The sequence below is a fragment of the Heterodontus francisci genome, chromosome 32 (assembly GCF_036365525.1).
Source record: "Heterodontus francisci isolate sHetFra1 chromosome 32, sHetFra1.hap1, whole genome shotgun sequence".
NCBI classification, from domain to species: Eukaryota; Metazoa; Chordata; class Chondrichthyes; order Heterodontiformes; family Heterodontidae; genus Heterodontus; species Heterodontus francisci.
Window position 1 is genome coordinate 53,408,609 of NC_090402.1, and position 120,923 is coordinate 53,529,531.

A 120,923-nucleotide genomic window follows, 5' to 3' on the forward strand; every position below is an offset into this window, starting at 1 on the left:
GGGTGGGATTGAGGGATGTGATGAGAGGGTGGGATTGAGGGATGTGGTGAGAGGGTGGGATTGAGGGATGTGGTGAGACGGTGGGATTGAGGGATGTGGTGAGAGGGTGGGATTGAGGGATGTGATGAGAGGGTGGGATTGAGGGATGTGGTGAGATGGTGGGATTGAGGGATTTGGTGAGAGGGTGGGATTGAGGGATTTGGTGAGAGGGTGGGATTGAGGGATGTGGTGAGAGGGTGGGATTGAGGGATGTGGTGAGAGGGTGGGATTGAGGGATTTGGTGAGAGGGTGGGATTGAGGGATGTGGTGAGAGGGTGGGATTGAGGGATGTGGTGAGAAGTTGGGTAGGTGGGACCAAGAGTTATTAAAAAAACTGAAGTTCTTTCCTTTTTCCTGTTGTATGTTTTGAGTGAGATTTCCAGTGGTTGAACTCTGTGAACTAGCCTCTACAGTTATTCCACTGACATGGTAAAGGTGTGAAGTGATTTTTGTGAACTATGTGGGCTAAGCTATGTCGATCTCCTACACACACAATTTCTTTTCAGCCTCCACTCTTCCTGAGACCAATGACTTTGGATCACCTCAGGTTGCTGATTCTCAACTGCCTCTAAAACCAAAGCTTTGTGTCATCACTTCCTAATGTACATTGATGTCTCCTTTATCCTTCCTGATCCCCAATACAACTGCTTATTGCGATCAACATGGAACTTCGTTTCCCAAAACTAAATGGGCCTCAAACACAGTCTGTTTATTAGCAGAGAATCCAGCTTCAAGCCCCTACATTGAGCTCATGTGATTATGCAGTGGGTTCACGCACCAACAGCACATTTCATGGAGCTCAGTGGGAGTCCAGCCCTCCCTCAGTATTTGCTCATTGGCCCAAAGGCTCAGTCTGTCTTACAGGCAGCTCTGACTGGCTGCATGACAGACCCAGGCAGCTGCAAACACTTACAACACAGACAACAGCTCCAAGAGGCTCAACACCAGCACTGGAAGTTACAGCATAAAGTGAGGCAGCAAGTCACCCACCTGCACATCAACTGGAGCAGGTGAGAAGGGAAAGGAAGGCAGCAGAGGGAGATGAGAGAGGGAGAGGGGAAAGTGAGATGAGAGAGGGAGAGGGGAAAAGGGGGATGGGAGAGGGGAAGGGGAGATGAGAGAGGGAGAGAGAGAGGGGAAAAGGGAGATGAGAGAGGGGAAGGGAAGATGAGAGGGGGAGAGGGTAAAGGGGGATGGGAGGGGGAGATGGGAAAGTGAGATGAGAGAGGGAGAGCGGTAAAGGGGGATGGGAGAGGGGAAAGGGAGATGAGAGAGGGAGAGAGAGAGAGAGGGCAAAAGGTAGATGAGAGAGGGGAAAAGGGAGATGACAGAGGGGAAATGAGAGAGGGAGAGGATCAAGGGAGATGAGAGAGGGAGAGGGGAAAGGGAGATGAGAGAAGGAGAGGGGAAAGGGGGATGAGAGAGGGAGAGGGAAAAGGGGGATGAGAGAGGGAGAGGGGAAAGGGAGATGGGAGAGGGGAAGGGGGATGAGAGGGGAAAGGGGGATGAGAGAGGGAGAGGGGAAAGGGAGATAAGGGAGGGAGACGAGGTGCTGGGACAGACTAGAGGGAGCATTGCTCTATTTATGTGTGTACATTTGTCTGATTTTGTATGTGTGAGAGTGTGTATTAGGGTGTGTGTGTGTGTGTATTACTGTCTGTGTGAGTGTATTACTCTGTGTGTGTGTGTGAGTGAGTGTATTACTGTGTGTGTGTGTGTGTTACTGTGTATTACTGTGTGTGTGTATTACTCTGTGTGTGTGTGTGTGCATTACTGTGTGTGTGTATTACTGTGTGTGTGTGTGTATTACAGTGTGTGTGAGTGTGTGTGTATTACAGTGTGTGTGTATTACTGTGTGTGAGTGTGTATTACAGTGTGTGTGAGTGAGTGTCTGTTACTGTGTGTGTGAGAGTGTGAGTGTGTATTACTGTGTGTGTGAGTGAGTGTCTGTTACTGTGTGTGTGTGTGTGAGAGTGTGTATTACTGTGTGTGTGCGTGAGAGTGTGAGTGTGTATTACTGTGTGTGTGTGTGTGTGCGTGTGAGTGTGCATTACTGTGTGTGTGTGTGTGCGAGTGAGTGTGAATTACTGTGTGTGTGCGTGAGAGTGTGCATTACTGTGTGTGTGTGAGTGTGCATTACTGTGTGTGTGTGAGAGTGAGTGTGTATTACTGTGTGTGTGAGTGAGTGTCTGTTACTGTGTGTGTGTGTGAGTGTGTGAGTGAGTGTCTGTTACTGTGTGTGTGAGAGTGTGTGTGTATTACTGTGTGTGTGAGTGTGTGAGTGAGTGTCTGTTACTGTGTGTGTGTGAGAGTGTGTATTACTGTGTGTGTGTGTGAGAGTGTGTATTACTGTGTGTGTGCGTGAGAGTGTGAGTGTGTATTACTGTGTGTGTGAGTGAGAGTGTGAGAATGTGTATTACTGTGTGTGTGTGTGTGAGAGTGTGTATTACTGTGTGTGTGCATGAGAGTGTGAGTGTGTATTACTGTGTGTGTGCGTGAGAGTGTGAGTGTGTATTACTGTGTGTGTGTGTGAGAGTGTGTGTGTATTACTGTGTGTGTGAGTGAGAGTGTGAGACTGTGTATTACTGTGTGTGCGTGAGAGTGTGAGTGTGTATTACTGTGTGTGTGAGTGAGTGTCTGTTACTGTGTGTGTGTGTGAGAGTGTGTATTACTGTGTGTGTGTGTGAGAGTGTGAGTGTGTATTAGTGTGTGTGAGTGAGTGTCTGTTACTGTGTGTGTGTGTGAGAGTGTGAGAGTGTGTATTACTGTGTGTGTGTGAGAGTGAGAGTGTGTATTAGTGTGTGTGAGTGTGTCTGTTACTGTGTGTGTGTGTGAGAGTGTGAGTGTGTATTACTGTGTGTGTGAGTGTGTGACTGAGTGTCTGTTACTGTGTGTGTGTGTGAGAGTGTGAGAGTGTGTATTCGTGTGTGTGTGAGAGTGTCTCTGTCTGTGTCTGTATACGTTTAATAATGACAGGCTCAGTTTGGCTGTGCTGACCTTTCCTCCTCTGTCCCCCATATTCCAATCAGCATAACTCTGCTATTTTGTTGACAGAGTTTTCCACTCCCAGCAAGTGTGGAAGCCTCGGTCTGTTTGCAGCTCACTGTGCCAGTGGTACCATGGTAAACAGCCGGAGCTGTGGATCTGCAGGAGCTCGGTCAGGCAGAAGCAGCTCAGCCCACAGGACGTGTGCGGGATGTGGGCTGAAGATTCTGCAGCGCTTCCTTCTCTACTCGATGGAGCGCTATTGGCACACGCCCTGCCTCAAGTGTTCATGTTGCCAAGCTCAGCTGGCAGAGATTGGCACCTCCTGCTACACCAGAAGTGGAATGATCCTTTGCAGAAATGACTACATCAGGTACCAGCGCCAGTCTGCCCTGTGTTTATGTTGGTCATCACCTTCCAGTGAGTCAAATGTAAGGGCACTTCAAGTCAATTTCTCCAACTTCATTACCGTCTCTGTCTCTCTGTCTTTGAGTCTGAAGGTTGTGGGTTCAAATCCTACTCCAGAGACCTAAGCACATAATCCAGTACTGAGAGAGTGCTGCACTGTCTGAGATGCCATCTTTCAGATGAGACGCTAAATCAAGACCCTATCTATTCTCTCAGGTACTTGTAAAAGATCCCATCATGCTATTTTGAAGAAGAGCAGTGGATGTCTTTGTGTCCAGGCCAATATTTATCTCCCAAACAACAAACCAACTTCACAAAGACAGATGGTGTGGTCATTTATCTCATTGCCAGTGTGGGACCCTGCTGTGCACACGTTGAATGTCAGAATGTTCAGGTGTGGGGTTGCATGGAAACTGATCCTGTTCTTCCCCCAACATCTGCCTAAGCTCAGCATACAGGGGGACTGGATAGTGATCAGAGGCTCAGGCTGATTTCCCCCAATTAACCAAGGGGTGTGGCCAGTTTTGGGGGCAGGTCTGGCATCTGACACAATGTTTTTTAACAGAAACTCCAGTTGTACTGGGTCTAATTTGCACTTGAAATTCCGCCTTGGTTTGCGCTGGTTTGGATGATTTCTGGTGAATTACGCAGAAAAAAGCAGCACAGCCGAGTGGAAACTCTGGGCCTGCAGCTTTTGCCTTACTTTAGCTGTTACCATGGTGCCAATAACATTTGGGATTTTACCCCTCATATTTGTACAGAAACGTTTGATAATATCACATGGCACCAGCCAGGTCTCCCCTTACAACTGGCAGGATCAGCGATACCACACAACCAACTGCTGCCTGTATCCTGCACATGGGTGTAAAAACACATGCACACACATGACAAAATGACAAAACATGCACACGTACACAGGCATGTACACAGACATCCACAGATATGTGCACACATACCTATGCATGTATACACACACAGATACGTGCATATACACGTGTGCATATACACGTGTACATAGACACACATTCATATGTGCACAAATGCACACACGTGTACATACAGAAAAAACACATAGAAGTTACATCTCAGAAACAGGCCATTCAGACCATCCCACTCTGTAGCATTTACTCTCCATGTGAGTAAATAGTCCTGATCACATTTACCTGCCCTGTTCCAATATCCCTTAAACCCATTATCCTTCACCCACCTGTCCAGTCTAATCTTGAATGTTGATCCAGTTCCTGCCTTTAACCCCTGACCCAGGAAGTGAATTCCACAGCCTGACAACTCTGTGCATGAAGGAGTTTCTCCTGCTCTCTGTTCTAAATCTCTTACATTTAATCTTGTATTATGGCCCCTCATTCCAGACCCCTCAACTACTGAAAACGGTTTGTTTCTCTTGACCGTGGTCCATCCTTTCATAACTTCAAACACCTCTATCATATCACTCCACGTTATTCTACTGGAAAAAGACAACTGTTCAAGTCTTTCTTTGTATTTGAGTTTCTTCTTGCCAGCAGCACCCTCGTGAATCTGTATTGTACCCACCCTGTCTATCGCCTCACTCTCCTCCCCATAGTGTGGAGCTCCTTACTATCTTTTCTCTTTTATATTCTGGAGCTCTTGTGATAAAATGCAGATTTCCATTAGTATTTTTACAGCCTTACCAACCTGAGGTGTTGCTTTTAATGTCATGTGACCCTGTCCCCAAATCCCTCTGCTCTCGCACAGCCCCAAGCCTACTTGCATTCACAGTAAAATTACTGCTGGTAGTTTTTATCAAACTGCATCTCCTCACAATAACTGACACTGAATTCCATCTGCCATGCTTTAACCTATTCCCTCATCTTTTCCCTCTGGCTTTCCGCATTGCTACATTCACATCCATATATCCCTGTGGAGCCAATCATCGCCTTGATTGTACGAATTACACCTCTGAGCGATGTTAAAACATTTTCCCTTAATCCGTGACTTAATAATTGGCTTCATTTGGTGCCAGTTATTTGTTAGCATGGTTTTCCTCTCTAGTGTTACAATAACATGGCCTTTATTTTCAATCATGAGAGTCTGCAGCCAAGAATGAGCCCCTTTTGTTAACGCTGGTTAGCATGAGTGATGTGATGAAGACGGCTCACTACAGTTTTTGGGACGTGCTGGGTGGTCACAGTAAAGTTTCCTGCTTCGCTCTGACCTTCTGTTCTGCTGATGGACCATTTTTGGGTCCCTGTGGCCTCTTCTGAAATGGCTTTGATAGCTGGGTTTAGATAATGTGTGCAGGATAACATCAGAAAACCTTTCTTGAGATTCCCTTCTCACTTGTATCTTCAGGATTCTCCCTATGTTTTCAAAATCGGCACAACAGCCCAAGTAGGTGTCAGTCTTGGCTTAGCAGGCTGCACTCTTGCTTTGGAGTTTGAAGGTTGTGAGTTTAAGTCCCACTTCAGTGACTTAAGCATAAAAATCTTAACTGACACTACACTGCAGTACTGAGTGATTTATCAGCTGAAGTGCCTTTGGGCATCCTGAGGATGTGAAAGGTGCTAGATAAATACACATTTAAGTTGTTAACCTTGGAGGGTGATTTTCGATTCTGTGCTCATCATCTGAGAAGGGGGTCGGGGGCTGCAATGCCATCTCAGAGTACAATGCTATTTTGATAAAGGAGTTGAATCCAGCACGAGGACTGGCTTGTTAAATAGCAGTTTGCCACTTTATTGAGTGTTACCAGGTATTTTAAAAGGCTGCACAGCACTTTTGTGGCTAATGCTTCAACCAACAGCCTCTACTAACAGCAACCAGCTTTTTTGGGAGTAAACATGGTGTTGACGTTGATTTCAAGTGCTATTTAAAAGGACACTCACCATTTCATTACTGTTGGAGAGGACCTATGAAACACATCAGGAGACTTTCTGGGACACTTTGTTAGTGAAGTCTTAGCAAACAACATTTATTCCATAAATTCTCTAAGGATTTCACCTAAAAAGAGTAAGTGCTGATCCAATTTATTGGGCACCTTTACAGGAGTCCCCAGGATTAAGGGAGTGCTTGTTCATGGGCATCTTGTAGGGCGGCACAGTGGTGCAGTGGTTAGCACCGCAGCCTCACAGCTCCAGCGACCCGGGTTCAATTCTGGGTACTGCCTGTGTGGAGTTTGCAAGTTCTCCCTGTGTTTGCGTGGGTTTCCTCCGGGTGCTCCGGTTTCCTCCCACAAGCCAAAGACTTGCAGGTTGATAGGTAAATTGGCCATTAGCAATTACCCCTAGTATAGGTAGGTGGTAGGGAAATATAGGGACAGGTGGGGATGTTTGGTAGGAATATGGGATTAATGAAGGATTTGTATAAATGGGTGTTTGTTGATTGGCACGGACTTGGTGGGCTGAAGGGCCTGTTTCAGTGCTGTATCTCTAAACTAAATCTTGCTAGGGGTCTCCCTTAGTCTGGGTGAAGAATGGGAGGAGGACATGAGGCCAGACAGAGCAGCACCAGCTGCTGTAGGAGAGAGGGACAGGAAGGTGAGGAGGGGGGGGATGTACATCCCTCCTCCTCTGAACTGCCTCCACCAGGCTGTCTGAGAACTTGTGCACCCTTTCTCAGTCCCTGAGCCATCCTGCAATGTGCCAACCAGAGCACCCCACCCCCTTCAGTGGAAGTTGGTGTGAGCAGCACATGTGTACTGCTCTTTGAAAATTGCATCTAATTAGCACTTAGAGTCAGAGAGATACAGCACTGAAACAGGCCCTTCAGCCCACCAAGTCCGTGCCAATCAACAAACACCCATTTATACGAATCCTACATTAATCCCATATTCTCTACCACATCCCCATCATTCTCCTACCCCTACCTACACTAGGGGCAATTTACAATGGCCAATTTACCTATCAACCTGCAAGTCTTTGGCTGTGGAAAGAAACTGGAGCACCCGGCAGAAATCCATGTAATCACAGGGAGAACTTGCAAACTCCACACAAGCAGTACCCAGAACTGAACCCGGGTCGCTGGAACTGTGAGGCTGCAGTGCTGACCACTGCACCGCCCCTTGAGTGTTAAACCTGCAGGGCCACAAAATTGGGCTCCGTAGTGCTGCTGATGTTGGTGCTATGAGAGCCTAGAGGTGCAGAAAATGGTGGTCAACTGCTTCCAGCCACTTCCGATGCAGACCACATGGCACGCCTTGCTTGGGAGGGCACTAGTGTGTATGTGCTTCCTGTCTGCCGGAAGCATGCAGAGTGGACAGATTGTGATGGCACTCAACGTCTAACCCTGATTTGGTGCCCGATCGGCCATGTTGGACCTCGTAGGTCCTGTTAATGCCTTCTCTTATACACACTCTGCTGAACAAGCATTCAGCTGCACCAGGGACCCGCCACCAGCTCTATTTAAAGGGATCCACATGGTACTTTCAGGTGAAGTGCTTTAGACTTTCTGTTCTTACTGCAGAGTTCGTGGACGGACTGTGTTCTGTGTTGAAGGAGCTGTCACCAGTTGTTGGAGTTAGAAGGGTGTGCTGCTGGATTTTTCCAAGTAGTTCAGAGAATGCTTTCTGCTGACAGGCCTTCAAACTCCGATCACTAAGTGGGGGATTAGATGCAGTCCCACTTGGGCTACAGCACGGCAGGGAGATAGAGCACAGGCAGCAGAGAGGGGAAGCTGTGCTCATAGAAAACATACGGACTTACGAATTAGGAGCAGGAGTAGGCCACTCGGCCCTTCGAGCCTGCTCTGCTGTTCAATAAGTTCATGGCTGAACTGATTACTGCACATTTCCACCTACCCCCACGAGCAGAGGAGAAGGCCGTATCAATCTAACACCTTCCAGGAACACTTCTCCTACCTTCACCTCAGCTAGGAGCAGTGGCTAAGATGATTCAGTCACTGAACTGTGCCACCTCCTGCAAACGGACCTGCAGCTCCAAAGTAGGGCAAGGACGGTGCTGCCAATGGCCAGGAACATCACTGTTGCCCTCCATTTCTATGCATCCAGATCCTTCCAGGCTGGGAGCCGGCGACATTGCCAACATCTCGCAGTTCGCCATGCATCACTGCATCAGGGAGATTACAGGTCCTGTACACCGGGAGAGGGAATTTCATCATAATCTCTCCAACCAGAGAGAAGCAGGAGGAGTGGGCATGTGGTTTTATCAGGGTAGCAGGATTCCCAGTGATGCAGGAAGCCATTGATTGCACACATGAGGCTCTGCGGGCACCACATATTAACAGGGAGATGTACCAGAACCACAAAACGTACCACTCCATCAACATGTTGTTGACTGAGGTTGGAGGAAGGCACTGTCTTTCTCCACTGGTCCCAACATATATCTAAATGTTTTACCCAGTTACCGATACGGTCAATTATATACTTGTTATCTATATTAATTTCAGAATAACAATCCACCAACCAGATTTCCTTATTAAACAACAAAATTGTTGATTTATTAATAAACAAGACTTATTCAATAAAAATGCAAAGTTTATTAACACACAGTTTGAAATACAAAAGTATAAATATCTACCTTCTAAAATAACCGAACAAAAAAAGAAAAAAAATGAAAAAACTGGCTCTGCAGAGATCAATTTAAAAAAAAACTGTGGCCAAGTTATTGTTAATTCGTGAAGAAAAATGATAAAGATATGGAATGTTCCAGATGACTCTCAGTCTGGTACACGCAGACGGGTGTCACTAGATACATGCGCTTGTCACTGGGATCTTTTCAGAAGCAGTTCGTTCAGGAGATGTCGAGAGGAAGTCTTCCAGAAGCTTCTCAGAAGAAATGCTGCGTCAGTTTCTCCAGCTCTCACATTGGATTCTTAGGGCTTCACAAAGAAGTGGAACAGGATGACTTGGTTGCCTCTCTCTCTCTCTCTGCTGGCTGCAACCCCAAGTGAACTCCAAACAATATCCAAAAATGAAACCAAAACTCCTGACAACCATAAATCCAGATATGTGACTTCTCTAAGTCCAAATAGTTCCATAGTCCATAAGAATCCAGCTGTTTACTTAGCTTAAGACATGTGACTTCCAGTAAGTATTTTTTTTAGACAAAATCCCAATTGCCCTTCCAGTGACCCTTTTTTTAAAAAAAAACAAGTACTGGCATCTTCTCAGGTACATAGGGATAGGAGTAGGCCATTCAGCCCATCGAGCCTGCTCCGCCATTCGATACGATCATGGCTGATCATGCACTTCCATGTCTTTTTCCCACGCTAGCCCCATATCCCTTCATCTCATTGGTATTTAGAAATCTGTCAATCTCTGTTTTAAACATACTCAATGACTGAATTCCAAAGATTCACAACCCTCTGAGTAAAGAAATTTCTCCTCATTTCGGTCCTGAGTGGCTTCCCCCTTATTTTGAAATTGTGTCCCCTGGTTCTAGACTCCCCAACCAGGGGAAACATCTTACCTGCATCTACCCTGTCTATCCCTTTAAGTATTTTGCAGGTTTCAATGAGATATTTTCCACAGTCTTTTAAACACAAGTTATCAAAAATTATTAATAATGGAAGCATCTTCATGACAGTGTGATCATTGCACAGAGAATCATATTAGTGAATGGCCACTATCCTGGCAGCAGCCACACTTACATCCTGTACAAATGAGCCTCTCACACTATATCTGAGCCACCATGACAATCCTGGCTGCTTGGTGATGAGGACTACCTGCTCTACTCATGGCTCATGAATCCCCTCCATCATCTGACCGTGCATGGACAGTGTGTGTATAATGAGAGCCATGCTGCCACTAGGAACGTTGTGGAGCAAACCATCAGCTTTCCAAAACAATGGTTTCGCTGCCTGGACCATTCTGGGGGAACCCTTCAATACTCACCAGAGTGTGTCTCCAGACTCATGGTGGTGTGCTATCCCCTCCACAACCCGGCTCTCATGAGGGCACAGCCCTTGCCACCAGGCTTCAGTGAGCACCGCGGGTGGAGGAAGAGAAGGAGGAGGAGGAGGGATTTGGGACCCTATCACTCTTTATGCGATGCCTGTGAACAGCCAATCAGACTCCATTTCCCCTAAAATCTCATTCCCGCATCATTGCTGCTCCACAATTCCCCACCTTTCCATCCCTTTGCTAGGACCGATCTTGGACAAAATCCTGAAATAAAAGACACCAACAAAAAGACCATTCTATAGCAACTTTATCCAACACTTCCAATAATAGATGCAAAACCGACAGCCTTGCAGGATGACCATGAGCAGCTCTGGGCCTGGAAGGCCTGCCTTCAGACTGCTCCATCTACATATGGGTGGCAGCAGTCTGAGCTGGCTAGCTAACAGGCAATAGCAAGGGAACTGGCAGAGTGGCAGTGGCAGGAGCACAAATGCTGTCATCCTGAGAGAGGACAACACGTTTGTGCTCCATTGAACCACTGTCAGTTCTGTGGATGGAGTACAGATTGCTGGACTGCTGTGAGAGCCTGTGAGCCCCTTTTGCACTGGTACCCACAGTCATGATGGCAGCAGTCTGAGCCTGCATGGCAGCAAGCAAAGATCTGTTGACATAAAAACAAAAAGTGCTGGAAATGCTCAGCAGGTCTGGCAGCATCTGTGGAGAGAGAAGCAGAGTTAACATTTCAGATCTGTGACCTTTCATCAGAGCTGGCAAAGGTTAGAAATGTAATAGGTTTTAAGCAAGTGGGAACTTTTGTACAGAGCTGTTCATTATTCTGCCATTAACACTCTCTCTGCACTAATGCTTAGTCTTTCACCACACACCATTAACACTCTCTTTGCCTTTGCCCTATGACATCTTTATAATTTAATCTCTCCTGCTCTCTGCCCAATCACACACCTTCCCTTTTGTTCCATTCCCCATCCATACCCCTCACCCCTTCACTTGCTCAGAGTCTATTACATTTCTAACCTTTGCCAGTTCTGATGAAAGGTCACAGACCTGAAACATTAACTCTGCTTTTCTTTCTCCACAGATGCTGCCTGACCAGCTGAGTATTTCCAGCATTTTCTGTTTTTATTTCAGATTTTCAGCATCTGCAGTATTTTGCTTTAATTTTAGAGGAAGGCATGGGGGACCCCGTGTCGGCCCTCTATCAAACCTCGGCCAAAGGCAGCCAGGCAATTAACTGCTAGCTATCGGGGATGCCATCCTCTTTAAGGGACAAAATCACGCCTTCGAGAGCTGCCGGCCAATCAGAGGTCCGGCAGCTCAGCGCCACCCAAAACAGTGGTCACTGCCGGTACTACAGGAGGCCTGGAGCAGCGCAGATGGAGGAGACACCAGGACCAAGGTAAGTGGGGTCGGGGTCGCCAGGGCCAGTGAGGTAGGCCCGGCCGTTGTGGGAGAAAAATTAAAATCAATTAATGACTCTCCACACCGTCTGATAGAGGTTAACAGTGTACTGTCGCCCTTTGGACATTGGAGACTGTTCTCAGTCTTCCCGTATTCAGTAGTTCTACCAGGGTGTGTCGGGTATATAGGACTATGTCCCCTAGAATTACCACAGGTTTTCTGGTCCTGACTGCCCATGCCGCACAGTCTAGCACCGCTACACATTGTGGTAAACCGGCGGCTACTGAGTTCTGTCTTGTAGAGTAGTATGCTACTGGCCATTATTTATCCCCGTGCTCCTTTTCCCCCCCTTTAGGAGATCCTGTAGCGGTTGGGCCATCTGAGCATAGTCAGGGATAAAATTCCTACAGATCCTCACTTAAACTTTACTTAATATTAAATTGACATAGACGCACACTCAATAATCACATTCACACTTCCTTAGTTCCATACAACTTTGAAATATTGATTCCTTTAATGGGTCCTACAAAAATATATATGTATATAAATAGAACAAGTAACAGACTCATGCTTTCACCATTAAATCCAGACTACAAAGTGTTAACAACTATTAGCTCTACAGAACACAAGCTACACAGATAAGGACATTCATTCGTGGAAGCTTCCAACATCCATACAGACTCGAATGAAAGACACAGTAATTTTCTTTTACTCACTTTAAAGTTCCGACCTGAGTTTTATTTCCTCAGCCTCATCTCTCCTGCACTGTCACTAATATACCATCAGCCGAACTGCTTTCATCAAGGCCTGCGTACAAGTGCACCCTGTGTCCACTGTTCTGCCTCACCCACCAGATCATCCCCCTTTGTTCCTAATCCTTGTCTATGTAACTAGTTCTTCAAATTATCACACTTAGGTTCCAAGTCCTTGCACTTTAAGACAAGTTCTTTGACCTTTTCCTGGGCTCGTTTTGAGTACCCTAGATACCTGTTAACTACTATGATAACTGCCTTATTATCTTTATCCTTTTTCTGTCCTTGCCACCACTCCTTCTGTTTGGCTGTTTCGGACTCTGGATCCCACCCGTCTTTAACCATTTTGACAGAGACTTTCTTTTGCTTTTCCATGACTATTTTGGTGAGTTCTCCGGGCCCCACTGGGGCACCATCATGACTACAAGAGCCCGGATTCCCCCGAGGTCCACCTAACACACGGGTATTCCCACAACTTAACATGAGTGCTTGATACTCACTCATTGCTGTTGTCCCGTCATGTGACGTTCCCGACTCTGAAGGCGAATCCTACCCGCGCGCCGCCAACGTGTACCTTGCTACCTCCCAGACGTCAGGCCTGGATTCCTGCGAGGTCCACCTAACACTCGGGTATTCCCACAACTTAACGAGTGATTAACCCTCGCTTGTTATTGTCCCGTCGTGTCGGCGTTCCCGACTCTCGAGGTGAATCCTGCCAATGACACCAAAATGTTGTGGGAGCCAAATTAAAATCAAATGACTCTCAGAGGGTGGTGAATCTCTGGAATTCTCTACCTCAGAGAGTTGTGGAGGCTAGGTCACTAAATGTATTTAAGGAGGAGGTAGATAGATTTTTGAAACCTCGGGGAGTCGAGGGCTATGCGAAGCAAGCCCGAAAGAGGAGTTGAGACCTTGGACAGATCAGCCATGATCTTATTGAATGGCGGGGCAGGCTCGAGGGGCTGAATGGCCTACTCCTACTTCTTGTGTTCTTGTGTTCTCCACACCGTCTGATAGAGGTTAACAGTGTACTGTTTATTTTTACTTGCAAGGGAGAGAGAGATTCTGTCTCCTTCACATTCCAGAGCACAGCTCTTGCTCAATCAGTCTCACAGGCAGCAGTGCTGATAAAGAGAACACAATGTGCAAACATTACCCAAAATGCTGCTGTTGTACATATTTCCCACAATGCTGCTGATTACACTGAGTGCATTTCCACTATTTCATGGCGAGAGGGTGGAGGGTGGTTGGTGAGAAAATGGGGGCGGGGGGGGGGGTGGGGCTTGCTGCAGAGTCCCACCAAAAAAAAACCTCTCGTGTTGTTAAGAGTCTGACAGTAAAGTGTGCTGAGAGAAGACCCCGAATCTCAAGTCTGATAAGTTTAAAATGGTGAGAGTAGCTGGAAAACGCTGAACGCACCATGTGACCAGCACCAGCTTGGAATATTTCTGATAAAAGAAAAGGTGCTTCTACAACCATAGGATGTCCCAAAGACTCTTTACAGCCAACAAAATACTTTATAAAGTGGAGTCACTGATGTAATGTAGGAAATGCAGCAACCAATCTGTGCACAGCAAGCTCCCAGAAGCAGCAATAAGACAATGACCAGATCACCTATTTTATTGCCATTGATTGAGGGACAAACATTGGCCACAACACCAGGGATAACTCTGATAATCTTTCAATAGAACAATGGGATCATTTACATCCACCTGGGAAGGGCCTCCATTTAACATCTCATACCAATGACAGCACCTCTGTCAGTGCAGCAACCTCTCCGTACTGCATTGGAGCATCAGCCTAGATTTTTATGCTCGTGCTTCTGGAGTGGGAACTTGAACCCACTACTTTTGGGCTCAGAGATGAGAGTGCTGCTAACTGAGCCAAGCTGACAATTTAGTTCAAGCTCCCACCTCTGGCTTCTGTTAAGCAAATCTCTCCCCTGCACCAGATGCCAGTTTCTTCTGTAGGGACCAGGATGGTTCTGGAGCTCAGCTCCTCGGTTGTGTAGTCCAGTGTTCCCAGTTCACCAGATAACCAGTTTAACCCGATTCTCTCATTCATACCTGCACAGATTTAAACTGAGGGCAGCTGAAAGTGAAAAGCCGAGAGGTAAGGAGAGTGGGGGAAATAGACCAATGGAGCAAATGGGGGTAAAGGTCAAGGGGCACGGAGCAATGCTGTGAACAAGAGGAGGCGGGTACATCACAGTCCTTCAGAGTTCCCCCTGCTAGGGTTACAGGGCTTTCCTTTACAGAGGGCACTGAGGCTACTAGAACTTCTTCACCTATCAGTATTGCCATTTTCTAATGGGTGATGAAGGTGTATAACACTAAGTTGCCATGTTGTATCTGCGATGTCTCAATCAACTGATCGGTATCTCTATCGCATGTATTTCCTCCCTCGCCCTCTCTTTTGTTTCTCCAGTCTATTTTTCTCCCTTTATTCTCTCTCTCTTCTGCCTTTCCTCTCTTTTTATCTCTCCCTTTCCTCTTTTTCCCTCTCTCTCTCCCCATCTCTTCCCTCTCTCTCCACCTCTCTTTCTCTCCTGACCTCTCTCTCCCCACCTTTCTCTCTCCATCCCCTTCTGTCTTTGTGTTCCCCTCTGTCTCCCTTCACCCTCTCCATCTCCCTCCTCTCTCTCCCTCTGTCTCTGCATCACCCCCTCTCTTCCTTTCTTTCATGTTCCCCTATTTTTTTTTACAGGTTGTTTGGAAATGGTGGGGCCTGTCGGGCTTGTGGTCGGTCCATCCCATCAACTGAGCTGGTGATGAGGGCTCGGGGCAGTGTTTACCATCTCGAGGTTAGCCTGGTCCTTTCTTCGTTCTCTGTCTGCATTATCAGGCACCAACCTGCACAGCCTGGGAGCAGCTCTGTTTCTGAACTGGTGCCTGTTAGTGAACTTGTGTGACTTCTCGCACTGACACTCCTGAATTATCACACTTGCAGTGAAACAATCGACACAGACATGCCTGACACTGATATGTTCACTGTGGATACTGACAAACCTATACGGACATACCTACACTCATACAATCTATACGGACTCACCAACTCGTAGAATTACATAGAATAAACAGCACAGAAACAGGCCATTTTGACCCATCCAATCCTTGCTGTGGTTTATACTGCACGCGAGACTCCTCCCATTCCATCTGCCTTATCTCAACCTTTCAGCATATCTTTCATTTGCTGCTTCTCTCATGTACCCATCTAGTTTTGAGAGCATCTAAGTTATTTGCCTCAATCACACTACCTCAGAACCTCAGAATAGTATCTAGGCATCGCTGTACAGCATCATTGTCCAGAGGTGGTACAACTTCTGTGCTGCACGCTTGCCCTACACTACCAGTTCCTGTGGTAGCTGGACACAGCTGCAATGACCCACTCCACTACCCCCTTACCTGCCCACACTGTGTGATGTTTTGCTTCACATCCCAAGCTCTCCAGACTGTTAAATGAGCTGTTCAGGGGGAGAATGCTTTAAAAGCAAAATACTGCTGAAAATCTGTAATAAAAATTGAAAATGCTGGAAATACTCAGCAGGGTTGACAGTGACTGTGGAGAGAGAAACACAGTTAACATTTCCAGTTTGTGACCTTTTATCAGAACTAAGAAAAGTTCGAAATCTAATAGGTTTTAAGCAAGTGAAATGGGGAGGGGCCAAGAAGAACACAAGGGAAGGTCTGTGATTGGGTGGCAGGCAGGAGAGATTAAATGACAAAAGGTTTAACCACAAAGCCAAAGGGTGTGGTAATGGGACAAGTAAAGAAATAAAAGATGTATCTAAAGGAACTGTGAATGGCAGAATGTTGAAGGGCTATCATCCAAAAATAAGATAAAGGGATTAAGAAAGAAACCAGAGAAAAAAACGATCAAGCAAAGAAACACAGAACAAAATGGCGCAGAGGTTATGATCTAAAATTGTTGAACTCAGTGTTGAGTCCAGAAGGCTGTAAAGTGCCCAGTCGAAAGATGAGGTGCTGTTCCTCGAGGTTGCGTTGAGCTTCATTGGAACTGTAGCAAGCCAAGGACATAAAGGCCAGAGTGGGAGCAAGGTGGCGAATTGAAATGACAGGTGACAGGAAGCTTCAGGTCATGCTTATGGACTGAACCGTGGTGTTCCGCAAAGTGGTCACCCTGTCTGTGTTTGGTCTCCCCAGTGTATAGCAGACCACATTGTGAGTAGCAAATACAGTAAACTAAATTGAATGAAGTACAAGTAAATTGCTGTTTCCCCTGGAAGGAGTGTTTGGTTTTAAACTCCAGAAAGCTTGTTATGGAAGGATAAGGCTGGAGCCTATATTTACTCAGTTTCACATTTATTGTGCAGAGTAAAAGGATTACAAACATGTAGCTCATCACTCAAAAGACCCACAAGACCCAGTGTTTCTGCAGCTAACGTGCTGTTAACAACCCATTTTATTTTCTTAGCCTCCAAGCTAAAGGACAGCATTTCCCATTTTCACCCATCTGAAATATTATGAAGCCAGCTGCACTCAAATACCCATCGGCAAGATGAGCATGTGAAGTATCACTAAAAATTATTACCTTCATGTTCTTTGGGTCACCTAAGGATGGGAATTTCAGTACACATTTCTCCAGATTTAGTTTTTTCAACGTTTTATTTGCCCTCAAAACATTCTCAACTTTTGGATGTTTCATCATTGATGCTTAACTCCAACACATCAAAACTAACATCAGGCCTAGTCTGAGAGCACAACCAGTTTAATTGACCCACCAGGCTTCACAATTGCTCAATTTCTGCTTCAGATAGATCATCATCTTTCTGTGATGACCTGACACGATTAACTGGGATGGGAGGAACACTCTCTAAATAGGATTGTTGATTCAAACTTATTCCAGACTTAGTCTGCTTAACATTGAAAGCAATATATTTAAAGGCCCCACAAGCCTGACTCCCAATCTTAAATTCTGCCCTAATCTTATTAATAACATATTTCTCAAAATCCGCAGTACCATCCCATGAGAAATCATCAACATGCATCATGAAGGTGCCTGGAAGTTTCCCTTTATGATATCAATAAAACATCGCAGGATCTGCTTTTAGTTGAACACAACCAATTTTCAACAAAACAATTCTTACCGAGAAATACCGCACCCTGGAAGCATCATTAAGACGATAGACACATTTATTTTTATTTATTTATTTCTTCATTTAGAGATACAGCACTGAAACAGGCCCTTCGGCCCACCGAGTCTGTGCCGACCAACAACCACCCATTTATACTAACCCTACATTAATCCCATATTCTCTACCACATCCCCATTTGTTCAGTTTCGATAATTTTCCTTCTGTATCTGCTGCCTCTTTAGGTGGTTTCTGATACTTTTCAGAGAGAAGTGTATCACCTTGCAGAAATGCAGCTTTTATGTCAATGGATCTACACTCCCATGAATATGTGGCCAAAAGAGCCAAAACGATTTTCAAGATTACTTTTCCAGCTGTGGGAGAGTCCATTATAACATCGGTATCATCCAGTCACTCTTCAAAATCCCTCACAACTAGCCTTGCTTTAGCCTTAAAAGTTCCATCAGGAAGGACTTTTTCAGTACAAATCCATCTACCTGACAAGACTGGCTGTGTCCGATCTGGTACCTCAGAATAAACATCAAACTCTCTTCAACTCTCTAATTCCTTATGTTTTGCTTCTCTTATTAATGTATCCTCACGTTTATTGGCAGCCACTAAAACTTGACAATCATGAAGACTTCTGCTTCTAGTTCTATTCCAAGACTGCTCTTTAGCCTTCGTTTCATTGTGGAATCTGTACATACTACGGCCTCTATTAGCACTTTGATGTCTTTCGAAACTACTGCTAGAAGATCTCCCTTGCTGTTTATCGGAGGCTCTTTCATGTCCCCTCTTCGCTCTCCTAATTACTTTTTTAAGTAACCCCCCCCCCCCCACACTGTTTTCAGCGCTCTGAATTTGCCATAAGCCTCTTTTTTTTCCTGATCCAATCCTCTATATCCCTTGACATACAGGGTTCCCTGGACTTGTTGGTCCTACCCTTCACCTTAATGGGTACATGTTGGCTCTGAACTCTCACTATTTCCTCTTTGAATGACTCCATGGGTCTGATGTAAACTTTCCTACAAGGAGCTGCTCCCAGTCCACTGTGGCCAGATCCTGTTTTATCATACTGTTAGGGATACTAACTGATAGGGACTATATCCTCCAATCATCTGAAGCGAATTCTTCATATGAACCGCCCATGCCAGGGCGGTTGTCAGCTTGCAGTTTGGCTGGTCAGCTAAGATTTTATGTAACATTTCATCAACCACTGCATGATTCCTTTCACAAAGCCCACTGCGGAAAGGACCTTTAGCTGCAGGATTCAGAACCATAATGTTCATGTTTTCACACATATCCCTGAACTCGTCATTGGCTAATTCCTCTCCATTAATAGTCAGAACGTAGCTGGTGCCCCAAGCCCAGTCCCTATCCATTTCTCCATAATTTTGTCTAGAATCACCCTTTTATCCTTTATTATATTATTTATTATTGTAGTAAGACCAAATCTAGTTGCTAGGTCTATAAAATGTAGAATGAAACTATTCTTGTCTTTGCCCCATACCTTTAAATCCATGGCAACCACCTCGTTAAAGTCACATGACAATGGAAGGCTGACAATAGGACGTGATGGTGTCCTCCGATACTTTTTACAGATTTCACACTTTTCATTAATCTCTTCTATTATCCTCGTATACTCTCCATCAATCACACCTGCATCTTTTAGTAGGGTTTTTAATCTCTGACAAGACGGGTGAGCAAATTGTCTGTGTAACTTTAAGACAATTTGCCTTTTATCTCTCTGATTCGGAACACCTGATGCCATCAACACTAACACTCTGACTAGAAATATCAGGCTTTGTTAAGGGGATACAATAATGCCCTGACTGGGTAAATTGCAAATTCACTGACTTTCCAAAAACAATTGCCTTATCATGCTCCATATCAAGTTTCATCTGTGCCTTTTTCATTGAAGGCTGACTCAATAGTAAAGGGATCTCACTGGAGATTACATCAATACTGATAAAGTGGCTTACCCCAGCTATTTAACATGGGATTACTACTCTCTTCAATGACTTCAATGTGTTGTCATCACCAAACCTGGTAGTACTTTTATACTCCTTAATCTTGCATTGATCCTCACTACTGAGTGAATCTAGGTAACACTGTAACCAATCAGTTCCACATACTGTTGACGTGCAAGCACTATCTAGTACCACACAGTTAGACTCACAGCACTGAAACAGGCCCTTCAGACCACTGAGTCTGTGCTGACCAACCACCACCCATTTATACTAATCCTACATTAATCCCATATTCTCTACCACAGCCCCATCATTCTCCTACAACCTACCGACACTAGGAGCAATTTACAATGGCCAATTTACCTATCGACCTGCAAGTCTTTGGCTGTGGGAGGAAACCAGAGCACCCAGCAAAAACCCATACGGTCACAGGGAGAACTTGCAAACTCTGCACAGGCAGTACCCAGAATCAAACCCGGGTTGCTGGAGCTGTGAGGCCGCGGTGTTAACCACTGCGCCACCCAAACGAATCCACAACCAATACATTTATCACAGGACTAAACCTCCTTGTGACTAGTACAATTCGTTCAGATCCATCAGTATATTCCTGTTCTGCTTCAGAATTCTCTGCGTCGTGTGTTATTTCGAAGACTCTGTCCCTCCGCTTAGGGCAGTTCATTGATAATGATACTTTGAGTCACATCTGAAGCACCTATTAACTGTTCCTTGGGCATTCCTGGGATTCATTCATCTTTGATTGCTGTTCCAACCCTGTCTTCCACTGTAATATTCAGACCTGCTAAAGGTGCTTTCATCCTCATTCCTCCTGTCTTTAACTCTTCCATTGTACTTAAGCCTGCTTCCAGTACCTGGATTATTTCTAAATCTTGTAAACATTGAATTCTCCGTTCTTTGCGTCACCGCAGAGTGTCCCGCTTGTTCTACCAGGGCTGCAGGAAATGACTGTTTCCGCAGGAATTTCTTTAAGGTCGCAGACATTTGGACCAACAGGGAGTCTTTGTCCAAGAACTGAACCCCAGTTAGAACCAGGAGCCTGTCCATATGCGACACCCAGCACAATCTAGCAACTTAAAGGCTAGCACTGAACCAGGGATCTCCAAATTGAATTTCCTCAATCCTTTATACAGTCTGTTAAAATCCATGATATATTACTCCATTGAATAACCATCTGTTTTCTGAAATCTATCAAAGTCTGACCATGCCTCATACACACTCAATAGGTCATCTTTCTTGTAAATTTCATCCAAGAATTCTAACAGAAGATCCAATCCTTCATCAGTATCCAACTGACGAGCATCCAGTTCACAAAACACTTGACTTCTGATTTTATTTTTGGTAGGAAGTGACAATGCCAAGGCCATACCTTGTTTCCACATTGGTAGAGATGTAACCCATGTCCACATAGCCACTTCATTCTTCCTCTGGTCATATAGTTCAGACTCCAAGGAAATCGGAGGGTAATCAGACCCTGACAATTTACACTTGCTTTCTGCCATATTTTTTACAATGGGCCTTGAAACTTTAGTTTTCTATCCAAAAACAAACGTCCTATTTTCCAACCTTCAGCATTAGGCAGCCATCCTCTGCTACCATGTTAAACTCCAGAAAGCTTGTTATGGAAGGATAAGGATGGAGCCTTTATTTACTCAGTTTCACATTTATTGTACAAAATAAAAGGATTACAAACATGTAGCTCCTCACTCCAACTGTTGTTGGAGTGAGGAAATGACTTGTTAAACAGATCAGCCTTGGCTGATAAAAAACATTTACATACTAACAGACATTGAAGGTGAGGAAGTGCATTCCAGGACTGCTAAGCAGGATACAATCCACAGTCCCTCCCCGGTCCCAGTGAGTGTCTCCTTTTTAAGTGCTCAACTAAAACCCCAATTAACTCCCTTCACCTGCATATTGTTACAACCAAGTGAAAAAGAGGTCTAAGGGTTCCCTTTCAGCCTTCAGCTGGTCTTACTGTTAATTTTAAACACACCATGTTTTTAGCTCCCCCTTGGTGAATCCTTCTTCACTGCTTTCCAATTATAAGGCAAAGAAACCAGCACAAACAGGCTTTCTTAGGTTCAAAGAAGAAAAGTTGAAATTTATTAAACTTGAACTTAAACTCTAATTCGGTTAACACCTACAGATACAAAATGCGTCCACACTAGCATGAATACATGATACATGCATGCAAATAGAGACAGAAAAGAGCAGAAGAAAAATAAAGTGGAGAAGTTTGAGGCAATATCTGAAGAGTTGTTGTTATGGTTCTTCACTGTAGAGTCCTTGATTGTAGGTAGATCTTGCTTTTCATTGGGGCCCAGTATTCTTCTTAAACCTTGTTCACTGTAGAAGACTTTTCTCTCTTGGAGTTCATGTGTCTTCAGTGGATTCAGAGGCTTGTGAGAAAGAGATGGGAGCAGACAGGAGAGATCTTCTCAGTCCAGGAGCAAACAGAGACTCTGCCTTCAAACTCTCTGTGGCCAGTTCAAAAGAAAACCCTGGAACATCCAGTTAGTCATGTGACCAGCTGGTCTAACCAGTCCTGGCCCTTGTGGATTGTATCCTCCTTGGCAGGCCTTGGAATGCGCTTCCTCACCTTCGATGTCTGTTAGTATGTAAATGTTTTTTTCCAGCTACGGCTGATCTGTTTAACAAGTCATTTCATCGCTCCAACGAGAGTTAAAAACCAATGTTCATGACAAAATTGATGTGCCTCATTCTTGGCAGGTAGGGGCCTTGCATGACAATATAATCACACAATTAACATTTGGGGCCTTGAATAGTGAAAAGGGAGGAGATAAAAGGGCAGGTGTTGCATCTCTTGCACTTTCCATTGAATGAGAGGGGGCATTGGGGGTGATTGAAGAATGGGCCAGGGTGATGCTGGCTCATTTTCTCCCTGCCTAAACCATGAGTATTGAGGCCAGTTCAAATACCTAACAAAGTGCAGGCTGAGATCAGCTGATCCAATGTAGATCAAACTTGGGATCTTCCTATGCAGCTCATGAGCATAACATATTGCATCTACTGTATGAGTGACTCAGGGAGTTTCTAGCATTGATTTGGAAACGTGGTCGCTCAGGGATATGACAGACTCAGTGTAATGAGGACCGATATGAGGGGGAGCAGGCTGTGGGCTTGGTGTGTGGTCTTACTGTTCATGACTGTGTTTCACATCATTACTGAGTGCTTTAATACTTGTTTTGCATTTATTTGGTTGCTTCATGTAAAGAAATGTCTGGAGATCACATAAACACCGATGGGACTGAACAGAGCAAACTTTGCTGATGCTTTTTGATAGTTTCTGTTGGCTTTGTTAAAATTGAAACATGTTTTAAAATCTTCTGTGCTCCTCGTCCTGAGTTTAGTTTAAAAACCATTTTTAAGAAATGTTGATACATAAATTACAATTAAGAAATTCTGGACAAAAGCCCTCAGTGAATCCTGGTGTAAGTTCTGGTGAAGGAAGATTTGCATTCCTATAGCACCTTAGGATGTCCCAAAAAGCACTGTCATAATGTAGGAAACACAGCAGCCAATTTGCACAAGAAAAGCTCCTACAAACAGCAATGAGATAAATGACCAGATGATCTGTTTTAGAGTTGTTGGTCAAGGGATAAACATTGCCCAGGACACTGGGGAGAACTCCCCTGCTTCTCTTCTAAATATTGCCAAGGGATCTTTTATGTCCACGTGAGAGGGCAGACAGAGTCTCGGTTTAATATCTCATATGAGAGACAGCACCTCTGACACTGCAGCAGTTCCTAAGTACTGTAATAAATTGTCAACCTGGAGTTTATGCTCAAGTCTCTGGAGTTCGACTTGAACTTACAACCTTCTGATATGAGAGTGCTACCCACTAAGCCACAGCTGGTACTGACATCGTAATGGTAACCACAGCTGCTCAGAACCATGATGAGCAGTGGAGGCTGTGAGCATTCATCTAACTCTCTGAAAGGAAGCTCCAAGTGTCTGACAAGTGTTGGAGCTGTCCAATTGGCATTTACAAAATTTAAAAATGATCTAAAGCTCTGCATCCCATGAATAGTCACCGCCAAACTAGTTAAAGCTACTTGCACTCCATCTTCAAGACCACCTATGCCCACCTCGCCCATCTCTGCCCTGCCCTCACTCATCTACTGCTGAAACCCTCACCCATGCGTTTGTTACCTCTAGATTCGATGATTCCAAAATCTCCTGGCCAGCCTCCCACTTTGCATCCTCCATAAACTTCATTTCTGCCTGTATCCTTACTTACAGCAATTCCCATTCACCCATCACTCCTGTGCTCTCTGACCTACATTGGTTCCTGGTCCACCAACACTTCACATTTAAAATTCTTGTGTTTAAATCCCTCCACGGCCCTGCCCCTCCCTGTCTTTGTGACCTTGTCCAGCCCTACAACCCTCCAAGAAATCTGCACTCCTCTAACCTCTTGTACATCCCGTCTCCCTTTGCCCCACTATTTGCCGCTAAACTCCATGCTTGAGAATTCCCTCCCTAAACCTCTCCACCTCCCTCTCTCTCCTTTGAGACCCTTCTTAAAACCCATTTCTTTGACCAAGATTTTAGATACCCTTCATAGTGTCTCCCTCTTTGGCTCGGTGTCAAACGTTGCTGATTGTGCTGCTGTGAAGACCCTTGGGACATTGTCCTATGTTAAAACACCATATAAATGCAAGTTGTTTTTGTTAATTCACCGCATTCTCTTCTATTGCTGTGTTAGTGATAGTGGTGGGAGCGATGCGTATTGTATTAGTGTCTGAGCTCTGGTACTGACCCTATCATGAGGCCGAGAGGCCCCCTAACCTGCCCACTCTTGTTGTCTCCACAGTGCTTTGCCTGTGCTACCTGCAGAAACAGGCTGGTGACGGGTGACAGCTTCCACTTCATTGACGGAACAATCTTCTGTGAGCATCACCAGCCTCCTGTCAAGCCTGGTAGGCCCATCACCCCTCAGCAACCGGATCACAAGGTAATGTTCAGCAGATAAAGTACAGGAAAAGGGAGTTAGCAAACTGACACGATCTCTTAATGATTTCTTTCTACATCCTTTCAACCTCCTCTCTCCTTGCAATAGCACAGCCTCACAATCAGCATTGTCACAAGCGGTTCTCTAGGATATGTTTAACCCCACCTTGTGATTTCATTCTTTCCCAAGCTAGTTCAAACTCTCTTGCCGCTCTCTCCCTCTGCATCTTCCTTTCCTCTTTCCTTTTCTCTCTGCATTTCCAACTCTCATTCCATTCTCCGCACTCCAAGACTCTTTCCATTTTAATTCTAGCTAGTATAACTTCGTCAGTCTCAGGTTCCATGGCTGTCTCTTCCATTTCTGAGACAATATTAAAATGGCTAGCTAGTGTTTTTAAGAATCTCAGGCTTCCTTGTTTTTTGCCTTAAAGTTACTCCCACTTGGGTAGCTTTAGCTTTTAACTCTTCAATACTTAATAGATTTAATGCACCACATGATAACTCTCCCTGTTCTACAGTCACTTTGGCATCAAATGCAGCCATGGCTGAAGTGTTTTAGCACTGTAGAGAAAAAATGAATTTGAGAAAACTTGCTGATTTTTCCCCCCACAATTTTAGGGACCAATTTTCCTCCCGTTTCCAAATCACTCATTTAATCTAATGTTCCAGATCCCGGACGAGCCCCAATCTGTTACAGGGAGGTTTTCCCTTTTTCACCTCTCAACTAACCGAAGACAGCGTGTTTATTAGCAATATGTTTTATCACCTGAGCATTTTAATGGTCAACAAACGGACAAATGCTGGGTTTTCTTGTAGTTTTAAAGAAAGATAAATGTTTATTATGCAACACTCAAAAATATTCACAACTTCACCTGCTCTCACATGCATACAGAAAAGCACACACTGTCATGATATCTTTTTTTCGGGAAGTATGCGGTGTGTCTTTAAGTCAGCAAAGGATCAGTACTGCTTTAATAACAAGCAAGCCTCAGGAGTTATTGAGAAGGTGCATTCTGGTTGCCATTGGATACAACTATACGAAGAGGGAACCAACCAGTTTCAAAGGATGAATCCTGGTTGCCTTGGATACAGCCACTCAGAAACTGAGGTTAGATATACAATGTTGCGATTAATTTTTTGAAACTAGATGAAAAACTGGCTTTTGACAGATATAGATACAAACTGTCTGCCAGAATGTACTGAAGGAAATAGGAGAGCTCCCCCTCTGTCTGTTTAAACCCTATTTATTATACTCTCTCAAAATTTTAAAGAAGCATCAAGCCAGATTAATTTCTTAAAAGAAAATAATGAATTACTTTAACTGTTGAGCTGTAATTGTTGAATTCATCGCTGGAGAAGAAGAGTAACACCTCAACTGCTGAACTAGACTACTGACTGTCCTACTGTTGAGGAATCTTTTTTTCCCCATTGGACAGCTGCGAGGACTTCAAGCAACCTTGGACTCTTCCACATTGGAAGATTCCACCTTGGCAGGAGCGTAAATCTGCAAGGACTTTGTTACTTTTTTTTAAACGTTGTTTATATCTTAGTAGTGTTTAAGAATTTAGTTTTCTCTAATAAACAGTCAATTTTTTGATTTAAAGATACCCAGTTTGATTCATCTCATTCGGGAGTTCATAGATGTTCCCATTTGGCTGTGGTTTTCTTTGGAAAGTTTAAAGTGATATGTTAGGCGATCTGTGGAGGGACGGAACTGAATTGACAGTGTGTTTCTCCCACCACAATCAGAATCACATATTTTGATTGAGGGCTTTGATTTGAGCGGTCATTCATAACAACACACACACACACACACACATGCGCGCGCTAAAAGATAGAGATTAGATGATAACATGCATTTCGGCATGATGGGTTTTAAAAAAAAAAAAATCATTGTGAAACCTTGTTTGTTTCCCTAGGAGGAAGATTTAAAAATGGTGAAGGTCTATTTTTCCTTTTTCCTGGTTCACTGAAGTTAAACTTTTGAAAGTTTCTGGTGGACAGATGCTTTGTAGCAGACTTCTTTGGTTAAATCTCAGTCACAGTTCAATGCCAAAAATCCTGTTACAATTTCTCAGGCACGGAGTTTCAAGGTCACATTTTGTCTCTGCCTCTAAGTGGTTTAATGATGATATTTTAGCAGAGTCCTTCTTCTTACTGGGATGGGTCTCTTTTCCCTCTGGCTTTTCTGGCTTTTCTGCCCAGAAAATGTCACTTATTAAAATTCCTTATCAGAGATGTGGTTTCTGTCAGGTGACTGAAGTTTCTTTCCCATTGTGTTTTTGTAAATGGTGTTGGGTGGTGTGGCCATTGTTAGACAATGGGTTTGGATGTTGCTCATCTCTATGCTATCTTGATAAAGTGATGTTTTTTCACACCCTTTTTCCTGAGTTTGAGTCTGAACTCTCCATGTCTGCAAAGTTATTGTTAGCCCAACATGTTGAAGAGGGGTAGCCATTAACATTGAATGGGCCATTTACATTTCTAATGCTTTCTTCAACAATTGATCAGACATGACAATTGGTTCAGGATTCCAGCAGTTAGCATGTATATTTGCAGTACAGGAGAGGTCACCTGACCTCTTATTCCAGCTTGTTTTGCAGCAAAAAGTGTCTATTTTCAGTTCAATTTATCAGTTCATTTTATAGTTCATAATTTCTCCTTGTGTGAGCGTGACAAATAGCTGAGCAAGGTCGTGGAGCCGTATGGTCTACTCCTGCTCCTATTTCTTATGTTATTAAATTGGTCTTGGACCGTAGTGTGAAATGGGCGAAGACAAATTGACCGCCAACTTTACACTGTACACGATTTTCTTTTCCCTTAACCAATCAGTGCGGAGCACCGAGGGAGGCACAAACACCAGAGGATTCTTGGAATTCTGATAAAGTGACGTCAACATTGACGTCACAGCAACTACGGAGGAGGAGATCGGAGGGTGAGTAAACAGTAAGTAATTTATTTCTTTAACAAACATAGCCTTCAATCAGAGAACCTGGACATCAACAACATCAAGGTGATTGGTGAGTACATAGAACTTAAGAAATAGGAGCAGGAGTAGGCCATTTGGCCCCTCAAGCCTGCCCCGCCATTCAATAAGATCATGGCTGATCTGCCCCAGACCGCAACACCTCTTTTGTGCCAGCTCCGAATAGCCCTAAACTCCGCGATATTTCAAAAATCTATCTACCTCTTCTTTAAATACTTTCAGTGATCTAGCCTCCATAACTTTCTGCAGTAGAAAATTCCCGACATTCACTACCCTCTGAGAGAAGAAATTCCTTCGCATCTCAGTTTTAAATGAGTGTCACCTTATTCTGTAACTATGTCCCCTAGTTCGAGATCCCCCCATTAGTGGAAACATCTTCTCAACATCTACCCTGTCAAGCCCCCTCAGAATCTTGTCAGTTTCAATAAGATCACCCCTCATTCTTCTAAACTCTAATGAATAAAGGCCTAACCTGTTTAGCCATTCTCGATAAGTCAACTCCTTCATCCAAGGAATCAGCCCAGTGAATCTTATTGGAACTGCCTCCAACGCCAGTATATCCTTTCTTAAATAGTACTTGGTGAGTTGTTTTTGTCTAGATGAGGGAAAGGTTTTCAGTTTATTTCTGCTAAGTTTAGCTGGTTGTCTAATAAATAGAGGCATGGCAGGGCACTTCGGTCCCATCAAATACACACCTCTGTGCCATGTGGATGCTTCTTGTGTCCTGGACAACCACATGTGCAGGAAGTGTCATCAGCTGGAGGAGCTCGAGCTCTGGTTTCAGAGCTAGAACAGCAGCAGGAGTCATCACGGTGTATCCACGAGGTTGAGATTTTAGTGGATAGCATGTTTCTGGAGATTTTTTTTAAAATTTGTTGGTGGGTTGTGGGTGTCGCTGGTGAGGGCAGCATTTGTTGCCCATCCCTAATTGCCCTTGAGAAGGTGGTGTTGAGCTGCCTTCTTGAACCGCTGCAGTCCAAGGGATGTAGGTACACCCTGCAGCTTAATGGTGTGCAGACAAAGAGGGAATGGGTGAACACCAGGCAGTTAAGGAGAACCAGGCAGGTAATGCAGGAGTTCCCTAAGTGCATCTCATTCTCCAACCAGTATTCAGTTTTGAATACTGGTTCTTCTGGGGTGTGCAGCCAGAGCCAAGCCAATGGCAACATGGATGGCCCAGCTGTACAGGTCAGGGAGGAAGAAGGTCAGAAAAGCAAGTGATGGGGGATTCTATAGTTAGGTGAAGCAGCAGACATTTCTGTGGCCACAGATGTGATCGAGATTGGTATGTTGTCCCCTGGTGCCAGGATCAAGGATGTCACTGAATGGCTGCAGAACATTCTGAAGGAGGAGGGTGAATAGCCAGAGGTCGTGGTCCACATTGGTACCAATGGCATAGGTAGAAAGAGGGATGAGGTCCTGCAGGCAGAATTTTAGGGAGGTAGGAAAGAAATTAAAAAGTAGGACCTCAAAGGTAGTAATCTTCGGATTACTCCCAGGGTCACCCGCTAGTGAGTATAGAAATAGGAGGATAGAGCAGATGAATGCGTGGCTGAAGACATGGTGCAGGAGGGAGGGCTTTAGTTTCCTGGATCACTGGTCTGTTTCTGGCAAAGATAGGACGTGTACAAGTTGGATGGGTTGCACCTGAACCGGAACGAGACCAACATCCTTGCTGGGAGGTTTGCTAGTGCTGTCGGGGTGGCGGGGTGGGGGGGGTTAAACTAATTTGGCAGGGGGATGGGATATAGAGTGGAGGTACAGTAGGGGGTGATGCACAGTCAAATATAGAAGAGAAACTAAGTCAGTCTGGAAGGCAGAGCAAATATAGACCTGTTAAGGCACAAGCGAACAATGCCAGGCTGGATTCCATCTATTTTAACGCAAGGAGTCTTACTAATAAGGCAGATGAATTGAGGGCGTTGATTAACACATGGGATTATGATATTATTGCTATCACAGAGACATGGTTGAGGGAGGGACAGGACTGGCAGCTTAATATTCCAGGGTATAGAATCTTCAGGCGTGACAGGGGAGGAGGTAAAAGAGGAGGTGGCATTGCACTGTTGATCAAGGAGTCAATTACTGCAGTAAGGAGGGATGATATCTCAGAAGGTTCCTTAAATGAGGCCATATGGGTAGAATTTAAAAACAAAAAGGGGACAATCACTTGGCTGGGAGTGTACTACAGGCCTCCAAACAGTGAGGGAGAGATAGAGGAGCAGATATGTAGGCAAATCTCAGAGAGGTGTAAAAATAATAGGGTAATAATAGTAGGGGATTTCAACTTCCGCAATATCAACTGGAACAGTCTCAGTGCAAAACACTTAAAGGGGGCGGAATTCTTAAAATGCATACAGGAGAGCTTTTTGAGCTAGCACGGAGAAAGCCCTACAAGAGAAGGGGCAGTACTGAACCTAATCCTAAGAAATAAAGCTGGACAAGTGGTAGAAGTGTCAGTGGGAGAATTTCAGGGATAGTGACCATAACTCTATAAGATTTAAGGTAGTTATGGAAAAGGACAAAGATGAACTGGAAATAAAGGTACTGAATTGGGGGAAGGCCGATTTCAATATGATAAAACAGGATCTGGCCAAAGTGGACTGGGAGCAGCTACTTGTAGGAAAGTCTACATCAGACCAGTGTGAGTCATTCAAAAAGGAAATAGTGAGAGTTCAGGGCCAACATGTTCCCGTAAAGGTGAAGGGTAGGACCAATAAGTCCAGGGAACCCTGGATGTCAAGGGATATAGAGGATTGGATCAGGAAAAAAGGAGGTTTATGGCAGTTTCAGAGCGCTGAAAACAGTGGAGACACTACAGGAGTATAGAAAGTGTAGGGGGTACTTAAAAAAGTAATTAGGAGAGCGAAGAGGGGGCATGAAAAAACACTGGCGGACAAGATAAAGGAAAATCCCAAACCGTTTTATAAGTATATTAAGGGCAAGAGGATAACCAGGAAAAGAATAGGGCCCATTAGGGACCAAAGTGGCAATCTGTGTGTGGAGCCGGAGGACATAGGTGAGGTATTAAATGATTACTTTCTATCTGTGTTCACTATGGAGAATGACAATGTAGTTGTAGAGATCAGGGAGTGGAATTGTGATATACTTGAACATAATAGCATTGAAAGGGAGGAGGTATTAGTGGTTTCAGCGGGCTTAAAAGTGGATAAATCCCAGACCCAGATAAGATGCATCCCATGCTATTATGTGAGGCAAGGGAGGAGATAACAGGATATCTGACACAAATTTTCAAATCCTCTCTGGTCACAGGAGAGATGCCAGAGGACCGGAGGACAGCGAATGTGGTACCATGATTCAAGAAGGGTAGCAGGGATAAACCCGGTAATTTGAGTCTAACATCAGTGGTAGGGAAACTATTGGAAAATATTCTGAGCGACAGGATTAATCTCCACTTGGAGAGGCAGGGATTAATCAGGGACAGTCAGCATGGCTTTGTCAGGGGGAGATAGTCTCTAACTAACTTGATTGAATTTTTCAAGGCGGTGACTAGATGTGTAGATGAGGGTAAAGCAGTTGATATCGTCTACATGGACTTCAGTAAGGCTTTTGATAAGGTCCCGCATGGGAGATTGGTTAAGAAGGTAAGAGCTCATGGGATCCAGGGCAATTTAGCAAATTGGACCCAAAATTGGCTTAGTGGCAGGAGGCAGCAGGTAATGGTCAAGGATTGTTTTTGCGATTGGAAGCCTGTGACCAGTGGTGTACCGCAGGGATCTGTGCTGGGACTCTTGCTGTTTTTAGTGTACATTAATGATTTAGGAGGTATGATCAGTAAGTTCACAGATGACACGAAAATTGGTGGTGTCATAAATAGTGAGGAGAAAAACTTTAGATTACAGGACGATATCGATGGGCTGGTCAGATGGGCGGAGCTATGGCAAATTGAATTTAATCCTGAGAAGTGTGAGGTGATGCATTTTGGGAGGAATAACAAGGCAAGGGAATATGCAATGGGTGGTAGGACCCTAGGAAGTACAGAGGGTCAGAAGGACCTTGGTGTACTTGTCCTTAGATCACTGAAGGCAGCAGCATAGGTAGTTAAGGTGGTTCGGAAGGCATATGGGTTACTTTCCTTTATTAGCCAAGGCATAGAATAAAAGAGCAGGGAGGTTATGATGGAGCTGTATAAAATGCTAATTAGGCCACAGCTAGAGAACTGTGTGCAGTTCTGGTCACCACACTATAGGAAGGGTGTGATTGCAATGGAGAGGGTGCAGAGGAGATTCACCAGGATGTTGCCTGGGCTGGAGCATTTCAGCTATCAGGAGAGACTGGATAGGCTAGGGTTGTTTTCCTTACAGCAGAGAAGGCTGAGGGGGGATATGATTGAGGTATACAAAATTATTAGGCGCATAGATAGGGTAGATAGGAAGAAACTTTTTCCCTTAGCAGAGGGATCAATAACCAGGGGGCATAGATATAAGGTAAGGGGCAGGAGGTTTAGAGGGGATTTGAGGAAAGATTTTTTCACCCAGAGGGTGGTTGGAATCTGGAACACACTACCTGAAAAGGTGGTGGAGGCAGGAACCCTCACAACATTTAAGAAGTATTTACATGAGCACTCGAAAGGCCATAGCATACAAGGCTACGGGCCAAGTGCTGGAAAATGGGATTGGCATAGATAGGTGCTTGATGGCTGGCATGGACACGATGGGCCGAAGGGCCTGTTTTCTGTGCTGTATAATCCGATGACTCTAGGTTGCACCTCAACAGAACCGGGACCAGTACTGTGGGGTGGGGGAAGGAGGACATCTGCTAGTGCTGGGGAGGGTTTAAACTGGCTTGAGAGGAGGATGGGAACCTGGGTGTAGATTCAGAAGTGAGAGAAGCAAAGCTGGTACTGGAAGGCAGGAAATAAGTAAGCAAGTATGGAAGGAAAGAAAAACAAAGGATATAAAATAGACAACAAAAGAGTTGTTCAGTGATTAGTGGTATATACTTCAATGTAAGGAGTCTAGTGAATAAGGCAGATGAGCTGAGGGCATGCATAGACATTTGAAAGTATGATATCCTGGCTAAAGGAATGGCAGCTCAACATTCCTGTTACTGATGAAAGGTCACTGATCTGAAATGTTAACTCTGTTTCTCTCTCCACAGATACTGCCAGACCTGCTGTGTACTTCCAGCACTTTCTGTTTTTATTACTGTTACAGGGTGTCTCAGACAGGAGAGAAAGGGAGATTCACAATATTAGTTAAAGAAACAATCAAAGCTGTGAGGAGGGATGATATACTGGAAGGATTATCAAATGAGGTTATATGTGTTGAATGAGGAACAATAAATGAGCAATCACACTGCTGGCAATATACTATAGACCCTTCTTCTACTGAAGAAAAGCAAATATGGAGGCAAATTGCTGAGAAATGCAAAAACAATCGGTCAGTAATAGTGGGGAATTTCAAATACCCTGATATTAACTGGGATAAATTCAGTGTAATTCAGCTGGCACACACACTATAGGCCAAATGGCCTCCTTGAGGGCCATAACGTTTCTGTCTTTTAATTTGAAAGTCCCTTTAGGGAAACTAGTCTTCTGGCCTTTTCCACAGTGTCGTGGTCAGTATTTATCCCTAAACCGACATCACAAGCAGATTGACTGCTCATTATCACATTGCTGTTTGTGGGATCTTGCTGTGTACAAATTGGCTGCCATATTTCCTACAGTGCAACAATGACTACACTTCAAAGTTACTTCATGGCTGTAAAGCGTTCTGGAAAGTCCTGAGGCCATGAAAGGTGCTATAGAAATGCAACTTCATCCCTTTATTTATTTTCCAACAACCAATCAAAAAGCACTTCATTGTGCATCACAAACTCCTTTCCAGATGTTGTCAGTGATGGCCTGCATCCTCCCCTCCCCCAACCCCAAAAAGATTCCATTGATTGTGAGCAATGCCATAGGAGATCTGCTAGTTCATTCTAATGTTCTTTCTCTCTCTCTCTCTCCCAGCTAATTTAGTGGTGACTGATTCAATCCTGAGGAATCTCTGGTCTCTCCATATCTACCACACGTTGTTGGGCGACTGTGACAACCGACCAACTGCTGAAGTTCTTTCCACGTGCTCCTGGAGCATATTGGAGATGACTGTTTTCCGGCCTCTGCCCCACGCTGGCACCTGTGCTCTCATTTCCAATGAACCTTTCCAAGGACACTCAATGTCTAGTCAACAACTGCATCCAGCTTTCAGGTTACTTATTAACAAGGAGTTGAGAATTTCATCAGGGAAATAAATCCTGCTGTGGTTATTGACAACAATGAACGGCATGACCTGATGACGGAATCATAGCCCTGGCTCCTGATGAGATCATAGTCCAGAATGGGGGCTGAGCTGCACAGTCCATGTTGTCTTAACATGAATTTGGACCTTTAGTAATGATAGGCTTGTGATTGGATGTGATTCCCCCCTTGATTGTATTTCCCAAGACCATTTATTATAACTCAACTGGTACCCTGCCTGAAATCAGTTAGCTCAGCGAATAGCGAGGATTGAAGCTGGGAATTTGCGACTCTGTGTGGCTCAGTACTACACTGGGCGATGCACTTACCTACTGAGCCATAAGGCCCCCACTCTAAGCAAAGGCTTTCTCCTCTCTCCTGATACTCTCACTGCAGATTATATTCTACTATCGGGAACTCCGTGTACTCCCAAACCTGACATTCTTAAACAGGACAACAAAGAGGATCCAAGGAAACACAAGACTTATAGACCTCCACTAGAACTTTACAAAACTTTGTATTGTCAATTACTTCTATAGCTTGGTTACATTGATTAACATTAGGATATGTATGCAGAGGATGTGACATGAGGATATGTGTACAGAGGGTGTGGCATTTAAATATAATCACTCAATAAACAGTTATTCATTCTGACTACTTGGTGCATTTATAAAAATATATTTGTATATTTCTCTTGTGTGGGGGCAGGTTTTACTTGTTTAGCTGCCCAGTCATCATGACGAAACCACCTGCCACTAGGCCTCTGCTGCTGCAGTGATTGACTGAATAATCAGGAGAGGTCAGAGGTGAGCACTGCCTCTCTGCTCCTTCACTGCTTGCAAGTGTCCTGCTTTGCACTCAGTGCTTCCTCTGATAGGGAAGCTGAGATCTCAGATACAGAGCATGCTTTGAGACAGAGATTGACACTTCAACCATATTTTTAAAAAAGAAAGTTTAATCAAATAATATTAGTAAATAAAATGCTGAACCCAGTCTTGGTAAGGGGAAACATCACCCACAGGTATCGTCAATTATGTGAACCATCAGTCACGGACATCATCAGTTAGGTGAAGCATCAGTCATGGGGGACTTCAGCTGGGAGCAGCATCAGTCACAGGCTGTGGGAAATGAACGTGGGGAACAATCATGGGTCACATCAATCACGGAGCATCAGTTGTGGATAACATTGCTTGTGGGCAATGTCAGTCTCATTTGTGCTCCGCAAGAGCCTCCTCCTATTGTTCATCTCATCCTATCAGCTTATCATTCTATTCCTGGCTCCCTCATGTACACATTGAGCTGCCCTTTAAATGAATCTATACTTTTCGTCTCAACTACTCCTTGTGGTAGTGAGTTCTACACTCTCACTGAATGAAGAAGTTGAAGGTTCTCCTGAATTCCCTGTTGAAGTTATTAGTGACTATTTTTGGACTCCTCCACAAGTGGAACAATCTTCTCTACAACTACCCTATCAAACCCTATCATAGTCATAAAGACCTGTACCAGGTCATCCCACAGCCTTCTCTTTTCCTAAGAAAAGAGCCTCAGCTTGTTCAACCTTTGCTATTTGCCTCAACCACTTCCTGTAAAGAAATTTCTCATTTCCCTAAAGGATTAATTAGTAATTATTTATTTAGAGGTACAACACTGAAACAGGCCCTTCGGCCCACCGAGTCTGTGCCGACCCACAATCACCCATTTATACTAATCCTACATTAATCCCATATTCCCTACCACATCCCCATCATTCTCCTACCACCTACCTACACTAGGGGCAATTTACAATGGCCAATTTACCTATCAACTTGCAAGTCTTTGGCTGTGGGAGGAAACCGGAGCACCCGGCAGAAACCCATGCGATCACAGGGAGAACTTGCAAACTCCGCACAGGCAGGACCCAGAACTAAACCCGGGTCGCTGGTGCTGTGAGGCTGCGGTGCTAACCACTGCGCCACTGTGCCGCAAATAGATGTTTCTATTTTTCCTACCAAAATGCATCAACTCACATTTATCTATGTTAAATTTTCATTTGTCTATTAACAACCTGGTCTGCATGTTTTCTATGCCTTTTATTATATTGCTTTCCTCTTCAGAGTTAGCTATACGTCCAGTTTGGTATCATTTTCATATTGAGTTACTTATTCCTCAATCCAAATCATTAATGAATAACAGTGATTTCAGCACTGGTACTTGAGGAACACCACTTTCTACCTTCCCTCAATCTGTACATCTACCCTTTACCTCTACTCTCTGCTTTCTATTTGTTAATGAACCTGCTAACCATTCAGCTATTCATTCAATCATTTCATTCAACCTATTTTGGCACCACATGTCCTAACCTTTGTCATGAGCCTACCATGTTTTTTTTTATTCGTTCATGAGTTGTGAGCATCACTGGCAAGGCCAGCATTTATTGCCCATCCCTAATTACTCTTGAGAAGGTGGTGGTCAGCTGCCTTCTTGAATTGCTGCATTCATCTGGTGTAGGTACACCCACAGAGCTGTTAAGAAGGGCGTTCCAAGATATTGACCCAGTGACAGTGAAGGAACGGCGATATAGTTCCAAGTCAGGATGGTATGTGACATGGAGGGGAACTTGCAGGTGGTGGTGTTCCCATGTGATTGCTGCCCTTGTCCTTCTAGGTGGTGGATGTCGCAGGTTTGGAAGGTGCTGTCGAAGAAGCCTTGGCGAGATGCTGCAGTGTATCTTGTAGATGGTACACACTGCTGCCACTGTGCGCCCGCGATAGAGGGAGTGAATGTTGAAGGTGATAGATGGGGTGCCGATCAAGCAGATTGCTTTGTCCTGGATGGTGTCATGTCTCTTGAGTATTGTTGGAGCTTCACTCATCCAGACAAGGGTTTTGATTACAGTAGTAAGGAAGTCTTGCTGCAATTATATAGATCCTTGTTGAGACCGCACCTGGAGTATTATGTACAGTTTTTGGTCTCCTCATCTAAGGAAGGATAGAAGGAGTGCAACGGAGGTTCACCAGACTAATCCCTGGGATGGCAGGATTGTCTTATGAGAAGAGATTGTAGAAACTGGGATTGTGTGCTCTAGAGTTCCGAAGAATGAGAGGTGATCTCATTGAAACTTACAAAATTCTTACAGGGCATGATAGGGGTGAATGTAGATAGGATGTTTCTGCTAGCTGGTGAGTCTAGAACCAAGGGACATAGACTCATAATAAGGGGTAGACCATTTAAGACTGGGATGGGGAGGAATTTCTTCATTTAGAGGGTGGTGGATCTTTGGAATTCTCTACCCAAGAAGGCTGTGGAAGCTCAATCATTGAGCATGTTCAAGACAGAAATCAATAGATATCTGGTTACTAATGACGTCAAGGGATATGGGGATAGTGTGGGAAAGTAGCGTTAAGGGAATGATCAGCCATGATCTAATTGAATGTAGGAGCAGGCTCGACGGGCTGAATGGCCTGTTCCTATGTATTCCATCACTCCTGACTCGTGCCTTGTAGATGGTGGACAGGCTTTGGGGAGTCAGGAGGTGAGTTACTCTTTGCAGAATTCCCAGTCTCTGGCCTACTCTTGTAGCCACAGTTAAGCTTCTGGTCAATGGTGACCCCTAGGATGTTGATGGTGGGGGATTCAGCAATGGTAGTCACTGTCACCTCAGCTCTTTTGTCCATGTTTGGAACAAGGCTGTAATGAGGTCTGGAGAACCCAAACTCAGCATTGGTGAACAGGTTATTGCTGAGTAAGTGCCGCTTGATAGCACTGTCAGTGACACCTTCCATCACTTCGCTGAAAATTGAGTAGACTGATTAGGCAGTGATACCTGGGCAGTTTTTTCACATCAGGAACATAGGAACATAGAAGCAGGATTAGGCCATTCAGCCCATCGAGCCTGCTCTGCCATTCAATACGATCATGGCTGATCATCCACTTCAATGCCTTTTCCCGACACTATCCCCATATCCCTTTATGTATTTCGAAATCTGTCAATCTCTGCTTTCAACATACTCAATGACTGAGCTTCCACAGCCCTCTGGGGTAGAGAATTCCAAAGATTCACAACCCTCTGAGTAAAGAAATTTCTCCTCAGCTCGGTCCTCGGTGGCTTCCCCCTTATTGTGAAATTGTGTCCCAGGATTCTAGACTCCCCAACTAGGGGAAACATCAAACCTGCATTTACTCTGTCTATCGCTTTAAGTATTTTGTAGGTTTCAATGAGATCACCTCTCATTCTTCAAAACTCTAGAGAATACAGGCCCAGTTTCCCCAATCTCTCTTCATAGGAGATTCCACCATCCTGGGAACAAGTCTGATGAACATTCATTGGACTCTCTCTATGGCAATAATATCCTTCCTAGGGTAAGGGGACCAAAACTGTAAACAGTACTCCAGGTGCGGTCTAACCAAGGTTCTGTACAATTGAAGCAAGACTTCGCTACTCCTGTATTCAAATCCTTTTGCAATGAAGGCCAACATACTATTACCCTTCCTAATTGCTTGCTGCATCTGCATGTTCGCTTTCTCTCCTTCTTTATCAGTTTCTTGATCCTCCCTTGCGGTATTCTAAAATCCTCCCAATCCTCAGGTTTACTACTATTTCTGGCATCCTTATAGGCCTTTTCTTTTAATCTTATACAATCCTTAACCTCCTTTGTTAGCCACAGTGGACTACCTTTTCTTTTGGGGTTTTTGTGCCTTAAAGGAATGTATAGTTGCTGCAAACTATGTAATAATTCTTTAAAGACTATCCATTGCCTATGTACTGACATACCTTTTGATGTATTTTCCCAATCATTGTAGGGTAGATGCTTGTGTTGTAGCTGTACTGGAACAACCTGGCTAGGGCCGCAGCTAGTTCGGGAGCAAGTCTTCAGGACTACATCTGGGATGTTGTGAGGGTCCATAGGTATTTCTGTATCCAGTGCCTTCAGCCATTTCTTGATATCACGTGGAGTGAATCGAATTGTCTGATAGACAGGGCTAAGCGATTCCACAACCAACGGATCAGATCTAAGCTCTGCAGTCCTGCCACATCAAGTTGTGAATGGTGATGGACAACGAAACAACTAACTGGAGGAAGTGGCTCCACAAATGATGGGGGTGCCCAGCGCATCAGTGCAAAAGACGAGGCTGAAGCATTTGCAACAATCTTCAGCCAGAAGTGCCAAGCGGATGATCCATCTCAGCCTCCTCCTGTGGTTCCCAGCATCATGGATGCCAGTCTTCGGCCAATCCGATTCACTTCACGTGATATCAAGAAACAGCTGAAGGCACTGGATACTGCAAAGGCTATGGGCCCTAACAATATTCCAGCAACAGTACTGAAGACTTGTGCTCCAGAACTACCACGTCCCTAGCCAAGCTGTTCCAGTATAGCTACAACACTGGCATCTACCCAGCAAGGTGGAAAATTGCCCAAGCATGTCCTGTACACAAAAAGGGCAAATTCAAGCCTGTGTCTTTATCATTGCCAGTGGTGGGCGGTCCAACCAGTGTTCATCTTTTTCAACTTTTCTGTAGCAGTTTGGTACAACTGAGTGGCTTGCTAGGCCATTTCAAAGGATCTTAAAGAGTCAACCACATTGCTATGGGTCGGCAGTCACATGTAGGCCAGACCAGGTAAGGATGACAGATTTCCTCCCCTCAAGGACATTAGCAAACTAGATGGGTTTTCACAACAATCCGATAGTTTCATGATCACCATTACTGATACTAGCTTTTTATTACAGATTAATTAATTAATTAATTGAATTTAAATTCCACCAACTGCCATGGTTTTCTTAAAAGCATCACTCTTTACAGGTTGCACTTTCATATTATGAAATTCATATTGTCTAATTTAGACAGGGCTCCATGATTACTAATTCATTCAAAAAGACATCATTCAACCAAAATATGTTTGGGAACCAAAATATGATTTGTGAAGTGTCTATTTCATTATCTTTGTTAGCAAAAACTGAGGTGACGTAGTTAATCAACACTCTGCCTTTTCCCTGTCATTACCTGTGAGTTTGTATTGCTCATTATTTAGCAGCTGTATCCTTACTTTAATTTCCCTTTTGCTTTTTGTGTCTACAGTACACTTTATTATTCTTTATATTCCATGATAATTTGATCTTTCTCTATGCAGCTAGGTTTCAGTCATTCCTACTATATCCAGATCCCCCTTCTACAAATCATTGCCACCAGTTCATCCATTTTGATTTGATTTGAATACTACATACAATGTTGTACCAACAAGTTAAATTGTTTTTATTTATTATTTATCTCCCTCTGTCTTTATCCAATCTCCGGCCAGTTGTGTATCTGTAATCTTTCCTTTAGTCTGTCCTTCACTCTTTCTCTGATTCTTTTATTGTTAGAAGATAAGAACTAGGAACAGGTGGAGGCCAGATAGCCCCTCAAACCTGCTCCATCATTCAACAAGATCACGGCTGATCCGCAACCATCACTCCACTTTCCTGCCCGATCGCCATATCTCAATTCCCTAAAAGCTCAAAAATCTATTGAGTACATTCAAGACTGGAAGCAATGACTGACCATCCACAGCCTGCTAGAGTAGAGAATTTCAAAGATTCACAACTCCAAGTGAAGGTTTCTGTAATTTCTAGCAGCTCCCACCACTCCTCAGGTATTGGTTCAGTCTTATTTACAGCCTTAGTTATCTTTTTGGCGAGGACCTTAGTCCCAGCTGTACAGCTCCTTCCTAGCACAGTATAGGGGGCAGTGTCCCATGAAATGGAATCCCTCCTTCCCACACCATTCAACCACATTCACTTTTCTGATCTTCCTATCCCGACGCCAATTAGCACAACTAGTGAGGTCTTTTAAAAAAAATTAATTTCCAAATTCTGATACTCCCTTTGCAGATCCTTTTTCTTTTTCCTCCCTATGTCAATAGTCCCAGCATGAACCACTATAACTGGATCTTCACCCTCCTTTTCAGAGTTCCTCTTCAGTTTCTCCAAGATATCCTTTACCTTTGCACCATGTAGGGTTCTGAACTCCCTGTCACAACAGCATGGATTCTATCTCTCCCCCGACCCATCAACTCCCTATGACTACAATCTTTCTGTTCTGCTCCTCGGGCCTCCCTTCCCCACCCCTGCCAATCGCCAACCCTTCAGTTCCACTATGAACCATGACATCAGACTGCTCGTTCTATCTTCCCCAAACACTCCAGAATGTCCCAAACCTGGCATTTAGGAGGCAAATGACCATTCAGAAATAGCTACCGCAATAGACAAGCTACAGAAATAGGTTATCAATCCCTCCGATAGCAACCACTTGCCTTGCCACCTTCTTCCCTCAGTAACAACTTGCTCCGTTGCTTGTGATTTTCCTCCCCAGTCACTGTCATTGTATGGAACTGTACTGTCCACACTGAGTGCTGCTGGAGGGCACTGTGAAGAATGGAGTTTGGTAAGTGAACGGATTTTAAGGGTAAATCTCTCTAAAGTCTAATTATTGTTTTGTTTACATTTAATAATTAATTGAAATCACTGTTTAAGAGGCGAGTTAGGTTTAGCTTTAAAAAGGGGCATACAAGCTCCGAGTAGCTGTGGCTAGTTAATTAGGTAGCTAGCTTAAACTGGTTTCTGAGCTCTAACAAAGCTGACATCATTGTTTTCAGGGAGTATAAATTCAGGGGACTCAGTGCTGCTTGTCTGCACAGAGTGCTGCTGGAGGACACAGTGTGTGAAGAAGGGAGTTTGTTGAGGAAGTTCAGTAAGCAGGGGAACTATAAATCAAGAGAAAATAAATCTAATTAAATTAACACAATAAAGACGGCAGGACAGGTAATGTGTCATAGCTGCAGTATGTAGGAGCTCCTGGATGCCACAGTAATCCATGACAATCATGTTTATAGTGGCTGTGGCTTGAGGAGCTTCGGCTCAAAGTCATTGAGGTGGATGCCAAGCTGCAGCCACTGTAATGCATCAGGGAGGGGGAAAGTCACCTGAACACTTTGTTCCAGAAGGAAATCACACCCTGGATAGGGTCAAATGTTTTGGTCAGTGGTCAGGGACAGGAGGGTGTGACTGCGAATCAGGCAGGTAAGGGGATCAAGAAGGTAGGAGCGGAGGAGGCTCAGCCTTTGCAATTGAGCAACAAGTTTGAGGTTCTTGCATCTTGTGTGGACAAGAGCAAAGGCTGTAGCGTGGATGAGCAGACTGACCACACCACCATGGTACAGGAAGCTGTTCAAGTGGGGGGGAGCAACAAGGAAAGTAGTGGTGTTAGGAGACAGTATAGTGAGGGGGATTGATACTGTTCTCTGCAACAAAGAACGAGAGTCCAGAAGGCTGTGTTGCCTGCCCGGTGCCAGGGTTCGGTATATCTGCCCAGGGCTGGAGAGGAACTTACAGTGAGAGGGGGGAGGATCCAGTCATCGTGGTCCATATAGGTACCAAAGACATAAGTACGACAAGGAAAGAGGTTCTGCATAGTCTGTATTATTACCTGTGTCACATGCAAATTAGAGAAGGGCAAAGAAGATTAGAGAAACTAATGCGTGGCTCAAAGACTGGTGTGGTAGAAGCAGGTTCCAGTTCATGGGGCACTGGCACCAGTCTGGAAAAAGTGGGGGCTGTACCGTTGGGATGGTCTACACCTGAACCGTGCTGGGACTGGTGTCCTAGACAGTTGCATAATTAGGGAGATAGAGAGGGTTTTAAATGAGTGGGGGCAAGGGATCAAATTTGGGAAGATTTGGTAAATTAAAGAGTAGAGACAACGCAAGAGAGAAAAGTATTAAAATGGGAAAAGATAAACAAACCGTGACAAGAAGGGACAGTGATTACAAATCTAAGAGTAAATCAGCAGGCAAGGTGAGATTACAAAAATAATAAACGCACAAAACTAAAGGCTCTGTATCTGAATGCATATAGCACTCTAAACAGATGAACTAATAGTGCAAATAGAAATGAATAAGTATGATCTGATAGCTATTACAGAGACATGGCTGCAGGATGGCATAGATTGGGACCTGAATATTGGAGGGTACATGACATTTAGGAAGGACAGGAAGCTAGGAAAAGGTGGAGGGGTGGCTCTGTTAATTAATGATGGTATTAGGATGACCCAAGTTCAGGAAACCAGGATGTAGAAGCGGTTTGGGTCAGCATGAGAAACGATAAAGGCAAGAAGTCACTTGTGGGAGTGGTATACAGGCCCCAATAGTAACCACACAGTTGGACAGGTATAAAAGGAAGAAATAATGGGTGCTCGTCAGAAAGGTACGGCGATAATCATGGGGGATTTTAATCTATATATAGAGATTGGAAAAATCAAATGGGCAAAGATAGCCTAGATAAGGAGTTCATAGAATGTTTTTGGGATAGTTTCTTAGAACAGCACGTTCTGCAACTAACCACAGAGTAGGCTATACGAGACCTGGTATTGTGCAATGAGATAGGATTAATTAATGACCTGATAGTGAAGTACCCCTAGTTAGCAGCGATCATAATATGATTGAATTTTACATTCAGTTCAAGGGAGAGAAGATTGGGTCTAAGACTAGTTTTTAAACTTAAATAAGGGTAATTATGAGGGCATGAAAGCAGAGCTAGCTAAAGTGAACTGGAAAATCAGGTTAAGGGATAGGTCAAAAGATATGCAGTGGAAGACATTTAAGAGGATATTTCAGAATGCACAGAATAGAATAATTCCAATAAGAAAAATTCCAAGGGGAGGACCCACCATCCATGGTTAACTAAAAAAGATAAAGATAGTAGCAAACTTAAGGAAAAAGCATATGAATTGCACAAAGATGGGTGGCAGGCCAGAAGATTAGACAATATAAAAAGCAAAGAACGACTAACAGATTAATAAGGAGCGAAAAATCAGAGTACAAAAGAAAGCTGGCGAGAAATATAAAGACAGATAGTAAGAGTTTCTATAGATCTTTAAAACAGAGTTAACAGTGAGCGTTAGTCCAATAGAAAGTGAGTCTGGGGAATTAAGAAGGGAAAATTAGGAGATGGCAGATGAATTGAACAGGTATTTTGCATCAGTCTTCACCATACAGGATACAAGTAACATCCCAGAAATAACTGTAAATCAGGAGATGGAAGGGAGGGAGAAACTCAAGAAAGTTACAATCACCAGGGAAGTGATACTAAGCAAATTGTTAGAGCTGCAGGCTGACAAGTCCCCGGGTCCTGATGGACTTCGTCCTACGATGTTAAAAGAAGTGGCTAGTGAGACAGTTGATGCGTTGGTTTTGATTTTCCAAAATTCCCTAGATTCGGGGAAGGTTCTATTAGATTGGAAAATAGCCAATGTAACTCCTTTATTCAAAAAGGGACACAGAAAGCAGGAAACTACAGGCGAGTTAGTGTTAACATCTGTCTTAGGGAAAATATTAGAAGCTGTTAAAGACATTATAGCAGGGCACTTAGAAAAATTCAAGGTAAGCAGGCACAGTCAGCATGCCTTTGTGAAAGGGAAATCATGTTTAACCAATTTATTGCAGTTCTTTGAGGGAGTTACTTGTGCTGTGGATAAAGGGGAACTGGTGGATGTACTGTACTTAGATTTCCAGAATGCATTTGATAAGGCACCATATCAAAGATTATTGCAGAAAATAAAAGCTCATGGTGAGGGCGAACATTTTGGCATAGATAGAAGATTGGCTAGCTAACAGGAAACAATAGGCATAAATGGGTCATTTTCTGGTTGACAAGATGTAATGAGTGGTGTGCCACAGGGATCAGCCTCAACTTTTTACAATTTATATAAATAACTTGGATGAAGGGTCCGTAGGTATGGTTGCTAAATTTGCTGATGACACAGAGATAGGTTGAAAGTAAGTTGTGAAGAGGACATAAGGAGGCTACAAAGAGATATAGATAGGTTAAGTGAGTGGGCAAAGAGCTGGCAAATGGAGTATAATGTGGGGAAGCGTGAAATTGTTCATTTTGGCAGGAAGGATAAAAAAAAGCATATGAACTAAGTGGTGAGATTGCAGAGCTCTGAGATGCAGAGGGAACTGGGTGTCCTAGTGCATGAATCGCAAAAGGTTAGCGTGCAAGAACAGCAAGTAATTAGGAAAGTTAATAAAATGTTATTTATTACAAGGGGAATTGAATACAAAAGCAGGGAGGTTATGCTTCAGCTATACAGGGCATTGGTGAGACCACATCTGGAGTACTGTGTACAGTATTGGTCGCATTTAAGGAAGGATGCAAATTTGTTGGACGCAGTTCAGAGAAGGTTTACCAGACTAATACCTAGAATGGGTGGGTTTTCTTGAGGAAAGGTTGGACAGGCTAGGCTTGTATCTGCTGGAGTTTAGAAGAGTAAGAGGTGACTTGATTGAAACATAAGATTTTGAGGGGTCTTGACAGGGTGGATGTGGAAAGGTTGTTTCCTCTTGTGGAGGAAATCTAGAACTAGGGGTCACTGTTTAAAAATAAGGGGTCGCCCATTTAAGACAGAGATGAGGAGAAATCTTTTTCTCTCAGAGGGTCGTGAGTCTTTGGAACTCTTCCTCAAAAGGTAGTAGAAGCAGAGTCTTTAAATATTTTTAAGGCAGAGTTGGATAGATTCTTGATGAGCAAGGGGTGAAAGGTTATTGGAGAGAGGCGGAAATGTGGAGTTGAGACTGCACATCAGATAAGCTATGGTCTTATTGAATGGCAGAGCAGGTACGAGGGCCCGAGTGGCCTACTCCTGCTCCTAATTAGTATATTAGTTATGTAGGTGTCTAGTACAATATATCCTCCAGTGTCACACCCCAGCATTTCAATGCCCTTCACCCACTGTCAGAGGTACTGATTTTTGCCCTTTCAGATGGACATAAAAGATCCCACAGCAGAATACTGTTTAAAATGATCAACACGAGGTTACAGGCTGCCTTTGCAGACAGATGGGGTTTCCTCCATACACCTGAAGCCGCACATACCCACCTAACCCTCCTCTCCATCAACACCCACATTTCCAACCGCTGCCCCGCCCCCAACCCCACATCACAATGCAGTCAGGATTGTCTGAAGTTATTTTTCGATTGTACCATCTCACGCTTGGAGATCAAATATCTGAAGTAGAGGAAGTTGCCAGGCTGTCCTTAATCCAATTTGAACACAACATTCAACAGAAAGCATTCTCCTCCCAGTAGAAGAGTTCTAGGACAATTTGAATCTTTCCTTCATGGAAATACAAGTTGCTCATCTCGATGCAGAGGAATGGCCTTCAAAACTTTCCACAGCCTTTTCCCAAGACAAGAAAAGAAAGCTACAAACTTCTCCATGTGTACAGGCACTCAATTTCATCCGAGGTGCGTGTATCCTGGGAAAAGCAGAAAGTTGGCAACCCACTTGGTCCTGGAATGACCTGGTCCAGACGCTTAAGATGAAGTTCAACGTTAAAGAAAAAGGGGTCAATGGCAGTCATATCCTCATCGAAAACTTATAAAAACCATCAGACACCAAGTCCAAAGGCTTAAACTTTATTTCTATAAGAACTTACAGGGAGGAGGGAAAGAAGAGAGAAAGCGAGAGGAAATAATATATGCACCTGGTCAGAGGTACAGTTGTGGAATAGGGATTTAACACAAATAAAGTTTTCACACTTCTGTCCCTGGTTAGAGATTAATCGCATTCAAAACCATGCCTGGGAATCAGATAGAATATCAGAAACTAAGCTTTTCTTTGGGTGAAATAGAATGCCGGCAGCAGATCGATTCGAGTTACTCAGCTGTGGCAGGTTACAATCCCTTCCGTATACAGCTTGGCAAACATTCTGACTTGTGAAAAAGCCAGGGGAGACCAGTTCAAAGGGAGAACTGATTTCGAGGCTTTGTTCTCATTTTTTCTTTGGACCCTTCTCCAGAGGTTGTCCAATATCTCTCCCACGCAGCTTGAGGCCTTTTAAAAGAAAACAAAATATGTTTGGTTAATACCAAATAATTCCATCTGACACTCAAACCTGCTGCTTATATACTTGGTGTTTAAGGCAGGATGGTTGACTGGGTTAACTTTTTATTTATTCATTCGAGGGACATGGGCTTCACTGGCAAGGCTAGCAATTATTGTCCAGCAGACTGTCCTCGATAAGCTGGTGGTAAGTCACATCCTTATATAGAAAATACAGACTTGCATTTATCGAGCGTATTTCACGGCCATAGGATGTCCCAATGAATGCACAACATCCCTCAAATAATGTAATAATGACTGGAATGTTTTATTTTTGTGATGTTGACTGAGGAATAAATAAATAGTCAGGTCACACCAGGGAGAACTCCCCTCCTCTTCTTTGAAATAGTGCCACAGGATCTTACGTCCACCTTGAGGGGGCATACAGGGCCTCAGTTTAATGTCTTATGAGAAACAGCACCGGAGTGCCACACTCCCTCAGTACTACATTGAATATCAGCCTTGATTTATGTGCTCAAGTCCTGAAGCGGGACTTGAATCCACAGCTTTCTGACTTGGAGGGAGTGTTATCAACTGAGCCACAGTTGACAACTTCTTGAACCACAGCAGTCCATATGATGCAGGCACTCCCATATTGCAACTAGGGAGGGAGTTCCAGGATGTTGACCCAGAGACTATGATAGAATGTGATATATTTCCCAGTCAAGATAGGGTGTGACTTGGAGGGAAACTTGCAGTTGGTGGTGTTCCCATGTGCCTGCTGCCCTTGTGTAGTGTAGAGACTGCACATTTGGAAGGTTCTGTTGAAGGAGCCTTGGTGCGTTACTGCAGTGCATCTTGTAGATGGTACACGCTGCTTCCACTGTGCATTGGCAGTGGAGGGAATGAATGTTTGTAGATGGGGTGCCAGTCAAGCAGGCTGCTTTATCCTGGATGATGTCGAGCTTATTGAGTGTTGTTGGAGCTGCATCCAGCCAGTCAAGTGGAGAGAATCCATTACACTCCTGACATGTGCCTTGTAGATGATTAGAATTAGAACATTACAGCGCAGTACAGGCCCTTCGGCCCTCGATGTTGCGCCGACCTGCGAAACCATCTGACCTACACTATTCCATTTTCATCCATATGTCTATCCAATGACCACTTAAATGCCCTTAAAGTTGGCGAGTCTACTACTGCTGCAGGCAGGGCGTTCCACACCCCTACTACTCTCTGAGTAAAGAAACTACCTCTGACATCTGTCCTATATCTATCACCCCTCAACTTAAAGCTATGTCCCCTCGTGTTTGCCATCACCATCCGAGGAAAAAGACTCTCACTATCCACCCTATCTAACCCTCTGATTATCTTATATGTCTCTATTAAGTCACCTCTCCTCCTCCAACGAAAACAACCTCAAGTCCCTCAGCCTTTCCTCGTAAGACCTTCCCTCCATACCAGGCAACATCCTAGTAAATCTCCTCTGCACCCTTTCCATAGCTTCCACATCCTTCCTATAATGCGGTGACCAGAACTGCATGCAATACTCCAGGTGCGGTCTCACCAGAGTTTTGTACAGCTGCAGCATGACCTCTTGGCTCCGAAACTCGATCCCCCTACTAATAAAAGCTAACACACCATATGCCTTCTTAACAGCCCTATTAACCTGGGTAGCAACCTTCAGGGATTTATGCACCTGGACACCAAGATCTCTCTGGTCATCTACACTACCAAGAATCTTCCCATTAGCCCAGTACTCTGCATTCTTGTTACTCCTTCCAAAGTGAATCACCTCGCACTTTTCCGCATTAAACTCCATTTGCCATCTCTCAGCCCATCTATGTCCCTCTGTAACCTACAACATCCTTCGGCACTATCCACAACTCCACCGACCTTAGTGTCATCCGCAAATTTACTAACCCACCCTTCTACACCCTCTTCCAGGTCATTTATAAAAATGACCAACAGCAGTGGCCCCAAAACAGATCCTTGCGGTACACCACTAGTAACTAAACTCCAGGATGAACATTTGCCATCAACCACCACCCTCTGTCTTCTTTCAGCTAGCCAATTTCTGATCCAAAGCTCTAAATCACCTTCAACCCCATACTTCTGTATTTTCTGCAATAGCCTACCGTGGGGAACCTGATCAAATGCCTTACTGAAATCCATATACACCACATCCACTGCTTTACCCTCATCCACCTGTTTGGTCACCTTCTCGAAAAACTCAATAAGGTTTGTGAGGCACGACCTACCCGTCACAAAACCGCACTGACTATCGCTAATGAACTTATTCTTTTCAAGATGATTATAAATCCTGTCTCTCATAACCTTTTCCAACATTTTACCCACAACCGAAGTAAGGCTCACAGGTCTATAATTACCAGGGCTGTCTCTACTCCCCTTCTTGAACAAGGGTACAACATTTGCTATCCTCCAGTCTTCCGGCACTATTCCTGTCGACAATGACGACATAAAGATCAAGGACAAAGGCTCTGCAATCTCCTCCCTAGCTTCCCAGAGAATCCTAGGATAAATCCCATCTGGCCCAGGGGACTTATCTATTTTCACACTTTCCAAAATTGCTAACACCTCCTCCTTGCGAACCTCAATCCCATCTAGCCAAGTAGCCTGAATCTCAGTATTCTCCTCGACAACATTTTCTTTCTCTAATGTAAATACTGACACAAAATATTCATTTAACACTTCCCCTATCTCCTCTGATTCCACACACAACTTTCCACTACTATCCTCGATTGGCCCTAATCTAACTCTAGTCATTCTTTTATTCCTGATATACCTATAGAAAGCCTTAGGGTTTTCCCTGATCCTATCCGCCAATGACTTCTCGTGTCCTCTCCTTGCTCTTCTTAGCTCTCCCTTTAGATCCTTCCTGGCTAGCTTGTAACTCTCAAGCGCCCTAACTGAGCCTTCACGTCTCATCCTAACATAAGCCTTCTTCTTCCTCTTGACAAGCGCTTCAACTTCTTTAGTAAACCACGGCTCCCTCGCTCGACAACTTCCTCCCTGCCTCACAGGTACATACTTATCAAGGACACGCAGTAGCTGCTCCTTGAATAAGCTCCACATTTCGATTGTTCCCATCCCCTGCAGTTTCCTTCCCCATCCTACGCATCCTAAATCTTGCCTAATCGCATCATAATTTCCTTTCCCCCAGCTATAATTTTTGCCCTGCGGTATATACCTGTCCCTGCCCATCGCTAAGGTAAACCTAACCGAATTGTGATCACTATCACCAAAGTGCTCACCTACATCTAAATCTTAACACCTGACCGGGTTCATTACCCAGTACCAAATCCAATGTGGCATCGCCCCTGGTTGGCCTGTCTACATACTGTGTCAGAAAACCCTCCTGCACACACTGGACAAAAACTGACCCATCTAAAGTACTCGAACTATAGTATTTCCAGTCGATATTTGGAAAGTTAAAGTCCCCCATAACAACTACCCTGTTACTCTCGCCCCTGTCGAGAATCATCTTCGCTATCCTTTCCTCTACATCTCTGGAACTATTTGGAGGTCTATAAAAGACTCCCAACAGGGTGACCTCACCTCTCCTGTTTCTAACCTCGGCCCATACTACCTCAGTAGACGAGTCCTCAAACGTCCTTTCTGTCGCTGTAATACTCTCCTTGATTAACAATGCCACACCCCCCCTCTTTTACCATCTTCTCTGTTCTTATGATAAGGCTATGGGGAAATCAGGAGATGAGTTACTTGCTGTACAATTCCCAGCCTCTGACCTGCTCTTGTAGTCAGATTATTTATGTGGCTGGTCCAGTTAAGTGTCTGGTCAATGGCAACCCCCAAGATATTGGTGATTCAACAATGGTAATGCATTTTAGTACTTAGTGCAAGTTAGTGTGCAGAAAAAGGAAAAAAAACTAAAATGTAGATATAAATAATCTAGACTAAGACATTGCAGAGCAGGTTGCGTGTCTGGCCCCATTACGTGGAAGCTCGTGGACTGAGACTGGGTGAATGCATCAGCAGATATCTACGTCTCTCATCTCTGACTCAACACATATGGGAGCGGAAGCAGTATCGGAACTGTTTGCTCCAGATTTTGGTCACACCTCGCAGGAAGGTGCAGGTTCAGGAGAGAGTTGGTGTAACCAATTGTGCAGAGTAAGCGGAATCCAAGTGAGATAGAAATCATGGATCTGCAGAAACTGATCTGATCCAAAAGGTACAATTTCCTTGCTACCTGTGAGGTCAAGGATAAAGACTGTTGGAAAAACAGCCAGAATGTGGGCCATCGTACCTTGGAGCAGGAAGCTGTCCAAAGTGCAGAGGAGGAGGAAGGGAAGGAGGATTGAGAGCCCCACATGGTATATTGCCTGTTTGGTGCCAGAAGGAGAGAAATTTCAAACTGGCTTGAAAAGATATTGGGGAGGATCCAGTACTCATGATCAATGTTGGAACCAACAACATAAGGAAAAGTAGTAGGCAAGAGGTCCTGTTTGAAGTGTACTAGGAGCTAGAAGCTAAATTAACCCTCAAGGATCCCAAGGCATGTGCAAATTGGAAATGGATAAGCAGATTAGGAAGATAAACACATGGCTGAAGGAATGGCGTGGGAAAGAGAGGTGCATGGGATACTGGCACCAGTACTGGGACAGGAAGGAACTGTACAATCGGGACAGACTCCACTTGAAGCAGGACAGGACAAGGATCCCAATGGAAAGGATAAATAAACAGGGGAACAGGGAAATGGCCGATAATTTAAACCAATATTTTGCATCGGTCTTCACGGTGGAGGACACTATAAACATCCCAGATATCAGATAAGCAAGGAGCTAATGGGAGGAAAGATCTTGTAACAGTCTGTATCACAAGGGACAACGTATTAGACAAACTAATGGGACTAAAGTCAGACAAGCCGCCAGGATGGCCTACATCCAAGAGTTTTAAAGGAAGTGGCTGCAGAGATAGTGGGGGCATTGGTCGAAATATTCCAGAACTCACTGGATTCCGGGAGGGTTTAAGAAGCGAGGGAGACAAAAAACAGGAAACTATAGGCCAGTCAGCCTAATATCGGTTGTTGGGAAAATGCTAGAGTCCATTATTAAGGAAGAAACAGCAGGTCATTTAGAAAAGTTTAACGCAATCAAACAGAGTCAACATGGTTTTGGTTTTGTGAAAGGTAAATCATGTTTGACAAATTTGCTAGAGTTCTCGGAGGATATAACAAGCAGAGTTGATAAAGGGGAATCAGTAGATGTAGTGTATTTGGATTTCCAGAAGCATTTGATAAGGTGCCACATAAAAGATTATTGCACAAGATAGGAGCTCACGGTATTGGGGGTAATGTATTAGCATGGATTGAAGAGTGGTTAACACACAGAAGACAGAGTCTCGGATTAAGGAGTCTTCTTCAGGTTGGAAAGACGTAACTAGTGGAGTGCCACAAGGATCAGTCCCAGGGCCTCAATTATTTACTATCTATATTAATGACTTGGAGGAGGGGGCAGAGTGTAATATATCCAAATTTTCTGAAGATACAAAAATTGGTGGGAGGGCATGTTGTGATGACGACATAAGGAATTTGCAAGGAGATATAGATAGGTTGAGTGAGTGGGCAAAAACTTGGCAGATGGAATTTAATGTAGGAAAGTGTGAGGTCATGCACTTTGGTAGGAAGAATCAAAAGGCAGACTATTATTTAAATGGAGAGAAACTCCAGAAAAGTTCAGCACAGAGGGATCTGGGTGTTCTTGTGCATGAAAAATAAAGTTAGCATGCAGGTGCAGCAAGTAATTAAGGCGGCAAATGGAATTTTGACCTTTATTGCTAGGGGTTGGAGTTTAAAAATAGGGAAGTTTTGTCACAACTGCACAGGGTGTTGGTGAGGCCGCACCTGGAGAGCTGTGTACAGTTTTGGTCCCCATATTTAAGAAAGGATATACTGGCATTGGAGGCAGTTCAAAAGAGATTCACTAGGCTGATTCCTGGGATGAAGGAGTTGACTTATCAAGAATGGCTAAACAGGTTAAGCCTTTATTCATTAGAGTTTAGAAGAATGAGGGGGCTTGACAGGGTAGATGTTGAGATGTTTCCACTAATGGCGGAATCGCGAACTAGGGGACATAGTTATAGAATAAGGGGTCACTCACTTAAAACTGAAATGCAAAGGAATTTCTTCTGAGTGTAGTGAATGTCTGGCATTCTCTACCCCAGAGAGTTGTGGAGGCTAGATCACTGAAAGTATTTAAAGAGGAGGTAGATAGATTTTTGAAATATCGGGGAGTTGAGGGTTATGAGGAGCTGAGAGCTGGGACAGAACTGCCATGATCTTATTGAATGGTGGGGCAGGCTTGAGGGGCCAAATGGCCTACTCCTATTTCTTATGTTTACCTTATGTTTATGTATGTCACAAGTATTTTAAAACTAGTTAATGGGGCAGGGCTCAAATTGAATACATAGTATAAGTAATTTAAAAAGTGATTGTTAATCCACTTTCTCCATAATCAGTAATTGTGCTTTCAGCATTACAGGTAAAGGAAGAACTAAAAAATGTAAATTGTTAAAAGCAGGCGAGTGAAATAAGAAACATGAGTAAAACATTCGAATAGAAGGACAGGTTAGGATGCGAGGCCCAAATTTATGTTCTTTACACAAAAATAGAAAAAGTATAAAGGAACAAATTGAATGAATTGCACAAAACCAAACTGATGGGTGTAAATGGTAGCCATTACCAAGAGATGGCTGCAAAACGGTCAGGACTGGGAACTAAATACATCAGGTGACAAGGTCTACAAGAAAGAAAGGGAAAATGGTACAGGGGGAGGAGTGGCCTTAGTGATTAAGGATTAAATCACTTTAATGATAAAACGATAAGCAGGCCGTGAAGACTTTATGGGTAGAATTAAGGAATAGAAAAGGATTTAACACTAACAGGAGTTGCGTATAGACCCCCTAGTAGCAGATGTGAAGTGGTAGATGGTAAAAAAAATGCAGCAATTAGACAAGCATGTAGCAAACATGGGGAAATGGTGGCATAGTGATAATGTCACTGAACTAGTAATCTAGAGGCCCAGACCTCTGGGGACACCAGTTCAAATCACACTATGGCAGCTGGTGGAATTTAAATTCAATTAATAAATTCAGTAAATTAATAAAAATCTGGATTTGATTGCTAGTCTCAGTAATGATTGTTATAGAAACCCATCTGGTTTACTAATGTCCTTTGAAGAAGGAAATCTGCCGTCCTTACCTGGTCTGGCCTACATGTGACTCCAGACCCACAGCAATGTGGTTGACTTTTAACTGCCCTCTGAAATGGCCGAGCAAGCCACTCAGTTGTCAAGGGCAGTTAGGGAAGGGCAACAAATGCTGGCCTTGCCAGTGATGCCCACCTCCCAAGAACAAAAAGAGAAGTTTTAAGTGGGATTCTAATAATCAGAGATAAACAGATTAGCACACATCAGAAAGGTCATGAATTTCTTGAATGTGTTCAGAATAGTTTTCTGCAACAGTATATCCCAGAACCAACAAGGGGGCAGGTCATATTTGATTTAGTAACGAGTAATGAGCCAGATGTAGTTAACAGCCTAACGGTGAGTGAACATTTCTCAAACAGCGATCATAATAATGATGAGTGCAGCATAGCGTTTGAAAGGTAGAAACATGAAATAGCCACAAATTAAACTTAGGCAAGCCGGACTGTAATGTGATGAGACAGAGTCTGTCCACAGTAAACTGGGAAAGTCTGTTAATGGGTAAAATGACAGATGATCAGTGGGAGGCATTCAAAAAGAATTTGTGATAAAGAATCAGTTTATATCCCCAAGGGGCAAAAGCCCTACTTGTCAAACAGCCACGGAAAACTAGAGAGAGAGAGGAGACAAAATAAAACTAAAAGAAAAAGAATGCAAAAACTAGCACAGATCCAAGAAAATGGGGAAGATACAAAGAACAGCAAAGAATGACAAAACAGAGTAGAGCTACAGATAAGGAACTTACAAAGATATCAAAATCAAGACAATATTTACACCACCACCTTGTAGTTATATGGTACCTTCAACATTATAAAATGTCCCAATGCACTTCATAGGAGCATTATGTGGCAAAATTTGACCACGAGGAGATAGTAGAGCAAATGACCAAAAGCTTGGTCAAAGCGGTAGGTTTTAAGGAGTATCTTAAAGGAAGATTGCAAGGGAGAGGGGAACTTAGGGAGGGAATTGCAGAGCTAAGGGCCAAGGCAGCTGATGGCACACATAAAATCGGAGATGCTCAAGAAGCCAGCATTAGTGGAGTGCAGATATCAGAGTTATAGGGCTGGAGGAGGTTATGGGGAGCGGTGTGACCATGGAGGGATTTGAAGGTGGGATGAGAATTTTAAAATTGAGGCATTGCTTAATCAGGAACCAAAGTAGGTCAGCAAGTACAGGGATGATGGGTGAAAAGAACTTGATGCAAATAAGGAGAGCAGCTTTTTGGATGATCTGAAGTTTATGGAGGGTACAATGTGGGAGATTGGCTAGACGTGCACTGGAATAGTAAAGTCTGAGGTCAAAATGGCATGGATGAGGGTTACAGCAGATGAGCTGCAGCAGGGACGGAGTCAGGCAATGTTACAGCGGTCTTAGTGATGGTGCGGCTATGTGGTTGGAAGCTCATCATGGGATCAGATATGATGCCAAAGTTGTGAACAATTATATTAGGAAAAAGAGACAGGAGCAATATGGGCCAATTGACAATAAGGAACTGGAGGACATGTTGAATAACTTTGTCCCAGTATTTACAGGACAGGAAACTTGCCAGACCTCCCAAGGAAACTATTATTGAACCAGGGACAGGGTCTTAAAATTAATGTAAGCAAAATAACACTAATGAAGATGATAATGTCACAAAAGAGTGTCAAATCCCCAGGACTAGATGGTTTCCATCCCAGGGTTTTAAAGGAAGTAGGTGAGAATATTGCAGATGTCTTAACTATAATCTTACAAAGTTCTCATGATTCAGGAGTCGTTCCTTTAGAGTGGAAAATTTGCACATGCTATTTAAGCAATGCGAGGGGAGGAAACCAGGTATTACAGAACAGTTAGCCGAGTATCTGTTATCGGGTAATTACTGGAGTCTATAATTAAGGATCAGGTAATTGAATACTTTGAAAATTTTTCAGCTGATCAGAGAAAACCAGCATGGATTTGTAAAGGGTAGGTCCTGCCCAACAAACCTGACTGAAGAGATGATTAAAAGTAGGTGGACAAGGGAATGTCTATGGATGTTATTTATACAGACTTCCAGAAGGCATTTGAAGTCCCTTGCGACAGACTGTTTCGCTAAATTTGAAACTCATGGAATTGAAGGCAAATTATTGAACTGGTTAGGAAATTGGCTGAATGGAAGACAAAGGAGGAATAATGGGTCTAATTGTCAGGATGTGACTAGTGATGTCCCTCAAGGATCTGTGTTGGGGCCTCAACTATTCACTGTACTTATTAACGACTTAGATGATGGAATAGGAAGACATATATCCAAGTTTACTGATGACACAAAGATTATAAACTAGGGTTGTATGCCCTGGAATTCAGAAGATTAAGCGATGATTTGAGCAAAGTTTTCAAGATATTAAGGGAACAGACAGGGTAGATAAAGAGAAACTATTTCCAATGGTTGGGGAGTCTACGGCTCAGGGACATAGCCTAAAAGTTAGAGCCAGACTTTTCAGGAATGAAATTAGGAAACACTTCTACACAGACGGGTAGAAGTTAGGCACACTCTTCCACATATGGCAACTGATACTAGATCAATTGTTAATTTTAAAGCTGAGATTGACAGATTTTTGTTAAGCAAAGATATTAAGACATTTGGGGCAAAGGTATGTGGAATTCAGCTGCAGAATAACCATGGGCTCACTGAACGGCAGAACAGACGCAAGGAGATAAATGACCTCCTCCTGTTCCTATGTCCTATAACCACAATGACAGTCATTTTCCATTGTGCGAGGTATCATTCCAGCCACTGAGGAGTTTTCCCTCCAGGGTTCCACTGACTTCAATTTTACTAGTGTTCCTTGACGTCAATGTCACCTCAGCTCTTTTGCCCATATTTGGACCAAGGTTGTAGTGAGGACTGGAGCTGAGCGGTCCTGGCAAAGTCCAAACTGAGCATCAGTGAGCAGGTTACTACTGAGTAAGTGCTGCTTGATAGCACTGTCAATGATACCTCCCATCACTTTGCTGATGATTGAGAGTGGTTTGACAGGCCAGAGTAGATTTGCCGTTTTGTGGACATGACATACCTAGGCAATTTTCCACATTGTCAGGTAGACGCCAGTGTTGTAGCTGGAACAGCTTGGCTGCTAGTTCTGGAGCACAAGTATTCAGCTCTACAATGGGGACATTGTCAGGACCCATGGCCTTTGCTGTACCCAGTGTGATTAGCCATTTCTTGATAGCTTGGGGAGTGAATCCAGTTGGCTGAAGATTGACATCTGTGATGCTGGGGAGCTCAGAAGGAGGTAGAAATGGATCATCCACTTGGCACTTCTGGCTGAAGATAGTTGCAAATGCTTCAGCCTTGCCTTTTGCATTCACATACTGGGCTCTGTTAGCATTAAAGATGGGGATGTTCATGAAGGCTCCCCCAATTAGTTGTTTCATTGTCCCACCACCATTCGTGACTGGATGCGGCAGGGCTTTGAACTGATCTATTGGTTGTGGGATCACTTAGCTCTGTCTACAGCATGCTGTGTCTGCTGTTTAGCATGCATGCAGTCCTGTGTTGTAGCTTCATCAGGTGGTAGGTACACCTGGTGCTGCTCCTGGCATGCTCTTCTGCACTCCTCAATGAACCAGGGTGGGTCCCCTAGCTTAATGTTAACAGTAGGGTGAGGAATATGCCAGGCCATGAGGCTACACATTATGCTTGAATACTATTCTGCTGCTGATTTTGACCCATAGCACCTCTTGAATGTGCTACTAGGCCTGTTCTGAATCTGATTAGCACAGTTGTGGTGCCACACAACACAATGTCTTCAGCGCGAAGACGAGACTTTGTCTCCACCAGGACTGTGCAGTGGTCACTATCAGTACTTCATGGACAGATGCATCCATAACGGGTAGACTGGTGAGCACTAGTTAAAGTAGGTTTTTCCCTCTTGTTGGTTCCCTCACTGCCTGCCTCATGCCCAGTATGGCAGATACGTCCTTCAGGATTCGGCTAGCTCAGTCAGTGATGGCTTTACCGAGCCACTCTTAGTGATAGACATTGAACACCCCCACCCAAAAGAACATTCTGTGCTTTTACCACCCTCAGTTGTCCTTCCAAGTGTGTCCAACATGAAGGAATACTGATTCATCAGCTAAGGAAGGGGGGTAGTTGGTAATCAGCAGGAAGTTTCCTTGACTACATTTGACCCAATGCCATGAGATGTCATGGGGTCCGAAGTCAGTGTCGACAACTCCCAGGGCCATTATATCCTGACTATATATCACTGGCCCGCCATCTCTACCCTGACACTGGGACAGGGCATATACAGGGATGGTGATGCAGGAGTTTGTGATGTTGGCTAAAAGATATGATTCTGTGAGTGAGACATGTCAGACTGCAGCTTGACTAGTCTGTCGGACAGCTCTCCCAATTTTAATATTCAGCACAAACGCTAGAAGTTAGAGAGGACTTTGCAGGGTTGACTGAGCTGGGTGTGTCTTGGTCATGTCCAAATTTGATGCCAAGGTTAATGCCAGGTTGTCTGCCTGGTTTCCTTACGTGTGTCTTCGGGTGACTCGCAATCACGATGGAGGTTATGAATGCAAGCTCAAGATCAAAAGCAGAAGAGGGAAAGTGCTACACCAGATCACCTGCCAATCTTCCAAGACCAGTCAATTGAATGGGAGGCTGTGATGGAAGCAAGGGACTGCCTGGTGTGTGAGGCTCAGCTACTCACCGCCCTAGCTATTGGACAGGTAAGCGCATGATTGAAATGAGCTGCCTGTTAACTCACCGAGTACTCTTTCAACCTTGCCAAGGACCTGGTTGTTGGGAATGGCTTTTCCACACTCGTAGTCAGCGATGACCTGAGGCTTTTCACTGATCCTCTGGAGAAAACAAAACAGCAACAGGTTAGACAGGAAGGAACTATGGTATCTGCAATGTGGGAAGTCTCCTACTGTGTTGAGGGTGCTTCACACACATGAAGATAAAGCTAGGTCCCAGTGCCGGGACATCCCCGAGAAGCGAAGTTAGATCCCAGTGCCGGGACATCCCCGAGAAGCGAAGTTAGATCCCAGTGCCGGGACATCCCCGAGAAGCGAAGCTAGATCCCAGTGCCGGGACATCCCCGAGAAGCGAAGTTAGATCCCAGTGCCGGGACATCCCCGAGAAGCGAAGCTAGATCCCAGTGCCGGGACATCCCCGAGAAGCGAAGCTAGATCCCAGTGCCGGGACATCCCCGAGAAGCGAAGCTAGATCCCAGTGCCGGGACATCCCCGAGAAGCGAAGCTAGATCCCAGTGCCGGGACATCCCCGAGAAGCGAAGCTAGATCCCAGTGCCGGGACATCCCCGAGAAGCGAAGCTAGATCCCAGTGCCGGGACATCCCCGAGAAGCGAAGCTAGATCCCAGTGCCGGGACATCCCCGAGAAACTGCTCTAAATGCTCTCCCCTACCACAACCACAATGTGCAAGACTCAGACACTGATTCCCAGATCACTCTCAGACACCCCATCCCACATATGCAGAGTGCTCATCAACACCCCTGCCTTGGAACACACCTTAATTGCCCTTCATACCTCTGCACCCCAACCCTCCATAAAAGCTAAACATAAAATGGAAATGATTTCCAGGATATTAGTGAAGGCTGTGTACTCACTGTGGCCAGTTCCTTTTGATTCATTCCCAGATTCTGTCGGCCCTGCTGGATCAGTTTGCCGACAGTAAGCGACACTCGCTCATGGTGCAGCTCCTCTGTTTCCCGGTCCAGTTTTGCAGTGTTCTTAGTGATTGTATGTTGCTTATTTTGTCCTGCAGACCCTGAGCACAAAACAAAGCACAGAGACACCCCTCATGCAGTTAGTGTTTGTTCAGATCTAAGAACAGAGTTCCCATGCAGTGTACAATCAGGAGGATTACAGTGTCCAGGTACTATACTGGTTAGATACAGAGTAAAGCTACACTAGTGACCCATCAAATATTCCCAGGATAGGTACAGCACAGGTTAGATATAAAGTGCCCTGTCCCAAACACTTAACTATTCAGCCCAACCACTCCCTGTGGTAGTGAGTTACACGTTTTAATCACTTTCTGAGTAAAGAGGTTTCTCCTGAACTCCTTACTAAATTCGTTATGTTTATGACCGAGTTTGGACTTCCTCACAAAGTGATTTATCTCGTCATCGACCTTATCCAACTCTTCCACATTCTTAAATGATCTTCATTAGATCACATACAACCTTTTCCTTTCCAGGGAAAATAGCCCCAGTATGCTCAAACTTTCCCAATAGTTATAATCTTAGAGTTTTGGAATCACCCTAAGTTTTTTTTTGTAATATGGAGACCAGAACAATGCACAGTAGTAAAAGTGTGGTCTCACCAAGGTTCGATACAAGTTTAACATGATTGTGAACCTGTATCCAGAGATTCCTTCGCACCTCGATCCCATGTACTCTTATCCAAGCAGAATGAGGCTTCCTTGTTCTTCTGAACAAAACCTTACACTTATCCACATTAAACTCATTTGCCAATTATACACCCATTCTGCAATGTAATGTCTTGCATCTTGTCAGTCTTCCCCATATTAACTATACCTCTCAATTTTGTGGCATTACCAAATTGATACTGCATTTTCAGTTCCCCAAGTCTGAATCATTTATGTAAAGAGAGTGAACAGCAGGGGTCCCAATCTAAGTTACTACCCTTACTTTCTCTTTTGTAGCCAATTTACTATCCATTCTGATACTTGTACGCTAACTCCACATCTTCCGACCTTAGTCATGAATCTTCACTACTTAGTCGAGACACATATATTACATAAATGACTTGCAATTATATGGCGCTTTTCACAACCAATGAAGTACTTTAAGTGTTGTCACTGTTGTAATGGAAATGCGGCAGCCAATTTGCACACAGCAAACTCCCAGAAACAGCAACGAGATAATGATCGACCTTCTATTTTTGTGATGTTGGTCGAGGGATATTGGTCAGGACACCAGGGATAACAACCCTGCTCGCTTTCAAAATAGTGCCATGGGATCTTTTATGTCCACCTGAGAGGGCAGATGGGGCCTCAGCAAAACGTCTCATCCAAAAGAGAGTACCTCTGACAGTGCGGCATGCCCTCAGTACTGCACTAAGCCTGTCGGCCTAAATTGTCATGCTCAAGTCCTGGACTGGGACTCGAACCTGCAACCTTCTGACTCAGAGGCAAGAGAGTTATCAATGGAGCCACAGCTGACTCCCAACATGCACTGTATTACCCTTGTCTACTCTTCCGGTTACTTCTTCAAAGAACGCCAGCATGACTTTCCCTTTTGGAATTTATGCTGACTACTGTATTATATTTTTGCTTTCTAGATGTTTTTCTATTATATCTTTGAGTAAAGATTCCATTATCTTTCCCACCACCACTTCTTCTTCTTTGGCCTCCTTATCTCGAGAGACAATGGGTAAGCGCCTGGAGGTGGTCAGTGGTTTGTGAAGCAGCGCCTGGAGTGGTTAAAAAGGCCAATTCTAGAGTGACAGACTCTTCCACAGGTGCTGCAGAAAAATTTGTTTGTCGGGGCTGTTACACAGTTGGCTCTTCCCTTGCGCTTCTGTCTTTTTTCCTGCCAACTACGAAGTCTCTTCGACTCACCACACTTAAGCCCCGCCTTTATGGCTGTCTGCCAGCTCTGGCGATCGCTGGCAACTGACTCCCACGACTTGTGATCAATGTCACAGGACTTCATGTCGCGTTTGCAGACGTCTTTAAAGTGGAGACATGGACGGCCGGTGGGTCTGATACCAGTGGCGAGCTCGCTGTACAATGTGTCTTTGGGGATCCTGCCATCTTCCATGCAGCTCACATGGCCAAGCCATCTCAAGCGCCGCTGACTCAGTAGTGTGTATAAGCTGAGGATGATGGCTGCCACCTGATGCCATGGATTCTCCGGAGGCAGCGAAGATGGAATTAATTGAGACGTCGCTCTTGGCTGACATACGTTGTCCAGGCCTCGCTGCCATAGAGCAAGGTACTGAGGACACAGGCTTGATACACTCGGACTTTTGTGTTCCGTGTCAGTGCGCCATTTTCCCACACTCTCTTGGCCAGTCTGGACATAGCAGTGGAAGCCTTTCCCACACGCTTGTTGATTTCTGCATCTAGAGACAGGTTACTGGTTATAGTTGAGCCTAGGTAGGTGAACTCTTGAACCACTTCCAGAGCGTGGTCACCAATATTGATGGATGGAGCATTTCTGACGTCCTGTCCCATGATGTTAGTTTTCTTGAGGCTGATGGTTAGGCCAAATTCGTTGCAGGCAGCCGCAAACCTGTCGATGAGACTCTGCAGACACTCTTCAGTGTGAGATGTTAAAGCAGCATAGTCAGCAAAGAGGAGTTCCCCGATGAGGACTTTCCGTACTTTGGACTTCGCTCTTAGACGGGCAAGGATGAACAACTTGCCCCCTGATTTTGTGTGGAGGAAAATTCCTTCTTCTGAAGACTTGAACGCATGTGAGAGCAGCAGGGAGAAGAAAATCCCAAAAAGTGTGGGTGCGAGAACACAGTCCTGTTTCACGCCACTCAGGATAGGAAAGGGGTCTGATGAGGTGCCGCTATGTTGAATTGTGCCTTTCATATTGTCATGGAATGAGGTGATGATACTTAGTAGCTTTGGTGGACATCCAATCTTTTCTAGTAGTCTGAAGAGACCACGTCTGCTGACGAGGTCAAAGGCTTTGGTGAGATCAACGAAAGCAATGTAGAGGGGCATCTGTTGTTCACGGCATTTCTCCTGTATCTGACGAAGGGAGAACAGCATGTCAACGGTCGATCTCTCTGCACAAAAGCCACACTGTGCCTCAGGGTAGACGCACTCGGCCAGCTTCTGGAGCCTGTTTAAAGCGACTCGAGCAAAGACTTTCCCCACTAAGCTGAGCAGGGAGATTGCACGGTAGTTGTTGCAGTCACCGCGGTCACCTTTGTTTTTATAGAGGGTGATGATATCGGCATCGTGCATGTCCTGAGGTACTGCTCCCTCGTCCCAGCACAGGCAAAGCAGTTCGTACAGAGCTGAAAGTATAGCAGGCTTGGCACTCTTGATTATTTCAGGGGAAATGCTGTCCTTCCCAGGGGCTTTTCCGCTGGCTCAAGAATCAATGGCATCACTGAGTTCCAATTTTGTTGGCTGTACGTCCAGCTCATCCATAACTGGTAAGAGACTGGGCTGCATTGAGGGCAGTCTCAGTGACAACATTCTCCCTGGAGTACAGTTTAGTGATACAGCACTGAAACAGGCCCTTCGGCCCACCGAGTCTGTGCCGACCATCAACCACCCATTTATACTATTCCTACACTAATCCCATATTCCTACCACATCCCCACCTGTCCCTACATTTCCCTACCACCTACCTTGGGGCAATTTATAATGGCCAATTTACCTATCAACCTGCAAGTCTTTTGGCTTGTGGGAGGAAACTGGAGCACCCAGAGAAAACCCACGCAGACACGGAGAACTTGCAAACTCCACACAGGCAGTACCCAGAATTGAACCCGGGTCGCTGGAGCGGTGAGGCTGCGGTGCTAACCACTGCGCCGCCCAGTTCTAGGTAGTGCTCAACCCAGCGGTCCATTTGCTTGCGTAGGTCAGTGATTATGTCCCCTGATTTAGATTTGAGGGGGGGGGGCGATCTTCTTGATGGTTGGCCCTTAAGCTCTCTTAATGCCATCATACATTCCTCTGATGTTTCCAGTGTCTGAGGTCAGCTGAATATGACTGCATAGGTGTTGCCAGTAGTCATTTGCGCAGCGCCGGACTGTTCTTTGTGCAGTGCTTCTGGCTGCTTTAAGTGCTACGGATGTTAACTCGCTGGGGGCTTTCTTGTAGTTCAACAGTACAATGCGCTTAGCGGCTATGACAGGTTCCAGCTCTTCAATATGAGATTGAAACCAGTCTGCATTCCTCTTCGCACGTTTGCCATAGGTGGTCAAAGCTGACTCATAGATGGCGTCTCTGATGTGGGCCCACTTGGTCTCAGCATCCCCTGTGGGAGTGTTTTGAAGGGCTGTTACAAAAATTTCTAAATTCACTTGTAACAGCTGTGGATGAGAAATTCTGCTCGTGTTGATGCGCGGGTGGCCCTTCTGCTTGGAATGATGCAACTTCTTTGATCGGAGTCTAACCTTGCTGCACACCAGGGAGTGGTCGGTGTCGCAGTCCGCACTGTGGAAGCTGCGTGTGATTTGAACACTGTTAAAAGGAGGCTCGCCTTGTGACGATGTGGTCTAGCTTGTGCCAATGACGCAATCTTGGGTGCCTCCATGAAACCTGGTGACAGGGTTCAGTGTGAATGAACGAGTTGGTGATGCAGAGGTTATGCTAGGTACACAACTCAAGCAGTCTCTGCCCATTCTCATTCATCCTTCCAAAGCCATAGCGCCCAAGGCAGGAGGGCCATGAGTTATGGTCGGCCCCAACCCTGGCATTAAAGTCCCCCAGCAGGAACAGGTGTTCGGTGTTAGGGATGCTACTAATGATATTATGGAGTTCCTTGTAGAACTGGTCTTTAGCTTCAGGTGAGGAGCAGAGTGTTGGAGCATAGATGCTGAGTAGGTGTACTAGACCAGAGATGGTGAGCAGTCGGATGGACAGTATGCGTTTCGAGCCATTTGAGGGAGGCTCTATCATGCTGAGCAAGGAGTTTCTGATGGCAAAGCCCACTCCATGCTGTCTTGGTTCTTCAGGATCCCTGCCCTGCCAGAAGAAGGTGCAGTCTTGCTCCGCTAGAGATCCGCTCGTGGGGAGGCGTGTCTCCTGAAGTGCTGCAATGTCTACAATGAGTCTACTGAGCTCGTTGATAATGATGGCGGTCTTCCGAGAATCGTTGATTTGTGTAAGGTCTTCCGACAGGCCAGGACACATAGTTCTGACGTTCCAGCTTGCAAAGCGAAGGGCTGGTACCTTCTTTCCTTTTTTCATGTTGTTTGGTGCGGTGTTGCAGTCCACTGTTAAGCTAACTGGTCTAGTTCCCTGGCTGCTTTCTATCTCCCTTCTTCAGCATAGGCACATTAGCTGTCCAGTAGTCCTCTGACATTATTCCTTTTCTATTGAATTTTTACACACACACAATTATATATCAATAAAATATAAAAACATGCGTATACATACACACAAACACACTAGATCCTCTGCTACCCCTTCCTTAGCTTCTTTGAGTATACACAAAAGTCATGCATCAGACGTGGGGTTAAGTTGGTCTGGTTTATTCATTGCGATTTGCAAATCGGCTGCAGTTTTTCTACATTACAAGTGACGGCTCTTCAAAAGTACTTCATTGGCTGTAAAGCGCTTTGGGGTGTACAGTGGTCATGAAAAGTGAGATATAAATACAACTCTTCCTTTCATATAATATACATGGAATTTCAAAAGGCCTTTGATAAGTAGCCTCTTGACTAAGGTCAGAACGTGCAGAGTCACCTTGGAACATCTGGAGGTCCTGAAAGGCACTACACAAACGCAAGACTTTCTTTTCCACAATAAAAGCAAAAAAAACCCCAGCAAAATAACTACTCAATATTTCTGCCATTTTCTGAGAGTTTATCTTGTATATCCTTCTGTGGCCCTCTCCTGATTTTCCTTTCGCTATTAATTTGTCTTTGGAATAATATTTATTTTATAATCTTTGAAAATTTAATTTCAAAATTCCTTTTCACCTTCCCAACGTCTCCTTATTCCCTGATGTTATCCTCTCCTTTACTGTCCATGTACTTAGTGTTGGCCTTTTTCTGTAGATTCAACTTCACATTGATCTCTTTATTCTGGTATGGTATATTATTGGCTGGCTTATACTAGCTTTGTTTCAAAGAGGAATATATTTTTCATGAACTCTATTGACCACCTTTTTAAAAATACTTCCCACTGCTGTTCAATCCATTTGTTAGTATTTTTTCTCAGTTTACCTTCCCTAGTTCCATCCTCAGCCTTCTCCCCCAATCTATTACTTTGGTCTTTGCCTTACTTATGCTTCACTCAAACCATTATCGTAAACCTTACTGTATTGATTGCTATTGGCTAGATGCTCTCTTATGCTTACTTCTCTTATCTGCTCCGGCTCATTTTCTGGTCATTTTCCATTACTAAATCCAGCAGTGATTCCTCTCAATTCTGGCTTCTTAAAGAATGGGCAAGAAAGGAATCCTGCGCACCCTAAAGACTCTATTCCCTTTTCACTATCTCTTCTTGCCAGTTTATTTAGAGTTAGTTGAAAGCCAACATGATTATTCTATTTTTTTTTGTAGTATGGTATTCACACCAGGGTTGCACCACAGCTCTGCCTGATCATGTCAATACACCTGCACTCTCCTGAAAGACAGGCAGAGCAAAAAAGACACACTCGGTGAATGACGATCAGGGCTGTGAGGGGCCCTCACTAATACTTCCTCCATTCCTAGGCTAGGGGTCATCGCTGAAATTAACCAATACAGAACAGACCAGCAATCAAACCAGAGACAATCCTAATCTGAGCAGTAACTGCAAGGTCACAGTCCAAAAATATTACCTGCTTCCATTCCCCCCCGCCCCCCGACCACCCCCACACTCCTTCAGACTCAGGTGGACTTGCTGTGTAATTCAGCAGCTTGGTTTTGTTGTCAGCTCAGCAGCATTTACAGCAGTGTGATTCTGTTCTGCAAGTCTCAGTGCCACCATGGGTAATGTTTTCCACCCAGTCTGTAGCAGCAGGGGGTTGAATATAGGGAGTTTAAATTCCTTTCCTTTTTTGAAAGGGCATTACTGCAATGGAAAGCAGAGCTTTCATAGGAAGTAAACAGGGCAAAGGAAGGATTCGCTCAGCTCTGATAAGCTCGATGAACTAATTTTGCAATTATCTGCTGCCTTTCACAACCTCAAAATGTCCCAATGCACCTTACAGCCAATTGAGTAGTTTTTTTTTTGAAGTGTAGTCACTGCTGTGGGCGTCTCGGGAGAGACCAAGGCTAAAGGAGTAAACCCGAACAGAAAATCCGGAGAGGAACTCCTAAGGCGGTCATGTGTCACCTTTGGCATATTTCCGTCAGTTCCTGCAGCCAAACCGGTGCCAAACGTCGTGCTCTGCACTGCTTTGGACCCCACCAGGAAGGCTGGGGGGGGGGGGGGGGGGGGGGGGTTTTGACGCTTGGGCAACTCAACCTCCATACATTCCGCCCAGGCATGCAGCATGGAGAGGTCACTCCATAGTCGCCTCACAGCAACCAAAACAACACGGAAAGCAGCAGTTACGGGTTATAAGTCCAGCTCATTTGGCGTAGAGATTGGGCGCCACAGGTTGCCTTGGTCGGTGGGAGAGATCATTGCGTCTCACTGGACAGCTGCTGCCCGCCTCAAACCCGGCAGCCCCCGGTCAGAAAGGTTCTGTCCCACCATAGTCCACCTGCTTCAATGGGTGCTTGGAGCTCAGGGTCACTGCCCGACAAGTGGACTGTAACACCACACCAAACAGCACGACATAAGAAAGGTACCAGCCCTTTGTTTTGCAAGCTGGAACGTCAGAACTGTGTGTCCTGGCCTGTCGGAAGACCTTACACAAAACAACTCTCGGCAGACCGCCATCATTAACAACAAGCTCAGTAGACTCAATGTGGACATTGCAGCACTACAGGAGACATGCCTCCCTGCGAGCGGATCTCTAAGAGAGCAAGACTGCACCTTCTACTGGCAGGATAGGGATCCTGAAGAACCAAGACAGCATGGAGTGGGCTTCGCCATCAGAAACTCTTTGCTCAGCATGATAGAGCCAACTTCAAATGGCTCAGAACACATACTGTCCATTCAACTGCTCACCGCCTCTGGTCCAGTACACCTACTCAGCATCAATGCTCCAACACTCTGCTCCCCACCTGAAGTTAAAGACTAGTTCTACGAGGAACTCCATAATATTAGTAGCATTCCGAATACCAAACATTTGTTCCTGCTGGGGGACTTAACGCCAGGGTTGGGGCTGACCATGACTCATGGCCCTCCTGCCTTGGGCGCTGTGGCATTGGAAGGATGAATGAGAATGGACAGAGACTGCCGCAGTTGTATACCTATCACAAACGCTGCATCACCAACTTATTCTTTCATACTAAACCCGGTCACCAGTTTTCATGGAAACACCCAAGATCACGTCATTGGCACCAGCTGGACCTCATCGTCACAAGGCGAGCCTCTATAAACAGCGTTCAAATCACACAGTGCGGACTGCGACACCGACCACTCCCTGGTGTGCAGAAAAGTTAGATTCAAACCAAAGAAGCTACATCACTCCAAGCAGAAGGGTCGCCCGCGCATCAACACTAGCAGAATTTCTTATCCACAGCTGTTACATAAGTTTTTAAATTCACTTGAAAAAGCCCTTCAAAAACACTCCTGCAGGGGATGCAGAGACGAAATGGGCCCACATCAGAGACGCCATCTATGACGGAGTAATGATGACCTTTGGCAAACGTGAGAAGCAGAATGCAGACTGGTTTCAATCTCACTCTGACGAGCTGGAACCTGTCATAGCCGCTAAGCGCACTGCACTGTTGAACTACAAGAAAGCCCCGAACAAGTTAACATCTGTAGCACTTAAAGTAGCCAGACGCGCTGCACAAAGAACAGCCAGGCGCTGTGCCAATGACTACTGGCAACACCTATGCAGTCGTATTCAGCTGGCCTCCAACACCGGAAACAGAGGAATGCATGATGGCATTAAGAGCGCTTTTGGGCCAACCATCAAGAAGATCGTACCCCCCAATTCTAAATCAGGGGACACGATCACTGACCAACGCAAGCAAATGGACCGCTATGTGGAGCACTACCTAGAACTGTACCCCAGGGAAAGTCATCATGATTGGCCCTCAATGCAGCCTAGTCTCTGCCAGTCATGGATAAGCTGGACGAACAGCCAAGAAAATCAGAACTCAGTGATGTCATTGATTCTCTAGCCAGTGGGAAAGCCCCTGGAAAGGATGGCATTACCCCTGAAATAAGCAAGAGTGCCAAGCCTGCTATACTCTCAGCACCACGTGAACTGCTTTGCCTGTGCTGGGATGAGGGAGCAGTACCACAGGACATGCGCAATGCCAATATCATCACGCTCTATAAGAACAAGGGTGACCGCGGATCTGCAACAACTACCGTGGAATCTCCCTGCTCAGCATAGTGGGGAAGTCCTCGCTCGAGTCGTTTTAAATAGGCTCCAGAAGCTGGCTGAGTGTGTCTACCCATAGGCACAGTGTGGCTTTCGAGCGGAGAGATCCACCATTGACATGCTGTTCTCCCTTCGCCAGCTACACGAGAAATGCCACGAACAAGATGTCCCTCTACGTTGCTTTCATAGATCTCACCAAAGCCTTTGACCTAGTCAGCAGACGTAGTCTCATCAGACTACTAGAAAAGATCGGATGTCCACCAAAGCTACTAAGTATCATCACCTCATTCCATGACAATATGAAAGGCATAATTCAGCATAGCGTTGCCTCATCAGACCCCTTTCCTCTCCTGAGTGGCGTGAAACAGGGCCGTGTTCTCGCACTTACACTGTTTGGGATCTTCTTCTCACTGCTGCTCTCACATGCGTTGAAGTCTTCAGAAGAAGGAATTTTCCTCCACACAAGATCAGGGGGCAGGTTGTTCAACCTTGCCCGTCTAAGAGCGAAGTCCAAAGTACAGAAAGTCCTCATCAGGGAACTCCTCTTTGCTGACGATGCTGCATTAACATTCCACACAGAAGACTGTCTGCAGAGACTCATCGACAGGATTGCGGCTGCCTGCAATGAATTTGGCCTAACCATCAGACTCAAGAAAACGAACATCATGGGACAGGACGTCAGAAATGCTCCATCCATCAATATCGGCGACCACGCTCTGGAAGTGGTTCAAAGGTTCACCTACCTAGGCTCAACTATCACCAGTAACCTGTCTCTCAATGCAGAAATCAACATGCGCATGGGAAAGGCATCCGCTGCTATGTCCAGACTGGCCAAGAGGGCGTGGGAAAATGGCACACTGACACGGAACACAAAAGTCTGAGTGCATCAAGCCTGTGTCCTCAGTACCTTGCTCTACGGCAGTGAGGCCTGGACAACGTATGTCAGCCAAGAGCGACGTCTCAACTCATTCCATCTTCGCTGCCTCCGGAGAATCCATGGCATCAGGTGGCAGGACCATATCTGCAACGCAGAAGTCCTCGAGGTGGCCAACATCCCCAGCATATACACCCTACTGAGCCAGAGGCGCTTGAGATGGCTTGGCCATGTGAGCTGCATGGAAGATGGCAGGATCCCCAAGGACACAGTGTACAGCGAACTGGTCACTGGTATCAGACCCACCGGCCGTCCATGTCTCCGCTTTAAAGACATCTGCAAATGCGACATGAAGTCCTGTGACACTGACCACAAGTTGTGGGAGTCAGTTGCCAGTGATCGCCAGAGCTGGCAGACAGCCATAAAGGCGGGGCTAAAGAGTGGCAAGTCGGAGAGACTTAGCACTTGGCAGGAAAAGACAGAAGCGCAAGGAGAGAACCAACTGTGTAAAATCCCCGACAACCAATTTTATCTGCAGCGCCTGTGGAAGAGTCCGTCACTCTAGAATTGGCCTTTATAATCACTCCAGACGCTGCTCCACAAACTACTGACCACCTCTAGGCGCTTAGCCATTGTCTCTTGAGACAAGGAGGCCAAAGAAGAGTCATGTAGGAAATCTGCCAGTCAATTTGTGCACAGCAAGGTCCCACAAACAGGAATGTGATAATTTGACCTGTTGTTCGATGTTGGCTGCGGAACAATGCGGAGAACTCTGCTGCTCTCTTTGATTAGTGCCGTGGGATCTTTTGCATCCAGACAGGCCATCAGTTTAACGTCTCATTTGAAAGAGGATACCTCTGGCACCGCAATACTAAGGAAGTGATGCACTGGAGTGTTTGCCTGAAATTTTGTGCCACAGTTGAACAGCTTGCTGACACACTCAGAGGCTAGGATCAAAGATGCAGAACAGCAACCTTGACGGTGCAGCTCATGCCTGATAGATCAGGACGGGGCAGAAACTTCACTGAAAAAGGAGGAACAGCCATCACCTCTCAACAGTACAGCCAGTTTGCTTGCAGGATAGTGAGCTGCAGTTAATAAAAAGATGCTTACACTTCTTTGTAGTCTCTACGTCCTCTCCTCTGCGTTGGGCCAACGTGATTGCCTAGGAAAGAACAGGAAATAAAAAGGATCAAGCTCTGCATTCACTCCTGGAAGGAACACACTGTGACATGGAAAACACACTCTCTTCACCATCCATTGTTTAAATAAATTGACTCCAAATGCAATTTTCATTAAAGGTCACTGAATTATAGAATCTTACAGCAAAGTAACAGGCCACTTAACATATCTCTGACAGTGCTATCCTCACTAATCTCACCGTCCTGCTCATTCCCGAAATCCTTAATAAGCCCCCAACTTATTAATCAAACGACCATCCAACCAATCCTCATCCACCAACGCCATCTCCCCTGGTTGAACTTGTTCTCACATTGAAAATCTTTTCCTTTAACTCAATTCACTTCCTCTAGGTCAAAGGTGTTGCTATGACAATCCTTAGCAGATCCAATCTATACCTGTCATTTTAAAAGGATTTGTTAAACACTTGTTTCCATTTGACTCAAGTCCCCTGCCTGACCTCTTTTGCAGTTCTACAGATGACGATGTCAAACGGTGTCCGTTAAATCACAGATAACAGAGCCCTTCAAACCCAGACTGTCCCCACAACCTGCCCCCACTCCTGCCACAATTGCTCCCTTGGTGCCTCAGCTCCTGTTTCTCTTGTGGACATTTACAAAGCAATTTAGACTGTGTCGTTATGGGCAAGATCCAAGTGGCTGTTAAATCTGGAGTATGTCCACAGTTAGAATTACAAAATAGTTTTAGCACAGAAAGAAGCACGACTGAAGCTGCCTTCAATACCCTTTCAGGCAGTGCATTCCAGATCAAAGCCACTCGCTGGGTAAAAGAAGTTTTTCCTTATGTCACCTGTGGTTCTTTTGCTAATCATCTTAGATCTGCATCCTCTGGTTCTTGACCCTTATACTAATGGGAGCGGTTTCTCTCTATCTACTCTGTCTAGACCCCTCATGATTTTGAACACCTCTACCAAATCTCCTATCAAGTTTCTCTGCTCAAAGGAGTATAACCCCAGCTTCTCCAATCTATCCCTGGAACTATTCTCAAATCTTTTCTGCACCCTAAGTTGAGAAAGAATAAAAAAGGGTATCGTACTGGTGAGTACAGGCTCTCTGTATAACACTGGGCTAACGTATTGGTGGGTACAGGTCTATCACTAACACAGGTACAGCACTGGGGAACAGACCTATGACTAAGCGAGTTGATGCAACAGAAGAGGATTTCAACAAATTTCAGGAAACTCTTCAATAGGCCTCTACAGTAACTAAGGTACACGCGAGTATGAGATAAAGGCAGTGAAGACACAAGTTACACAAGGCCAAAGATGGCTCAATAACACAGGGCCTGTGGACATCTCAATTCCACTCCTACTGGCATGGGCTCATCACATAAAACTACCAACAGAGAGGACACTAGATGATTGGTATCATATTGCAACATGTGTCATAATGGGGAAGCTATGAATACACTGAGGTATATTTTTAAGGACAGCATCAAGTGAGCTTTATTGTGCATCTAACCTGTGCTGTATCTGCCCTGGCAGCATTTGATAGAAAATAAAGCTCCATCTACACTGTCCCATCTATACTAACAACTTGCATTTATATAGCACCTTTAACATTGTAAAAGACACTTCACAGGAGAACACAAAATTTGACACCGAGCCACATAAGGAAATATTAGGACAGGTGGCCAAAAGCGTGGTCAAAGAGCTAGATTTTAAGGGGTATCGTAAAGAAGGAAAGAAAGAAAGAGAGGTGGAGGGGTTTCGGGAGGAATTCCAGAGCTTAGGGACTTGACAACTGAACTCCCATGCTGTACCTGCCCTGGGATTGTTTGTAATCGGCAATGGGTACCTGAAGTGGAAAGTATTTCACTCCCCATTGCTCACATCAACAAATTTCACAAATAAAAACTGAACATAATGTACTTGATAAGCCTGCTGCTGTAATAAGTCCACAGGAATCAAAACATGTTGTTTCAGTTCCACTGCGGCTACAATGTGAACACACAAGGGACTCAGACATCTGTAAATTGAAGGTGTGAGACCATGTGTTCTCTGCATTATCCTGCACACTGTTTGACATACAGACCACTAACACAACTGAGCAGGATGAAACATTATGATAAACCTGTATAAAACTCTGGCTCTGCCTCAACTGGATTACCGTGTCTAGTTCTGGGCACCACACTTCAGGAAGGATGTGAAGGTATTAGAGACGGTGCAGAAAAGATTCACGAGAATGGTTCCAAGGATGAGGAACTTCAATTACGTGGAGAAATTGTAGAAGCTGGGGCTGTTCTCTTGAAAGGGAAGGTCGAGATGAAATTTGACAGAGATGTTTAAAATCATGAGGTCGGGACAGAGTAGAAAGGGAGAAACTGTTCCCATTGGCAGAATAATCCAGAACCAGAGGGCACCGATATAAAGCAATTGGCAAAAGAAGCAACAGTGACATTGAGGAAAAACTTTTTTATGCAGCAAGTTTCGGGAATGCACTGCCCGAGCGTGGTACAGGCAGTTTCAATCGTGACTTGCAAAACAGAATTCGACAATTATCTGAAATGAAACAATTTGTGGAGCTATGGGGAAAAGGCTGGGGAGCGAGTCTAACAGTTTTTGCAGAGAGTCAGCACGGACACGACCAGCCGAACGGCCTCCTTCTGTGTTCTTTGATCATTCTTTGATCCTAATCATAGCCAGATCGCAAAAACTAACAGGGTGACTTTAGAGACTGGCTTGAAGACAAGTCACAGCTGCTTATTTCCCAGGAAGATCCTAGTTTGATATCAGTCTGTGCTGGGGAGCCATCATTGGCCTCAGTGCCGTGGGGGAAGGGAACAGCCGCCACTCCTACCCAGCGATTCACCCCACCCCACCAGCCGGGGAGGGGGTCTGGGACCCCAGGTGAAGCTGAGCTCCGCTCACATTAAAGCCAGGCCCGGGCGCCAACCGCACGGTACCTGCTTGGACTTGGCCTGCGCCGCGCTCGGGCCTTTCTTACGCAGCACCGTCACCGTATCCCAATCACTCTCCGCCATCTTCCCTGTACTCACTGCGCAGCCGCCTCAACAAAACTTTATTCAAACAGGGACAAAGGCAACTTTATTTAAACAAAGCCCAGCCACCAATCAGAGACAGGGGCCCCTGCCCGTCATCGTAGGAGGGGGAGGGACTTGGGGGGGAGGGGGGGGGGAGTGGGCAGGACCTGTGACAGTGGCAGGTCCCAGCCTATAGGGTGAGGGAGATCCATATCCATGGGCAGCAGGGCCCAGCCTATAGGGTGAGGGAGATCCATCTCCATGGGTGGCAGGTCCCAGCCTATAGGGTGAGGGAGATCCATCTCCATGGGTGGCAGGTCACAGCCTATAGGGTGAGGGAGATCCATCTCCATGGGCGGTAGGCCTCAGCCTATAGGATGAGGGTGATCCATGTCTAGAGGCAGCAGATTCTGACATATAGAATGAGGGTGATGCATCTCTAAGGGCAGAAGATCCCAATTTAAGGGTGAGGTAAGTCACAGTTTTAGGGATAGTAGATCCAATTGGGATGAGGTAGATCACACACAGGTGAGGTGGATCCTATTTCTAGGGACAGCATATTGTAGTTTCCACTGGGATAAAGTAGATTAGATTGAGGGTAGTGTGTGCCATCCTGAATTTGAAATAGATCCTATTTCTGAAACTGAGTAGACCCTATCCTGCTGGTGAGATAGATCCCACCATCAAGCTGTTGACCCAAGATTGTGCCCTCACGGGATATGATATAGAGGGCAGCTTGTGTCACTTTGATACTCCTGATGGCCCGTCATGTTCAATGCCCCTGTCCAGGTTTACTCATCACCAACATGGAATGGACTTCACCACAGTAATGCCCACAGTGAGGATGTTTGCTCCTCCAGCTCTCACGAGACAAGGCCAAGAAATCCTCAAGAACATCAGAACTTCAGCGCTAATTGCCTAAATTTTAACTAAGTTAATCTATTTTACAAACGATAAACAAGCAAGTAACTAACAGTGATACAGGACATATATTTAGAGTAGAAATGTTTAATTGAAGAAAAAGGTTGGTAAAAAGTTTAATTCCTGACTCCAAATATGAAAGCAACAAAAATCCTTTAATTGTGTTTGACCAAGTCCATATACACACACTCTGAAGGAGAAATTTACGCAAATTTACAATGATTCCCTGGCGGCTGGAAATCAACAAAGAATATCTTTTGAGCTGCATAGTTAGTGGCCTGTGGTGCTGCCTGGCCTGGAGAATTAATGGCCTGGAGACTGCGTAGCTAGAAGTGGTGCTACATGAATGAATTTCTCCACCCAGCTTTAAACAGTAGACATACAGAGAAATAGGTAATACTACACTGTTTTCTTTTCTCCAATAGAGAAGTAACATTTGTTGTTGTTCCTTTCCAATTCTAATTGTTTCTATAAATTGGTAACGAAATGCTTCAAATCTTACAGCCTATTTGTCACAAAACATTGCTGATTGGTCATGGCAATTCTTTTTCACGAACAAGACCCCGAGAAAGGATATATTTCCTAAAAAAACAACAGATTCAATTTGCTACCTTCCTGTCCTATTGTCTCACTCCTTATCCCTAAACTGCCTTGGCTATTTCCTAATGTGGCCATGAAAGTACTCAAATTGTACATTTTAGCAAACAATTATAGTAGACAGCCAGCTAAAACTGTACCCTGACAAAGCAAACCCTAAAGCATCCTGGGAATGAACAGTTTTAACCCATTTCATTCAGTATTTCTAGCTGCAGTACAAATCGACAAGCTATCAATCAGGAAAAGAAACCGAAAACTTTAACCATATGAGATTAAACCAAACGCTAATCCTACTTATTTTACAGGTTACAATCTAAAGCTAAGCGATTCTTCTGTGGAATACTTTTATCTGGAGTCTTTCTTTTCCAGTATTTCTTGCATCTCTGAGATTTAACTTGAACTACTGCGTTAAATGATTCCAATATTTAAACAGTTAGGGTTCCTTAAATAGCTCCAAAATGATCACCAGGGCTTCCTAGATTTGAACTAACTGTCAAGCACGTTCAAAAATAACTGGCTACCTCACAGAAAATTAAACAGCTACACAATGTGTTTGTTCAAAAGTAGTTTGACTTTTCCTTCAAATGTTACAGAGCCACAAAACTTGAAACATTTGTATTGATTTGAACTTGGTACAAGATTCCATCTGTAGCTGGCTTTTAAACTTCTTGTATTGTGACTGGATTTAAAGGAAAAGCCGCCAAGCCAAAACTAGACAAACTAATATTGCACGTTTGTCACAAGGGTGATAATGACATCTGAAGTGAAGATGAGGGAAAGGTAGGACAAATAAAGCCAGAGCTCCCAGGATGATGAAAGAGAATGAGTAAGATAAAGCAGAAAAAGGGTGCGTATGACACAAGTGAGAACCAGACTGAATATAAAAGATTCAGAGAGGAAGCAGAAAAAGAAATTTAAAAAGAGGCGTTATGTGAGAAACGTAGCCCACTTAATAATAATTTACACCAAGTCAAACTCTGAAGAAGTAAGTTTATTTAACGTTCTTGCAAGATCGGGTGTCCTACAAGCAGGCACACCAATCAACATATTCAGTTCATGTTTATACAATACAAATCCATTTGTCCACGCCTTTATTTTACATTATTGGTTATAACGTATTATGACACTAACCTATCCTATGGTTGCTACAGTCTCCTCCTCTGTTTACTTCTCCCCCTACTCTAACTTTCTAGCCCCTGACTCTTGTTTTTGTTTTACCTTATTTGGCTCTCCATTCTTTTGCAAGCCTCCTGTGTGTGTGTTAACTTGCAGCTGTCAGTTACTTATTCACTACACCCTTTGTTCTAACTCTTGCTGTTTTTCTTTTCTCTGCATAAGCACAATTTTTAACTGCCGTACTGTCTCAAGGTCTTTACTCACATACCCTTATCAGTTCCCTTGTTCAGTGATTTCATTATGTTGTGTCGAAATGACTTCTTGGTAATTTTCCACAAGCTGTAGAAACAACATTTCAGTATTTCTTATTCTCACAATTCCCCCTTTTCTTTTACTTAATCCTTGTTGTTTTCTACATACTGAGGAGGGGTCTCATATGTCCTCTCAAAGCCTCTGAGCATTATTTCAGCCGCCTTCTCAATGTCTGTACTCCCGTTGATACTATCCATTCTGTCATTTGGTTTCGGGCCTTGAATTCATCAGGTACCCCTCTTGGGACCCCTATGGAATCCAAGTACACCTGGTCATCAAAAGAGTTCGCTATCGCTTCCCTTTTACCCCTTTCCCTCGTTATTATCTTTTGTTTCTCAAATGCCAAGGTGAATGGTATTGCCAATTGAACAATTGCGCACGTCCCCTTCCACTGGGAGGGTAGGGTCTGTCTCAGGATTTTTCCTCCGCAATACCACCATAAATCCGCTCTGGGGACATTCAATGATGAGTAGTTCCCTCCCCTGACTCTTCCAGTTACGTCCTCAGTCTCTATGCATGACTTCAACTCTCCCATATTTCTGGTTAGCTCCGCACCGTGTCGACTTACGCATGATGTGTGATTCACACTGGTGGCTAAAAATGAAGGGGGAGTCCTTGAATCTTTTTTCTCTAGGGGAGGGAACATTAATGACAAGGATATGCAAGTTTTGAATACCCCAAGCCGTCTTATCCTGATATAGGGCTAACATGCATTCCATGCCCTTTCGGTCATGCTCCCACCCCAGCGGGAAAGGTACGACTTGAGCTATCGGTCTACCAGATGCACAAGCATAGCAATTGTTTTTGTTCAAACTTTTTACAGTATATTTTATCCATTCTACCCAGGCATTTGTGTCCCTGTAACCGGTTTCGATCTCAATTGTCTTTCTCAAGTCTTTTACCTCTATTATTTTTACTATGTTAGGATCGTTATGAGAGGTCCCTTTTAGTTTGTTAGATGGTTTACCAGTCTCATCTATTGTTACCTGAAAACAACATTTTAATTCACCTTTCTTTTTCCCTTCTCTAACTGTTACTCCAAACACCTTGTTGTCTAATTGGAAGTGGGTAGTTTTGATTTGTCGTTCTTCTGTTATTGAGCCATTCCGATGGCGTTGGATGGATATTCCACCAGTCGTTTCTGTCCACTCGGTTCTTTTTATTGTCAAATATATATAGGGTTGCATTCCTTATCTGGACAATCTGGGCCTGGTTTTATGGGGCTCTGGTGAATGGATATAATCGGTGGGAGTGGGTCTCCTGTTATGATAATTTCTTTGGTTATGTATGCCCCCACATAGGATTAGGAAACATAAGTCTACTTCTACCACCTGAGGGTCCTGGCTCTTGGGGATTTCTGTGTACCGTTGTCCCCGTCAGTTCCGTCCCACATTGTTATTTTTCCCATTACTGGGATGACTAATACTGCATACAAAAACATCCAACCCATTTTAATCTGGTTCTGATTTCCTGGCTACTTTTGAAAAGAAAGAGAGAGAGAGAGAGAGAAAAGGCACACAATATTACAGACAGTATTTCCGCGCTCACGCCGCTATATAAAAAAGTTCGTTACTCAAAGTCTTTTTAGCTTTAGTTTCAATGGTTCTTCTGTTAATTCGGTTGTCCAAGTTCCTTCCTCGGCCGGGGGGTTGTACCGGCCCCTTGATTCTTGTGTAGTGGGTCCAACCTCTTTCTGCCATTCTTATGGCTGTTTCAGTGGTCAGGAGAGTCTGGTACGGTCCTTCCCAGTTCGGTTGTAGTTTAGTCTCTTTCCACGATTTCACCAGAACCCAATCTCCTGGTTGGATCTTGTGTACTGCAAATTCGAGAGGTGGGGTCTGTGCTAACAGGCCTTGCTTCCTGAGGAATGACAATGAGGAAGACAACGCCAGTTAATAGTTCTTTAGAAACGAATCTTTAGTTTCTAAGGTTGGCATCTCGCCCCTGGTTCCCATATAGGGTAATCCGAATAGCATTTCATAGGGGGACAGTCCCACATCTTTTCTAGGGGCTGTCCGAATTCTGAGTATCGCTATAGGTAAACATTTTGTCCAGGGTAACCTTGTTTCAAGTACCAGTGCCATGCCTTTCTGCTCATTTCCACATTCCCCCCTTTTATCATTCTATGATAACCTTCTCTCTACCGATCAACTTATATATGATTATATATATTCGCTAGGATTATGTGGATCTATTTACTCAAATAACACTTAAACAGTATAGTATAAAAACAAATATAAAAAACTCAGCAACTGCTGAATCAGAAGTGTAGGCTGAGCCACCCTCTAACAAGGGGGCGTGTATTAGCCTGGTCGGTATGTTTTTCATTCTAACTTTCCCCTAGGATTGTCATGTCTGGGTGATAAGAAGAGTGCTGTTGAAGTACAATGTCTCTCTCTCTCTCGCTGTACCAGCTGCAAGGCCAAGTTGCCTCTGCAGCCCTGAAGTTATGAAGTCATTTCTGATGAGCTGTCCCTCCCTGCAGCACTGAAGCTAGCTTGTTAGCAATACATGACTGATTAATTGTTTCATCTTAAATGTTCCCATGTAATTCTGTTCTTAAAAATTCTAAAATCTAAATTCTGTTCTCACAGTCCCCCCTTTGATTCTTCAAAACATTTTTAAAAATCAATCCCTTGATCCCACCTAGGTGCCTTTAATGGTCTCTATTTGTCTAGAAACAGCCTTCAACACCCAGAGGGGTCGCACTCAATACGTCGCCTGCTTGTGCCATAAGAGGGGCCTGCGGTAACTCTGTAAAGGCATAAGTTTTGCAGGGGCTTCAACTACTTGTTTACAACATAAAAGGGTGGAACACTTGTACAATTACCATCTCATTTAAGCTTCACTGTTTTTCTCTGGCTTCATCTCTATTAACGAAAACTTTCTGCGCTTCTCTGAGCAGTTCGTCCAATTGTTTTTCACTCCATCCATCTATCTTTTGAATTTTCTTTTGGATGTCTGGCCATGATTTTGTTACAAAATGGACTCGAAGGAGTCCTTGGGCAACCGGGTCTTCTGGATCTAAACCTGAATATTTCATCATTGTGTCCCGTAATCTCTGTAAGAAATTTGAGGGAGTCTCATCCTTTTCTTGTCTTACTTCGAAGGCCTTATTCAAATTTTGTGATTTCAGGACAGATTCCCTAATGCCTTTTACTATCAGATTTCTAAGGTCTTTCATCTGGCCCCTATGGCCGACGTTATTGTTCTGCCACTGCGGGTCTTGATTAGGGTATTTTTGTTCGGCTGGTTCGTTTCCCCCTACCCCGGGAGGGTTTTCTCTTTCCCAAATTTTCAGGGGTCTTCTACGAGGACTTTCATTTCCTTTTTAAACACTCTTACCTCTCCTGACGTTAATGGTGCACTAACAAATCCAATTTCATTTATTTCCTATTGGTACCTCTCTCAAGGGCATCATTGTCTTCGGAGACTCTCTGTCTCTATCGTCGTCATTATCGTCAGGTTTAGGGGTGGTCCTTCTTGCTGTCCTTAGATCATATTTGGGTCTTTTTCTCCTTGGTTTTTGACTCTAAATCCCAATACTCCAACATCCGTCCCAATGGACGTTCTGGAGGGATGTTGCCGGCAGTCTTTCCTTGTCTCCCATCGTCTTCCTTTTTAGACGATTTATTTCCCATGGTCTACAGTATTCACCTCCTAACTGAAGGATCTTGTACCCTACGGTATTCACCTCCTAGCTGAAGGGTCTTATACCTTACGGTACTCACCTCCTAGCTGAAGGGTCTTATACCCCACAGTATTCACCTCCTAACTGAAGGGTCTTGTACCCTACGGTATTCACCTCCTAGCTGAAGGGTCTTGTACCCTACGGTACTCACCTCCTAGCTGAAGGGTCTTATACCATACAGTACTCACCTCCTAGCTGAAGGGTCTTATACTGCAGGACTGTAAAATTCACTCCTCAAGGACTTTTAGTACTTAGAAGGTCTTATCCTACAGTTAACCATAAGTCACCAAGATAATACTTAAAAGTCGTTTTTCTTACCTTGGTCCGTGCACGGAGTTGCCTGACTTCACGTGTGTACCTGCCGCACTAAATACTCGTTCAGAGTGACTTCCCTAGGATCGTTTTCAGTCGATTACTCGGGTCCGCTACCGACGAGAGAAACGAGACCGTTTTTAAATTAACAGGACGCGTCTTCTCGTCTGTCGTCGGCCGCGGTCCCGGCAATGATGAAGAGATCCCGGACGAGCCCACAATTGTGAGAAACGTAGCCCACTTAATAATAATTTACACCAAGTCAAACTCTGAAGAAGTAAGTTTATTTAACGTTCTTGCAAGATCGGGTGTCCTACAAGCAGGCACACCCATCAACATATTCAGTTCATGTTTATACAATACAAATCCATTTGTCCACGCCTTTATTTTACATTATTGGTTATAACGTATTATGACACTAACCTATCCTATGGTTGCTACAGTCTCCTCCTCTGTTTACTTCTCCCCCTACTCTAACTTTCTAGCCCCTGACTCTTGTTTTTGTTTTACCTTATTTGGCTCTCCATTCTTTTGCAAGCCTCCTGTGTGTGTGTTAACTTGCAGCTGTCAGTTACTTATTCACTACATCCTTTGTTCTAACTCTTGCTGTTTTTCTTTTCTCTGCATAAGCACAATTTTTAACTGCCGTACTGTCTCAAGGTCTTTACTCACATACCCTTATCAGTTCCCTTGTTCAGTGATTTCATTATGTTGTGTAGAAATGACTTCTTGGTAATTTTCCACAAGCTGTAGAAACAACATTTCAGTATTTCTTATTCTCACAGTTACGAACAGGAAGCTAATCTTTTTTTTCTCTGAATAAATTTCTCTGTGTTTCCAACCACCTGTCCGTAAACAGGTTAGTGATTGAATTTTTCCCTCCCTTAAACCTGATAATAAATGACTGCAACCACAACACTGTTGTTAGAGTTAAATCAAAGAATTAGGGTTTGTTAACTCACTCTTAAACGCGGGGAAGGGTTTAACTTTTATAAGCGCCATACACGCTTACAAACATACAGCGTAAAGTTAAAGGCATGAAAAGGCAAGGACATTTACTAAATAGAACGATAAACTAACATGAATTTCAGTTAAAACTAATGCCCGTTTAAATTATCAAAAAGTCCAAAAATTGGAGGTCATCGATGAGAAATGCCAAATTGGGGGAGGGGCTGTTTCTTCTTCTTCGCACTCTCGAAGGTAAATGGAAGTATTGGCTGAAGTCACCTTTTTCTTGATGGAGAGGAAGTTAGCAGAAGGCAGGTTTCCATGCTATTTTTGCAGACTGGGTCTTTAATTTTCTTCACTGTTTGCAGTCTGTATCTTCTTTAATTTTCTGACTTTTTGCAGACTGTGTTTTAGAGACAGGTGTACAGCTTCAGGCAGCTAATCTGAACAAAGGCAGCTATAGATTGAGAACAGGCTGTACCCTCAAACTGTTACAGTTTCAAGTCCAGGCAGGTTGGATAGGAGTTTCCTGGGTCCTAAAACTAGTCTCTTTCAAGTTGCTATCCCATGATTTCTCTCCTCCATTTTAACAGCTAAAACTTAACATGCTGTATAAAAATGGTGGCTGACATTAATACTCAAATGCGCAAAACACAATTTACAGTGGGTTCTCATCTATTTGTGACAAGAGGGAAAGAGAGAGGCAGCTAACATAAAAAGGAATCCAAAAGTCTGCTATAGGCATAATAAATTGTAAAAGGGTAGTGTTATGGACAGGTGGGTGATGTCGTGTCTGGTTTCCACTGTTCACGTCCCAACTGACCACAGTGTTCTGTTTAAATTACTGTTTCAGCCTCTGTGTTTTGTTTGCCAAATAAACAGACAGTAACAGGCTTTCTCGTAGGTTTAAAACAGAAGATTAAATATTTATTGAACAATATTCATCACCCGAAATGATTACAACACCACCCATGCACGCATTCACTCTCACAAACACACTCGACTTGATAGATAGAAGGTAAAGCGTAAGAGGTATTAAGAGTTCAAGGTGTAAAAGTCTGTTGTTTCAGGAAACCCTTTCGGAAGGGGAGTTTTAAAGTTGCAGACTTGTTTGCTGGTTGTCTTGTATTTGCTGGGTTGCTGATGACTTCTGGCAGTTCATTTCAGTTTGAAGACAGTGATGATGTTCTTAGTTCAGTTTTCACAGGTGAAGGAGTGAATTTTTTAAAAAAGGATTCTCTTTTCTCTGTTGCAGTTGGCTTTCAACTTGTCTCAGCAGGGTTCAAATGTTAGCTGGAACTGGTCTCTGTCTCTCTCTCTGGCTTGTGCTGAAATTCAAGATAGCTTTCGATGCAGAGAGATCTGGGCGTACAGGTCCACAGGTCACCGAAAGTGGCAACGCAGGTAGATAAGGTAGTCAAGAAGGCATACGGCATGCTTGCCTTCATCCGTCGGGGCACAGAGTATAAAAATTGGCAAGTCATGCTGCAGCTGTACAGAATTTTAGTTAGGCCACACTTAGAATACTGCGTGCAATTCTGGTCGCCACACTACCAGAAGGACGTGGAGGCTTTGGAGAGGGTACAGAAGAGGTTTACCAGGATGTTGCCTGGTCTGGAGGGCATTAGCTATGAGGAGAGGTTGGATAAACACGGATTGTTTTCACTGGAAATTCGGAGGTGGAGGGGCGACATGATAAGAGGTTTACAAAGTTATGAGCGGCATGGACAGAGTGGATAGTCAGAAGCTTTTTCCCAGGGTGGAAGAGTCAATTACTAGGGGACATAGGTTTAAGGTGAGAGGGGCAAAGTTTAGAGGGGATGTGCGAGGCAAGTTCTTTACACAGAGGGTGGTGAGTGCCTGGAACTTGCTGCTGGGGGAGGTGGTGAAAGCAGGTACAATAGCGACGTTTAAGAGGCATCTTGACAAATACATGAATAGGATGGGAATAGAGGGATACGGTCCCCGGAAGTGCAGAAGGTTTTAGTTTAGGCAGGCATCAAGATCAGCGCAGGCTTGGAGGGCCGAATGGCCTGTTCCTGTGCTGTATTGTTCTTTTTTTATTTAGAGATACAGCACTGAAACAGGCCCTTCGGCCCACCGAGTCTGTGCCAAACATCAACCACCCATTTATACTCAACCTACATTAATCCCATATTAGTCCCTACCACATCTCCACCTTCCCTCAATTCTCCTACCACCTATCTATACTAGGGGCAATTTATAATGGCCAATTTACCTATCAACCTGCAAGTCTTTGGCTGTGGGAGGAAACTGGAGCACCCGGCGAAAACCCACGCAGTCACAGGGAGAACTTGCAAACTCTGCACAGGCAGTACCCAGAATTGAACCCGGGTCGCTGGAGCTGTGAGGCTGCGGTGCTAACTACTGCGCCGCTGTGCTGCTTTGTTGACTGTGTGGTTGAAGAGGGACCAGGCTGATGTTGATGACTGAACTGGAAAGACTCCTTTTGGTCTTCAAAATGATTACCTTTAAAGGTAATAAAAACAAGAAATGCTGGAACCACTCAGCAGGTCTGGCAGCATCTGTGAAAAGAGAAGCAGAGTTAATGTTTTGGGTCAGTGACCCTTCTTCGGAACTGACAAATATTAGAAAAGTCACAGGTTATAAGCAAGTGAGGTGGGGGTGGGGCAAGAGATAACAAAGGAGAAGGTGTAGATTGGACAAGGCCACATAGCTGACCAAAAGGTCATGGAGCAAAGGCAAACAATATGTTAATGGTGTGTTGAAAGACAAAGCATTAGTACAGATTAGGTGTGAATATACTGAATATTGAACAGCAGCAAGTGCAAACCTGAAAAAAAACAACCTGAAAAAAACAGTGGGTAAGCAAACTGAACAAACTAAGATGAAATGAAATAAATGCAAAAAAAAGGATTGTAAAAAATGTAAAAAAGAAAAAAAAAGAAAAAATAACTAAAAATGAAAGTTAAATGAGGGGCTGTCATGCTCTGAAATTATTGAACTCAATGTTCAGTCTGGCAGGCTGTAGTGTGCCTAATCGGTAGATGAGATGCTGTTCCTCGAGCTTGCGTTGATGTTCACTGGAACACTGCAGCAATCCCAGGACAGAGATGTGAGCAGGGGGCAGTGTTGAAATGGCAAGCAACCGGAAGCTCAGGGTCCTGCTTGCGGACTGAGCAGAGATGTTCTGCAAAGCGGTCACCCAGTCTGCGCTTGGTCTCCCCAATATAGAGGAGACCACATTGTGAGCTGCGAATACAGTATACTACATTGAAAGAAGTACAAGTAAATCGCTGCTTCACCTGAAAGGAGTGTTTGGGGCCTGGGATAGTGAGGAGAGAGGAGGTAAATGGGCAGGTATTACACCTCCTGCGATTGCAGGAGAAGGTGCCATGGGACGGGGACGAGGTGGTGGGGGTAATGGAGGAGTGGACCAAGGTGTTGCGGAGGGAATGATCCCTTCAGAATGCTGACAAGGGAAGGGAGGGGAAGATGCGACTGGTAGTGGCATCACGCTGGAGGTGGCGGAAATGGCGGAGTATGATCCTTTGGATATGGAGGCTGATGGGGTGGAAAGTGAGGACAAGGGGAACCCTGTCACGGTTCTGGGAGGGAGGGGAAGGGGTGAGGGTAGAGGTGCGGGAAATGGGCCAGACACGGTTGAGGGCCCTGTCAACCACAGTGGGGGGAAATCCTCGGTTGAGGAAAAAGGTCATATCAGAGGCACCGTCATGGAAGGTAGCATCATCAGAGCAGATGCGTCGGAGACGGAGAAACTGGGAGAATGGAATGGAGTCCTTACAGGAGGTAGGGTGTGAAGAAGTGTTGTCGAGGTAGCTGTGGGAGTCGGTGGGCTTATAATGGATATTAGTAGACAACCTATCCCCAGAGATAGAGACAGAGAAGTCGAGGAAGGGAAGGGAAGTGTCAGAGATGGACCATGTAAAGGTGAGAGAAAGGTGGAAACTGGAAGCAACGTTGATAAAAGTTTTCCAGTTCGGGGCGGGAGCAGGAAACGGCACCGATACAGTCATCAATGTACCGGAAAAAGAGTTGGGGGAGGGGGCCTGAGTAGGTGACAAAAAAGTAGTGATAATAGATCTAATAGCCCAACATCTGGAATTAAAGGAAGAGGAAGAAGCAGATAATAAAAGCAAACAAAGAATGCTCAACATATCCCACAAAAAGACAGGCATAACTAGGACCCATGCGGGTACCCATAGTGACACCTTTTACTAGAAGGAAGGGCATGGAGTTGAAGGAGAAGTTGTTCAATGTGAGAGCAAGTTCAGTCAGGCGGAGGAGGGTGGTGGTGGATGGGGACTGGTTGGGCCTCTGTTCCAGGAAGAAGTGGAGAGCCCTCAAACCATCCTGGTGGGGGATGGAGGTGTAGAGCGATTGGACATCCATAGTGAAGAGGCGGCGGTTGGGACCAGGAAACTGGAAAGGTAAACTCATTGAGCGTTAGCTTCGTCCATGTGGCTTTAGTCTTAATTCTTGATGGGCTGATACAATGACTTTGATGGCCCCATGTTGATAAATTGTTGATCTATTGTGGTGAAGGGTAGTTGGAGATGTGGAGGCTGGGAATGTCTTTGTTTTAGCTCATTTTGTGTATAGTTCGCATCCATGAGTAATAAATTGTCTCATTTCCATGTAAATGGGGTTAATTGGTTTTAGTTCTAGTAGACATGGATGTATATTGTCATACAGGAGGTGGTATTTATCAAGTGACTGTGTCCTTGTTGAAAGCAAATGTACCAGTCTTTTAAAATTGTTCTAATTTTTTAACTCTTCAGTTTATTTTTTGTATTTTCATCGCTGCACTTCTCGTGAATGTGATAGTAGTAAGAGGAGGGGTGGGGCCCATTAGAGACCAAAAAAGGGATTTATGCATTCCTGCAGAAGGTAAGGCAGAGGTACTAAATGAGTACTTCGCATATGGCTTTACTAAGAAGACTCTGCCAAAGTCATAGTGAAAGAGGAGGTATTTGAGATACTGGATGAGCTAAAAATTGACAGTTTTTTTTATTCTTTCATGGGATGTGAGCATCACTAGCAAGACCAGCATTTGTTACCGATCCCTAACTACCCTTGAGAATGTGGTTATGAGCTGCCTTCTCAAGGGCAATTAGGAATGGAGAACAAATGCTGGCATTGCCAGCGACACTCACATCCCATGAAAGAATTTTTAAAAATCTATATTGATATTGGAAAAGCTGGCTGTATTTAAAGTTAATAAGTCACCAGGACTGGATGAGATGCATCCGAGGATGCTGAAGGAAGTAAGGCTGGAAATTGCAGAGATTCTGACCATAATCTTCCAATCCTCCTTCGATATAGGGGTGGTGCCAGAGGACTGGAGAATTTCAAATGTTACACCCTTGTTCACAAAAGAATGCAAGGAAAAACCAAGGAATGCAGGGCCAGTCAGTTTAACCTCGTTGGTATGAAAGCTTTTAGAAACAATAATCGGGATAGCATTAACAGTCACTTTGGCAAATGTGTATTAATTAAGGAAACCCAGCATGGATTTGTTAAAGGCAAAACACGTTTAACTAACTTGATAGAGTTTTTTGATGAAGTAACAGAGGATTGATGAGGGTAATGCGGTTATGATGACTTCCAAAATGCATTTGATAAAGTGCACATAATAGGCTTGCCAGCAAAATTGAAGCCCATGCAATAACAGGGACATTGGCAGCATGCATATAAAGTTGGCTGAGTGACAGGAAACAGAATAATGGTGAATTTTTTTACTGAAGGAAGATATTTTAGTGGAGGTCCCCAGGGGTCAGTACTAGGACCACTGCTTTTTTTGACATACATTAATGGACTAGACTTGGGTGTACAGGACACCATTTCAAAATTTGCAGTGACACAAACTTGGAATGATTGTGAACTGTGAGGAGAATAAATGACAGACATCAAGAGGACATAGAGAGGCTAGACATTGGCAGACACATGGCAAATGAAATTTAATGCACAGAAGTGTGAAGTGATACATTTTGGTAGGAAGAGCGAGACGCAGCAATAGAAAATAAAGGGTACAATTGTGAAGAGGGTGCAGGAAGAGAGAGATCTGGGGTTTTATGTGCACAAATTGTTGAAGGTGGCAGGGCAGGTTGAGAAAGTTGTTTAAAAGGAATACAAGATCCTGGGCTTTATAAATAGAGGCATAAAGTACAAAAGCAGGGAAGATACTATGAACCTTTATAAAACCCGTTCTGCCTCAACTGGAGTGGTGTGTCCAATTTTGGGCACCACACTTTAAGAAGGATGTGAAGACGTTAAAAGAGGGTGCAGAAAAGATTCACAAGAATGTTTCCAGGGATGAGGGACTTCAGTTACATGGATAGATTGCAGAAGCTGGGTTGATTTCCTGAGAGAAGTTTGAGAGGAGATTTGATATGTGTTCAAAATCATGAAGGATCTAGACCATGTAGATGGATAGAAACTGTTCCCAATGGTGGGTCAAGAACCATAGGGCACTGAATTAAGATGTTTCGCAAAATAACCAACATAAGGAAAAATGTTTTACGGCAGCGAGTGGTTAAGATCTGGAATGCACTGCCTGAAGGTGCAGAGGAGACAGATTAAATTGTGGCTTTCAAAAGGGAATTGGATAAGCACCTGATGGGAAAACAATTTACAGGACTATAGGAAAAGGGCAGGGGGAGTGGGACTTGTTGAGTTGCTCTTTCTGATCCAACACAGACGTAATAGGCCTAATGGCCTCCTTCTGTGCGGCAATCATTGAGATTCTATTTCAATAGGACAGACACAAATCTATTTCTGGGAAAAGAGGAATCCTACCTGGGGTTTCTCAGCACCCAAGGAGTTGCGAATCCAGGGAATCCTTCCACCTGTGTAATGGAGGCAGTTTTAAGGACGGTGCCCACAGAATGGTATGCACCACCAACCTCCAGGGCCACCTGCTTTAAAGAGTTTCCCTTCTGCTCAAAGCTAGCTCTCAAAACAAGTGCTAGACTATATAATTGAATATTGGAAGCTTCCATCTGGGTGCATATCTAGGAGATCTATGATTGGGTCCCTTACCCGTGAACCATGTGCTCCCTCACTGCCAATCAAACCAGCCTTCCATTGAGAGCTCACCCCCTCGAGAATTGTTCTCAAAATGTAACCCATCCATCCCTTGGAAGCCAGCATTTCATAATCACTTAGCCAGAAGTTTTGCTGCTTGCCAGCCTGTTTCATCACATAACCTCATCATCCAGCTCATTTCCCCAAGATGTGGGCCTTTGTTAGAAATGGATGGTTTGGCCCAATTTAATTTTCATATATTTTCTTCTGCTTCTTGAACGGCTATGGGCTGTATGCTAATTGAGCTAAGTGCCCCAGGCAAAAAGAGCATATGGAGTAAAATCAGCTAGTCCTCATCATGAGAAGTGACGCCCCCCGCTCCTCCCCCACCCCTGATATCTGCTAGCTCCCGGCAGTCACATCTGGGAGAGCTCAGTACAAGCACACAATGAACAATTCAGACTGCAATTAATGCAGGCTGTCATTCAGTACTAGAAACAGAAAGTCTTGAAACCAAAGCTTCACTTTGCCTACCAGTAACTAGGCAGAGACCAGCTGAAATACAAAGTAACTGTTCACTGTTATTCTGCACTTAAGTGGAGCATTATTGTTCTAGGGGGCAGTATTTTGCTGCTCCATGACATGAACTCCCAGCTAGCAAATAACCTATTCTCAGATGAGAACAGCCATACGCAACATAAGAGTTCCCTCTACACGTCCCATCAAACACTTCACAGGGCACGTATAACATGGGTTAGATACGGAGTAAAGCTCCCTCTACACTGTCCCATCAAACTCTCCCAGGGCAGGTACAGCACAGAGTTAAGCTCCTGCTACACTGTCACTGCCCCTACCACAGTACCGCAAAGCTCTCATCAGTCAGAAATGGCATCCCATGTGACTGCAGCCACAGTAAACCATCGCTCTTCGTCCTTCTCAGCCTGTCTGCAATCTTTGATCACACCATCCTTCCCCAAAGCCTCTCCTCCATCATCCAGCTGAGTGGGACTGCACTTGCCTGGGGCAATTCTTATCTGTAATCACCTGCAATGGCTTCTCTTCCCACTCCTGCACCATTACCTCTGGTGTCCGCCAGGGATCTATCCTGGTACCCCTCCTATTTCTCATCTGCATGTTGCCCTGGCAACATTATCCAAAAGCATATCAGGTTATACATGTACGTTGACAGCATCCAGCGTAACCTCACCACCACCTCTCTTGACCCCTCCACTCTCCCTAAATTGTTATGCTGCTTATCCAACATCCAGTACTGGATGAACAGAAATTTTCAATTAAATATTAGGAAGGCTGAAGCCTTGTCTTTGGTTCTCTATTCACCAACTCCATCCATCTCCCCATGTTGAACCGGACGGTTTGCAACCTTGGTGTTGTATTTGACCCCACCATGAGCTATCCATCTCATATCTGAGCTATCACTAAGACTATTTCTAGTCTATTTCTACCTCCGCAACATTGTCTAACTCTACCCCTGCATCAGCTCAACTGCTGCTAAAACCATCATCTATGCCTTTGCTACCTCCAGACTTGACAATTCCAACGCTCACCTGACCGGCCTCCCATCTTCCACCCTTCAGAAAATTAAGCTCATCCAAAACTCTGTTGCCTGTGTCCTAACTCGCACCAAGTTCCATTCACCCATCAGTCCCATGCTTGCTGATCTACTTTGGTTCCCGGTTAAGCAACTTCTCGATTTTCAAATTTCTCATCTTTGTTTTCAAATCCCATGGCCTTGCCCCTCCTTATTCCTGTAAATTCCTCCAGCCCACAACCCTCCAAGGCACCTGCACTCCTCCAATTCAGGCCTCTTGTGCATTCTGAAATAATCACTCCACAATTAGTGGCTGTGCCTTCAGCTATCAGGCCCCTTAGGCCCTAGAATTCCTAACATAAACCTTTCTGCCTCCCAACCACTCTTTCCTCGTTTAATAGACACCTTAAAATCTTTGACCAAACTTTTGGTCATCTACCCTAATATCTCTTGTGGCTTGGTGTCATATTTTGTTTGATAATGTTCCTGTGTGGCACCTTGGAAAGTTTTACTCAATTAAAGGCTGTTGTTGTTGTCCTATCAAACACTGGGGTCTGTGGACCCAAGGGAGTCTGCAGAGAACTTACAGCAATTCCACACTATTTGAAGGATGCGGTTGCAATGGAGAGGGTGCAGATGACAGTCACCAGGATGTTGCCTGGGCTGGAGCATTTCAGCTATGAAGAGAGACTGGATTGGCTAGGGTTGTTTTCTTTAGAGCAGAGAAGGCTGAGGGGAGATCTGATTGAGGTATACAAAATTATGAGGGGCGTAGATAAGAAGAAACTTTTTCCCTTAGCGGAGGTGTCAACCAGGGGGCACAGATTTAAGGTAAGGGGCAGGACGTTTAGAGGAGATTTGAGGAAAAAAATTTTCACCCAGAGGGTGGTTGGAATCTGGAACGCACTGCCTGAAGGGGTTGTAGAGGCAGGAACCCTCACAACATTTAAGAAGTATTTAGATGTGCACTTGAAACGCCATAGCATACAAAGCTCGGGCCAAGTGCTGGAAAATGGGATTGGAATAGATAGGTGCTTGATGGCCGGCACAGGCACGATGGGCCGAAGGGCCTGTTTCTGTGCTGTATAACTCTATGACAATGCAGGGCTGGCAGCATGTGTGAGGGCCCGTGGTCAAGCGTAAGCAGTGGTCGGAGGTATGCTCTGCTGTCGCCTCTTACTGATGACAGGAGACATTTAAGGATAAACAAGCATGTTTAAGGATATCAGAGAAAAGAAGCATCAAAGGCATGAGAGCAAAGAGGTGTTTGTCCCTAAAATGAGGAGCTGTGCAAATGCGATTGCTAGCAAGGCCTGAAAGGCACTTTTTATTTAATAATTGAGGTTATCTGATTGATAAAGTACATATGGGGTTAGGCACACATACAATAAACGGCTGGATCGTCACACCCTCAGATCACCCATCATTGGATTAATTAATAATGACCATTTTGATTATTGGAATGACTGCAGCCAAAGCAGGAAGAAGGGGCCTGGACTGATACCTTAAATAATATTGAAAAAAACAACAGTTGTGTCCAAGACACAGTCAGTATCTCAGTGATGGGATGATGTCTGTGGGTAAACCTGGTACCTCTGATAGCGGCCACTCTTCACTCGTTTTACGAATAGATGGATTTTGCATAAATAGAACTTTTCAGCTCCACCTCGTGTCCTGAGGATTACCTGGGGAGTGGAGGGCCAGTGACACCCCCTCCCCTTTTGCCCAACATGCTGGGGGTTACCCAGGGAACAGAGAAATAAGATTCTGAGGGGGCTTGACAGGGTAGATGCTGATTTTCCCTGACTGGAGAGTCTAGAATGAAGGAGCATAGTCTCAGAATGGGGGGGGGGGAACATGGGTCAAATACTTAAGAGTGCGATGAGGAAGAATTTCTTCAGTCAGAGGGTTGTGAATCTTTGGAATTCTCTACCCAAGAGGGCTTAGACATTCAGTATATTCAAGGCTGAGATCAATGCATTTTTTAGACTCTAGGGGAATCAAAGGAAATAGGGATCGGGTGGGAAAGTGGATTTGAGATGAAAGATCAGCCACAATCTAACTGAATGGAGAAACAGGCTCGAGGGGCTGACGGCCGACTCCTGCTCCTATTTATTATGTTCTTGTATTCAGTGGGGCAGAGATCACCATTGTCCCCTTGTTGGAGTTACTCGGGTGATGTGTCCCCGAAAGCATGGGTTGGGTGTCTTCCGAATGAACGAGTGGCTGAGTAGACCTGGTCCTCTCCAGAGCAAAGACCTGGCTGTTGTGCAGATACCAGGAAGACCCAGCCTCATGAAATGGATAAAACCCCAGGCGCACAAAGTCTGAGTAAAAATTGAGAATCCTTTTTATAAATCGGCAGTATCAAAATAAAGGCACTCGATCCAGTTCTATGTATAAAATCCCTTCATTGACAAACGAGGCTCCTCTCCTCACACCTAGCCATCACTGGCCCTGGCCAGCAGCTGCTTCCTTTGTTAGAAGCAGTGGGGAATGGAATTCCCGATCCTTCAGATACTCCTCCAAACCCTGGAAACAAAGAAAAACAGATACCAGATCAGCACATTCACGGTTCCACAATGGCACTTGGACTCCTATGGGATTGAATACAGCCCCTACCCCTCTTGCCTTAGCTCAGCCTGATCCGTCACTTAGTGAGACGGACTTTCACACAGTTAATGCCATTTAATAGAGAGAATGACCCACCAGCAACAGAAGTACAGTCCTCCTCTGCAGTATCAATGTGGAGAGCAGGCATTGCTGGATACACCTGAGATCCCACCTTTCACTGGTCATTGGAACAGTTGTAGAAAGTGCAGAACACGAACCATACACAGACCTGTACCTACCAATGCTGTGGAATTATAGAAAGATACAGCAAAGCACAGGAGGCCATTCAGCCCATTATGCCTGTGCTGGTTCTTTGAAAGAGCTATCCAATTATTCCCATTACCCTACTGTTGCCCCAGAGCCCTGCTGTTTTATGCTTTTCAAATCCAATTCCCTTTTGAAAGTTATTATTGAACCTGCTTCCAGCACCCTTCCGGGTAGTGCATTCCAGATCAAAACAATTCACTGCGTTTAAAAAAAAAAATCCCATTACCTCTGGTACTATTTGCAATTACCTTAAATTTGTGTCCTCTGTTTATCTGCTGTTCTGCCAGTGAAAAGTGTCTGCTTATTTACTCTATCAAATCATTCATGATTTTGAACACCTTTATTAAATCTCTTCACCTTCTCTGCACTAAGCAGAACCGCCCCAGTTTCTCTAGTCCCTCAACATAACTGAAGTCTTTCACCCCGGCACCATTCTAGTAAATCTCATCTGCACCCTCTCCAAGACCTTGACATCCTTCCCAAGTGTGGTGCCCAGGATTGGACAATACTTCAGCTGAGGCCTAAACAGTGATTTTTTTTAAAAAAAAGATTTAGCTTAATTTCCTTCTTTTTGTATTCTATTCCTCTATTAATAAAGCCAAGCATCCCATATGCTTTTTGAACAGCCTACTCAGATGTCTCTGTTCCTGCACCCTCTTTACAATTGTACCATTTAGTTTATGTTGCCTCTCCTCATTCTTCTTTCCAAAATGAATCACTTCACATTTCTCTGCATTAAGTTTCATCTGCCATGGGGCCTTCCCATTTCACCAGTCCGTCTATATCCTCCTGAGCTGTTACTATCCTTCTCACTGTTTGCTACATTTCCCAGCTTTGTGACATCTGCAAACTTTGAAATTATGCCCTGTCTACCCAAGTCCAAATATCGATCACTGGGGAACATCACTGTAAACTTCCCTCCAGACCATAAAACAACCTTTCACCACTATGCAGTGAGAGGAGGCATCTGCCTGAGTGAGACACTGCCAGAGCGAAGTTGGGAATTTGGTGCAGAGGGGGAAAAGAGGGACTCATTTTCTTATCTTTTTTAGCCTCCAGCAGCTGGTGAGTCTTTTTCCCATGACTCTAAGGTAGGTGAGTGCAACTTTCCATTACTTCAGCTGTGTGAATTATTAACTAATTGACTAATTAAAAAAATAAGGTTGTATAGAGATGGCAGGGCCGGTGGTGTGCTGCAACTGCAGCATGTGGGAATCTGTGGAATGCACTACAATCCTGGACAACCATGTTACACTCACCTACCTTGGAGTCATTGCAAAAAGATTCACCAGCTGCTGGAGGCTGAAAAAGATAAGAAAAGAAGTCCCTCTTTCCCCCTCTGCATCAAATTCCCACGTGCACCAAATTTCCAACTTCACTCTTAAGTGCCTGCGGCTTGCACGACTTCAACTCATAATTGTTGAGCTGGAGAATGTGTTGCCGACACTGCAGAACAACAGGGAGGGGGAGAGTTACCTAGACACTTTGTTCCAGGAGGAACCTACCCCTTAGAGTAGGAAGAACATTAGAGATGGCCAATGGTCACGGACAGGAAGTGAGGCAGGTAAGGGGAATCAGCATGTAGTGATGGAGGAGCCTCAGCCCCTGACCTTGTCCAACAGGTAAGAGGTCCTTGCTACACCTGTGTGGATGAAGAGAAGGACTGCAAGGTGGATGAGCAGACTTACCATGGCACCATGATGAAAGAGGAATGTGGTAGTGATAGGAGACAGTGTAGTAAGGGGGATAGATACTGTTCTCTGCAGCCGCGGCCAGGAGCTTCAACTGCTGTGTTGCCTGCCTGGCGTCAGGGTTAAGGACATCTCTTCGCAGCTGGAGAGGAACCTGGAGTGGGAGGGGGAGAATCCTGTTGTCGTGGTCCATGTGGGAACCAATGGCATAGGTAGAACCAGAAATGATGTTCTGCTTAGAGAAATTGAGGAGTTAGGGTTCAAACTAAAATGCAGAACATCAAAGATAGTCATCTCCAGAATGTTACCTGATCCACGTGCAAATTGGCACAAGGTCAAGCAGATCAGAGAACTAAACGCATGGCTCAAAGAGTGGTGTTGGAAGGGGTTTCGATTCTTGGGGCACTGGCATCAGTACTCAGGGAAGTGGAAGCTGTTCTGCTGGGATGGGTTTCACTTGAACCGGATTGGGACCAGTGGCCTGGCCAATCGCATAACAAGGGCTGTGGACAGGGTTTTATACTAATGGGGGGGCGGTGGGGGGAGGGTTTGGGTAGAGGGAAATTTAGAAATCAAAGAGAGGTCAGGGCAACAGAGCAGAATAGTGATGTGAGTAAATGCTAACAGAATGGGACTGCAAGGGCAGAGTGTTTCACAACAATTGTACATGGCCAAATAAAGTCATTGCAGGGAATAGAGGTGAGAAAAATAAAGGAAATTAAAGTTCTTTTATCTGAATGCACAAAGTATCCGTAATAAGATAGATGAATTAGTGGCACGAATAGAGGTAAATGATCTAGATCTAATTGCCATTACCGAGACATAGTTACAAGGAGATCAATGTTGGGAAATGAATATTCCAGGGTACACAATATTTCGGAGAGACAGACAGAATGGCAAAGGAGGGGTTGCCCTGATAGTAAAGTATGACATAAAGACATTAAGAAGGAGGGATCTGAACTCAGAAGATCATGAAGTAGAATGAGAATGGGTGGAAATTAGGAATAGCACGAGTCAGGAAACACTGGTGGGAGTAAGTTACAGGCCCCCTAACAGTAGTTATATTATTGGACAGAACATTAAATGGGAAATTATTGGAGCTGTGACAAAGATAATGTATGAACGTGGGGGACTTTCATCTGCATATAGACTGGGACAATCAAATTGGCAACAGTGATCTAGAAGATGAATTTGTAGAATGCTTTCGTGGCAGTTTCTTGGAGCAATATATTGTCGAACCAACTAGGGATAAAGCTATCTTAGATCTCGTATTGTGTAATGAAACAGGGTTAATTAACAATGTCATAGTAAAAGATCCACTAGGAAATAGTGATCATAATACCATTGAATTTCATGTTAACTTTGAAAGTGACACACTTTAATCACAAACAAGAATCAAACTTTAAACTAATTATGAAGCTATAAGGGGAGAACTGGCTAAAATTAATTGGGTAAATAGCATGAAGGGTATGCCGCTAAATGAACGGTGGGAAACATTTAAAGGAAAAATTCAAAGGGTTCAACAAAAGTACATTCCGTTCAAAAACAAAAACTCGTCGAGAAAGACCCATCCATGGCTCACTCAGGAAGTTAAGGAAAGTATTAGACTAAAAGAAGAGGCTTGCAATGTTGCAAAAAAAATAGCAGCAAGTCTGAGGATTGGGAGTGTTTTAGAAACCAGCAAAGGGTCACCAAAAGTTGATAAAAAGGGAAAGAATAGAACAACAGCAAATTAGCCAGCAATATAAAAACAGATTGTAAGAGCTTTTACAAGTACATAAAAAGGAAAACAGTAGCTAAAGTAGATGTTGGTCCCTTAGAGGCAGGGACAGTAGAAATCATCAAGGGGAATGAGGAAATGGCAGAGGCATTGAACAAATATATTTTTATCTGTCTTCACAGTAGAAGACACAAGTTCCATACCAGAAATAGGCAGTAACCTAGAAGTTAAAAAGTGAGGAAATTAAGGATATTGATAAAAGTCGAGAAAAAATATTAGAAAAACTTGAGGGACTAAAATCGGACAAGTCCCCGGGACCAGATGGCCTACACCCTAGGGTTCTAAATCAGATAGCTGCAGAGATAGTGGATGCGCTAGCTATGAATTTCCAGAATTCCTTAGATTCAGGAATGGTCCTGTCAGATCGGAAGTTAGCAAATGTTACACTGCTTTTCAAGAAATGAGGTAGAGAGAAAACAGGGAACTACAGGCCAGTTGGCCTATCAGTTATTGGGAAGATGCTGGAAACTATTATTAAATAAGTCTTAACAATGCACTTGGAACAGCAGAGTATGATTAGAACAGGTCAGCATGGTTTTACTAAAGGGAAATCTTGTTTGACAAATTTATTAGAATTTTTTGAGGATGTAACTAGTAGCGTAGATAAAGGGGAACCAGTAGATGTAGTATGGATTTCCAAAAGGCATTTGATAAGGTGCCACATAAAAGATTAATAGGAAGATAAGGGCTCATGGTGTTGGGGTAATATATTAGTGTGGATAGAGGATTGGTTAACAGACAGGAAGCAGAGAGTGGGCATAAATCGGGCATTTTCATGTTGGCAGGCAGTGAACAGTGGGGTGCCGCAAGGATAAGTGCTGGGGCCTCAGCTACTTACACTCTATATTAATGAATTGGATGAACAGATAGAGAGTAATGTATCTATGTTTGCTGATGATACAAAGCTCGGTGGAAAAGTAAGTACAAGGATGACACAGAGAGGCTGCAAAGAGATACAGACAGGTTAAGTGAGTGGGCAACAAGATGGCAAGTGAAGTATAATGTAGGGAGTGTGAAGTTGTTCTCTTTGGTCATAAAAATAGAAAAGCAGAATATTTTTTAAAAGGTGTGAAACTGGTAAGTATTGATGTTCAGAGGGACCTGGTGTAACCGTACAAGGAAAGCACAAAGTTAACATGCAGGTGCAGCAGGCTATTAGGAAGGTAAATGGCACATTGGCCTTTATTGCAAGGGATCTAGAATAAAGAAGACTTACTAAAATTGTACAATGCTTTGGTGAGACCTTGTTGGTGAGACAGTTTTGGTCTCCACATTTAAGTAAGGATATACTTGCACTAGAGGTGGTACAGCGAAGATTTACTAAATTGGTCCTTGGGATGGAGGGGCCGAGTAATTTGGGCCTATATTCTCTGGAGTTTAGAAAAACGAGAGGTGATCTAATTGACACATACAAGATTCTAAAAGGGTTTGATAGGATAGAAGCTGAGAGATTGTTTCCGCCGATGGGAGAATCTAGAACGCAGGGGCACAGTCTCAGGATAAGTGGTCAATCATTCAGAACTGAGATGAGGAGAAATTACTTCACTCAAAGGGTTGTGAATCTTTGGAATTCTCTACCCCAGAGGGTTGTGGATGCTCCATCATTGAATACATTTAAGGCTGGGATAGATAGATTTTTGGGCTCGCAGGGAATCAAGCGATATGGGGAGCAGGCAGGAAAGTGGAATTGAAGCCCAAGATCAGCCATGATCGTATTGAATGGCGGAGCAACTTGATGAGCCATATGGTCAACGTCTGCTCCTATTTCTTGTGGTCTGTCTGCTGCTTTCTGACATTCATCCAGTTTGTAATCACTGCCCCTTTAATGTCATGGGCTTTAATTTGCTAACAAGTCTATCACGTAGTACTTTATCAAACACCTTGTGGAAGTCTATATACACAACATCAACCGCACTACCCTCATCATCCCTTTCCATTACTTCAAAGAACTCAAACAAGTTAGTCAAACATTATTTGCCTCTAACAAACCCTTGTTAACTTCATTTATTAGACCATCCTTTTCCAAATGCAAATTAATTTAGTCCTGGATTATTGTCTCTAAAGTTTTATCACCGACATTAGACTGACGGATTTTCTATTGCTGGGTTTATCCTTCTCCCCTTTATTGAACATTTTCAATCCTCAGTTATCTGACACCACTCCCATATCCAAGGAAAACATAGTAAGTCATATATCCAAATTTGCTGATGATACAAAGTTAGGCAGCATTGTAGACAGTCTAGATGATAGCATAAAATTGCAAAGAGATATTGACAGACTAGCTGAGTGGGCAAAACTGTGGCAGTTGGATTTCAATGCGGGCAAGTGTGAGGTTAGCCATTTTGGACCAAAAAAGGATAGAGCAGGGTACTTTCTAAATGGGAAGAGGTTAAGTACAGTGGATGTCCAAAGAGACTTGGGGGTTCAGGTCCCTAGATCTTTAAAATGCCATGAACAAGTGCAGAAAATAATCAAAAAGGCTAATGGAATGCTAGCCTTTATATCTAGAGGACTGGAGTATAAAGACACAGAGGTTATGCTGCAGCTGTACAAAACCCTGGTTAGACCCCACTTGGAGTACTGTGAGCAGTTCTGGGCACCACACCTTTGGAAGGATATATTGGCCTTGGAGGGAGTGCAACGTAGGTTTACAAGAATGATACCCGGACTACAGGGGTTAAGTTACGAGGAGAGATTACACAAATTAGGCCTGTTTTTGCTAGAATTTAGAAGGTTAAGGGGTGATCTGATTGAAGTCTTCAAGATATTAACAGGAAAAGACAGGCTAGATAAAGATAAACTATTTCCACTGGTTGGAGATTCAAAAACTAGGGGGCATAGTCTAAAAATTAGGGCCAGACCGTTCAGGAGAGATGTTAGGAAGCACTTCTTCACGCAAAGGGTGGTAGAGGTTTGGAACTCTCTCCCACAAACAGCAGTTGAAGCTAGAACAGCTGTTAATTTTAAATCTGAGATAGATAGATTTTTGTTAAGCAAAAATATTAAGGGATATGGGCCAAAGGCAGGTATATGAAGTTAGGCCGCGGATCAGCCATGATCTTATTGAATGGCGGGACAGGCTCGAGGGGCTGAATGGCCTACTCCTGTTCCTATTTTCCTATGTCCTATGAAAACTGGAAGATAGTGGTCAGAGCCTCCACACTTTTCACCTTTACTGCCCTCAATAACCCAGGGTGCATACGATGTGGACTGTGGGACTTTTTAAACTTTGAGTACTGCCAAGCCAAGTGTTAGACAATGACAGACCTGTAACCACCAAAACTGTACCCGAATGTTATACAGAGACAGACCTGTATCCAGCAGTACTGTACCAGTGTTCGAAAATGACAGACCTGTACCCACCAACACTGTACCCCAATGTTGTACAGAGACAGACCTGTATCCAGTAGTACTGTACCAGTGTTATACATTGACAGACTTATACCCACCAGTATGGTACCAGTGTTGTACAGTGACAGACTTGTAGCCGCCAGTACTGTAAATGCGTTAGTGACAGACCTGTATCTACCAGTACTGTATCCGTGTTATACAGTGACAGACCTGTACCCACCAGTACTGTACCCAGTGTTATATTGTGACAAGCCATTAGCAGTCGGTACTGTACCTCACAGTGTTATACAGTGACAGGCTTCTACTCATCAGCATTGTACCCCAATGTTAACAGTGACAGACACATCCTGCTGGGGCTTGGGCAGTTCAAATGAGCATAAGATGGAGATGTCACACCCAGGGTGCGTCACACTGTGATCCGGAAGGTTCAGGTTTACTCTGCTCATACATACCACATATACCCTGCACATGTCACTGGTTAATTCACCTTGACTCAGAGTCATCTCACACATCCAGTAACCTACCTCTCCTTCAGAAGAGACGAGTGGTGAGACCTCACAGACTGCAGGGGGATCCTCAGCCTCACAGAATCTGTAGAAACACACATGCATTTCAGGAAAAGCGTCCATTTGATAGGCGAGTTCTCAAGTCCAGTCTCCTGACTCTACTCTAATTACTTCTCCATTCTGGATGCCAATTAGTCCTACTCTGAACCTTCATCTCTGGTTCCATCCAGCCCACTTTTCCCTCTCCCACATCCTCCCTGTGTCCAAATCAAGACGACTTCTATCTCGCATTCTCTCCCAACAAAACAACTACTTGCATTTATATAGCACCTTTAACATAGTAAAACATCCCAAGACATTGCACAGGAGTATCATCAAACAAAATTTGGCACGGAGCCACATGAGGATATATTAGGTGATCAAAAGCTTGGTCAAGGAGGTAGGTTTTTAAGCAGTGTCTTTAAGAGGTAGAGAGGCAGAGGGGTTTAGAGAGGGAATACTATGGCTTAGAGCCTTGGCATCTGAAAGCATGACTGCCAATGGTGCAGTGATTAGAATTGTAGATGCTCAAAAGACAAGAATTGGAGGAGAGCAGATCTTTCGGGGAGCTGGAGGGATGCAGGTGGTTGCAGAGATAGGGAGGGGTGAGGTCATGGAGGGATTTGAACTAATCCAGGATTGAAACTGTGGATCTCTCAATCCTCTCAGTCTTCATTTCTCTTACAATTTTTAATAAAATGAAGCATGCTGCTCCTTTAAGACTCTGGTTTCACTCGTCTTCTCGCCAACCCCTTCCACCCTGCCGATGTCCTGCACTTTGGGCATGGCTCTCCCACTGCCTTCTCAGTTTGAATTTGGGATCACCTGCTTCACCAGCTGCATCTTATCTGCTCCTCATACAACTTCACTCAAAGTCTGCCAGCTGTCATCCTTGTTAGATACTCCCACGATATAAAGTAAAGCTCCCACACCAGCCTTCCGGTGGCCTCTCCAACTGCGATGAGCAACTTCAGCCATTTCTCTTTGATTTGTCCTGAATCTGATTTGGAGCCAGGTTCAAGCTGTGAAAGGCCAGTTTTCTAACACCTGGGTCAGTTGTTTGCTTCAGCAAAAATACATAGTTCCTGTAATGTATTTTTCTCCTTCAACCCCACTGTCTCCTAACCTCCCCACTATGCACCTGCCGATGTTCCACAAGCTGTTGCTATCCTCTGGTACCTGGCAGTTCTTTACACATGAACAGAGTCAGTGAATGTAAGTGAGCAACACTGCAGCTGACCCAGACCAGCCCTCCCACCCACACCCAGCTAGAGTTACTGGACCCTGATCCTGCTCTCTCAGCCACTCCCAGCCAAATTTACTGAACCCAGATCCTGCTTTCTCAGCCACTCCCAGCCAGAGAACAGCAGTCGGGAATAACACACTCTCCTATCCAGAAGAGATAAGGGCTGTGTTGATACCCCAAACAGCACAGACTAAGAGACAGAGCCTGGTACCTTCCAAGCGGGGACTTCCTGCTACCAATCGGGCATTAGCCAGTGACGGGAATCAGCAAAGGATACAATCCCACTCCAGATACTTGAGCCCATAATGAAGGCTGACACTCCAGTGCTGTAATGAGGGAGTGCTGCACTGTTAGAGATGCTGTCTTTCAGATGAGACGTTAAACCATTTGCTTCCTTGGGTGGACACAAAAGATCTCACGCCTCTATTTCGAAAAAAGAGCAGGGGAGTTCTCCTCAGTGCCCTGTCCGATACTCATCCCTCAACCAGCATCAATAAAACAGATTATCTGGTCATTATCACATTGCTGTTTAAGGGATTTTGCCATGCACAAATTGGCTGGCATGTTTCCTAAATTACAAAAGTGACTGCTTTGAAAGCTGTCGAACAGTTTGGGATGTCCTGAGGTCATAAAGGGCGCTATATAGATACAAGTCTGTTTCTCATTGTCGTGTTTACAGCCCCAGCTGTTAACCAGGCAGAGACATGATTAGTTTCAGTAACTCACCGGCTAAGAGGGGGGATCCGATTGTTCTTGTGATCCAGGAAGTGGCCGCCGGCTTGAACTGCCCAGCAATAGTGTTGCCACAGCAGGGCACGGCGTGCGGTGGAGGGGGTGTCTTTGCTCCCAGTTTTGTCGGCATTCTTCAGAGGGGAAAATTCATCCTCCCTCAAAACTTCAAACACAACAAACTTCCTGCACAGAAGCACATCAACACCATCAGGGAACAGGGCACAGCTTTAGCCTGTGGGCACCAAGTGCAGGGCACGGCTCTAACTAGTGGGAACAGGGTGCAGAGTGTGAGTTTAAAATAGTGGCCACAGGGTGTGGGTGTAACCAATGGCCACAAGGTGCTAGGCACAGGTTTATCTAGTGGGTCACCACCTCGCTTTCTTCCTCTAAGACACTCATTAAAACCTACCTCTTTGACTAGGCTTTTGGTCATCTGACCTAATATCACCTCCTATGGCTCAGTGTCATACTTTTTTTTTTACAAGGCACCTTGAGATGTTGTATTACATTAAAGGCACTATATAAATATAAGATGTTGTTGGGAAAGGGTGGCCACAGGGTGCAGGACGCGGGTTTAACCAGTGGGCACAGGGTGCAGGGCGAGGATTTAACCAGTGGGAAAAGGGTGCTGGGTATGGGTTTAGACATCGGGCATAGGGTGCTGGGTGAGGGTTTAATCAGTGGGCACAGAATGCTGGGTGAGGGCTTAACCAGTGGGCAAAGGGTGCAGGGAGAGGGATTAACCAGTGGGCAAAGGGTGCAGGGCGAGGGATTAACCAGTGGCCACAGAATGCTGGGTGAGGGCTTAACCAGTGGGCAAAGGGTGCAGGGCGAGGGATTAACCAGTGGCAACAGGGTGTGGGTTTAACTAGTGGGCACAGAGTGCAGGACACGGGTTTAACTAGTGGGCACAGGGTGCAAGACGCGGGTTAAACCAGTGGGCACAGGGTGCAGGGCAAGGGATTAACCAGTGGCAACAGGGTGTGGGTTTAACCAGTGGGCACAGAGTGCAGGACGCGGGTTAAACCAGTGGGCACAGGGTGCAGGACGCGGGTTAAACCAGTGGGCACAGGGTGCAGGACGCGGGTTAAACCAGGGGGCACAGGGTGCAGCAAGCGGGTTTAACCAGGGGGCACAGGGTGCAGGACGCGGGTTTAACCAGGGGGCACAGGGTACAGGACGCGGGTTTAACCAGGGGGCACAGGGTGCAGAGCGGGGGTTTAACCAGTGGGCACAGGGTACAGAGCGAGGGTTAAACCAGTGGGCAAAGGGTGCAGGACGCGGGTTTAACCGGGGGGCACAGGGTGCAGGACACGGGTTAAACCAGTGGGCACAGGGTGCAGGACACGGGTTTAACCAAAGGGCACAGGGTACAGAGCGAGGGTTTAACCAGTGGGCACAGGGTACAGGGCCAGGGTTTAACCAGTGGTAACAGGGTTTGTCTTTAACTAGTGGGCACAGAGTGAAGGGCGAGGTTTACCCAGTGGGCTCAGAGTGAAGGGCAATGGTTTAACTAGTGGGCACAGAGTGCAGACATGGATTTAAACAATGGGTACAGGGTGCAGGTTTAACTAGTGGTTACAGAATGCAGGCTGTGAATTTAACCAGTGGGTACAGGTGCGAGGTTAACCAATGGGAACAGGGTGCAGGCATGGGTTTAACCAGTGGGTACAGGGTGCAAATTTTTGGACATATGCACAAAACCAACACCTTTAAAAAAAATACAACCATTGGCCTGGTCAGATGATGCAGGAACAGCTGGTCTGCAGCCCACAGGTGGTCCCACACATCCAACCATGACTCCTAACATGCTAAATCATGGGAGCGGACAGAATGCACCAATGTCAAGTGCTGTCTTTTACCTTCAACATGGAGACTTCCCATGTTCAGCCTCCACTGAGATCACAGCCGCCAATTTTAAATGCATCACAGAGCTCACCAGGATGCAGTGTCAGCTGGGGTTCCAAATGCAGCAGTGGCAGCCCATGTGGATTGGCGACTCCATCAGCAGCTCCACCAGGCTGCTCTTACTAGGTGCTGCCTATAGGGTTACTGGAGGAGAGTGTGAGCTAAGTGTGACAGTCATCTCTGTTGCTGAGCACATGTCAGGGAAAAGTTTTCAATGTCATGGGAGCCTACTCTTGCCTGCCTCATTTTCTATGCTTTTCCTCTTCAGTTATTCTGCTGTTACCATTTCCAGCTCCTCAGGACCTGTCCTTTGTTTGTACCATCATTGTACCTCTTTTGCCTTCCCCCATCATTCCCATTTTAATTTAATCTCCCCTACCCTCCAGTCTTTGTTCTTTCATCCCCTTCCACCTTCTCCCCTATACTTGCTTAAACTTGTTAAATGTCCAACTTCTTCCAGTTATGACCAAAGATCACCAATCTGAAACATCAACTCCATTTCTTTCTCCAAAGGTGCAGCCTGACCTGCTGAGCATTTCCAGTATTATTTTGCTTTTATTTCAGATTCCAGCATCTGCAGTATTTTGCCTTTGTTTGAGAGTTTATAACGAGTTCTCTCTTGCCTATCTCAGGTTATGGGATGATGCAGCAGGGAACTGTTCCAGTACCTGCTAATCCTGCCAAAGGGGAGGAAAGGACTGCCGAGAGCCCCAACTCCACAGGAGCTCCATCATCGGAGGAAAGCCTCACAAAGAAAGGGAAATGCAGATAAACTGAAGTTCAAGCAAACCCTCCTGCTCAACTTACTCACTTGGAAAACTGGAAAACATCAAAAACAAACTTCTCCATCTTGATGCCATTGGGTGTCTCTGGTTTCACAATATTTCCTTTCTCATCGACGTAGGGAATCTTCTTCACAGCCACGTGAGGCTTCAATTTAGGTTCAAATTCTCTACAGGGAATAGAGAGAGACTATCATTGAATCACACAGCACAGAAGGAGACCATCCAGCCTATCGTGCCTTTGTCAGCTCTTTGGAAGTGCTATCCAATTAATCCCACCCCCCTGCTCTTTTTCCATAGTCCTGCAAATCTTTCCACTTCATGTATTTATCTAATTCCCTTTCGAAAGTTACGATTCTATCTGCTTCCACCACCCTTTCAGGCAGTACATTCCGGATTACAACAACTCACTGGGCAAAAAAAATTCTCATCTCCCCTCTAGTTCTTTTGCCAATTACCCTAAATCTGTGTTCTATGGTTTCTCTATAAAACCCCTCGCAATTTTGAGCACCTCTATTAAATCTCCCGATAACCTCCTCTGTTCCAAAAAGAACAATGCCAGCTTCTCAAATTTCTTCTTAACTGAAATCCCTCACATGTGACACACTCAGCATGAAGCCAATTTAATGACCCTAAGGCGCCTCGTGCAGCCAGTAATGGGTTAGGGAGCTGGATCAGGAACAGCTCCTGAGGGATGGGTACCCGGGCCATGCAGGCACCAACTAGGAGACACCAATAGTTCACTGGACTGCACACAGAGGGGAAGCACGGTTTTGTTACTCGGTACTAACAGGTAAAAGGCAGCAGATAGCCGTCTCACACTAAGGTGCACAGCCACCAGGAAACGATTGATGGATCAATGTGGAGGAAACATCACTGGAGCAAGAACCTCCATCTACACTGTCCCATCAAACACTCCCATTGGAGCATCAGATACCTGGATTCTAACCTGACCATCAAGAACTAGATAACAAAGGTCCTGTTCCCAAACTTTGCAGGCACGCACATGGCAAGTTTTGTAAAAGCTCCCCTCAGTCCTTGGCTTGGTTTTTTGGACTGGGCAAACAGTGATGCTCCTTATCTAGTGCCCCCTTCTAAAAGAGGGACCTCAGCCATACGTGTGACTGTTTTGTAACTTTCTACTGGCCAATCCATCAGAGAACTGCATAATTTTAATAAAACCCTTTTAAACCTCCAGCTGTAAACTCTGATGCTCATAAGTAGTGGGAGGACTGCCCTCCAGTGGAGATGTTGTAGATCCAAATTAGAACATCAATCTGTGTCCCCTAGTGGGGCAGCCACTTCTCCTCCCACTTTACAACTAGGTATGACCAGAGCGCTACTGGGTGAACTGCTGCCACACTCCCTTTGACCCGCAGACTGCCTCTGATTAACAGAGTCCCAGCAGGGAATTTAGTATACTAAACAATGAGACAACACTATCTTACCTACATCTTTGGGTTCCCACTGTATCCAACGTTAAACATAATCCACCTATTGCACTTTGATGGGGGGCAGTGAAGCCCCCTCCTCCCTCCACACAAGGAGTTTCACACTTCACTTTGACCCAAATTACCAACAAACTACCTGCATACATGGCAAGTTGGTGGTGCCGTACAGACCCTCCCCATCACTACAGAGGAGGTGTGGCAAATGCAGGCACAGAACAGATAGGGGTCCAAAGCCCTCTGTCGCTCTTCCATTCATATTAAGAACATAAAAAATAGTAGGTCATTCGACCCATTGAGCCTGCGCCGCCATTCAATAAAATCATGACCGATCTTCTACTTCAACTCCACTTTCCTGTCCTATCCCCATATCCTTGATTCCTGTTTTTTTAAAATCATTCCTGGGATGCGAGCATTGCTGGCAAGGTCAGCATTTGTTGCCCATCCCTAATTGCCCTTGAGAAGGTGGTGATGAACAAATTCCTTGAACCACTGCAGTCCACGTGGTGTAGGTACACCTACTGTGCTGTTAAGGAGGGAATGCCAGGATTTTGACCCAGTGACAGCGAAGGAACAGCTATATAGTTCCAAGTCAGAATGTTGAGTGACTTGGAAGGGAACTTGCAGGTGGTGGTATCCCCATGCAACTGCTGCCCTTGTGCTTCTAGGTGGTAGAGGTCGCAGGTTTGGAAGGTGCTGTCGAAGGAGGCTTGGAGAGTTGGGGGTGGTAGAGCTGGAGGAAGATTTTATCTTATTCTTTGATGGGATGTGGGTGTCGCTGGCAGGGCAGCATTTGTTGCCCATCCCTAAGTGCCCTTGGGAAGGTTGTGGCGAGATAGGGATGGGCAGTCCATGGAGGGATTGGAAAACAAGGATGAGAATTTTAAATTCGAGGCATTGCTGGGTTGGGAGCCAGTAGGTTAGTGAGCACAGGAATGATGGGTGAATGGGGTTTCATGTGAGTTAGGAGACAGGCAGCAGAGTTTTTCATGAGCTCAAGTTTCCAGAGTGCAGAGACTGGACAGCTGGGGTGCATTGGAATAATTGAGTCTGGAAGTAACAAAAGCATGGATTAGGTTTTTAGCAGATGGGCTGAGGCAGCAGCAGAGATGGACAATATCACAGAGGTGAAAGTATGTGTTTTTGTGATAGAGAATAAAGAGATCAAAAGCTCAGCTCAGGGTGAAATAGGATGCAAACAGTCTGATCCATCCTGACACAATGACCAGAAAGTGGAATGGAATCAATAGGAAGGGCACTGACATTGTGATGGGGGCCGAAAGCAATGGCTTCAGCATTCCCAATGTTTATGATGACTAAACTCCTGTCTCTTAGCTCAGCAGCAATGATGGACCCCAATGAATTCACTCCACTGTTATCAGTGAGCCTGGTTGCTTCACTCCACTGTTATCAGTGAGCCTGGTTGCTTCAGTGGCTCTTGACATTGTCTACCCATTTCCTCGGTCTTCCTTGGCTTCTTGCTCCACGTAACCTTACTCAAGGCCATAAAAGGTGTTCTAGCTGATTCAATTCTTCAAATCTACCCAAACTATTGCAGCAGTTTTTCTTGGATCATCTGTGTAAATGTTGTTTCCTGCCCAAGCCATGTCCTTTTTTACATCATTCTTAATTCCTTACATCCTGGATACACCCAGTATTCCTCTCAACCAGCTCATCTCTGCCGTTAATGTCTTTCGCTTGTCAACTTTACAGTTGACAACGCTTAGATCTGCTTGTTAATATGGAGATAACCATTGCTTCAATTATCTTCATTTTTGCCATATACCTTTAGTCTGCATATCCTGCTTAATCTTCCAAAAGCAGAAGCAAATCTAATACTTTTGATATCTTCTTCCCAACTTCTATTCCCCATCATTAAGATAAACTTTTCCACCTGTTTAACTGCATCCCCTCAAACTATGTGTAATAATAAACTGAATACAACAGGTTAATGAGGAATGAAACTAGAAGCAAAGAGAAAAATAAGAACTGGATAAACAATCAACAACTTGACATTATATAGCCACCTTTAACGTAATAAAACATCCCAAGGCACGTCACAGCTGCATTATAAACAAAATAATGACAACAAGCCACAAAAGAAGATAAAACCATAGAACCACAGAAAAGTTACGGCACAAAAGGAGGCCAGTCAGACCGTTGTGTCTGCGCTGGGTGAAAAATCTAGCCGCCCAATCTAATCCCACCTTCCAGCAGCTGGTCTGTAGCCTTGCAGGTTACAGCACTTCAGGTGCAGGTCCAGGTACCTTTTAAATAAGTTCAGGGTTTTTGCCTCCACCACCGTTCCTTGCAGTGAATTCCAGACACCCACCACCCTCTGGGTGAAAAAAGTTTTCCTTATGTCCCCTCTAATCCTTCTACCAATAACCTTAAATCTGTGCCCCCTGGTAACTGATCTCTCCAACAGGGGAAACAGGTCCTTTCTGTCTACTCTATTTAGGCCCCTCATATTTTGTACACGTCAATTAAGTCACCCCTCAGCCTCCTCTGTTCCAAGGAAAACAACCTTAGCCGATCCAATCTCTCCTCCTAGCTGCAACTTTCAAGCCCTGGCAACATTTTTGTAAACCTCCTCTGTACTTTCACCAGAACAATTTTGTCCTTCCTGTAATGTGGTGACTAGAACTGTATGCAATACTCCAGCTGTGGCGTAACCAGCATTTTATACAGTTCCAGCATCACATCCCTACTTTTGTATTCTATACCTCGGCCAATAAAGGAAAGCATTCCACATGCCGTCTTCACCACTCTATCTACCTGTCCTGCCACCTTCAGGGACCTGTGGACTTGCACTCCAAGGTCTCTCGCTTCTTCTACCCCTCGCAATATCCTCCTGTTATTGTGTATTCGCTTGCTTTGTTTGACATCCCCAAATGCACTACCTCACACTTCTCTGGATTGAATTCCATTTGCCACTTTTCCACCCACTCAACCAAACCATTGATATCATTCTGGAGTCTACAGCTATGCTCTTCACTATCAACGACAAGGCCAATTTTTGTGTCATCAGCAAATTTCCCAATAATGCCTCCCACATTTAAGTCCAAATCATTACTATATACCACTATCAGCAAGGGTCCCAGCACTGAGCCCTGTGGAGCACCACTGGAAGCTGCTTTCCATTCGCAAAAACATCCATTGACTACTACCCTTTGTTTCCTGTCAGAGACAATTTTGGATCCAACCTGCCACATTCCCCTGTATTCCATGAGCTTTCATTTTTCTGACCAGTCTGCCATACGGGACCTTGTTAAATGCCTTACTGAAATTCATGTAGACCACATCCATTGCACTGCCTTCATCAATCTTCCTTTTTACTTCCTCAAAAAACTCATTTAGTAAGACATGACCTTCCCTTAACAAATCCATGCTGACTATCCCTGATTAATCCGTGCCTTTCTAAGTAGCAGTTTATCCTGTCCCTCAGAATTGATTCTAATAATTTACCCACCACCGAGGTCAGACCAACCAGCCTATAATTATTTGGCCTATCCCTCACACCATTTTTAAACAATGGTATAACATTCGCAGACCTCCAATCCTCTGGCACCTCTAGTACTTCCTCTCTCATTATGCTTAGCGTATCTAATATTTCACACTCCTCCTCTTTAACTACAATGTCTGCATCATCCCTCTCCTTTGTGAGGACAGAGACAAAAAACTCATTAAGAACCGTGCCCACATCTTCGGCAGCCACGAGTAAGTTCCCTTGTACATCTCTGATAGGCCCTACCTTTTCCTTAGTTATCCTCTTGCTTTTAATGTACTGATAAAACATCTTTGCGTTTTCCTTGATTTTATCTGTCAATAATTTTTCATGTCCTCTCTTTGCTTTTCTAATTTCCCTTTTCACATCTACCCCTGCACTTTCTATACTCCTCTCCACTTTCTAAAGTAGTAAAAGTTTTTTGTGATCATCATAAGCTTTCTTTTTCTCCTTTAACTTAACCTGTAAGCTTCTAGATAACCAGGGGCTCTAGATTTGGCCGTACCACCCTTTTGGCCATACCATCTTTGTGGGGACATGCCTACATTGTGCCTTTAGAATCTCGCTTTTGAATGCCTCCCACTGGTTTGCTACTGATTTTCCTTCAAGTAGCTGGATCTAGTCACCAGATCACCCCTCAGTTTCATAAAATTTGCCTTCCCCCAATTTAGAACTTTTACTCCTGTTTTATCTTTGGCCTTTTCCATGATTATGCTAAAACTAATTGTATCATGGTCACTATCTCCAAAATGGTCATCCACTGCTACTTGTCCAGCTTCATTACTAAAATGTGACCTCTCTCATTGGGCTTGTTATGTGCTGTCTAAAATAGTTCTCTTGAATGCAGTTCAAGAATTTTGTGCCCTCTGTGCCCTTCACACTGCTGTATCCCAGTTGACATTAGAATAGCTGAAATCTCCAACTATTATTGCCCTATAGTTTTTGCACTCAGAAATTTGCCTACATATTTGTTCTTCTATCTCCCTCCCACTATTTGGGGGTCTATAGAACACTCCCAGTAGTGTGGCTGCCCCTTTTTTCTTTCTGATCTCCACCCATATGGCCTCAGTGCAAAGAAGCAGAAGGTTAGGCCAAAAGAAAGGAAGGGACTGCGTCAGAAGACAAGAGAATGAAGTGAATCTTACATACTTAAAATGGTTACTGTGAAAGCCCAAAATTATCACATAATTGGCAAGGAGCAGGCGATGCAAGGAATATTTTGAAAATGCATACAATGTACAAAGCATAGTGGGTGACAAAAGAGTTGAATTCCAGAGGTGAGGGGAGAGTGACTGCCGTTGACATTAAGGCAGCATATGACCGCATGTGGCATCAAGGAGACCTAGCAAAATTGAAGTCAATGGCAATCAGGTGAAAAATTCTCTACTGGCTGGAGTCACACATAGTACAAAGAAAATTAGTTGCAATTGTTGGAGGCCAATCATCTCAAACCGAGGAGCAGCGGTGCACCGTGGCTGTCGGCATATGGGAATGCCACCAGCTGCAAGTTCCTCTCCAAGTCACATACCATCCTGACTTGGAAATATATCACTGTTCCTTCTTTGTCATTGGGTCATTATCCTGGAATATCCTCCCTAATAGCACTGTGGGTGTATCTACACCCCATGGACTGCAGCATTTCAAGAAGGCAGTTCACCACCATCTTCTCAAGGCAATTAGGGATGGGTAATAAATGCTGACCTTGCCCACAACCCAAGAACAAATTTTCAAAAATTGAGAGAAATAATCTATAGCAAGTCCCCGAGTGCTGTTAGAGTGGATAGGAAACTGAGGGAATGGTTTATAACAAAAGTTGGGGTGAGACATGGATGCAAACTGTAGCCTGATTTATTTAATCTCATACTGGAAGCGGCAATGAACTTTGCACTAAGAGGGGATATTGGACGAGTCTCCTTACATGCTAAGATTTGAAACAATCTTATCTGCTAATGACATTGACATTTTAGCAATGTACAAAACAGATTGGCAGAAACTAACTGATAAGGTGTACATGGAGCAGCAGCATATTATGATTACAGATTAACACGCTGAGGACAAAGGTCATTTCTCAATATTTAGCTGTTGGAGATTGTGGCTCATCTGATACTGTTACAGGCGGCACATTGGTTAGCACCGCAGCCTCACAGCTCCAGCGACCTGGGTTCAATTCTGGGTACTGCCTGTGCAGAGTTTGCAAGTTCTCCCTGTGACTGCGTGGGTTTCCTCCGGGTGCTCCGGTTTCCTCCCACATGCCAAAGACTTGCAGGTTGATAGGTAAATTGGCCATTGTAAAAATTGCCCCTAGTGTAATAGAATTGAGGAAAGGTGGGGATGTGGGAGGGAAAATGGGATCAATGTAGAATTAGTATAAATGGGTGGTTGATGGTCGGCACGGACTCGGTGGGCCGAAGGGCCTGTTTCAGTCCTGTATCCCTCTATGACTCTATGGATATCGGACAAGGAATTCAACACCACAGAGGCAGGGGAGGGGTCGAGAGAGCTGGTGGTGAGGTAGAGCTGGGTGGCATCAGCATACATGTGAAAACTTACGCTGTGCTTTCTGATGATGTCTTGAGGGGCAACATGTAGATCAGAAATAGCAGGGACCAAGGATAGATCTGTGGGGGACACCAGAGATAATGATGCGGGAGTGGAAAGCGAAGCCATAGCAAGTGATCCTCTGGCTACCACCGGCTAGCCAAGAACGGAACTGGGAAGGGTAGTTACCTGAACTGAACAATGGAGTCGAGGCATTGGAGGAGGATGGTGTGGTCAACTATGTCAAAAGCTGCAGACAGGTCAAGAAGGATGAGGAGGGCCAGTTTATCCACAGTCACATAGGATGTAATTTGTGACATTGATAAGGACCTTTACAGTACTGTGGCAGGTGTAAATACCTGACTGGAGGAATTCAAACAAGGCGCAACGGGAAAGATGGGCACATATTTGGAAGTAGCAGGATATACAGGCATTGATTTGGGACACAACAGCATGTTCAAGGACCCGAGAGGAAAGGAAGGTCGGGGATGAGGTGGCAGTTTGCAAAGATAGAGGGGCCGAGGGCAGTCGGAGGGGATTGGTTTGAGGAGGAAAGTGATGACGGAAGATTTGAAGTGGGAAGGGCAGTATCTGGGGATAAGGAACCATTCATATCAGCTAACATGGGGGCCAGGAAGGGAAGTTGGGTGATCAGCAGTTTAGTGGGAATTGAGTCAAGGGAGCAGTAGGTGGATTATATGGACAACATGAGTTCAGATTGGACCTTGGAGGAGATAGCAAAGAAACTAGAGAGAAATGCAGATTAAGAGTGGATGTGAACTGCACTTTACCCTCCTCCCACTTAGCTGGCATGCACTCCCATGAATGAGGAGGACTTCCTCTCTGGAACCCTGGTGGAGTGAATGCTAGCAAGCTATTCCACTGTAGGATGCATCATAACCAGAAAAAATTCAGTCCTTAAACAGTGGTGTGTGTCTCTGTCTCTGTGTGCGCGTCTGTGTGTGTCTTTGGATGGATGTGGAAAGGATGTTTCCTCTTGTGGGAGATTCTAGAACTAGGGTTCACTGTTTAAAAATAAGGGCTCGCCCATTTAACACAGAGATGAGGAGAAATATTTTCTCTGAGGGTCGTCAGTCTTTGGAATTCTCTTCCTCAAAAGGCAGTGGAAGCAGTGTCTTTGAATATTTTTATAGCAGAGATGGATAGTTTCTTGATAAGCAAAGGAGGTTATTGGGGGTAGGCGGGAATGTGGAGTTGAGGTTACAATCAGATCAGCCATGATCTTATTGAATGGCAGAGCAGGTTCGAGGGGCTGAGTGACTTACTTCTGCTCCTAATTCATATGTTCGTATGATAAGACTAGGGGAAGAGGAGCCTGGAGGAAGATTTGGCTTGGTGGATAAAAGGTGGTGAAGGGGGAGAGGAAGCAGCAGGGATGGTCTCATTGCTGGTGATGAAGCAGTCCCTGATTTCCTCCACGTGTGTGCGCGCACACAGCCATATATACAACAGTGACCAGGGCTTACTCTGTCACGGATTTGAGGAACTCTACAGTGAAGAAATGGTTGCAGATATTGCCAGCATTGAAGGTGAGTCGGCCATCAGTGTTCCTCCGCTCCACCGTCTCCTGGCTCACCTCACTGTATTCCACAACCTGGTAGATGCCGGTCCACTCGACACACCACACCGACTGGGCTCGGTCGGGTAAGCCTTTTCAACCACCTGTGGACACAACGAAGCGACAGGGTAAAGGGCACAGAGGGCATGCTGTATCAGGCAACAGTCCTTCACCTCTGGGACTCATGTCCTATTCAATTCCAAATCAAAGGGCCTTTCATGGGGCAGACGAAAGGGCAGATTCTCACCTCCAACAGACATTAAGGCATACCACTAAACTCTCAACGTCACACCAGGCTCAGAATACATTGGGCAACAGGAGCTGGAAATGACAAACACTTAAGAGTGGTACATCAGCACCAGTTGGCACACTCATTCTTGGCAGAATTCAGAGCAAGCTTTATGATGGCATGCGAAGAGTTTGACAAGCAGTTGCCTTGCAATGGAAAGTCCTCCACTCTCAACACCAACATCTGTTTTCAAAGACAATGCTTGAACAGGCACAGAGCAATGTAGACTTCACTTTACCCTCCTCCCACTTAGCTGGCGTGCAGTCCCATGACTGAGGAAGACCTCCACTCTGGAACCCTGGTGAAGTGAATGCTAGCAGGCTATTCCACTGTAGGATGCATCGTAACCAGGAACAATTCGGTCCTTAAACAGTGGTGTGCATGTGTCTCTCTGTCTTGTCTCTGCCCACCTCTCTCTACAACCCTGGCTGGCGAACCGCTGCCCCTCTCCACATCTGTGTGTCTGTCTCTGCCTCCCTCTAACTCCCCCTCTCTCTCTCTCCCTCTCCCTCTCCCCTCTCCCTCTCCCTCTCCCTCTCCCTCTCCCTCTCCCTCTGCCTCTGCCTCTGCCTCTGCCTCTGCTCTCTCTCTCTTCCTCTGCCTCCCCCTCTCTCTCTCTTCCTCTGCCTCCCCCTCTCTCTTTCTCCCTCTCCCCTACCCTCTCTCTTTCTCCCTCTGCCTCTGCCTCCCCCTCTCTCTTTCTCCCTCTGCCTCCCCCTCCCTCTCTCCCCCTCTGCCTCCCCATCTCTCCCACTGCCTCCCCACCTCTCCCAACTGCCTCCCCACCTCTCTCCCACCGCCTCCCCACCTCTCTCCCACCGCCTCCCCACCTCTCTCCCACCGCCTCCCCACCTCTCTCCCACCGCCTCCCCACCTCTCTCCCACCGCCTCCCCACCTCTCTCCCACCGCCTCCCCACCTCTCTCCCACCGCCTCCCCACCTCTCTCCCCACCGCCTCCCCACCTCTCTCCCACCGCCTCCCCACCTCTCTCCCACCGCCTCCCCACCTCTCTCCCACCGCCTCCCCACCTCTCTCCCACCGCCTCCCCACCTCTCTCCCACCGCCTCCCCACCTCTCTCCCACCGCCTCCCACCTCTCTCCCACCGCCCTCCCCCCACCTCTCTCCCACCGCCTCCCCACCTCTCTCCCACCGCCTCCCCACCTCTCTCCCACCGCCTCCCCACCTCTCTCCCACCGCCTCCCCACATCTCTCCCACCGCCTCCCCACATCTCTCCCCACCGCCTCCCCACATCTCTCCCACCGCCTCCCCACATCTCTCCCACCGCCTCCCCACATCTCTCCCACCGCCTCCCCACATCTCTCCCACCGCCTCCCCACATCTCTCCCACCGCCTCCCCACATCTCTCCCACCGCCTCCCCACATCTCTCCCACAGCCTCCTCTCCCACGCTCCTCTCCCTCTCCCCATCTCCTCCCCATCTCCTCTCCCCTCTCTCCCGCTCCTCTCCCTCTCCCTCTCCTCTCCCTCTCCCTCTCTTCCCCGCTCCTCTCCCTCTCTCCCGCTCCTCTCCCTCTCCCTCTCTCCCGCTCCTCTCCCGCTCCTCTCCCTCTCTCCCGCTCTCTCCCTCTCTCCCGCTCCTCTCCCTCTCCCCCGCTCCTCTCCCTCTCCCCCGCTCCCTCTCCCTCTCCCCCGCTCCTCTCCCTCTCCCCGCTCCTCTCCTCTCCCCCTCTCTCCTCTCCCCCCGCTCCTCTCCCTCTCCCCCGCTCCTCTCCCTCTCCCCCGCTCCTCTCCCTCTCCCCCGCTCCCCGCTCCTCTCCCTCTCCCCGCTCCTCTCCCTCTCCCCCGCTCCTCTCCCTCTCCCTCTCTCCCGCTCCTCTCCCTCTCCCTCTCTCCTCTCCTCTCCCTCTCTCCCGCTCCTCTCCCTCTCTCCCGCTCCTCTCCCTCTCTCCCGCTCCTCTCCCTCTCTCCCGCTCCTCTCCCTCGCTCCTCTCCCTCTCCCCCGCTCCTCTCCCTCTCCCCCGCTCCTCTCCCTCTCCCCCGCTCCTCTCCCTCTCCCCCGCTCCTCTCCCTCTCCCCCGCTCCTCTCCCTCTCCCCCGCTCCTCTCCCTCTCCCCGCTCCTCTCCCTCTCACCCGCTCCTCTCCCTCTCCCCGCCTCCTCTCCCTCTCACCCGCTCCTCTCCCTCTCACCCGCTCCTCTCCCTCTCACCCGCTCCTCTCCCTCTTACCCACTCCTCTCCCCCACTCCTCCCCCCCCCCATCTCTCCCCCCACTCCTCCCCCCCCATCTCTCCCCCCACTCCTCCCATCTCTGTCCCACTCCTCCCCATCTCTGTCCCACTCCTCCCCATCTCCTCTCCCTCTCTCCCGCTCCTCCTCCCCCCCACACTCTCCCGCTCTCCTCCCCCCACACTCTCCCACTCCTCCACCCCCCCCCACACTCTCCCACTCCTCCCCCCCCCACACTCTCCACTCCTCCCCACCCCACACTCTCCCACTCCTCCCCACCCCCACACTCTCCCACTCCTCCCCACCCCCACACTCTCCCACTCCTCCCCCACCCCCACACTCTCCCACTCCTACCCCCCCCACACTCTCCCACTCCTACCCCCCCCCACACTCTCCCTCTCCTCTCCCCGCTCCTCCCCCCCCCACACTCTCCACACCTCCCCCCCCCACACTCTCCCACTCCCCCCCCCCCCACACTCTCCCACTCCTCCCCCCCCCCCACACTCTCCCACTCCTCCCCCCCACACCTCCCCCCCCCCCCACACTCTCCCACTCTCCCCCCCCACACTCCCACTCCTCCCCCCCCCCCACACTCTCCCCACTCCTCCCCCCCCCACACTCTCACCACTCCCCCCCCCCCACACTCTCCCACTCCTCCCCGCCCACACTCTCCCACTCCTCCCCGTCCACACTCTCCCACTCCTCCCCCCCCCCACCCACTCTCCCACTCCCCCCCACTCTCCCACTCCACCTCCCCCCACACTCCCACTCCACCTCCCCCCCCACTCTCCCACTCCTCCTCCCCCCCACTCCCCACTCCACCTCCCCCCCACTCTCCCACCCCTCCTCCCCCCCCACTCTCCCACCCTCCTCCCCCCCCCACTCTCCACTCCTCCCCCCCCCCACCTCCCACTCCTCCCCCACCCACTCTCCCACTCCTCCCCCTCCCACTCTCCCACTCCTCCCCTCCCTCACTCTCCCACTCCTCCTCCCTCACTCTCCCCACCTCCCTCACTCTCCCACTCTCCCACTCCCTCACCCACTCCTCCCCCCCTCACTCCCCCCCCTCACCCACTCCTCCCCTCCCCCTCTCACCCACTCCTCCCCCCCCCCCCCTCTCCCACTCCTCCCCCCCCCTCTCACCCACTCCTCCTCCCCCCCACTCTCCCACTCCACCTCCCCCCCACTCTCCCACTCCTCCTCCCCCCCACCTCACCCACTCCTCCTCCCCCCACACTCCCACTCCCCCCCACTCTCCCACTCCTCCTCCCCCCCACTCTCCCACTCCTCCTCCCCCCCACTCACCCACTCCTCCTCCCCCCACTCTCCCACTCCTCCTCCCCCCACTCTCCCACCCCTCCTCCCCCCACTCTCCACCCCTCCTCCCCCCCCCACTCTCCCACTCCTCCTCCCCCCCCCACTCTCCCACTCCTCCCCCTCCCACTCTCCCACTCCTCCCCTCCCACTCCACCCTCCCTCACACTCCCACACTCCCACCCTCACTCTCCCACTCCTCACTCTCCCACTCCACTCCCTCACCCACTCCTCCCCCCCTCCTCCCCCCCCCTCACCCACTCCTCCCCGCCCCCTCTCACACCACTCCTCCCCCCCCCCTCTCTCCCACTCCTCCCCCCCCCTCTCTCCCACTCCACTCCCCCCTCTCTCCCACTCCTCCACCCCCCTCTCACCCACTCCTCCTCCCCCCCACTCTCCCACTCCTCCTCCCCCCCACTCTCCCACTCCTCCTCCCCCCCTCTCTCCCACTCCTCCTCCCCCCCTCTCTCCCACTCCTCCTCCCCCCCACTCTCCCACTCCCCCCCACTCTCCCACTCCTCCTCCCCCCCTACTCTCCCACTCTCCTCCCCCCCCACTCTCCCACTCCTCCTCCCCCCCCACTCTCCCACTCCTCCTCCCCCCCCACTCTCCCACTCCTCCTCCCCCCCCACTCTCCCCACTCCTCCTCCCCCCCCACTCTCCCACTCCTCCTCCCCCCCACTCTCCCACTCCCTCCTCCCCCCCCCACCTCCCACTCCTCCTCCCCCCCCCACACTCCCACTCCTCCTCCCCCCCCACTCCTCCCCCCCACTCCTCCCCCCCACTCCTCCCTCCCCACTCTCCCTCCCCACTCCTCTCTCCCCACTCCTCTCTCCCCACTCCTCTCTCCCCACTCCTCTCTCCCCACTCCTCTCTCCCCACTCCTCCCCCCCCCTCTCTCCCACTCCTCCCCCCCCCTCTCTCCCACTCCTCCCCCCCCCTCTCTCCCCACTCCTCCCCCCCCCTCTCTCCCACTCCTCCCCCCCCTCTCTCCCACTCCTCCCCCCCCCCTCTCTCCACTCCTCCACCCCCCCTCTCTCCACTCCTCCCCCCCCCTCTCTCCACTCCTCCCCCCCCCCTCTCTCCCACTCCTCCCCCCCCCTCTCTCCCACTCCTCCCCCCCCTCTCTCCCACTCCTCCCCCCCCTCTCTCCCACTCCTCCCCCCCCCCTCTCTCCCACTCCTCCCCCCCCTCTCTCCCACTTCCTCCCCCCCCCTCTCTCCCACTCCTCCCCCCCCTCTCTCCCACTCCTCCCCCCCCCTCTCTCCCACTCCTCCCCCCCCCCTCCTCTCCCACTCCTTCCCCCCCCCTCTCTCCCACTCCTCCCCCCCCCTCTCTCACTCCTCCCCCCCCTCTCTCACATTCCTCCCCCCCCCTCTCCCACTCCTCCCCCCCCTCTCCCACTCCTCCCCCCCCCCTCTCCCACTCCTCCCCCCCCTCTCCCACTCCTCCCCCCCCCTCTCCCACTCCTCCCCCCCCCCCTCTCCCACTCCTCCCCCCCCCTCTCCCACTCCTCCCCCCCCCTCTCCCACTCCTCCCCCCCCCTCTCCCACTCCTCCCCCCCCCTCTCCCACTCCTCCCCCCCCTCTCCCACTCCTCTCCCCCCCTCTCCCACTCCTCTCCCCCCCTCTCTCCCACTCCTCTCTCCCACTCCTCCCCCCCTCTCTCCCACTCCTCCCCCCCCTCTCTCCCACTCCTCCCCCCCCTCTCTCCCACTCCTCCCCCCCTCTCTCCCACTCCCCCCCCTCTCTCCCACTCCTCCCCCCCTCTCTCCCACTCCTCCCCCCCCCTCTCCCACTCTCCCCCCCCCTCTCCCACTCCTCCCCCCCCTCTCCCACTCCTCCCCCCCCTCTCCCACTCCTCCCCCCCCTCTCCCACTCCTCCCCCCCCCCTCTCCCACTCCTCCCCCCCCCTCTCCCACTCCTCCCCCCCCTCTCCCACTCCTCCCCCCCCCCCTCCCACTCCTCCCCCCCCCCTCTCCCACTCCTCCCCCCCCTCTCCCACTCCTCTCCCCCCCTCTCTCCCACTCCTCCCTCCCACTCCTCCCCCCCCCTCTCTCCCACTCCTCCCCCCCCTCTCTCCCACTCCTCCCCCCACATCTCTCCCACTCCTCCCCCCACCTCTCTCCCACTCCTCCCCCCACCTCTCTCCCACTCCTCCCCCCCCTCTCTCCCTTTGCCTCTCCTTCTCTCTTTCTCCTTCTGCCTGCCTGCCTCCCTCACTCTCTCTCTCTCTCTCCCCCCCCTTCTGCCTCTCTCTCTCTTCCCCCTGCCTCTCTCTCTCTCCCCCCTTCTGCCTCTCTCTCTCCTCCCCCTGCTCTCTCTCTCTCCCCCCTGCTCTTCTCTCTCTCCCCCCTTCTGCCTCTCTCTCCCCCCTCTTCTGTCTCTCTCTCTCCCCCCTCTTCTGCCTCTCTCTCTCTCTCCCCCCCCCCCCTTCTGCCTCCCTCCACTCCCCCTCCCTCCCGCTGCCTCCCCGCACTCTCCCTCCCTCCCGCTGCCTCCCCGCACTCTCCCTCACTCCCGCTGCCTCCCCTATCTCTTTCTCTCTCTCTGCCTCCCCCTCCCTCTCCCCCCCCCCCCTCACCCCGTCTCCCCACCACACCCCCGCTCTCTGTCTGCGCCACCGTGCGGCTTTCTCCCACTCTCTCTCTGCGCTCGCGTGTCTCTCTCTCTCTGTCTCTCTCTCCCTCCGTCTCTCGCCGTGCGTCTCCCTCTCCGTA

General features: G+C 45.9%; 3 protein-coding genes and 1 long non-coding RNA gene across 4 annotated transcripts in view; 1 reads left to right on the forward strand and 3 right to left on the reverse strand.

The window, feature by feature from the left end:
* The first annotated feature begins 979 nt into the window (after window positions 1-979).
* On the forward strand, window positions 980-34,325 carry LOC137347518 (LIM domain transcription factor LMO4-A-like). Its single transcript, XM_068011971.1, has 5 exons — window positions 980-1,049; window positions 3,094-3,397; window positions 15,142-15,238; window positions 24,353-24,493; window positions 33,450-34,325. Exons 2-5 carry the CDS (start codon window positions 3,159-3,161, stop codon window positions 33,456-33,458), a joined length of 486 nt encoding a protein of 161 aa, XP_067868072.1. The 5' UTR covers window positions 980-1,049; window positions 3,094-3,158; the 3' UTR covers window positions 33,459-34,325.
* Window positions 34,326-46,130: 11,805 nt separating this feature from the next.
* edf1 (endothelial differentiation-related factor 1) lies at window positions 46,131-73,980 on the reverse strand. The gene is made up of 5 exons (XM_068012821.1): window positions 73,872-73,980; window positions 70,881-70,932; window positions 59,399-59,559; window positions 58,533-58,626; window positions 46,131-46,564 (listed from the first exon to the last, which is right to left on the reverse strand). Exons 1-5 carry the CDS (start codon window positions 73,947-73,949, stop codon window positions 46,503-46,505), a joined length of 447 nt encoding a protein of 148 aa, XP_067868922.1. The 5' UTR covers window positions 73,950-73,980; the 3' UTR covers window positions 46,131-46,502.
* Window positions 73,981-76,443: 2,463 nt separating this feature from the next.
* Window positions 76,444-81,892, reverse strand: LOC137347520 (uncharacterized). The gene is made up of 2 exons (XR_010968970.1): window positions 80,905-81,892; window positions 76,444-78,755 (listed from the first exon to the last, which is right to left on the reverse strand). It is a non-coding gene; the product is annotated as an uncharacterized lncRNA (long non-coding RNA).
* A 9,832-nt stretch (window positions 81,893-91,724) lies between these two features.
* Window positions 91,725-120,923, reverse strand: part of LOC137347482 (UDP-N-acetylhexosamine pyrophosphorylase-like protein 1) — a 60,312-nt gene continuing 31,113 nt past the window's right edge. The window contains 7 exon segments of the mRNA XM_068011927.1: window positions 91,725-92,956; window positions 100,651-100,717; window positions 102,644-102,832; window positions 105,369-105,509; window positions 114,321-114,460; window positions 114,462-114,488; window positions 114,490-114,516. Coding sequence (XP_067868028.1) covers window positions 92,873-92,956; window positions 100,651-100,717; window positions 102,644-102,832; window positions 105,369-105,509; window positions 114,321-114,460; window positions 114,462-114,488; window positions 114,490-114,516 — 675 coding nt within the window. The 3' untranslated portion in view covers window positions 91,725-92,872.

Coding starts and splice junctions, on each gene's coding strand:
- LOC137347518 (XM_068011971.1), top strand. CDS start 3,159: ATGGTAAACAGCCGGAGCTGTGGATCTGCAGGAGCTCGGTCAGGCAGA. Junction 3,398..15,141: donor TGCAGAAATGACTACATCAG/GTACCAGCGCCA, acceptor TTTTTTTTACAG/GTTGTTTGGAAATGGTGGGG. Junction 15,239..24,352: donor GCAGTGTTTACCATCTCGAG/GTTAGCCTGGTC, acceptor TTGTCTCCACAG/TGCTTTGCCTGTGCTACCTG.
- edf1 (XM_068012821.1), bottom strand. CDS start 73,949: ATGGCGGAGAGTGATTGGGATACGGTGACGGTGCTGCGTAAGAAAGGC. Junction 59,560..70,880: donor CGTAGAGACTACAAAGAAGT/GTAAGCATCTTT, acceptor TTTTGTGCTCAG/GGTCTGCAGGACAAAATAAG. Junction 58,627..59,398: donor ATCAAAAGGAACTGGCCACA/GTGAGTACACAG, acceptor TGTTTTCTCCAG/AGGATCAGTGAAAAGCCTCA.